The sequence below is a fragment of the Ochotona curzoniae genome, unplaced genomic scaffold (assembly GCF_017591425.1).
Source record: "Ochotona curzoniae isolate NIBS_2020 unplaced genomic scaffold, NIBS_Ocur_1.0 scaffold_2453, whole genome shotgun sequence".
In the NCBI taxonomy this organism is placed as follows: Eukaryota; Metazoa; Chordata; class Mammalia; order Lagomorpha; family Ochotonidae; genus Ochotona; species Ochotona curzoniae.
The window spans coordinates 32518693-32624850 of NW_024467094.1; the positions used below are offsets into that span (position 1 = coordinate 32518693).

A 106158-nucleotide genomic window follows, 5' to 3' on the forward strand; every position below is an offset into this window, starting at 1 on the left:
CGCATTGCTGTTCCTGCATCTCAGATGGATCACCAGGCACCAGGCTCTTCCTGGCTGGTGACATGCACAGACTCGAAGGACAGAATGTTCTGAGTGACTACCTGGGCAAAACAGAATACACTCATCCTGGAACAGGAAGGAAGGCCCGCACCCACTTCTTATTGCTTGTCAAGGCCAAGGGGTTGAGACCCTCTTCTTCCGAGTCTTGGGGACTACATCCCCCTAAATTGAGGGGTCCCCTAACAGACTTGTTGTAGGAAGGGTCCTAGGAAGACACTGACCAGCAAGCCAGGATCCAGAGAGACTCCACAGAGAACCCAGAGAGAAAAATCCCACAAGATACCACTGCAGGGCCTGACCCAGGAGACAGGGAGCTGGAGGGCTGGCCCACAGACCTGCTCCCAACCTCTCCCTGCTCCCAGCTTCAGTTTCCTGTTGCTTTCCTCCCTCTCACAGATGGACACAGGCCCAGGAGGATGGCTCCCCCCATTCTCAACCCCTTCCACTCCTGCCCCACCACGGGGACATAGACCATGAGGCCATTTTTTCTGAGAATGTAATTAAAAGCACAACCACAATCCCCTGTAGGCAGAGACCCAGGCTGCCACGGCTTCCCTCTCCAGACCTCACTGGATCCCAGGAATCAGGCTGCCCTGGGGGCGACCTCTGGCCACACATCAGCCAAGGAAAAGCCTTTTCAGGAACTTTCCGCCTTCCATGAGGAGTTGAGGCCCTTCCATCTGGGGCCAAGTCAGTGTGGGCCCTAGAGCCATGGGGAGCAAGCCTGGCACTAAGCTGGCCTCAAGGCAGGAACTCCAGGTCCCTGAGACCTCAGAAGGGAGGCTTGTGACAGCCGGTGGCAGGGGGTGGGGGAGGGAAGGGGCAGGATGGAGGACCTGTGCTGCAGCCTGGACTCACTTCTGCTAAAGTGTGGGTGGTGCAAAGAGCCTGGCTCTACAGTTGGATGTGGTTTCCAATTCCAGCCCTGCCAACTGACCCCTAGTGTGACCTTGACCAAAGTACTTAACTTCTGAGGGCCTCAGTTTCTCCTCACTTGTAATCTACGTTGGGAAGAAAAGTATAGGATGTGTTTGTAAGCACGTGGATGTTCTTGGTCCACATGAGACCCTGGGCATTGCTGTTCCCCTACCAAAGGGGGACTTGGAGGATGGGAAAGGGGACACACTACCTTTTACCACATGTTCTTGGGACTCCTGTATTTAGTATCATGTTCATGGACAACCCATTAAAATAATAAAAATGGACATTTTTTAAAGGGTTGATTGATTTGAAAGACAGGGTTACAAAGAAAGAGACAAGCAGACACACCCACACAAAGAGAGAGGAGAGAGGTCTTGCACCTACTGGTTTGCTCCCTAAATGGCTGCAACAGCTGTGGCTGCAGCCTGGAACTCCATCCTGGTCTCCCATGTGGGTGGCAGGAGACCAAGCACTTGAGCCATTTTCAACTGCCTTCCCAGACACACTATCAGGAAGCTGGATTGGAAGTGGCACAATGTTGATATGGGATGCCGGCTTTGTAGGCGGTGACTTTACTAACTGGTTACAATGCCGGTGCCCAAGATGGATTTCTTTTAAAGGGGAAAGTAGTGAGAGTTTGAGAAGGTGTCACACACCAGGTCTGATTTCGGGAAGGTGCTCTAAATGAGTCTCCTCTCAGCCCAACCCCAGCCAGCTCCTGGGCCAGAGGGGGCGGGAGCAGTGATTCCTGTGTGGACCCCCGCAGACCTCACACCTAGGGATGCTTGTGTGCTCTCCTTGCTCCTGGGCTCACCTATCTGGGTTCCCTTCAACCACAGCTAAAGTGGGGACTCTGGGAAGCTTATGGTCTCCTCCCTACCTCCTGAAAGGTTACCATGCCCTCTCCACCCAGAGTCCCCAGGGCAATGCTGTGCTATTCAGGAAGGGTGGGGCTGAGGCAGAGGAGAGAACAGGGTGCCAGCCAGATACTGGCTGGGGTGTTAAGAATGCCAGATCAGACTAGTGCAGGCAATGGCAGTTGCAGCTGCCCTGGTGAGAAAGTAAGTCAGTGGGACTGGGAGCAGAGCCTATGGAGTGTAGTGGGTTGGTGTGGATGCCCCGGAGGTCCCCCAGAGGGGACCCTCCCCCCAGAGGAGGCCTGATTTTTTACTCCCTAGGCTGCCTTAGGGACCATTCTTCATCCACCAGATACTTACGAAGGTTTCATTATAAAAACACAGTGAAATACCTTAGACAACTTCTTAGAGCCATAAGAAAGGGCCCCAAATGCAGATGGCAGCAGAAAAAAAAAAAATGCCCCCGTCTACTGGCCAGGATCTCCAAGCACCTCCTATGTGCTGAATGTCTGTGTGCTGAGGGTCTTAACATGTAGCTCTTGCTGTCCTAAAGGAGAAGTTACTTGGCTCAGAGAGGCAGATTCTCTCACAAGGCCACGCAACAGAACCAGGGTTTGCAGCTGGTCCAGCTGACCACAAGGCCTTTGTGCTTCACATTAACCTTGGGGAGGACCAGGCGCATTCCCCCAGGTGGCCCCAGGAGGAATAACTTTCCAGGTAGGAGGGATGGCAGAATAAGGGCTTGGCATTGAGAGGCCAGTGTAAGGGACAACATGTGGCTGAATCACCTGGTAAGGACAGGCTAGGGCTTAGGGCCCATCTCAGCAGCAGCTGACAGCCAGGTCACCGCCAGTCCCTCCTAGGGGCTGGGCCAAGGGTCAGGCCATCATCTGCCTTTGCATCCCCTGCTTGCTCCTGGGGCTGTGGGGTTGTCTTTGAGGCTTGCAACAGGCAGTGGGCAGGGCAGATGTGGGTGAGCCTGGAACCTCAGAACTGTGGAGAACAATGAAAAGCAAAGAGATCAGCCAGGGAAGGTAGGGGTGACAACACGAAGCACCCAGAGGGCACAAAAGGTTTCTTGTTAGGCATGAAGGAGGAGAATCGAGTCCAGCGGGAAGAGGGGCCTGATAGCCATCACTGCCCCAGAGGAGAGGCCAGACCTGCTGGGTGCTCCCCAGGACCGAGGCCAGCCCCTCAGCTGCCCATGCCCATCTGTCTAACTCCCCTGCCCTGGGCTCTCAGGCCTACCCTGACATGAAGGAGGATGGACCAAGGGAGGGATCTCCACAGATGGCATGGGAATCATGCACCTGGCACAGACCCTGCACCCCTCCTCTCTGCCCAGAGGGAAGCCACCTGCGAACCTCCCCTGAAGGCAAGTGCACCTGGGCAGGGAGGAGGCAGGACTTCCCAGTCCCCTGACCCTGTCCAGTCGCACCCCTCTCCCTTTGCTTTATTCCCAGAACTACAGGGCAGTCATTGTGCCTCAGGCAGGATGACCTTGGTGCTTGGTGACTTCACTGTAAACTGACTTCCCTGAAGAGTGGTGGAGGATGGGGGCAGGGCTGGGAATAGGCTCGGCCCGGACTCCTTGCTGCGTACCCCTACCCCTTACCCCACTCCTGATCCCTACATTCTCTTACCGGGGCTTATTTTTTTCCTGGCCAAGAATGGGGGTACACCCCTTCAGGGAGGCACCATCTCAGCCTTGGGGGTGGCCATGGAGCTTGGGCTGGGACCCCAATTCTAACAACCTTGGGGGTGGCCATGGAGCTTGGGCTGAGACCTCACTTCTAGCAGCCTTGGCGTGGGGGCTGGAATGGAGGTAGATGATCCAAGCAGAGGCCAGTGGGGGCCAAACAGGATGTCAAAGGGCCCTGGGGCTCCAGCTGTCCCCTGTCCATTCTGAGGCACAGAGGTACTTCCTGTAGCACCTGTAGCTTTCTAGGGAAGGCCCTGCCTGCTCCTATGGGGCAGGAACTCTCCTCGAAGAAGGGATTGAGCAGAAAAAACAAAGGCATCTCTGTGCCTCCCCCACCCCCAGGGCATGGTCAGGTCAAGGTGACCTCATCCTGCTCTCCCAAGCCAAGAGGCATCGGCAGGACCTTCTTGGGTAACCTGGTCTCCAAGGACAAGGGAGAATAGGGACTTGAGATCATTCTTCCCACCCTCCATACCTCCACGTCACACAGTCCCACAGTGCCACAGTGGCAAGGGAACAGGGCTGCAACATTCCATACCAGGGAACAATCATAGGCCAGCCAGGGGAACGAGATGCTGCAGGTGTGAGGCAGAGAGGCCTGGCAACTGGGGCCCTGATGCCAGTTGTGCACGGACTGGCCAGATGGCTTGGTCAAGCCTCTTTCCTTGACCAATCCAAAAGTGCAACTCTGGCCCTGCCTGATGCCAAGGCTGGTGCAAACCTCAATGGAGTTGGAGAGCACAGCCATGTTTGTACAACAATGCAGCTCCGGGTATGCGACTCGTGTGCTCCCACAGTCTGTGCCGAAGACAAGTATTCCTGATACAATACAGTCATTCTTCCTTTAGGGAATGTATTCCTTTGAGGTTTTAAAAGGATCCTTCTCTCCTCCTCCTCCTCCTCACTGTCCCCCCACACACACATTGTTGCAATTTGGAAATGGGGGTGAAGGTCCACTGGGGGCAGGGAAGCCAGTTGAGGGCCCCAGCTCAGTCCAGACCACAGGTAGCTTCTGGTCTTTGGGAACCCCCTCCCCTGGACTTCAGTTTTCTCTTCTATAGCCGGGTCCCCTCAAACCACTAGGTGCTTTGTGGTGGGAAATAGCAGAGACCAAACCAGGGGACTGAAAGCAAAAAGAAACCCCAAATTTGACATTTCCGGGTACGGAGTGCCGACCACAATCACCTCTGCCCCCAACCCACCTCTGACACCCTTCCCTCCTGCCTGGCCTGGGTTGGCCTTTACCCATCCAGGGAGAGCTCCCAAGCTCCTCCCTCCTGCTGTATTTCCAGGAGAGGACCAAACAAAGACCCAGAGAAAGAGAGAGACCAGACAAGGGAAGGGAGGAAGCAGTCAGTAGAATCTAAGAGGCTGGGAGCCTGACAGGTGAGGCTGGCCAGGGCGCCTGGATGCCAGGCAGAGGCTGGGACCCCTGAGGGTTCTGCAGACACTCGCTCATGTCCTTTTGGGGGCATCCCTTCTGATTCTGCTTGCTTGCACCTCGGTGCCACCTTTTTAGGATCTGGGTCTCCCATATCCTCACCAAACTCAACTTTGTCAGATGTTTGCTAGGTGGGGCTGTCAGCTGGAGCAACAGGCCCTGGAGGAGGAGCTGCCAGGAAGTGTGTAGGCAGGGTCCCCACACTTCATGGGGTACTCCCACAATGCTCTCTCCCAGGTGCCCACACATGAGTGCTTCTAGGTCTCACTTGGAGGCCTTGGACATCCAGGGACCCACCCTGTTCCCCATCCTCTGACCTCCACAGCTGCTTGTAGGACAAGGCTGCAGGCCACAGATCCCCAGGGGTGTTCACCCACTGGGTGCCAATGGCTTTGGATCTGCCCCTGACAGGCTGTATAACACTGGCTAAGTTAACTTCCCCTCTGCGGCCTTCATCTCCCTGTTTGGAAAATCATCTTCACGGTCTAACACTTGACTCTTATTCCAGGTGACAGCTGCCTCCCTCCTGATGCCTCCACGTTGCCCAGTTCTGTGTGTCTGCACTTCCCCTGGGAAATCCACTGCTCAAAACAGTTGCTGCTTTCTGGTCCTCAGAGCTTCCCCAACTCTGCCCCGTGTGGAACATCTGGGAAGCAAGGCTTCCCCCAGTCCTCCCCACACCCGCTGGATTTTCAATTCCTTTCCTTGTGATTCTGCCAGCCAAGACGCTCTGACCACACGTGGAAGGTGGGGAGAGTCCAGACATTGCAACTTCTGCAGAAAAACTTGAGATTTTCTGTGAACTGAACCTAATAAAACTGGGAGAGGGAGTGAGGGGCAAGAAGTCCAGGGAGGGGCTGGAAGGTAGTAGAAACAGGGCATGGAGAGAAAAGGGTAGATCCAACTGGGTGGGAAGAAGAGGAGGCAGGTGGGCAGCACTGCCCCAGGACACGTGGCTGGCAGGCAGGAGTGGGCAGCCAGGCCGCCCCCTCCTCCAGTGCTGCCAATACCAGCTGCCAGGCATAGGGGAGGCCCAGAGGGGAGGGAAACCAGGCAAAGGGGATGGAAGGCTTCCAAGCCAGCCTTACCCAACCCCTGGGGCCTTGTGTGCGAGGACATTGGAGGGGAGGGGACTGTGACCCCGGGAAGGCCCCCAGAAGGATGCCTGTGGCTGCAGCTGTGGGACTCTGAGGCTCCAAAAACAGACTTCCTCCAGCCCTTTCTGAAAGCACAGCCTGGTAGGAGGTGAATGGGGGCACCAGGGATTCCGGTGTGCTGCCTGCGCTGTACCCTCCTTCCTCCAGACTTCCATTCACCTGCAGGTCCTGTGCACTGGAGAGGACAAACATCGGCCTGCCACGGTTCTTTCCCCGCCAGCTGGGTGGTGGGAGTAATGAGAGGGAGGGCAGAGGGGAGCTTGGCTTCGCTGGAATCCCCCCACCCCCGGGTCCTTTCCCTTGCTAAGGCTTGGCCGCTGAGGTCGCAAAAAACGGTGGCGCCAACCCACATCATGTCTCTCTCTTTCTCCATCCTCTAACTAAGCTGACCTACGCCAGAGTGAGGAGGCATCTCCAGTCAGCCCACCCTTCTCTCCTCCCCTTTCACGGTTGAGAAAACTGAGCCCTTGCTTTGGGGTTTCCAGGGTCCCGGGATTTCCCGGTCCTGCGCCTCTGGCCAGACACAGTCCCGGGACGCTCCCGCGGGGCTCAGGAGAGGCTACCTGGGACTCCCGGGGGACCCCGCCGTCGGGGCGTGGGGATAGGAGGTGGGGGACAGCCCCGACGCCCGGCGCCGCCCCGCCCAGCCGGGTCGCGCGGGCTCGGCCAGGCCGCTGCTGCGCACTCGCTGGGGAGCTGGCTGCCGAGGGCGGAGGCAGGGGAGGCCGCACCAGCGGCGGGGAGGGTGTTGGCGAGCGCCCGCGCTCTGTGTTTGGTCTAGCGCAGGCAGCTGACCTTTGAGGAGGAAATCGCTGCTCTTGGCTCCTTCCTGTAGTAACAGCCGCCGCCGCCGCCACCGGGAGCCCGGGCCCTCCAGCGAGAGCCGCGGGGCGCACAGCCTGCGCCGACACCGCGCTTGGCGTTACCAGGTGGGGAGCGCGCGACGGGACTTGGGGAGCGCGCGCCGGGACAGGGGCTCCTGGACCGACACTTCCGGCAGCCCGATGGCCCGTCGCGCTGCAGGGACCGGTCCCCGGCGCCCAGAGGGAGCTGGGACGCCGCTGGCAGAGCCGACACATGGGTAGAGGGTCGAGGGGACCGGGCAGAAAGGGAGGCGGTCACAGGTGGGGGCCGGTGTCGCTCGCAGACGCGGGGGCGCCGTCGGGAGGGAACGCAGTTTCGGGGTGCCGCGGCACCTAAGCTCCGTCTCCCTAAGCCCAGCCACGTGCCCAGGGTCGGGCGTCGAGTGGGAATGGCACTGCCTTGACCCAACTATGGTTTGAAACATCTCCCTCCCCAGTCCTCCAACACGGGGAGTCGGGGTTCGGGGCACGCGCTGAGGGAGGGATCCGAGCAGCCCTTGCAGAGCGCTGAGGGCCTCCCTGGGCAGTTAAGTTTCTCTTTCAGTTTCCCGTGGGGCGAGGGGAGAGGAAGAGGGAGGGCACCTGCCTTTTGAGACCCCCCACCCCACCCTGCCCCAGCCTCAGTGGGTTCCTTGTGGGAGAGGAAGGGCGGCACGCCCCTCCTCACCATCTCTCTCTTCCCGCACAGGAAAGCGTGTCTGTGGGAGGGGCCGGGCCTGACCCGACTCCGGGTGCAGGGATGGGTGGGCACCGTGGGGCTCCACCTCTTCAGCCCTGGGCTCATCCTAGGTGACCGGCTATGGCGGGCTGGATCCAGGCCCAGCAGTTGCAGGGGGACGCACTGCGCCAGATGCAGGTGCTCTATGGCCAGCACTTCCCCATCGAGGTGCGGCATTACCTGGCGCAGTGGATCGAGAGTCAGCCGTGGTAGGTGCACCGGGCTTCCAACCCGCAACCGCAGGGACGGGTTTCCCTCTGCGCTCCCCCCGCCCCAGGTCTCCTCCTTGTGGTTTGGCGTGACTCTGATCCTCTCTTTCCTTCTCTGTGCGGAAGGGGTGGGGTCCCTGGGAAACGGGAACCGGGAAATGCGGGGGGGGCGGGGTGCTGGAAGGGGAGAGAGAAGGCCTGTGGTCCCCCCTCCCCCGTGGGCTCGGGAAAGTGCACTGGGTTCTCATCATGGGATTGCCACTGCACTCTTGGTGCCTGACCTCCTGGCTTAGGGAATTGCAACAGTGGACTCCTGTCTCCCCTCTTCCCACCCCCCCCCCCGTCCTGCCCCCAGGGATGCCATTGACCTGGACAGCCCCCAGGACCGAGCTCAGGCCACCCAGCTCCTAGAGGGCCTGGTGCAGGAGCTGCAGAAGAAGGCTGAGCACCAAGTGGGGGAAGATGGCTTTCTTCTGAAGATCAAGTTGGGCCACTATGCCACCCAGCTGCAGGTGGGTGTGAACTCCAGGACACCTTGGGGCGGGGGGGGGGGGGGGGGGGGGGGTGTGGAGAGGGCATGTGGCTAAACCCCCAGGGTTTTTTTTTTCCTGGCCTGGCCACTGACTCACCAGTGTCATCATGAGCCCACTCACTTGCTTGGTGGCAACTTTACTTCAATTTCCCCCGCCCCCTCTTTCTAAGTCAGAGCTACTAGATTCCTTTAACCTACTACAGAGCAAGGGATGGGATAGGGGGTGGGGGTTTTTGTTTCCTGCAGAGGGGAGGTGGGTGAGCCAGCATCATGGACAGACTGAGCAGGTGGAGAGGTGGTAAACTGAGGCTGGCTTCTTTTCCAGAAGAAAAGGAGACTGATCTATTCTAGAAATGAGGGGACAAGTCAGCCAGAAGCCCCTCTTGGGGACCCTGATAAAAGTGGTAGAGCCGTTGGAGGGGTGGCAGGGAGGAGGGGCTGGCTGGCATGGCTTTGTAGGATGTGGCTTCTCCTTTGTGTGGTGTGGAGTTGGTGGGGGGTAGTGGAGGAAGCCAGGAGCTGTTATGAAGCAGGAAAGGGGTGTGGGTGTAATCACGGTTAAGGGTTAATTGGAATTCAGTTGGGTTTCTTAGAGAGCCCTTCTCAACCACAGACAGCAGGGATCAGGTAAAGCAAAGCCCACCCAGAAAAGAGGGTGGATCCGGGAGGAACCTGGGATGGTGGGACGAGTATGGGCAGGGTTCTGGTGGAAAGCGTCTTGGCCTCAGCATCAGCTGCGTGTGGCTTGAATCACCAGCCCCACTCACTTGTTTGACACCCGTGTTCCTCTGGGTGCTGTGCTGGCCTCCGCGGTGGGGGTTTTCCACGCTGGGAGAGCCAAGGGGCAGGGTGGATTGAAGTGCTCTGTAGATGGTAGGTTTTGAGTTCACCGCAAACCAAGTGTGAAGGGAGGGGAGGAACAGTTAAGGAGAGGGAGGAACATCTGACAATGGCTCCTGAAGCTTCCTGGGAAAACGCTGAAGGAGAGGAAGGGCTGTGTGCGGGATGAAGCCAGGCATGGCTGCAATTGAAGAACACACTGCGGGATTCTTCCAGAACACGTATGACCGCTGTCCCATGGAACTGGTACGCTGCATCCGGCACATTCTGTACAATGAACAGAGGCTGGTCCAGGAGGCCAACAACGTGAGTGTCCCGTGGGGGTGGGGAGAGAATTGGGCGGTCCTTTTCTGGGGCTTTCTCCCTGGACATGGCTGCATCCATGTTAAACAGTGCTGCCGGAGACGCAAGCAAACGTGAGAGGCAGTGTTCTGAGTCAGTGTGGGGTGATGGCGCAGGCTCCACCCATCACCCTCCCTCTCATGAGCTGTGGGACGTCAGCATGTTACCATCCCTCTCCGAGCCTCCATTTTTCTATTGTGAAATGGGACTACTAATAATACCTGTGCTATTGGGCTAGTGTGACAGTTCACTGGCACTGTGCACCAAGGGTTAATGCACATACGTGCACATACACACACGGTTGTGTGCATATCACACACCCCACATACATACATACACTCACATGTGCACCACCCCACATACATACATACACTCACATGTGCACCACCCCACATACATACACTCACATGTGCACCACCCCACATACATACATACACTCACATGTGCACCCACCCCACATACATGCACATGCACACACCCCTGTGTACACATGTATACACACACACATTGGTGGAAACTCGACCTGTGTCAGAGGTGCCGTTACAAATCAGCAGGGAAGACTGGATTTTCATTGAGCAGCCTAACCGCAGACTGGGGGCGTCTGTGTGAAGGGGAGGAGCTGAGGCCTGGGGGAAGAGAACCAACCCAGGGCAGCGTGGAGAAGTGAGGCCCACAGAGGGGGAAACCAGGACTCCTCTCAAACTACAAGTTCAAAGGCATTAAAAAAAAAAGGTTTATTTTTATTGGAGAGGCACATGCATAGAAAGATCTCCTATCCACTGCTTTACTGCCCAAATGGCTGCAACAGCTGGAGCTGAGCCAATCTGAAGTCAGGAGCCAGGAGCCTCTTCCAACTCTCCCATACAGGTGCAGAGTCCCAAGGCTTTGAGCTGTCCTCTGCTGCTTTCTCAGGCCTTGAGAAGGGAGCTAGACTGAGAGTGGCGCAGCCAGAACATGAACTGGAACCCGTATGGGATGCTGGCACTACAAGTGGAGGATTGTCCTGTTACACCACTGCACCAACCTTGCAAAAATAATTTTTGAAAACAGCATGTATATTTTTAAAGTTTTATATGTATTTATTCAAAATGCAGAATTAAAAAGTCTTCCATTGCTGGTTTGTTCCCCAATATGACTACAGTAATCAGGCTACAATAATTGGCTGTGCTGAGCTAAAGCTGGGAGCCAGAAACTTCTTGCAGGTCTCACGACATGGTTGACTTCCCGTGTGCATTACACAGAGCTGTCTTGAAAGTGCAACACTGGAACTTGAACCCATGCTCTGATACGGAGAACTGGCAGTGCAGGGCAGTAGCCTAGCTCTCTGCCCCACAATGCCAGCCTTCATATAATAAAGGCATAGGACAATGTTCTAAATGCATTATCTGCAGTAAAGTAAAGTGAATGTCACACTGCATAAAGAATTTGGATTAGGACCTGAAGCACTTCACAGTCCCTTAGGAAACGTTTATTGAAGTCCTACTGTGTGTCTGACCCTGGGCTGGGATTGGAGAAGGAGGTAAAAGCCCGGTTCCTCCCAAGGGAGGGCAGGGCATGGACAAATTCCCCAGAGGGGAGCTCAGTGCTCAGGGGGCACGGGCCGAGGACAGGGTGTCCGACCCCCAGTGGGGAAGGAAGTGAGGAAAGAGAGGGGATGAATCCCCCTGCCAAAAAAAAAAAAAAAAAAAAAAGAAATGTGGCAACATGTGCAGGGGCTGCAAAGCCCAAGTGTCTTGCCACCTGGGTGAGCTTGCAAGTCATTAGTGTCCCTGGGGAGAAGGGAGCCAGGTGGGCCAGGACAGTAGGTAAGGCTGAGACGGGATAGAAGCTGGGTCCCAACAGACCTTCTCCCTTGACCCCGCATCCCCTGCCTTGTGGCAGCCACAGAACACCATGTGACTCTGCATGTGAATCCAGCTCTGGTCTGGGGATGTGTGTTGTCATGGTCACGGGGTCACGCCTTTCCCCAGCAGACAGGCTCTTCATGAGCCACCTCTGATGTTCCAGCTTCTGTGGGACGTGATAGGGGGAGGGCCAGAACCTGGGGACCCCACATCCTCTTGCAAGAGATACCAAAAACCAGAAGAGCAACAAGAGTAAGACACGTGCACCTGAGAGCAGGATCAGAGTGAGTTTGCTTATCCGACAAGGCCCCTTCTGGGGAAGTGGGGCCAGAATGTTCTCGACAGACAGGCATGTGCAAAGGCCCTGATCTGGGAACATGCTAATGTGTTCAAGGAGTGGAGATTGAAAGCAGGACCAGCTGCTGTGCTCTGGCAGAGCATGGAGGGAGGACAGCAGAGGCATGGAGGAGTCATCTGAAATAGAGATTTCTATTATGGCTGTGTCACCTGTCACTCCTCCCTCTGTCCCCCTGCTGGGACATGGCCCTCCCTCCTTAGCTTAGATGTGAAGCCTGGGGAGCATGGTGGGTAGCCTGGAGGCTTTCCTCTCCATTTGTCCCCCTACTCTTTGGCATACCGCTCCTTGTCATTTCCCCCCATCCTGCCTACAGGGCGGCTCTCCTGCTGGGACCCTGGTGGACGCCATGTCCCAGAAGCACCTGCAGATCACTCAGACATTTGAGGAGCTGCGGCTGGTCACACAGGACACAGAGAATGAGCTGAAGAAACTGCAGCAGACTCAGGAGTACTTCATTATCCAGTATCAGGAGAGCCTGAGGATCCAAGGTGGGCCCAGCACCTGTCCCCAGTGAGGGTGGGTGGCATCTCAGGAGCTCCTGCAAAGCAGTGTCACTCTCCACAACACTCCACTGAGAGCCTGATGGGAGAGCTGCTCTGCCTCCTGCATGCAGGGAGATGACCTTGAGGCACTGGTGGGGGTGGCAGTGGAGGGGGGCCAGAGAGAGCTGCATTATCCCTACATTGCACACGATGAAACTGAGGTTCAAGAAGCACAAGTAACTTGGCCCAGGTTCCTATGGGTTGCAGAACTAGCTGCCAAGCTGTGAGTTTAAATTCCTGTGCTTTGTTAACCATGGCCTCTTCCTAACTGTGGGTATTCAAGGAATACCTTAATATGTCACTCAGCAGGAGCATGGTGTTCCCCAACAAGAGGGAGGATTTGGGCTGGGCTTCGCCAGGTTGTAACACGCTGAGAAGAGAGGGAACTCCAGGAACCCCACTTCCTTGGCCTCACAGAACGTAGACCTAAGGGGTGACTGTTCCAAAGTTTCCTGTCTCCTGGAACTGTGTGTGGCCAGTGGCTGCCACCGTCAGGGCGTGAGGGAGGGAAAAAGGGAGCCCTGAGGGAATCCTACTCAGGTGTAACCCAAGGAGTCTCGAGACACGGTCCATCTCCCTTCACTCCAGCCTGACTCCTGGGATGTGCCACCTTGTCCTGGGAACAGCAGGATGTGTTGAACTACTTGTGCCTTTCCTCTTTGACTTTCTGACTCCTCCTTTCAAACATGTAAGCCTATACAGCAGGGTCTTAAAAAGTTCATGAAAGATACATAGCATGAAAAAACTATGTATGGATTTCCATTTTCTTACACCAAAATAAGTTTATAATTTTGTTCTTTCACAAACTTTAAGTACCCTTACACATGTATATGTGTGTATATATGATGTGTATGTATATATATATTCATTTATTTAAAGCTATAAATGTACCTCTAAGCATTGTTTTAACTACATGCCATAATTTTGGTTATGCTGTACAAGCATTATCCACTGTGAAATATTTCTGATTCCTCCAGTGAGTAATTATTGAATTCATATATTACTTAGAAACATTTTCTTTAATTTCCAACTATTTTTTTTAACTATATCATCTTGTTATTCTACTGTGATTGCATTCTGTATGATTTCAGTGCTTATAAATGTCCTGAGACTTCTTTGATGGTTTAGGATATATTCTGTCTCAGTGGATGCATCTTATGCATTTGGAAAGAGTGCAAACTCTATGGTCATTTCATTAAAATTGATAATGATCAATTTAGTAATGTTAATATGAAAGGTAAAATTTTATAAAAAACCTTGTTTTCTAAACAAAATTTAGTGGGTAGAAGGGCATTGTTTTACAAACAATCACGCACTGTACCCTGGTGTCTTGGCCAGTGTTGGGTTAATTATCCGTATAGCCTGGGTGTGTGGGTTACACTATCTAGGTCTTTGTTGGTACACTTTGCCATATTTAAACAGCCATGAGATTGTCTAATGAGAAATTTCTCATTGTAGCTCTGTTGTTACTACACAATTGCATTTGCAAAACTCGTGAATGTCAGGCTTAGTGAAAGGTTGCTGTGTCTTCATTCTGCCGTAGTATCATACATCTTGTAGCTTCTGGAAAACTCCAATGTGTCTGTGTAAGACTGAGAGTGAAAAAAGCAAGTGCTTAAGGATGAGGGGCTCAGGTGTATTCTGGGAAGACCCTAGAATACACCGGGAGACCCCCACTGTCTTCATCTGTCCTTCATCTTTGCCCAGTTGTTTCATTAGTTGCTGAGGGAGAAATTACTATGATAATGGAATTCACTGCTACTGTGGTTAATTCTGTATTTCCTTCATGCATTTTTTAAAAAGATTTATTTATTTTTATTACAAAGTCAGATATACAGAGAGGAGGAGAGATAGAAAGATCTTCCATCCGATGATTCACTCCCCAAGTGAGCGCAATGGCCGGTGCTGGACTGATCTGAAGCCAGGAGCCAGGAACTTCTTTCTGGGTATCCCACACGGGTGCAGAGTCCCAAGGCTTTGGGCCATCCTCAACTGCTTTCCCAGGCTACAAGCAGGGAGCTGGATGGGAAGTGGAGCTGCCGGGATTAGAACCGGCGCCTGTAGGGGATCCCAGTGCACTCAAGGCGAGGACATTAGCTGCTAGGCCATGCTGCCGGGCCCCCTTCATGCATTTTTATCCTTTATTATTCCACAGATCATTTGGCATCCTAATCATGATGAAATATCTTTCTTAATTTGGCAATGCTATTTTGTCTTCTTCGGACATTGTTTAGTGCCTTCTGCATTTTACACGACACAGCTTTATCCGTGCATGTTGAGAGCTGACATGTAAATAACATGTAGCTCAATCTTGGCTTTTTAGCTACTCAAAGCCTTTGACTTTCATTATTTAGTTCAGAAATATTGAGAGCAATCATTGCCATAGTTGTACTAAGGTGTCCATTTTAACATTTTCTGTTGTGTATGACTGGGTTTTTGTTCTGCTCATTCCTTTTTTTTTTTCAGGACATTGGATATTTTTGATTACTCTAGAATTTCATTTTAGCAATTTAAGCTTCTTTTTTTTAAGACTGCCATGTCAGGGCTTTCAGTTTCATAAAATCTGTCCATTCCATAAATCATCATATAAATTGAGCAAATGCTGGAAGATTCCAGAATGTCTTCCTCCTAGCTGCTGACTCCACCCCACACTGCCTGCAGAGCCAGCAGAGTTCAGGGTGTTAATTCTACCCAGGTCCTTTGTGATCCTGAATTTAGGTTTAGGACCCGTGCTGGGGATGGGTTAAGACTGGAGCCACATCTGAATTTGTTCCTGCAGTGTCACGTGTGTTCAGCCTCATCTATCTGCCTCCCCCATCCTGTGCAGACCATGGGCCCGTTGGCGCAAGGGAAGGCTCAGCTCCCTCAGTGAAGCCAGCCCTTGTCTCAGGTCTCCCAGACCTCCTTCCAGAAAATTGTGCAGATTTCCAGGAGACAGCCAAGTGGGTCACTGGCATGGGGAGGCCAGGCCCAGGGGCTGGGACCAAAAGCCCATCCTGTGAGTGGGCAGGTTTCTGTGTAGTCAGCCCAGTTCCCTAGTCCAGACCCTGCCTGGGGAGCACTCAGTCTGTATGGTGCCCTGCCCAAGATGTGTGCAGATCTGTGAGTTGTAGTTCTGGGCAGTTGCTGGCTGCCTGGAGTGGCTTTCATGGATCCACTTGTGTGTTCCCTGAGGCAGGGACAAGGTCAGGGTGACATGGCCCATAGAGGCCAGCCAAGAGCTCCAGCAAGATGGGCTCGAGCTGGGAAGGTTCTGGGAGGAAGGCATGACCTGGGTCAGGGCTGTGGCTCTCTGTGGGCTTTGCCTGGGCACATGCTCACTTCTAAGCCAGGTTAGTGACCAGTTAGTGCCACACAGGTGTTCCTCATGCTCGACTTTGTCCTTTCCTTGGTCTAAAGGTTTTTGTCACAGCTGTTCTGAGCAAGGTGTTGAGGCCTCACTCAGGCCAGATCCCCATGTGGGTGAGGGCCCTCCAGGGAGTGTGAGGGCAGCAGTACCCTTCCCAGGGACATCTCGTTGCTCCCAGCAGGCCCAGGTATCTCTCCTGGTGGTCTTTGCTGGTTAGTGGGCTGAGCTCATGGGGACCCCAGGACAGAAAGGGGTGGCTCCTGGCAGGGCACATGCCTCACCCGAGACTAGTCCAACCCGGAGTCCTTGTGATAAGGGTTCAGCAGACAGCTGTGTGTGGAGGCAGACAGAGCCAGAGGCAGGGTTGAGTGCCCATTACCCACCCCTGGAGGAGGACATGGTCAGGAGCCTGGAGAGTGAGGGTGGGACTGCCTTCGAGGGAGCCCATTCATCACTGGCACCCAGGCAGGCTTGCAGGACTCCTGATCTGTCCAGCTGGGTGCAGGCTTGGGGCTCGGTACCAGGCTGCAGGAGGTGATGGCCATGGGTGTCGTGTCCCCTCTGCAGCTCAGTTTGCTCAACTGGCCCAGCTGAACCCCCAGGAGCGACTAAGCAGGGAGACGGCCCTGCAGCAGAAGCAGGTGTCCCTGGAGGCCTGGCTGCAGCGCGAGGCCCAGACCCTGCAGCAGTACCGCGTGGTGAGTGGCTCTGCGTCCTGCTCCCAGGGTGGAACATCCTGGTGGGGGCTGTTGGAACCAGCCAGGGGGACAAGGCCGGGATGAGAGCAGGGCCCTGGAGAGCCGGTGGCTGGATCCTTCTCTCTGGGATGCTCTGGGTCAGCGCAGGTGTGGAGCAGGAGGTGTCGGGCCTTGTGTCTCTGGGCATCCTGCAGGCTGGCCTGGGGGCCCAGCAGGGCTGCTGTCCACCGTCCCGCAGGAGCTGGCTGAGAAGCATCAGAAGACCCTGCAGCTGCTGCGGAAGCAGCAGACCATCATTCTGGATGACGAGCTGATCCAGTGGAAGCGGCGGCAACAGCTGGCCGGCAATGGTGGGCCCCCCGAGGGCAGCCTGGACGTGCTGCAGTCCTGGTGAGGCCAGGGTGCGGGCTGGGCTGGTGGAAGGGGCAGACCCCTCTGCCCACTGGGTCAGCCTGTGTGGCAGGCCCCTCTGTTGGGGACAACTTGCGTCTCAGCAGGGCCCATTTGTGACATAGACATTAGTCTCAAAGTCCTTGCCAGCTTCCCTAGTGAGGGCGTCTTGTCCTGAGGGGGGCCTGGCCAGGTGTGCAGAGCTCTGGGCTGCTTGGTCCTGGCCTGTTTCCTGTGCTTCTGGTAGGCAGTCAGCCTGCTCTGAAGCAGGAAAAGGAGGGGCGGTTACAGCACAGACTCTCCTGGGAGTGTGGAGCTGTATAATGGCACAGAGTCTCCCCCAACGGGAGTCCTCCAACTGCAGTCTGGGAAGTGGGGGAGCCCTAGCATACCTGTGGTCCTGGGCTGCCCCCAGGTGTGAGAAGCTGGCCGAGATCATCTGGCAGAACCGGCAGCAGATCCGCCGAGCCGAACACCTGTGCCAGCAGCTGCCCATCCCCGGCCCCGTGGAGGAGATGTTGGCCGAGGTCAATGCCACCATCACAGACATCATCTCAGCCCTGGTGACCAGGTGACCGCTGTCCCTTGGCCATGCCCCGTGGGCAGGGTGGCTCCCCACCTGGGAGGCAGGGGTGCTGGGCAGCCTGGGTGTCTGTTCCAGTCCTGGCTCGCCCTGCCTCACATCCCTCCCCACCCTGTCAGCTGTGACTGTGGCTTCTCTGGCCCCATTTCTATGGCAGACACCACAAGCGGTGTCCTCAGGGCCTGCTCCCCTCCTGCCCTTTTCCCAACCTCTTCCCTGGGGTCTCCCTGAGAGCTGGACCTGGGCAGTGTGCCCTTCTTTCATCTGCTGAGCCCCAGTGGAGGGAGGGAGGGAGGAGCCCCACCCTGCCCTGCCCTGCCCCAGAGAGGCCTCTCCCTGGAGCGTGTCTCACGGCCTGCGGGCTCCCCGTGTCCCCTGCAGCACCTTCATCATTGAGAAGCAACCCCCTCAGGTCCTGAAGACCCAGACCAAGTTTGCAGCCACCGTGCGCCTGCTGGTGGGCGGGAAGCTGAACGTGCACATGAACCCCCCGCAGGTGAAGGCCACCATCATCAGTGAGCAGCAGGCCAAGTCCCTGCTCAAGAACGAGAACACCCGCAAGTAAATGTCCCCCCGACTGTTACTGTTCCCTGTATTCCTCCTGGCAGGCTGCTATAGGTGTGGCCTCTGTGCTGGTGCCATTGGTGTCGGGACAACACAGTTCCCCTCCCTTGGGTCCCCTGCCTCACTTGCAGGTGTGTCCTCCTGGTCCCAATTCACACTTTGTCCTTAGCTACTATTGTCCTCCTGCCCTGATGCCCTTCCTGGACCCTGCCTGTGTCCAGCACATAGTAGTTGGCAGTTGTCCAGGCCTTGTGAGCGAACCTTGAGGAGACTCACACAGCCTGACTTTGTCCCTACCCAACCTGGGTGCCCCTGGAGGCCTACAGATTTTGTGAAATGCCAGCCCCCATAGGGAGTCTCAGGCTGCAGTTGGATTGGAGGTAGCTGGCCAGAGGGGCTGGAGAAGGAGGACTTTATATCGAAAGATAACTTGGGCCGTGTCCTGGAGGCTGAGGCACAAGAAGGCTGCACGGCACGAGGCCCCGGTGGTGGGCTAGGGGTCAGGGTAGGCTGTCAACCAAGTGCGATAGCATGTGAGGGACGGGTGATCTGGGCTCCTGGGCTCCTGCATCCTATCCCTGGGAGGCATTCAGCACGTGCAGGCCATGTGACTGGCAGATTGTGCTTTGATGGAGGCATTCTAGGTTCTGCTTTTAGAACTTGAGGCTTAGCTGGGGAGGCTGAGAATTGCCCTCTGGCATCTGACACAGTGGCTGTGATGCCCTGTGGGTTCCCCACATCAAAGTGTCTCGGTGGTATAGATGCCAGCTTCTCTTCTGAGTTAAGCTTCTCACTTCTGTGCACCCCAAGAGGCAACAAGTGATGGCCCAGCCATGGGGGAGGCTTGGGCTGAGTTTATGCTTGCTGCCTTCAGCCCATTCCAACCCAACATGGACATTTGAAGAGTGAGCTAGCAGATGACAGATCTGATGGGCTGTCTCTTTCTCTTTCAAATAAATAACATTGAAAAATAAAGAAGGTAGTGCCAGAAAGTGGAGAGTGAAGAAAGCAAACTGAGAGAGGCTACCTTGTTGCTTGGATGGGTGAGGGCAGAGCAGGGAGTGGAAGCTACACCTGAGTGGGGCTGGGTGACGGATCAGGGATGACGAAGGGACAGAAGGAGCGAGTGCCAGGGTCTGAAGTCGCAGTTAGGCACTGAACTTGGCAAGTTCAGTGGGTGGCAAGGCCTACGTCCCGAGCGAGGGGAGGGGAACTCAGTATGGCAGGGTGGTGGGCTTGGTCATGAAGTCCTGCCAGGCCATGGTCATGGCTCTTCTTTCAAACACACCAGAAGCTCCCAGCTGCCCCATGAGGTCCCCTTGCTGCCCTTTCTGTCAGAAGAATTTCCAACTCAGCCTTTGGAGACATTGCCTTGGGTGCTGTCTGTTGGGGTGACGAGGCACGGGCTGGTGTGGGGGAGGGAGGCTCCGGCCCCCTGCCAGGACTCAGCTGGGGCCCTCTCTCTGCTGGCAGCGAGTACAGCGGCGAGATCCTCAACAACTGCTGTGTCATGGAATACCACCAAGCCACGGGCACCCTCAGTGCCCACTTCAGGAACATGGTGAGGCCTGGGCCTGGCCTCGGAGGGGACGGGGCCCTAAGCGGAGCTGCTCCCTCCAGCCTCCCAACTCTGCATCCGTATCCCTGCAGTCCCTGAAGCGGATCAAGCGTGCCGACCGGAGGGGCGCCGAGTCGGTGACGGAGGAGAAATTCACTGTGCTCTTCGAGTCGCAGTTCAGCGTGGGCAGCAATGAGCTGGTGTTCCAGGTGAAGGTGAGACTGCCACCTGGCCCGCCCTGAGGCTCACCTGCAGCTCTGTGGGAGGCCACGTGGATGCTTGGAAACCCAGGGTCCCTGTGAGGCCAACAGAAAACCTGCTGTCCCTCCATGGTGGGGATTGTGGGTGACGGATGGACTGGGTTTGGGAGGGGAAAGGAGGAAGGAAGAGGGGGGCTGATGGTGGCTGCTTCCCTCCCCACCTCCATTCCTTTGGTTCCCTACAGACCCTGTCCCTACCCGTGGTTGTCATTGTCCACGGCAGCCAGGACCACAATGCTACTGCCACCGTGCTGTGGGACAACGCCTTTGCTGAGCCGGTGAGGCCCCGTGGGACCCCAGCCTGGCTCCTCTGGCCCTAGGATACCCTACTCAAGGAGGATGCCAGCTTCAGCCGGCCTTCCTCAGCCCTGCCCAGAGCAGGGCCAGCGGCAAACACACCCTGAGTCCCTGGTTCTGGCCCTGAGCTCCTCAGGCGGGTGGGCTTGGACCTGGAGTTTGGCTGTCTCCCTCACCTCTGGCCTGGGGCAGCCCGGCAGGCCCATGCAGCTGCCTCTTCGGCCTTGCTTTTCTTTCCCCCTAGTGTTTGTGTCTCGGTCCTTTCCCCCTCTCCCCCACTCCATTCTATGGTATCTGAGCACCTTGCCTTCAGGGTGTGTGTGCTGGCTGCTGGCACGTTCCTTCTCCCTCAGTCCGCCACCTTTGCCTGTCTCCTCCCCACTCCTAGGGCAGGGTGCCATTCGCCGTGCCCGACAAAGTACTATGGCCGCAGCTGTGCGAGGCCCTCAACATGAAGTTCAAGGCTGAGGTGCAGAGCAACCGGGGCTTGACCAAGGAGAACCTGGTGTTCCTGGCGCAGAAGCTCTTCAACAGCAGCAGCAGCCACCTGGAGGACTACAGCAGCATGTCTGTGTCCTGGTCCCAGTTCAACAGGGTGAGGCCCGGGCCACATCTAGGTCAGGCAGCTGTGCCTCTCTCCTGCTGTTAGGGGAGGGGCTTGGACCCCCAAGAAGCACAGGCAAGGGCTGCGTGGGGGTGTGACAGCCTGAGCAGCAGGACCCCGGGGAACCTGGAGGGGGGCATCAGCACTCTTAGGTTCCAGTGCTAGATCTGTACTCGTGCCCAGTTTACTCATTTGTAAAATAGGGAGAAGGGGCAGGAATGACTTTGGAAATCGGTCCAGCTGGACATATTATTAAAATGTAGGTGAGGGCCCAGTACAATGGCTCAATTGGGTCGTCTTCCACCTCCAAGTTCTAGGAACCCATATGGTCACTGGCTGATTCATGTCCCAGGTGCTCCGCTTCTCATCCAGCTCCCTGCTATGGCCTGGGAAAGCAGTTGAAGATAGTTCAAAGCCTTGGGACCTTGCACCTGCATGGGAGACCTGGAGGGAGCTCCTGGCTCCTGGTCCCTGGCTTCAGATTGGCTCAGCTCTAGCCATTGTGGCTGTGAACCAGCTGATGGAAAACCACTCTCTGTATATCTGCCTTTACAGTAAAATTAAATAAGTTTATTTTTTTTAATGTAGGTAAAAGCCAGCCAGAGAGCAAGCAGGATCTCCTGCCTGCTGGTTCACATCCCCAGTGCCTGCTGGGCTGGTCCAAAGCCAGAAGGCTGGGCCTTAGCCCGAGTCTCCCCCAGGGGCAGCAGGGAAGCCAGTCCATGGGCCATCACCCACCATTTCCGTGGACATTAGCAGGAAGCTGGGATCAGAAGTGGCACTGAGACTTGGACCCTGGCACTCCAGTGTAGTGTGTGGGCACCCCAGGTGGGATCATAGCTATGGTACCCTATGCCACCCCTGGCCTGGAAGGGTTCTTGCTCCTCCTGCTCCCACCAAGGGGAGTATTAGGGAATCCTGTGTCTTAGAAACATGGGACAGGAGACCCCTGCGATACGAGTGGAGCTGTTGATTTATGGAGTGCTGGGGTCAAGGGTGGAACTAGTGGGATGGACCCTGGGAGCAGGCCTGAGTTGGGGCCAGGGGGGCTTGTGAGCTTGCTGGGCCCCGCAGCCCTGACCTGGGGTCTCCGGGCCTGTAGGAGAACCTGCCCGGCTGGAACTACACCTTCTGGCAGTGGTTTGACGGGGTCATGGAGGTGCTGAAGAAGCATCACAAGCCCCACTGGAATGACGGGTGAGGGCCAGGTCAGCCTTCGAGGGCCGGCACAGGGCACCAGGGCTACTGGCCCGGCGTGACCCACTTGCGTCCTGTCGTCCCAGGGCCATCCTCGGCTTTGTGAACAAGCAGCAGGCCCACGACCTGCTCATTAACAAGCCTGACGGGACCTTCCTCCTGAGGTTCAGCGACTCAGAAATCGGGGGCATCACCATTGCCTGGAAGTTCGACTCCCGTAAGTGCCCACTTCCACTGCCCCCCGCCCGCTCCCTGTCAGGTGCAGGGACCCCATTGCCTGTCTCCTTCTTCCCCGCTTAAGAGGTGCCCATCAGGAAAGGTAGGGGCTGGGCTCACAGTGCAAGCAGCATGATGCTCAGAAGTGGGTTCCTTCGTCCCTTTTTGGAGCACCTGCTCCACTAGCCAACCCTCCACCCCCCAGCCCTGCCATACACGCACATAGGCTCCAGACCCACAGGGCAAGGTCTCAGCTGGCATCTGTTGCTCCCCCCACTTGCCATGCCTGGCCATGTTGGTGTCTGCTTTCCTGGCTGGTGGGAAGGCAGGTTCCTGTGTGAATTTCCTTCCCTGTGCCCAGATCCCACGGGAGGGGGTCCCTGGGCAGGCCAGACCCTGGCCCTCTGTCCTCTGAGGCTGGTGGGAACAGGAGTCTCCTTTTCCCAGCTGATCGCAACCTGTGGAACCTGAAGCCGTTCACCACACGTGATTTCTCCATCCGGTCCCTGGCTGACCGCCTCGGGGACCTGAGCTATCTCATCTATGTGTTTCCTGACCGCCCCAAGGATGAGGTCTTCTCCAAGTACTACACCCCTGTGCTTGGTGCGTCCTGCCCCCTCCCCTGCCTCTCGCCCCATCTTGGGTTCTCTCAATAATTGCCCAGAGACACGAGGGAGAGATCTTCCATCTGCTGACTCACTCCCCAAATGGCTGCACAGCCAGGGCTGGTCCAGGCTGAAGGTGGGAGCCAGGACCCATCTAGGTGTCCCATGAGGGTGGTAGGGATCCAGCTATCTGAGCCATCACCTGCTGTCGCCAGGGATGCATTAGCAGGAGCAAAGCTGGGTCAAGCACTCAAGGGAGCCCCACAGTGCCTCCTCACACTACAACGGATGCCTGGCTCCCGTGAGTCTGGGGTCTTGCAGTGAGGGAAGGGACGTCAGGTTCCTCCGACAGACAGGGAAAGCAGCCCTGGCCCTGCTGGGTCTGCCAGGGGTCAAGCGCAGTGCAGTCTACCTCTGCTCCCCTGGAGGAAACAGGCAGGGTGTGGATGGGGTGGGAGGAGCTAGGATAAGCCACACCCACAGAGCATCCTCTGTTTCTGCCAATTGGTCACTCTCCCAGCTCCTTGGGGTTGTTGCGGGAAGCAAAATGAATAGGTTTCTTCTCCCAAAGCTGTGGTGGGGTTTGCATCTTGTGAATTCTGCCTGGGAGGGGGTGCAGAGAAAGCAGCTGCCCAGAAAGGGGTGAGACCTGTGCTGGGAGCCTGTGGAACCTCAGGTGGGCCCTCAGCAGATGTTTATTGGGGCTTGGGAAGTCTCACCCCTGCTAAGTAAGGCTCCAAGTTGATGGTGGGTGGGAGATGGGCGGAGCTTGGGCAGCTCAGGCTGTCTCTCACTTTCCCGCAGCCAAGGCCGTGGACGGGTACGTGAAGCCGCAGATCAAGCAAGTGGTCCCTGAGTAAGTGTGCAGTGTCCCCTTGGGGCCTCCTCCCACCCGCCCCTTCCATCCCCCCCGGTCCAGCCTTCCCTTTTGCCCACAGACCTGGCTCAGCCATCAGAGGGGGTAAAGCTGGGCCCTGTGTCCTGCCTGACCCAGAGAAGGAGGCCATTGGCCTGGGCCCCTCCTCCGGGTTGGGCAGCCCGCGGCCTCCCTGGCAGCTGAGCTCTGTCCTGCTTCTCTCGCAGGTTTGTGAATGCATCTGGAGAAGCAGGGGCCAACGCCACCTACATGGACCAGGCTCCCTCCCCGGCTGTGTGTCCCCAGACACATTACAACATGTACCCCCAGAAGTAAGTTGGGTTCTAGGAGGCGGAGGGTTGCTGTGAGAAAGAGGCTGTGCACCCATAGCGGGCGGGCCCAGGGCAAGGAATTCCTGTGTGGGCCGTGGGTGGCTGGGGCTGGGCACCCGGGAGGGAGCTGCAGGGAGACCAACAGGCTGGAAACCCCAGGTGCCAGCCCTGATTCCTGGGGGCATGAGCAAGTTTCTGAACAAAGCCGAGCCTCCCTATAAAATGGGGTGAATGCCCACCTCGCTCTTCCCGGGAATGGTGTTGTGCATGGTGGGCAGGTGGGTGAACTCACTGGCCCAGCCACTGTGACAAGGCCGACAGGGCAGGGAACTCCCCAAGAGGATAATGAAATACCAAGAGATGCACATGGATGCTGAGCTGGAACTGCTGCTGTCTTGTGAGGCACACAGCTGGTCCCTAGGATGCTGGTTGAAGTAGGGAGCAGACTGGGTTCCCTGAGACATGCCAGCCCCTATGATGTCTCCTCTGTCCACAGCCCAGACCCTGTGTTGGACCAAGAAGGAGAGTTCGACTTGGACGAGACCATGGATGTAGCCCGACACGTGGAGGAGCTCCTACGCCGCCCCATGGACAGCCTCAATCCACGCCTGTCCCCACCTGCTGCCCTTTTCACGGCAGCCAGGGGCTCCCTGTCCTGAGTAGGGACATCTTACCTGCTCTTGGAAGCAGTCTCCGATGGGAAGGGTTCGGTTCCGCTGTGCCCGGTGATGCCAGTGTAGGCAGGACGTGGATGCGTGTGCACGCATGTGTGGCGTAGAGGTGGGCCTGCCTCACTCTACCTGCCCTGGCTCTGTGGTTGCCATGGCAGCAGCCTCTGATAACCACCCCCTCCCCAGTCCATCTGTCCAGGAGGCCGAGCTTCCTTCTTGGCAGGTGCTTTGCACCGGCAACCCTACTCCTTGTGTGTCCAGTTTGTGCAGCAATGTTTGAATACATGAAATTCATTCAAGGGCAGGGGATGGAACAGCTCCAGGCTGGCTTAACCTTTGAGTGAGCAGCTTTGCCCTCCCCAGTGTGCATGTGTGCAGACGCGTGTGTGAGCGTGCATCTGGCCACAGACACACACAGTGGTCTGATTCTCTCCCCTGGAGGGAGGTTGGGGTTCACTTCCACGTATCTTTTATACTTTGGTATAAAAGTCTGCGCTGACTGCAGACTTGCTGCTCCCCCTCTGCCCTCTGAGAGCTGGCCCAGGCCATGGCCAGAGCCCCTGTGGCCAACACAGCTTCTTGCCTAGGGACATGAGCTTTGAGTCTATGATGTGGTTACCAACTGCCCAACCCTGTGCCCTCTTTATCCTTGCTGTGCCCCCTCCTGTCCACTCAGCCTTCTTTCCTGTCCATTTGTACCCTTGCTTGTAGAGGAGAAAGGGGCAGGGCTAGGGCATGGTGCGTGAACAGAGGCCTAGAATGTGCGGGGTGGGGACAGGGAGGCCCAGCAGACACCTGCTGTATGTGCGGGAACACAGGGAGGGGCGAGCCAGGCTGGGAGTGGGGAGCGGCCTCCTGCTACTCTGTGTGGCAGGCTGTGGCCCGAGCCCTCGCTGTCCTGGGCCTCAGGACGCCCGGGGGGGTGGGGAGGAGAAAAGGGGTTCAGCTGTACTTTGTACATAGACTTGCAGTTGTGTAAACAGTGTTTCTGAATTAAAGTTTTTTTTTTTTTTTTTTTTTTTTTCATACATTGGCTGCTCCATTCCTGGCTTGGGGATCTGCCTGTGAGGTGGAGACCTGGGAGCTGGGGTGTTTGTGTCCTGTCCCGCCTGTGTGGCTGATGCTGTCATTTGTAGCCTGCAGCTGCCATGCAACCTTCTCTGGCACAATTTTGAGGGTGAGCACCACCCTGGAAAGCTGTCAGTGTACTCAGAAGACTGAAGAGCTTGGCTAGGGGCTTAGAGCCAGGGAAGGCAGGAATGACTGCGGGCAGGGACCCAGCAAAGCTGGGTGCAGGCGGCCATTATCAGCTGCTGCTGGGAGCATTCCTGAAGCCAGCAGCTGAGGACCTGCTGGGCAGGGGGATTCCAGTGCTTCCCAGCCAAGAGCAGCAGGAGTGGCCGGCAGCCCTGTGTTCCTGGTCTCCTCCCAGAGACCAGCAGGGGGCATCATCCCACTGCTGCCACTGGGGGGCCTCCCTTGGGTGGGAGCTCTCAGCAAAGAGAGAGGGAAGGGCCTGGAGCTGGCATCCTGCCCCAGGAAGGCGCAGGGGCCTAGAGCATTTTCCCTACGTCCCTAATCTGCTCCATCTCTGTAGGAGGAAGCAGCTCATCCCCCATGTCAGTCTCCGCTCTATCTCCATGGCACTTGGGCTAGTCGAAGTGGGAGTGCTGAGTGGGCGCTGGGGTACAGGTGCCGCTGCCCTGGATTATCACCCCGGGCTGTTGGGGGCTGGGCCATGGCAGCAGCCAGGAAGGTATCTGCAGTGATCCCCCTCTACCTCTGAGGGAACTGAAGGTCATGCGATAATGGAGCCAGTGTTGGAGTGGGGGCTGGGAGCAGCCACACCCCAACCCCCCTTAGGTGGCTTATCAGAGCCCAGGCAGGGCCAGGGAGGGGTGTGGCTCTACTTCCACCTGCTGGTTCCTGGACCTGAGGACCCCCCTCGTGTCCCTCAGGCTGCCGGATGGGGGCCTGGACCGAAAAGGGACGTTCTATCTGGTACAGACAGCACTGCCGGGCTCTCAGACGCTTCCTATATAACTTTTATTTCTGGAAGTTAAAGTAGATACAGCAATATACAAAAAAAAAAAAAAAAAGGAAAACCCCACAATAATATAAATTTTTACACTATTTAGTACATATTAGAATTTGAGTGCAGTGGCTAGGACAGCAGCTTATAAACCACTCATAGATGAAGCGATCAATAGAAATCCCTCGGCTGATCTGGGGCTGGGCAGGGGCAATTGAGAGAGAGCAGGCAGGGCCCGGGGAAGGGAGAGGTGAGAGAAAGGCCCAGCTCCTCTCAGAACTTCTGCTACAATCAGAGCGAACCCAGATATGCGTGCTACCCAAGCGCGGGAACTCGACAATGTTTGTTCCTGAGAAACACAAAATATTAAGCCTGGGTCCTCAGGATTTATGCCCCTCGTATGCCCCGAGTTTCATCTTTTCTAGTTTGTGGCGGTAGGCAGTCAGCTTATTATGTAGGAAAAGTGTTGCTGTGGAGGGGAGGGCTCCGTACAACGAATCAGCCCCCCTCCACCCCCAAGCAGGAGGACGGGATGTCCCTGGGCAAGCCCTGTTCGTCTTGGAGAGCAGGCCCTCACCCTTCAGTTCAGGAGTCATCAAGTGTGGAGCTAACAGTTCCACAGAAACCTCTGGATCTGATAAGCCCTCCGAGCAGAGCACACTGCATGTTCACAGGCACAGCGGAGGCCACAGCAGGTGCAGGTAAGCCCCCACCCGCCCTGGGGAGGCTGAGTGCAAAACACTCCCGTGGAGGGCTTGGTTGGGAGGAGGTCTCTGCCCTGTGCTAGCCAAGTGAAGAAGGCTTTGCAGGCGCCGTGGGAAGTCGGTGAGAAACTGGGCCAAGAACTGTATTCCCTGAGCTCAGCCAGACACTTGGCTAGGGCCTCACCATCACCCTGACAACTTTGGCCTGCCCCTCTCATTGGGGTCCTCAGAGCAGGGTTCCCGAAGCAAGCAGGACAAAGAGCCTGGAAGCCCAGGGCAGGCGTGGGCTTGGGGTGGGCCGGGCGAGGAGCCAGGCCATCCCAGTCCTGCAAAGGCACCCAGAGTCATGGCGAGGCTCTGTCTGCAGCAGGGTGGCAGTCTGGGGAGGGGGACAGATCTTATGCCCCCTCTGCCTAGCTTCACCAGCTAAAAGGCCAATGTCACAGAGGAAAATTAAAATCTGTTAATTAAAAAATAAAAGCCTATAATGGGTAGGTTCTCTTTAAAATCTACCTGTGTCAAAACCAAAGGCTATTAAGCCACAGCTTCAGATATCTTCAAAAAGTGATCAGAAGCCCGTCTCAGAGTTTTTATAAATTATCAGCCCACAGAAAACCAATGCTTAGAGCACCGAGGAGGCTGGGAGCTGAATTAAATACACAAAAGCTACATTGCTCACAAAATGTGACAATTTGGGTTTCTTTGCCCTTTCAGTACGATTATTTCATTTAGAAAGTGGCCTGGGGTATTCAGGCAGTCCACTCGGACATTAGCAATGGGCCAAAATGCAATGCCAGGAGGACGTATCTAGGGGTGGACAGGGCGCTGGCTGGCATAAATAGGCAGGAGGTGCCACAGGCACCAGGAGGCACTTGTCTGACAGCGGTGGTGACAGAAAGCGGCTGAGAAAGGAGGGCAGGGAGACAGAACACGGCAGCCGCTTCCTCTCGCTCCCGCCAGCCGCCCACTCCCACCTCCTCACATGCTGTCCTCCGAGAACACGTTCTTATTTGCATCTAGATGAAAGCATAGCACCCACATTCACACATCTCTCTATTGCAAAAAAAAAAAAAAAAAAAAGTGCCCAGATTGCTCAAAGATAGCAGAAGTAGATTACAAAAAAAATCTGGAACCACAGAGTTAGGAGTTTCCGACACCCTGGGCTTTGGCTGGCTGAGGGGCGGCGGGGCGCGGGGAGGTGCCTCAGGCATGGCGGCAGCTTCCGTCCTCAGCTCCTCACATGGGGGAGGTAGCGCACTCCGAGGTCAACTCCATGTCAAACGTGAGGGACTCTGCGGGACACACAGGCAAGAAGGCCGTCAGCCGTGTGACCCTCCGCTGGCGGGCGCCCTCCGTACCCCCCTTCTGCTGTGGAGTGGAGGACAAGGCTCCTGGCTCCCTCATGCAGTCAGGGTTGGAGAAGGCCCTGTTTCCCCGCCTACTCTCAGGGCCCTCCCTCCACCAAGGTTCCCATTTCTGCCAGTTTTCCAGGATGGATGGAGGGTCTCTGCTAACACGACTGAGTGGGAGGGTGGGTGGGTGTGTTGGGGCTCCTGCAACATGGCTAACTCACCCTGAGGGGTGTTGGCCTTGTGAAAAGCTCACTTGAGAGACTCAGTGAGGACAAAAAGAATGTACGGGCTGGTGTCGTGGCACTGTGGATTAAGCCACTGCTTGTGACATCGCCATCCCCTTGGAGTTGGAGACCTGGCTGCTTCACTTCCAACCCAGCTCCTTCCTAGTATGTCTGGAAGAACAGCGCAAGGTGGGCCGAAGGAGAGGTGGATGGAAGTGCCAGGTTCCTGGCTTCAGCCTGGACTAGCTTAGGCAGTGGAGACCATCTGGGGAGTGAATCAGAAGATGGAAGATCTCTCTCCCTCTCTCTCTGTAACATGTCATTGAAATAAATAAAAATAAATCTTTAAAAAAAATGGAGAAAGATTTCACTGTTTCTTACATGTTGCGATAACAGGAGGTTGGGATTTATTGGACCAATATATGCCCCTGTTTTCTTTTTCCATGAAGATGTGTATGCTGTTTCTAACAGTATACAGACAGTGCTACCCTGAAACTTCCTCCTGCCAATCCAGGTGACCCACGAACGGGGGAGGGGGGCTGGGGGGAGTGGAGAGTGGGCCGGGCACCCCCTAGTACTCACCAAACTGCCCTCCTGCCGAGGGCTCTGCACCGTCACCATTATTTCCAAACTGCATCAATGAATCTAAAGTGCGGGGGGACATCGGCAGGTCAATGGTATTGCTGCAGGTCGTTCTGTAGGAAACGGGCAGCGGCAGGAGGGGAGAGGGCCGGGTTGACAAGACACAATGGAGGGGAAAAAAAAAAAAAAAAGAACAGAACACACACACACAAGCCATCAAACTCTGGTCTCCAACAGAAAAAAAAAAAAATCAAAGCTCAAGCTTCTTCGACACACGAGGTCACTTTGAGTCTTACTCAGAGCCCACGAGCACCCGCCCTTCTCCAGGACACCTCTCACCTGCTTTCCTATTCCCGGGAGGCAACTGAGGACATTAGAAATAAACGCAAAATCAGGGCAGGGGAGCCACTTACGGTGTCACACAGATGAACTTGGTCTTCAGGTATGGGGCAGCACCTGGGAGGGGAAAAAAAGAAAAAAGAAAACAGGGCCTTATTGACCATGACCTCATTCTGTGTTCAGGGCAGGAAGAAGCTATCTCTCGCCAGAGTGGACTGGCCACACACTCCATCCTGTGTCCAGATGGTCTGGAAACTCCCAACCCTGAACCTCAGGGCTGCCTCCCAGGGCCCTGCCTTGTGCCCTGCCCATGTGGAGCCCATGGTAGGGGTGGCTCTGCAGTTCAATGCCCTGGAGCTTTCCTGAGCTGCAAGCAGGCTTTCCTGCAGGCTCTTGGTCCCCCGGAGCCTAGACCACGAAAATGGTCACCTGTCTCGGCATGGTCCGGTGGCGCTATGCTGGCCTGGTGACTCTTAGGTAACCCGGCCTTTGGGTGCACAGCATCACCCTTTGGGGGAGCCGCCTGTAGGCTCAGCCAGTGAACAAGAGGGCCAGGCTCAGGCTCCTCAGCAATGGTAACAGACCCATGGCAAGGCAACTTCTCTTTCACATGTATAAAATAAGAGGAAAAACAAAGTGGCGCTGGCCTCCTGTGACCCCTGTCATCAATGATTCTTCTTCTGTAGTTTAAAACATGAGGACTGGAATAAATGAATGTCAGATGCTTACACCAAGGACTCAAAGCCCTTTGGGAGTGCCAGGATGAATTCTGGGGTCCTCAGGTGCATAAGCCACTTAGGGGGCGCACAGTAGGATGGTAGGGGTGAGAGAGGGAGTTGTAAAGCTAGGGTCTTGACAGAGGATCTGGAGGGGGAATGCAGGGTGTGGGGAGCAGAGGGTCGGAGAGCAAGCACAAGCAAGTGGAGCCTGGGCAGCCACCTGGATTTATCTTAGGTCAAGAAACCGACCAACTGGGTTACCTGACGAGGGCCAGGAGACACAAAGTCTAGGGCTGGCTGTTTCTGTGGGGCCCCACACCAGGCTGTGAGTCATCTCACTTTGCGTGGGGCTCAGAATCCCACCCTGCCGCTGAGGAGCTCCCAAGTGGGCATGTGGTACCAAGTGAGGCAGAGGCAGGGCCTGAGAAGAGGATCCACCTCTGTGAGACTGCTCACAGCCAGTGCAGGCTCGAGAGAGGAAACAGAATCATCTCATCCTGCAGTCTCCCATGAAGGCCCTCTGTGGCCTGCCCTGCAACCCTGGGACAGGAGGACACAGCCACAGCCCAGGGCTTGGGCCTGCAGGGTAGTGTGAGAGGAACAAAGGGAGTGTGAGAAGGGCTGATAGACCCAACTCCCAACTGAAATGCAAGGTGCAGACAGAGATAAGAGCAGACAGGAAGTGAGAGTTAAACCCCCCTACTGCACAGAAGCAAAACTCCACAGCTCAACAAAGGGAGAAGGAAAGTCAGCTGTCAACCAGCTCAAAGGCCCTCTCCCCAAACTGTACTCCTCACTTCTCCACCTCCCTAGGAGGGAATTCCTATGTAAAAGGAAGGGTGAGTGTTATCTGGGCAAAATCATTTTTTTTTTTTTTTAAGCAAAAACTACTCAGGCAGGGAAAGTCAGCTCTAAAGAGCTGATTTAAAGACCCAATGCTGGTTCCATCAGTAAGAAAAGTTAAATAAAAACAAACAGGGAAGAAGCATTTGGCCTAATACCAAAGACGATGCTGGCTGACATGCCACGGTTCGTCTCCTGGCTCTGACTCCAGTTTGCTGCTAATGCGAACCCTGGGTAGCAGCAGGACACCTTGAGTAACTGGGCTGCTGTCACCCGTGTGGGAGCCTTGGCCTAAGATCTCCACTGCAGCCATGGAAAGTCAACAGAAGGGAGCTCTCTGTTTCCCCGGTAAATAAAGGGTTTTTTTTTCCCCCCTTTTTTTTCTTCTTCTTTTTTAATAGGGAAAGCTACAGAACTAGTAGAGACAGCCCCTCATCAGGACGAGTTGCTGGAACAGAGTTACAGAGCAATCACCCAGCAGGGAGACAGGAAGGTCCCACCCCTGCTACATGGGTCACCTGGACAGGTCATAGGTTTAACCCAAATTCCTGCAGATCTTCCGTAAGCACAGGGCTCTGGTGAGCCCCGGCATTTGCATCCTTGTCACCCAGGCATGAGACCTGAAGGAGTTCCAGGTTCCCAGCTTTGGCCTTGGCTTAGCCCTTTTGGGGCTAGCCATTTGGGGAGTGAACTAACACGTGGAAGAGCTCTCTCTCCCTGACACTCTTCCTTTCAGATAACTGGATATATTTTTAAAGTCTTATTTGCAGCTGCTGCTCATCCTAAGTTCTGCTTCCACACTCTCCCACTGGCAGCTGTCACCGCAGTGAGCCCAGCACTCCCCCTCCGTTGGCTCGCCTCCGGGAAGCCTCACCAACCCTCCTGCCACCACTTCCGCCCTTCTGACACACTGGTCTCAAGTCCAAGTTTAAGTTTCAGACCTCCTGGTCTCCACAATGTAGGAAGCACCATGCTAACCAAGCATCCTGTCCTGCCGTGGTCTATGCAGCTGTGGGCATGCTGCAGGGGCCTCCTAGCTCCCCTTTAGAATGGGGTGCTCCCTGCAGGCCAAAGCCTGGAGACTCAGCTTTTACTCGGGTCTGAGATTGCAGCAGCCAGACACCCCAAAAAGCTCTTTCCACAGAACTGTTCCCCAGCAGGGGGACAAGGATACTCCCCCGGGAATACCCCACGGATACAGGCCCAGGCGTATCTCTCCTCCCAGGCCCTCGCAGTTTCCAGCTCTCCCCAAGAACAAAAGGGCAGAGACGTGGAAAATCAACAACTACCCGGGTCAGCTTCTGGGTGCTCCTGGCTCTCGGGCCGACAGTACTTTCCGAAGGCTTCTTCCTTGGGGATGTCAGGGTACAGGTAGACGAGTGGGGATACCAGGATGTTGGTGGCGTCCATGATCTTGTAGCCCATGATGATCTCAGCAAACGACATGTTGTTGAGCTGCTGCTTGGTGTAGGGCTCCACTGACTGGATCTGCGTCTTCCCTGTCACAGTGTGCAAAGCAAAGGGACTGGAACCCGCAGCTGGATGATTTCAGCAAATGCTGCCCCCCTCTCATCTTTCCTTGGTGGGGAGAGACTTCTGCCAGGCCAGCGTGTAAGCCCCGCAACGCCCCTCCCTCTCTCCCTGGGGCCCAGCACTGTGGACATGGTCAGGATGACTCAGACATGGACTGTCCTATAGGTTGAAGACAACAGACTTGAATATCATTTACTAATGATATATATTATTATATTAATTATTTAACAAAGCAGTCACCCACCCAACTGTGTGCTGCAGACCAAGGCAGGGTGGTGTGAGGCTATCTCTGCCCACCAGGGGGCAGCAGGTGCTCAGAACTAGCAGGGCGCCACTGGGCAGCAGCTAGAGACACCAGGGGGCAGCAGCTAAGCTTACCACTGATGTCCTTCTCCACCCACGTGAAGGTGACGCCTCCTTCTTTGCTGCTTTCACTGAATCTTAGCAAGAAGGTCCCTGGGGGCTTGGTACTCAAGATGGCCCGCTCACGCTCCTTGCTGATAAAGCCCATTATGTACCTGGAGCCACAGAGAACAAAGAGGGCATGGTTGAGACTCCTGAGGCATAGGCCCTTGTCCTGGGTGCCCAGGAGCAGGTGATGTGGCTACCCCATGCGCTCTCTGCTTAACCTACCCTTCATTCCAAAGGGCCAGGATGTACTTTTTCACAAGGTCAATGATGTTGTCCAGCCAGACCCAGAAGGAAAAGCCCTTGCCAGCCATGTTTTCCTGGAAAAAAAATCATGGGAAAAATCAAGCCAACCCCTAGTCCAGCCTTTTCCCTCCAGGCGCATGAAGCACTGGCCTGAAACACTCGCTTAGGCCCATCTGCCCTCAAGCAGGTTCTCCAGGCCACTGGACTGGAAGTCATAGGCCTTCAGGCTGGGCTCGTGCCATGCCCACATTTTGTAAGCACTCCCATTCTCACCCCTGAGACACAATGGCCAAGATTTTACAAGGTCACTTACTTTGCAAAATTTAGCCCATGTGATCTGACACCCTGAATAGTTCACACCAGGTCCTGAAATTTAAAAAAAAAAAAAAAAAAGAAAAAAGAAAGAAAGAATAATATAGGACATTTTCAGTTCAAAATCAACACCTTACTTCTCAGAGCACACATCTGTTGTGCAGTGGGCAATGAGGCTATTGGATTTCACACATCTGCAGGCTGCCTTGGCTGTGAGTGTGGATCTGTATGCACTGCACAAACGCACACCCATACCCTCTCCTGGCCCTGGACCCACCAGGGCTGCTGTTCAGCTGAGCAGAGGGAGTGGATAATGGGAACAGCAGCACCCCCAAGAAAGTTGGTGGCACCAAAAAAGCCACCTGCCATACAGGTGACACACAAAATAGTCCAAACAACAGACTAGGACAGGAAATGGCAAGCCTCTAGCCCTAGCTTCTAAAACATGCTTTAAAAGAAAATCTTCTAAGGCTGGGGCAGGCATGTGATGTAGTGGTTAGGTCACCAGCTGGGACACTGGAACCCCATCATCAGAGTGCCTGGTCAAATCCCAGCGGCTGCTTTGCACCCAACTTCCTGCTAACAGACACCACTGGCAGTCAGCAGGTGACGGCTCAAGTACGTGGGTCCCTGCCAACCTACGTGGGAAACTTAGACTGAGTTTAGAATTCCCAGCTTTGGCCTGGTCCAGCCATGGCTGTGTGGGCATTTGAGGAGTGAAAAAGTGGATAGAAGATCTCTGTATCTTTCAAACAGAATTAAGTTTGAAAAAAAAAGAAAACTAATTTTTAAAAATTTTCTCAAGCTGGACAAAGTAGTCAAAGACAAGAAGACAGAATCTAAGAGGGGGGACACCTCTTCCTCCTACCAGTGCGGCAAACATCCGGAGGACCCAGATACCACCTCCTCCGGTGTAGAGGCTTCCTGGCCCCAGGGCAGGGCAAATCAACTGCAGGAATTGCCCCAGGGACCAGGTCCCTCTTTGCAGGGGAGCAGGAGGGGTGAAAGCTGACCTAGGAGCTTCTCAGCCAGTGTGGTCAACTGCTCGATGCTCAGCCCCCGCTTGGTGGTAGAGGAAAACTGCCAGCTCAACACTTCAGCCACTTGGTCCCACGTTCCAATCGGGGGCTTGGTGAAGAAGTTCACGTTCTGTCGAAAAAAACACATCGGCCTGTTCAGACAGCGGCACCGGCCAATGACCAGGGGACAGGGCAGGGTGCTGAGAATGCCCATGGACTAACCTTGGGGTTGTTGGTCAGCATGTTGTACCATAGGATCGATGCCCAGGCATTCGGCATCTGACAGATGTTGGAGATGACCACAACTGGCAAGGAGTGGGTCTGCAGAAAGTGTGGTGGAGAGCTGGGGGTGACTGGGGTGCTCACGGCTTCCAACGTCCCTGCACCCCTTCCTCGCAGGCAGCGTGTGCCACACAGGGATGTGCCAAGAGCTGTACCTGTTGCCAGCTCTGGCAAGGAGTGGGCCTGAGTTAGCACGACACTCAGAGTGAAAGCAATGTTGAACCATGGCCTGGGGACGCAGGCTGCTTGCCTGAACACAACCCACAGCTCAGAGAGGTGGTCCTGTTCCAAGTGTGGCTCACAGGCCACAGGAGACCTGAGAGGCATTCTCCATAAACCAAAGCTAATTTTCTCCATAAAGTGGGAGAAGCCGAGGACGAAGATCCCCACTTCTCCAGGCCCATCTGAATTGAAACTTCAGGAAGGTCAGGAAAGACAGAGGACAACGCCATGGTTTTCCACTTGCTGGCCCTGTGGGCGGCCGGGACTCAGGAGCGGAGTGTACACGTGTATTCTGAACTCTCAGATTTGACTCTCAAATGGGGTGCTGGGAATGTTGGGGTGCAGCAGCAGAGTGCTCAGCAGGGGGTGGTCGCTGGGGAAGGGAGGACCCCACTGGGAGCCTTTGTGCTTGGCCCTGGGGCTCACCTCGAGGTCGATCTTGAGGCCTTGGTGGTATACCTCGGTCTCGAAGGTGATCAAGTGCAACTCCTCGGTCACAATCAGGGAGGCCTGCAGTGAGGACAAGCACACCCCGTGTCGGAGAGCGGGCCACGCAGGACGGACAGTCCCTTCCCAAACCCTCCTCCAGAAGCAGCCACTCTTCCCCAGCTCTCTTCTCTAGTGTTCCTGGGTCTACTGCCCCAATCAGGGTGTGCATTGAGATGCCTGTCACCCCGTAAATACAGAATCCTCTCCGTATAATCTGTTGTGCCTCACTTCACCCACACTGCAGGGCTTCAGGTGGCTGTGTGCACCTGCAATTCATTCTTCTTCCTGGCTGTCCAACATCCGACCGTCTGACCACATCACGACTGGCATCGTGTGTGTGAGTGATGACGGGCATCTAGTGGCTTGGGGTGAGAGCTTACACTCAGGCAGCTGTGACGGGGCGTCTGTGTCTCCTGGCATACCCAGGCAGAGTTCTCCACCAAGCCTTCCTGGGACTTGCATGGCTCCTGTCCAGCCATTTTCAAACTTTCCCAAAGTGACTGAGACTGTCTCCTGCCACCAGCAGTGCAAGTGACCTTCTTGGAATAGCAGTAATAATAAATTCTCAGGAAAGGAATTCCAACTGATTTTTTGAATACCGTTTTTCTGGTGATAAAAGTCATATACTTGGTTTAAAATGCTATTAATTGCAGAGACTGGGACAGAGCAACCTCCTGTACTAACAGCAATGCTCATCTATATCCTATTTGATGTGTATTTTGCTAGGATTTTGGAATACATTCATTTAATCATATAAGGTGGTATATTTTTCAACAAAGATACTATCACATTACTCAAACTGTTTTACATCTTGCTTTTTTAAAAAAGATTTATTTATTTTTATTGGAAAGCAGATGTACAGAGAGGAGGAGAGACAGTGAAGAAGTCCGATGGTTCACTCTCCAAGTAGCCGCAATGGCCAGAGCTGAACCAATCCAAAGCCAGGAGCCAGGAGCTCTTCCGGGTCTCCCACACAGGTGCAGGGTTCCAAGGGCCCGGGCTGTCCTCTACTGCTTTCCCAGGCCACAAGCAGGGAGCTGGATGGGAAGTGGGGCTGCTGGGATTAGAACTGGCACCCATATGGGATCCCAGCATGTGCAAGGCAAGGATTTTAACCACAACACTATCGAGCCGGGCCCACACCTTGCTTTTTCTAAATAAATATGCCAGAGGCATTGAAGAATGGCTTAGTGAACAAATATCAGAAAAAGCACAAGATGCCCCAAGCTTTTTAAAATGTTCACTTAAATAAAAGGGTGGGGGGGGGCAGCACAGTGGCCTAGCAGCTCAAGTCCTCTCCTTGAATGTGCTGGGATCCCATATGGGTGCCGGTTCTAATCCTGGCATCTCCACTTCCCATCCAGCTCCCTGCTTGTGGCCTTGGGAGGCAGCGGAGGATGGCCCAAAGCCTTGGGACCCTGCTCCCGCATGGGAGACCTGGGAGAGCTCCTGGCTCTGGGTTGGCTCAGCACCGGCCGTTGCAGCCGCTTGGGGAGTTAATCATCAGACAGAAGCTCTTCCTCTCTGTCTCTCCTCCTCTCTGTATATCTGACTTTCCAATAAAAATAAATTTTTAAAAAAGTGTATTCTTGACATTAAGGATTCAATAATTGGGTCTTTTACCATGCTGTAGCACATTAAGCCTCCATCTGCAGTGCCGGCATTCCATATGGATACCAGTTCGACTCCCAGCTACCCAACTTCTGATCCAGTTCCCTGTTAACGGCTTGGGAAAGCAGCAGAGGGTGGTCCTAGAGCTTGGGCCCTTGTACCCAAGTCAGGGACCACAAAGAATCTCTGGGCTCCTGGCTTCGAATTGGCTCGGCATGCCATCATGGTCATTTGAAGAGTGAACCAGCAGGTAAAACATCTCTGCCTTTCCTCCTCCCACTTTGTTACTTTGTCTTTAAAGTACATAAATAAGTATTTCAAAAAGAAGGAAGACCCATTGAATTTAAAAAAGAGAGGTAAAAGAAAACTCCTGTAGTCTGAGTCTGGGAGCCAGGAAATGACAGAAAGGCCAATGACAAGACAGCACAGGGCTTGTTCTTTCGTTCTACTGCTCAACTCAGACGTGTGAGGTTCACACCCCCCGTGTCACTCTCAGACAGTAAAACTGGTCCTGGCAAATGGAGTTGCAGGCAGTAGCCGGGAGGAGACTCTGGAAAGCCTGAGGCTGGGCGGAGATCAGCAAGGGACTTTCCAGGCCTCCCAAGTGGAGCCCAGACCTGCCACTCCACATGGAAATGCTCCCAGTCCCAGCATGCCATGGCACCGGGACTTGCGGTCACACCCCACTGGCCCCATGGGCACTCTTCCAAATAACTAGAGCTGATGTAACAGGTGCAAGTTTCTAACCCCTGTCATTATGAGAGCCAGCTGCTCGCTTGTCCCCAACAAGACTTACATCACAATTGGCGCGACCCCCGTTGCCACATCTTTGCTCCCTTAGGGTCTGGAAGAAACAAAAAGGATGTGTGTCGCCGGTGCCCTGGGCCTGCCCTCTCCCACCCTTGGCCCCACGTCCCGTGTCCAAGGCTCCCCTCACGTACCAAGTGTTTGAACTCTGCAGACAGACTGCCGTTGTTGGACTCTTCCATGTTCATGACTTTGGTGTTCGTGCCCAGGATGTTAAATTTCCTCGATCTGGATCACAGGAGAGAAGCCAACCACACAGGTTACTCAGAGGCCGGGGGGGGACAAAGTTAGACTGAACAGCATGGAAGAAGTCTGGGCCCAACTCACCCTCTGAGAGCCGCCACGTCCCCCGAGTCTCTGGAACAATACACATCACTGTTAACCACGCAGGCCTCTGCTTCCCTCCAAAAGCCTGTTCTGAGATCCTGGCACTCAGTGGGATGGGAAAACGCCTGTGCTTGGGAAGTTCTTAAACTAGTCAGCTACTTTTCATGTATAGAACATAAAGTTCTGGGGCCGGCATTGTGGTGCCACTGGCATTGTGGTTAAGCCACCACTTATGATGCTGGCATCCCACAGTAGCCTCCAGTTGAGTCCTGGCTGCTCTGCTTCTGATTCAGCTGCCTGCTAATGTGCATGGGAAGGCGGTGGAAGACTGGTCAAGTACTTGGGCCCCTGCTACCCAAGTGGGAGACCCAGACTGAGTTCCAGGCTCCTGGCTTTGGACTGGGCCAACCTTGGCTGTTATGGGTATTTGGGGAGTAGACCAGCAGATGGAAGAGCTCTCTGTCTTTGTTTCTTGGTCTCTCTGCCTTTCAAATAAAATTAAAATAAGCAGTTAGTTCCCTATACAAACATTAATTAAGTAAATATTAATCCCCTATATAAAATTCAAATCTTTACGGACTTCAGATTTTGTCTTAATGATCAATCTGTTTATTCTTATCGTAGTAAAATACTAATTTAGTAGACTAAAATTTGAGGGCACATTATAATATCTGGAAGGGAAGCTTCCCATAACACAACTCTTTCCCCATTATACTTATATATATGTACTTAAAACATTTTGGACGGGCATGCATTGAGGCACAACAGGTTATACCACTGATTGTGATGCCTGCATACAAATTGGAGTGCTGATTTGGGTCCTGAATACTCTGGTCCAGTGTCCTGCTAGTGTGTCTGGGAAGATAATTCAAGGAGTCCCTACCACCCAATCTGGCACCCCAAGTGCTGGTTTGAGTCCCTGCTACTTCACTTCTCATCCAACTCCCTGATGATGTGCCTGGGAAAAGAGTGGAAGATAGTGCAAGAACTTGAGCCTCTGTCACCCATGTGGGGGCCAGGATGGAGCTCGTGGCTCCTAGCTTCAGCCCAGGCACGTCTTGCCAGCCACGTGCTCAGCAGATAAATGATCTCTCTGTGTGTATCACTCTTTCTTTCAAATAAATCAATCCAAATGATAGTTAATTTTACGGGTTTTTTTTTTATCACAAATTAAAAAATATAATAGTAAACCAATGACTTAGAACATTTGCTTAGTTTCTTTCCTCTTTTAAGGTAAGATCCGTACAGCATTGTATAAACTGGACGATCCTATTCACCGTTTGAATGGTGCTGATTTAGCTGGGAAGAATCTACAGCTTTATAAGAAAGTTGAAAACCTGCAATTCAGGAATGTGATTTGTCTCATCATGTTTTGAATTACCTTTCCCTCACTAACTTTTCATAGTTTTCTTCAAACAGAGCCTAATTCTGTTGCTTATCATAACTGTTTTTTAACTGCTGTTGTTTATTATAATTCTAACAATGCTATTATAATGCTAGTACATGGCTAAGCATGGCTAAGGTCACCAATTACTACATCTTCATTTAGAAAACCTATCATCTTCGTTTCCAATTCATTCTCATGACATTTTTAGAGAATTTTAAGTGCCTATTTCCCTTCCCTAAGCCCTCTGATTTGTGTTAATTTTAAAACTTGAAAGATAGGGGCTGGTTTTGTGGCCAGGAGGTTGTTGCACACTGTCACACCAGCATCCCCTATGAGTATAGGTTTGAATCAAGGCTGCTCCACTTCTCATCCAGCTCCTTGCGAATGCAGCTGGGAAAGCAATGGAGGATGTCCCATGTGCCTGAGAGCCTCATAATGGGCCTGACATGAAGGACTCCATGTTGAGCTGGCTTTCATCTTAGGTAAGACAGCCCCCCACCCATGAGACTGCTGATAAATGAGTCTGCTAGGCAAGAACGCTTGAACCTCTGGCTTGGCTGTTCAAGCATGACTAGGAGAAAAGTGAGTTTCACCTGGTTTAGCAACACAAGCTTGCAAAGTTAGTTACTGTTTATCCCTAAGGTGGTTTTGCCATCAGCTCAGTCCCTCTGAACCCCTTCTGGACAGCAGTTTTGTCTTTATAAGCCCTGCTGCTTTGAACTTTGGAATGGAGAGATCTTTGGGACCTGAGCCCACTCTCAACTGCAAGCAAGGAAGAACTTTCAAATCTCATCAGTGCATGGCGCTCCTCTGTGTCGGCTCATGCGTGCACAACCCCAGCACCCACAGGAGGAAGGGGATGGGGTTCTGGGGTCCTACAGCTACTGAGGAGGAAACCAGCGAATGGGAGTTCTGCTCTCAAGAATTCTGCCTTTTTAAATAAATAAACTGAAAATGAATCATATTTGAAAGATATTCACAAATTTTTAAAAGTATTCCATTATATAGTGAAAGATGGAAGTTTTTTTTTTAAAAAATCTGTTCTTTCCATTATTCTAAGTTTTATATAACACATTGTACAAGTTACAGAGATCGGTGGTCACGGATCAATCTTAAATCTGTGCAGTTTTTTGGGGGGGGATTTATTCAGGCAACACACCGGGGGGGAGCCTTTGTGAACTTCCATTCATAAAACAAAGTCCTCTGCATGTAGGTAAAGTCTCTGAGTTCAAAGTTCTTACTTCTCTGTCCCTCATTTGAAAAAAAAAAAAAGCTGAGATTAGGGGTACTTACTTGTCAATGCACACTTTAATTTTAAGCTGGTAATTCAATTCAGGAAATTTGACTAGCAATCTGTCAGAAGAAAAAAAAAATCCAACCAAAAGAGTCAGGTTTCGCCCATAAATTCTGGCTGAAGAAATGCCAAGTTCATTACCCTCCATTTCTGAGTGGCAAACGAATCACAATCCCAAATTTTTCTTCCACCCAACATGAAATTTGGTGGAAATTAGACTAAGCATCACCCCTGCAGGCCAGGAGGTAGCTGAGAAAAAGCCCAAGAATTTGGACACAGCTGTGAGAGTTCCCTAAGAGGGTAATAAAAACCCTTTCACGAAAACTGCGCCAGGAGCCCAGGCTCTGCGGCTGGCATTCTCTCTACGAAACCTGAAACCCAACAGCATGCTGCATTTCTGAGGAGGGCCATTCCACAGCAGGGAGGGGCCAAATCCAAGCACACCTGTGCTGATGCCAGGGCGAAGATAACACTTCCCTGAGGAGGCCACCTCCCCTATGCCCAGCTCGTCTCGGCTTTCCCATCACTGAGCCTCACTCTTTCCCTGAAGACTTTCAAGGACATGTGGGCTCAAAGAACAGAAAACAGGGACAGGAGCCTGGCACTGCCATGGGGTTACTACTTGGGACATCTGTATCCCATGAGTGGTTAGGTCCTCCACCTACACGGGGTACCCCAAGTTCCAGGCACTTGGTTTTCACCTCAGCCAGCGGCAGCTATTGCGGACATTTGGGGAATGAATCAGTGGATGAAGGGTATCTTACTCTCTCTGTCTCCCACCTCTCCTCTCAGCATTTTAAATACACATATTGGGGAGAGAAAAAAACAGAAAATAGCCAACATTAATTTGCCCCTTCTGGAGGGCAGAAGGGAAGCTATATCCTGGACTCACTGGAACACTCCCAGGAGCCTTCAGGAAAAAACTACTGCTCTTTCACCTTTGCCACCACAACCAAGTAGCACTTGGTTTATGCCAACAAATTCCAGGCCCACAGCATGGCACTGCCACCTGTGCCTCCCGGAGAGCATGAGTCAGATGGCCATCAGACTCCCTTCTCGAGAAGCCCCTGTAAGTCCCTCGGTGGAACATTTAGCGGATGTGGAAGTACTGGGACCCACCTGACTTTTGTGGTAAACTGGACGCCAGTCTTGATGACCAGCGGCCGGTCAGGGTGCATGGGCATGCAGGGTTGCCGCTCAACCACAAAGGCACTGGAAGGAGAGACAGAGAGAGAGGACCACTCATCACAGGCAGCCCACCTTCCAACCCCTCCCTGGGGTCTCCACCCCACCCCAGCCCTGGCAGGTGGCCCATCTCCCACATTGTTACATTGTTTTGGATTGGCTTTTTTTTTTTTTTAGGTCAAGGCTTACCTTTTCATCAAGTTCCTAAACAGCTCTACAATCCTCTCCTCCAGCATGGGCCGGTGCTGCACGATGGGGTCCCCCTTGTAGGACACTTTCTGCTGCAGCTCTTCCAATTTCTTTATTTGTTGGCGGGTCTGAAGTTGAGATTCTGCTAACGAGGTTATCCTACCAATAACATAAGAAGGCTACCAGTTACCCAAGTCTACCTGGGAGAGTAGAAGATAAAGGCAACCACATAGGTCTCCCCCATAGGTGGCAGGGGCTCCAGGAGTTGAGCCATCATCTGCTGCCTTCCCAAGTGCATTAGCAGGAAGCTGCATAGGAAGTAAAGCATCTCAACCTTAACCTGTCCCTTCAATATAATATGTCAGCTCCACATGTAGCACCTTAACCCACAGAACCACGACATAAGCCCTTCTGCTTTTCTTTCTTTCTTTCTTTCTTTCTTTTTTTTTAAATCATCTCCCTGAAATGTCACCTTTCAAAGAGGGGGCTGAGCAAAGAGGAAGAAGTATTAAGGCTCATACCACTAAGAGGCGCTAATATCACAGCAGAGTGATGAGCATTATAGCCCGGATAGAGATGACGACATGTGGCAGTTAGCACGCCCCTTCCTCATCTTGACCTGCCCATGTACAATGCAGCAATAATGGAAAAAGCGGGATTAGGCAGTCTGAGAACACACAAGTCCCCTACATCATTGGACCCCCAAGAGAAGCATTCAACTGCGTGAGCATTTCCACACAAACTCTCTGTAGGTCGAAGGACATGACACAGTGATTCAAGTATGAACAACAAGTGTATGGAAAAAGTGAGCAGGTGGGGGAACAAAATTGCTGAAGTCTGTCACCAAGGGTGGGCATGCTCGGGTTTCTCTTTGATGATCCACAACCAGCTTCATAAGGACCAGGAGATTCCAGAGAAAGATGTAGGAGAGGGACAGCTATGCTAACTTCCTCTTTATGTTACTCAGCTAGGATGTCTGCAACAGCCAGGCCTGGACCAGGCAGGAACCCTAAGCCTGGAACTCCATCTGAGGGGCAGGGACCCAACTCCTTGAGCCATCAGCTGCTACCTCCAAGATGCACATTAGCAGGAAGGAAGATGGGAAGCAGGGTAGGTGGTACTGGAATGCCAACCATTCCCAGGGAGGATGCAGGTGTCCCAAGCTGCCACTTCACCATTGTGTGGCACACCAGGCCCTGCCGCAGGGATTTCTGAGCTCTCTTGATGCCCTGGTGTCGCTTCCTTTGTCCCAATGCTACAACTCAAACTTCCCGACTCCCTGAACAGGAAGCATTTAAACAGCTTTCAGTAAAACAACACTTACGAGGGCAGAGTAGCACTCAGTACTCTCACATAGAGTTGTCTCAAATTTCCAGTTTCATGTTCACTGTATCCCTCTTGGGTTGAGATTCTCTTAGCTTAAGCTTGTACAGAATGTTTAGAGGCCAAGGTTACAGAGTAACATCTAAACAATGATCCTGCTGACATAACACTGCATGGAGTCCTATCTTTATGTCTATAGCCATGATGATGGCTAGAGTGGTGATCATGAAAATGTTAGCTAACTATTGGTACCTCTGAACGATAAGCTGTTAAAAGATTTTTCACCTCCTTACTAACATTCTGTATTTGAACTATTTCCTTTATAAAGACTATGTGTTGTTTTAGATGACTAAAATGACCGGGGCTTTAGCCTAGTAGTGGGGATGTCCAGGGCCCACACCAGTGCTTGAGTTAATGTTTCGGCTCAGGTTTCCAGTTCCAGCTTCCTACCTCTGCAGACCCTGGGAAGCGGGGAGGAAGGCTCAACTAACTGGGAGACCCAGAGTGAGTTCCTCTTGGCTCCTGCTCCAACCCATTTCAGTCCCAACTGATGCCTGGCATTTGGGGAATAAACAAACAGCAGAGAGCAGTTTTCTGACTCTCTATCTCTGCCTCACAAATAAATAAACAAAATATGTATTTTTTAATTTGTTCAAATACAGTAAAAAGTTTTCATTACTGGACTAAACTGGAGTTATGTGAAGGTCTCCAGCTTAGACACAATACCAATTCTGTGGCCTACAATTTTGACCATCGTTTAATGCAGCCTTCTAGGAGAGGGGAAGCTTCTCTTCGCCCTCTTACCAGTTTTCGAGACGATCGAGGCAGATGTTGGGAGGGCCCCCGATGCATGCGATCTGCTGCCTCCTCTTCCAGTCAGCCAGCTCTTCGTCTGTGAGGGTTTTCTGCACATACTCCATGGCAGACAAAAGTCCCGCCAGCTCACTCACAATGTTCTAGGGGTGTGGGGACCAAAACAAAGTCAGAGGACATTCCCTCCTTCAGCACTGACCGCTGGCTTTGGTCAGTCCCAGAGAAGGAACGTCTTAGCCAGCTGTCAAGTCCAGCCTCGAGCTGCCTAAATACCACGTGTGCACAAGGCAGCCAGGGAGGCTGTCCGGGGCACTTACCCTCCGCATCTGGTCCAGCGCCGTGAGCATCTGCTCCAGCTGCTGCATCTTCTGCCTGGTCACAGACTGGTTGTTACCATTCAGGTCCTGCATGTCTGTGGAAGAGACACTCCTTGATCGTGGCCTAAGAGAATGTAAACCTCTCAGCCACGAGGTCCCCTAAGCACCACGGCCAGCCCTCACAGTAAATTATGAACACAGATTCGGGACAAATTCTGCAACTCGATGCACAAACTCACTCTCTATCGGAGACTTTCATGTTTTTTAAGTCACTTGCCTCCTTGACTCTTGAGGGTTTTGTAGTTGAAATCAAAGTCGTCCTGGAGATTCTCTACCACTTTCATTTTCTGTTCTAGATCCTGTTTAAGATAAACACCCCCCCAAAAAAGATTTCCTTAGGGAGAAGGAAAAGTTTCTGAGTGGAACCAAAACAAAACTCAAACCTCAAAAAAGGTGCACACAGATGACCTCCACGCACTAGCCCCAGGAAAAGACCCCCTTCCCAGTGGCTTCACCTGCACTCTCTTTCGCACATCCTGCAGGTGCTGTTCCAGCATCTGCTGCTTCTCTGTCACCACGGCGGCTGTGGGATGGCTGGCCTGGCCTCCTTGCTGCCAAAGAGAAGTTAAGGCGCATTTGAACACATGACCCCTGGAACGAAGTATACCCCTGTCCATCCTGCCCTTCCTGCTGGGGGCTCCAGGCATCACTGCCACTGTGAGCGAGCGGGAGGGAACTAGACTCACTGGTGTTGTCAGCCTGTGGTGAAGTGAGCCTCTTGGTCTGTTCTGCGTGACTGGTTATCTTATTCAAAGACTCATGTATTTGAAAGGCAGAACAACAGAGACAGCAGGCGAGACAGAGAGATCTTTCAGCCGCTGGGTCTCACTCCATGGAGTCACACAGCCAGGGCGGGGCCAGGACAAAGCCAGCAGCTGAAGACTTTACCTGGGTTTCCCACATAGGTGATAAGGGTCCCTAGTACCTGGGCTGACCTTCCCCAACCTTCTCAGGTACATTGGCAGGAAACTGGATTATAAGCAGAGCAGCTGACCCAAAGCTGCACTCTGATACTGGGATGGCAGCCATGTAAGCGGTGGATTAACATGCTGATGCCAAATGCCAGCCCTTGCGTGGCCAACATTTCACCCACAGGCCAGAGTATGAACCTACTCAATGAATTGAACTAGGAAAGCTGACACACGGAAAGCTTATGGGTAAGAATATTCAAGATTCACAATTTTAAAGAATTTTATTACTTTTTATATTTGCATGTTTATTTATTTATTTGAGAGACAATGAGACTGGTAGAAAGAAGAAAAGGAGCTCCCATCTGCGGGTACAACTTCTGGCTGGAGTCAAAGCCAGAACTAAGAGAACAATCCAGATTTCCCACCCCGGGGACAACTTATGACAGCAGACATTGATGCCTGTTTCAATGTGGTGCTGGACACGTTTCTGTGGAACCATAAGAAATCATCCCAGGGCAGGTGTGTGACGTGGCAGCTAAGTCACTGCCTGGAATACCTGCGTCTCCTATCAGAGTACCAGGTTCAAGTCCTGGCTACTCCAAACCAGCTCCCTGCTAATGCACACTCTGGGAGGCAGATGATGGCTCCAGAGCTTGGGTCCCTGTCACACACATGGGAGAGTCACAGGAAGCTCATGGCTCCTGGCTTCGGATCAGCCCAGCTCTGGCCATCACAACCATTTGTAACTGACTTTCAAAAAAGATAAATAAATCTTAAAAAAGACCCAGTTTTCACACTAGGAATCCTCAGGTGTCTGATCTCTTCCTTACGTCCATCCTGACTCTATAGCTGTAGTTCCTCAAATTGTTGTCTAGGTCTTGGCCCTGCCGTTGATTTCCTCACTTCTAACCTCTCTCACTTGTTCTCTGTTCTCTAGGTTGCTATTGGATGTGTCCAAAAGAGAGTCCAATGGGCCCAGCATGGTAGCCTAGTGACTAAAGTCCTCACCTTGCATGTGGCAGGATCCCATATAGAAGCTGCCACTTCCCTTCCAGCTCCCTGCTGTAGCCTGGGAAAGCAGTCGGGAATGGCCCAAGTTTTGGGGACCTTGTACCTGTATGGGAGGCCTGAAAGAAACTCCTGTCTTCAGATTGGCTCAGCACTGGCTATTGCGGCCTCTTAGGGAGTAAATCAGTGGACAGAACATTTTTCTGTCTCTCCTTCTCTCTGTAAATCTGACTTTGCAATGAAAATAAATCTTTAAAAAAAAAGAAAAAAAAGAAGGAGCGAGCCCAAGATGCCGGCTTCAGAGGGGGCCATCCTCTCCCTTTCTCAGGGTCCCCATTCAACAGGGCAGATACTCTGAGATGTCTAGAGAAGGTGAGCTCCAGCCCAACTTAGTCTCCCCTGGGTGGGAGTGACCCATCTGATGGTTGAGGATGAGCTAAAGAGTCTTCATGTACAGACATCTTCCAAGAACTAGGACGTCAGCTGGCATCTGCCTCCCCTCATGCTGGCAGACCTGGGGCAGTCCTGGGGCAGGAGCCAAGCCTTTGTTCATTCTAGTAGCAGTTCTAGAGGCTTCTCTCTCCATGCTCAGTCTCTGTGGTTCTGAAGCACTGTGTGGAAAGGAGCTGCTGGCAGACACTCCGCTAGCGAACCCTGTGGCTGCCAGCCTTGCGTTCTAATTGAACCAAGATGCTCTCCAACAAATAGTGCAGCTGATATGCTAACCTATGTTCAACTTCCTGGTGGATTTCTAATTTGTGCTGTTCTGGAAGCGAGAGCATGAATGTGATCAATCACTGCCCACGGAAACCAGCTTCAAACACCTCTTGTGACAATCTGACTGGTCCCTCCCTGCTTAATGGTGCAACATCTAGACCCAGCACCCAGATATTTTGCACAGGTTCCTGAGGCATCTCCGGCTGCCCGCTCTGTTTTCCACCCCACAGGCACCTCCCCTGAAGCACACTGCCCACTCAGCCTGGCTGTGCTTCTACTTAAGTCCACCTGAAGCCACTCGCCATGAAACGCAGCTGAAAGGTTTATCTCCTATCAAGTCTCACCCGACTTCCTCAGACAAAATGACTCACATCCTCCTCCGTGTTCGTCTGGCTATGAGTGTCTGTGACTCCCTCGTTCCAGCCAGCCTGAGAGCCCTGGGCAGAAGGGGTACATCTACCCTGCTCTTCTCTAAGAGCCTTTCCTCATGCTGAATATTCTGGACATTGAGAACTATGCCAGATGGTGGAACAGTGACAACAACAGTGAGGACTGAGTCAGGGCCATAAGTACCCCACATGAACTCCATGTCAGGGGTGGCAATTTTTGCACCTGGGAGGTGCAAAATTAAGCTCTCTGAGTCACACAGATGCCACTGCAAATATCTAGTCACAATACTGCAGCAGGAAAGCAGCCATGGGCAATGCATGAATGAAGGGACGTGGGTTCCAAAATACCTTATTTAAATTTGGACTATGGTCACTGTGTTTTCAGTGACCCTGGATTAGAGGAATAAAAATAGCCTCGATGTGCATGGGTCATGATGCAGAGCCGGTCCGTGTATGCTCCACTGCCCATCCAGCTCCCTCCTAATGGCCTGGGAAAAGCAGTGGAAGACAGCCCAAGTGTTTGGATCCCTGTCATTCCCATGGGAGACCCAGAAGAAGCTCCTGCCTTCAACCTGCCTCAGTGCTGTCTACTGCAGTAAACTGGGGAGTGAAGCAACAGATGGAAGATCCATTTCTCTCCTTCTCTGTAACTATGATATTTGAAATAAATAAATAAATACATCTTTTAAAAAATACATCTATGACATTTTTTGCTCTCCCATCTCCCTTGGTACAATTAATGCCTCTATTCAAATTGATTTCAACCATTTTTTCCTATTTTTAAAAAAATATTAAAATAAATAAATAAAAATTAAAATATATTTATTTTTTATTTGAAAGGAAGGTTTACAGAGAGAAAAGAGACAGATCTTCCATCCACTGGATCACGCCCTAAATGGTTCAAATGACCAGGGCTGGCCCAGTTCAAAGCCAGGAACCTGGAACTGGGACTCCATCTGCACCTCCTATCAGGATGGGGCCATCTAGAAACTTAGGCCGTGCTCCGCTGCTTTCTCAGGTGCATGAGCAGGCAGCCAGATCTGAAATGGGATTTCTGGGACCTGAACTGACAGTCCTATTAGACACTAGCAATGTAAGCACCAGCTTACTCTACCATGCCCTGACACTGGGCCCCACAACCAAGCATTCTTATCTTGTGGAATAAGATGGCAACATAAAGGTTCTCCATGACAGATAACCCTAATGACAGGGCAGGAGTTTGGCCCGGTGGCTAAGTTGCTTCTTGTGATGGCTATATTTCATATTGGAGTGCTTGGATTCAAGTTCTGATACTATATCCAATCCCATTTCGTGCTATTCCCTGGGAGACAGCAGATGATGGCTCAAGTACATGGGTCCCTCCACCCACAAGGGAGACCTAGGTGGTGTCTCAGCCTCCTGGCTTCAGCCTGTCCCAGCCCCAGCAACTGCAGACACTTGCAGCAATAAAAATGTGGATGGAAGATCTTATATCTATTTTTCAAATAGAATAAAAATGCAACCTCTAGGGCGTCTTGCATCAACAAGGGCATCTCTGCCAATTTCCTGCCTTCAGAGTATAGAATGGCGAGGGGTATCACTGTTATCTGCGCCCTGACCCACATCCGCACTTATCATCTTTGTTTAAAATTTCTTGCGCCATTTCTCATAGCAGTGATGAGGGAGTTGATAACGGTGACAGCAGTGCAACAATGACTAGTGATTTCATATGTATGCGTCAGGCTCTATCCTAAGCATTTTACATGGCACATCGATCGATCGATCGAAGTTGGTACTACCATCATTCCCAGTAGAAAAACAGAGAGACAGAAGGAAAGCAAAACAAAAACGAAAAAGCGTTCTCTTATGGCTACACAGTCAGTGACAATGACCCTCGTGGCAAACAGCTCTTCCAAGGTCCAGCTGCCAGACCTAAGGGATCATAAACACCTCCTCCCATAAGCTGGTCATCACCCACTCGGCCTTAGGCTACTGACCAAATTGCTTGGGCCCTTGCCAGCCATACGGGAAACCAGCATGGAATTACTGGCTCTTGCCTTCTTTCTGAGCCAGACCCAGTTGTTGCAACCATTTGGAGGATGAATCAGTACACATAAAATTTCCCTGTCTTTGAAGCTCTGCCTTCTCATAAATAAATCTTCTGTTTTTTTTTTTAAACTGGAATTAATTACTGGATTGTGTAACCCAATAAAAATAAGTTTTTGTTATTTAACTTATTAATTTAATGAATTATAGTAGAATTCATAAAGTTGAACCATCCCTGCATTCCTAGAATATAATACATGATTTGTGAGACCAGTGCCAAGGTATAGTGGGTAAAGCCACCATCTGCAGGGCCGTCCTCCCAAAGGGGCGCTGGTTCGAACTCTAGTAGTTTCATTTCCAATCTAGCTCCTTGCTAATGTGCTTACAAATGCAACAGCAGATGACCCAAGTCCTTAGACCCCTGTACATATGAGGGAGACCCAGAAAAAACTCTTTAGACTTTTACACTTCTGCCTTTATACTAGCCCAGCTCTGACCACTGTGGCCATTTGGAGTGAACCAATGGATAGAAGATTTGTCTCTTGCTTCCTCCCCTAACCCTCTCTAAACTCTGCTTTTCAAATAAGTAAATCTTAAAAAAGATAAAATCTGTTTTGTAGACCTCTCAGTTTGCAAAAATATCCACCATTTTTATTATTTTGTGATTTTTTAGGTCTTGACATGACCATAATTCTTGCTTTATAAAATGAGCTGGAATCAGCTTCTGTCTTTCTATACACTCGGAAAGAATCTGAACGACACTGGAAAAACAGATATCATGAAAGTCCTTCCAAACAGAATTTTTAAAAAAAGATTTTTTTGTTTTTGAAAGACAGATTTACAGAGAGAGAAGAAGAGACAGAGGAAGGGTGAAATCTTCCATCTGCTGATTCACTCTCCCAATGGTGGCAATGGCCAGAGCTGGGCCAGTCAAAAGCCAGAAGCCAGAAGCTTCTCCTGGGTCTCCCACTAGCAGGGACTCCAGGTCATCAGTTATCTCTCACTGCCTTCCAAGATCCATCAGCAAGCGAGCACATTCAGAATAGAGCAGCTTAGACTCGCACCAGGCACCTGGACGGGATGTTTGCACCACAGGTGGAGGTTTCACCTACCACACTACAGTGCCAGCTCCCAAATAGAACTTCTAAAACCAGTGTGTCTATTGGCTGTTTTGATGGGATTAGGCTTGTGTATCTGCACATTTCCCAATGGATTTTTATGGTTATTTGTCTATTCCTTCCTTTCTCAGATATTTAGGAAAATGTGTGCTTTGTCACATGACTTAGCTGTGTGACTTTCCACTTCCTCCTAGCAGTGCTTTGGGTCTTCTCGGGGCTTACCTGAGCGGCAGTGGCTGCCGTCTGGAGGAGTCGGGACTCTTCCCACAGGCACCGGGCCACAATGCGGGCAATCTCCATTGGTTTCTCAAGGTACCTGCTCTGTAGGCGGACAGAAGAAAAGTGAAGGGCAGCAGCTGACCACAGAGAAGTTCCTCACCAACTGAGGAACCAGTTACAGTTCTGATGCAAAACAAAGCAGCCACAGACTGAGAGCCTGGCTGATGAGAGGGAGGAAGGAAGCAGGCAGGCAGATACAGTAGGCTGGTGCTGTCTGAGAGCAGGTACACTGCTCCAAGTCTCAGAACAGAGGGCTCCATCAAGGAATCCAAGTCTGGGCACGCTCTTAACATTCAACAGCAGCAGTCAACAGTCCTAAGGGAGGAATCCAGTGGTGCTAACAGGTGTCATGGGATTAACCCAACAGCCAATTGCTGCAAAAGAAGGGACTGATGAAATGTGCAGGGGGCAAGAAAACAAACAAAAAAAGAAATGTCCTGGGGTGAGAGGGCTGTAGAGAGACTTGAGAACACTTGATGTCCCTCCTCTGACTGAGAGGGTGAGACAGGTTCTCAGTACTTAGCCAAAGATAAAAAAGACCCCCACCCTCCCACAGGCAACAGGCCCAGGGCCCCTCCTACCTGGAGAAATTGCTTGATTCTGCGCAGATTGTGCTGATAGAGGACATTGGACTCTTGCAGGAAACGACTATATTGCTGGTCAATCTCACCCAGGAGATTGTGAAACACCAAGGTGGCATGGGACTCTTTGCTGGCCGCGTAGGCCCTAGCAGAGAGAGCAGTGAGGAATGACTGAAAGCTCAATGCGCATGCGTGTACACAGACACACAGACACACACACACACACACACACACACACACACACCCCACCCCACCCCCAGCATCCCAGAGGAAGAGCAGGAAGTTTTGGGCCCCGCACTTAGACATCTGCATTCCATGTAGTGTCTCAGCTCAGATCCTGCCTCTGGCTCCTGGCTCCGGCTTCCTAACACAGACCCCCTGAGGCAGCAGGTAACTGCTCAAGGAATGGAGTTCCTATCACCATCCTGGGCGTCCCAGGATGAGTTCTCTGCTCCTGGTTTTGGTCAGGTCCAGGCAGTTTGTTACAGGCATTTGGGGAATGAACCAGAAGATGGGAGCTCTTTTTCCTCTGCATCAACCTTATCCCTGCTCTCTCAAAAACAAACTTTAAAAAGTTTTAAAAAGTTTTAAAGTTTTTAAAGATGTATTTATTTTTACTTCAAAGGCAGAGTTACCAAGAGAGAAGGGAAGACAGAGAGAGATGTTCCACCTGCTGCCTCACCACCCCAGATTAGCAGGGAGCTGGACTGGAAGTGAAGCAACTGAGACCTGAACTGGTGCCATAAATGGTTAACAGCACCACAGCACCAGCTCCCACCCAAATGTCCTTCCAACAATGAAAACCTTAAAAAGACCAGGGGCCGGCATTGTGGCGTGGTGTGACACAGTAAGTAAAACTGCTGCTTGGGACATTAGCATCCCGTATGAGCACTGGTTCATGTCCCGACTGCTCCACTTCCAACCCAACTCCCTGTCAGTGCACCCTAAAAAACAGCGGAAGAGAGTGTAAATGCTGGGGACCCCGGAACCCACATGAGTGACCGGAAGAAGCTCCTAGCTCCCACCTTTGATCTGGCCCAGCTCTATAGTTGTGGCCATGTGGGGAATCAATCTGTGCAGAAGGCGTGCTTGTGTGTGTGTGTGTGTTTTCCCCTAATTCTGCTTTCCAAATAAATTAAATTTAAAAAGAAAAAGAGTAGAGGTACTTCTTTTTTTTAATTTATTCATTTTTATAGGAAAGGCAGATATACATAGAGGAGTGAAAGAGAAAAAGATCTTCCATCCGACCATTCACTCCCCAGATGACTGCAACGGCCGGTGCTGTGCTGATCCGAAGCCAGGTGCCTCTTCCGGGTCTCCCACGTGGACTGGATGAAAAGTGGGGCTACTGGGATTAGAATCGGTGCCAATATGGTATCCTGTGCGTTCAAGGCAAGAACTTTAGCCGCTAAGCCACTGCGCCGGGCCCTAAAGGTACCGCTTTACCTGCTGGTCTCTAGTTCCCATTACCTATGCCCATAAGTTTTTCATGAAATAGTAACCAAAGGGCCTGGCACAATAGCGTAGTGGTTAAAGTCCTCGCCTTGCACGCGCTGGGATCCCATATGGAGCCACTTCTAGTCCTGGCAGCCCCGCTTCCCATCCAGCTCCCTGCCTGTGGCCTGGGAAAGCAGTAGAGGATTGGCCCGGGGCCTTGGGACCCTGCACCTGCATGGCAGACCAGGAAGAACTCCTGGTTTCTGGCTTCGGATTGGCTCAGCTCCAGCCGTTGTGGTCACTTGGGGAGTGAATCATTGGACAGAAGATCTTCCTCTCTATCTCTCCTCCTCTCTGTATATTCACCTTTCCAATAAAAATAAATAAATATTTACAAAGAAAAAAATATAGTAAGCAAAGCATGAGGCCAAAACAGGTCAGGTGTCTTGACTCAAACCCAAACCTACCAGTCTGGGGAGTTTCTTGTGAAGCACTCACCAGTCTTGACTCTCGATCCAAGGGGCCAGAAACTGCCGAAGCTCCATGGGGAAGCTGTCACTGTACAGCTGGTGGAGCTGCTCCAGGTACCGTGTGTCGAGCTGCTGCAGCTGGTTCCATTGGGCCATCCTGCAGGAGTCAGGGACACCGCCTGCCAACCAAAGTATTCATGTGGTCACAACGGGCCCAAGTGGGAATAGACAATCTAGAAATAACCCACTGATCAGCACAGGAGCCAGAGATGTAATTAGGGAAAGAGATACTTTGGGAAGACTCCTGCAAATTTTTCCCAGCTTAGAACAACAGGCACATTCACAATCTCTCCTTCCAGGATACCACCATTTGTATTAACCTGGGATGACAAGCAGGCATAATGCCAAGCACCAGACTTCACTGTCTGTCAAAGGTTCATGAGGTTGAAAAGTTACTTAAATTCTAGATCTTGGGCCTGGCGGCGTGGCCTAGAGCTAAAGTCCTCGTCTTGAATGAACTGGGATCCCATATGGGCGCCTGTTCTAATCCCGGAAGCCCCACTTCTACCTCCTCTATGAAGTAGAAGTTGTAATATCCATCTCACAAGACCACTGAGAATTGTTTAATTTGTTTACTTATTTTGAAAGAATTACAAAGAGGGAGAGAAAGGAGAGATCTTTCATCTATTGGTTCACTCCCCTAAATGGTTGCAATAGCTGGAGGTAGACTTAAGTTGAAGCCAGGAGTCAAGAGCTTCATCTGTGTCTTCCAAGTGGGTGGTCAGGGCCAGGTCACGTGGGCCATCTTTCACTGCTTTCCCACGACCATTATTAAGGAACTGGATTGGAAGTGGAGTAGGCAGGACTCAAACAGGCACTCATATGGGATGCCAGCACTGCAGGCAGTAGCTTTACACACTGCACCACAATGCTGGCTCCAAGCAATGCACACTCAGTGTGTAGCACACAACAGATGTTCAATAAGCGTCAGTTTTAAGGCTGGTGCCATGGCTCAACAGGCTAATCCTCTACCTTGAAGTGCCAGTATCTCTTGTGGGCACCAGTTTGTGTCCTGGTTGCTCTGCTTCTGATCCAGCTCCCTGCTTATGGCCTGTGATAGCAGTGGAGGATGCCCCAAGTCCTTGGGATACTGCATCCATGCAAGAGACCTGGATTCCGGCTTCGGATCAGTTATTAGGGTCATGTGAGGAGTGAACCAACAGATGGAAGATTTCTCTCTGTGTCTCCTCACTGTACATCTGCTTTTCCAATAATAATAAAAAAAAATTTGAAAAAAATGTCAGTTCTTAAATGAAAAGCCACAAAACAACTCTGTAATGAACAGTGTCATATCCAGGTGTGAGGAAACAATGTAGTATGCATCTCCATTTCCAGATCAAAGATAGACTCCCAACGAAACTGTGAAATACATTTTGACAATACGATGCTAGAATCTCAAGATGGCAGAATAGAGTAAGAACACGTTTAAACAAATGGAGAAACATTTAATCAGCATGAAGCAGAGAGGACACATCCCAGGAAATAGGAGAGGACAGAACAACAGCAGAGGGGTACGTGGAGACTGACAGACACAGGGAAGCAGCAGACACAACAGTGTGGTGTCGCAGTGACTGATGCTCCAGAGGCATTCAGCTAACTGCGATCTGAACTCCACCAGCAGCTGGAACTCCACCAGCAACCAGGTGGGAAGGGACTTTCACTGAGAGCTTGGGGGGTGAACCCAGACAAAGAACTGTCCTGCTGGTCCATTTGATTTGACCAGGAACAAAGACAGAGCAGCAGATTCCAGACGGGCTGTGCAAGAATAGAGTGGATTTCACAGCTCAGTCAGCCCCCTAGAGCTGAATGGGGCACCATTTTGCTTATGGAGGCAAAGACAAGGGAAAGGACTGAGCATATGGCGAGCTGGGAGTGAACTCATTTCTGACTCAATGAACTGCCGCAACATGGCATTCTACAGATTCCACCCAAGACAACCCTCAGACCTGATGGTCAGCAGATCAAGAATTCTAGTAGGGGCACGTCAGGTGACATTTTGTACAGTGTGGAAAAAGTTTTAGGACTTCAGGGGCAACAGTGAACTACACATATGCTGTGTTCTTAAGAATTCACTGAGTTCTGTGAATTGCACTGGTCCCGCAGGAAAATAATACTGACTGTGACATTGTACAGGTAAAAATAGGTCCATGTGGCACCCAGATCTAACGTCCAACAGGTTCTGGCAAGATCAGCACCACCAACAACCTAGCTATATAGGACACCTGGTGTCTCCCTAATCCTGGGACCTGCCCCAACAGGAAGTGGGAGAAAGGTTGTACAGGCAACAGTGCAGCCTCAGCACAGTATCACAAGAGGTGGAGATTGGTGAGCCAGGAGTTGGGACTACGGAGTTCTTTGTGGAAATCTAACATAAGAACCCAGACCTGGAACTCACTGGAAGGAGTGGCACAATTGGCTGTAAACAAAGAATTTGTACCAACTGCAATAAGTAAAATCGAACAGTAGACCTGTGGGTGACACAGCTTAGAAACCTGCCTCAGGGAGAAAACTCTGCTACTGCTAACCAGAAGTACAATGACCAAGAGCAAAAGAAGAGACAAAGGCACAATGAATATTATTGAAAACTCCCCTGCAAAGAAGCAAAACCCTATGCCAACCTCAGAGTTAACTGAAAAAGATATCAAGAAAATGGGGGACACAGAATTCAGAAAACTCATTTTAAAGCTTCTAATCAACAATGAGAAGCACATACAAGAGTCAAAGAATTTAAGGAATATTCTTTTTAAAGATTTATTTTATTTTTATTGGAAAGGCAGATATACAGAGAGGAGAGACAGAGAGAAAGATCTTCCGTCCGATGATTCACTCCCCAAGTGAGCGCAACGGCCAATGCTATGCTGATCCGAAGCCAGGAGCTTCTTCCAGGTCTCCCACGCGGGTACAGGGTCCCAAAGCTTTGGGCTGTCCTTGACTGCTTTCCCAGGCCACAAGCAGGGAGCTGGATGGGAAGCAGGGCCGCCGGGAATAGAACCGGCATCCATATGGGATCCTGGCATGCACGGTGAGGACCTTAACCACTGTGCCACCACGCCGGGCCCAGAATTTAAGGGATAATTTAAGCAATAGCAGCAATGAAAGCAAATCAAGGCTGATATATCAGAAATTAAGAACACAATAGAGCAAATTAAAAGTATAGTGGAGAGTCTCCAAAATAGAATGAAGCAAGCAGAAGAAAGAATCTCAGAATTGGAAGATATTTCCTGTCACCAGGGGGAAGCAAACAAAAAGCTGGAAGCAGAGCTGGATCAGGACAAAAAAAGTATTCAAGAGTTGAAAGACACTATTAAGAGGCCTAATGTAAGAGTTATGGGAGTCCCAGAAGGGGCAGAAAGAGAAACTGGTTTTATAAATATATTTCATGAAATAATAAAGGAAAATTTCCCTAATCTAGAGAAAGAATTGGGAAACAAGATCCAGGAGGGGCACAGAACTCCCAATAGTCCTGATCAAAAGCAATCTTCACCAAGACACATGATGATTAAGCTCTCTTAAATTGAACATAAGGAAAAGATCCTTAAATGTACACGTGAAAAAAAATCAATTGGCATATAAAGGGATGCCAATTGAACTCACAGGAGATCTCTCACAAGAAATTCTATAGGCAAGAAGAAAATGGAATGACATATTCCAGATTCTAAAAGCAAAAAATTATCGACCTAGGATAACATATCCAGCAAAGCTTTCTTTTGTCTTTGAAAATGAAATAAAATTCTTCCACAGTAAAGAAAAGTTAAAAGAATTTGCCTCTTCCAAACCTGCCCTACAATTCATACTTCAAGATGTTCTCTTGACAGAGAAGAGGAATAGCACCAAACAAAACCACAGGCAAATGTGAAGAATATCCCAGTAAAATGACAACAGAAGACTAAACCTATGATCAACCCATTCCTAAAATGACAGGACCAAAGTACCACTCATACATATTAACCCTGAATGTAAATGGCTTAAGCTCAATCAAACATCATAGATTAGTACACTGGATTAAAAAACAAAACCCATCTATTTGTTGTCTAGAAGAGACACATTTCACCAACAAAAATCAGTGGAAACTATATCACATGGGTTTTTTTTTTTAGATTTATTTTTATTATTTTTTCATTGGAAAGGCGGGTATACAGAGAGGAGAGACAGAGAGGAAGATCCTCCGTCCGATGATTCACTCCCCAAGTGAGCGCAACGGGCCGATACTATGCCAATCCGAAGCCAGGAGGCTCTTCCAGTCTCCCACGCGGGTGCAGGGTCCCAAAGCTTTGGGCCATCCTCGACTGCTCTCCCGGGCCACAGGCAGGGAGCTGGAAGGGAAGCGGGGCTGCTGGGATTAGAACCGGCGCCCATATGGGATCCCGGGCGTGCAAGGCGAGGACCTTTAACCACTTGCGCCACCGCGCCGGGCCCTATCACATGGGTTTTCATGTATTGTTAGTTTCATCTCTTCAAAACACTTTCTTCTGATTAAGTAATTCAATGACTCGTAGATCATACAGTAGCATCATTTTCTTCAAGAAAGTTCTTGATTTTCATTTCTTCAGCTACACGTTAGTCTTTTAGTAGCATGTTATTTAACTTCATGATGTTAATTTCTTTTTTCTTACTGATGTTGATTTTGTTTTGTGGCTTTTCATTTAAGAAAATGCATAGTAGTTGTGTAATGGAGACTGGCTATCTAGTAACATGTTATTTAACTTCATGGCACTGTAAATTTCTATTTTTCTTTCTATTGTTGATTTTGTATTATGACTTTTCATTTGAGGGGATGTACAGTAGCTGTGAAATGGAGACTAACATATCCAGATGTGAGGATACAATGTAGTATGCATTCCTACTTCCAGACAAAGATGGACTTACAATGAAACCGTTTACTTTATCTTGACAATAGGATGCTGGACTCTCTGCCATTGTCCATGCCCTCACTGATGGACATATGACTGTGTATGAAGAACTATACTTTAGTAATGATACAGAGGAACTAGGTGTGTATGTGTGTTGGGGGGGATTGGGGCTGGGATAAGGGAAACAGCAGGAGCCTATGGAACTATATCATAAAATGATAATAATAATTCAAAAAATAATAAAATGTAAAAAAAATACAATACTGGACTCTGGCATTGTCCATGCCCACAATGATGGACTTATGACTATTTATGAAGAACTATATCATTGTAATAATATAGGGGAAAACAGTGTGATGGGGGAGGGGGACTTTGAGAGAGGGAAAGGGAATTCCCAGAGCCTATGGAACTATATCATAAAATAATATTAATAACAAAAATAAAGGAAAGATGCCAGTTCTTTACTCTCCAACTACAGCCCTTCAGGTGAGTGGGGAGCTAGATACAGCAAACCTGTAGAGGGACCAACCTGAGCAATGTTGGTGTTCAGGGAGGACAGAGAGTCAATTCTAAGACTTTGGTTTAAAAGGGTGAGAAGCCACTTGGGAGTCCCCACTGAAGGAAAAGTAAGTTTATCTTTCTTGATGACACAGAAGGGAAGCTAATTATCAGACATCCAAATTGCTCCCAGGTCTGTGACTACCTAGGTCGGAAGCTCAGATAACCCATCTCTAAACCTCTTTCTGCACAGTCTGGATCATCAGCAGCCACCCACTAGGTGCTCTCTGGAAGACCCCACAATAACACTGAGATTGAGACATGTACGGGCGGGGTAATCCTGAGCTGCTTCTTTGGGGACAGTGAGAATATTCAAAGAAAGATCAGGGCCCAGCCTAGTGGTTAAAGTGCTTGATTTGCACACACTGGGATCCCATACAGGTGTTGCTTCGTGTTCCGCCAGCCCCGCTTCCCATCCAGCTCCCTGCTTGTGGCCTGGGAAAGCAGTCGAGGACAGCCCAAAGCCTTGGGACCCTGCATCCATGTGGGAGACTGGAAGAAGCTCCTGGCTCCTGGCTTCAGATTGGCTTAGCCCCAGCTATTGTGGCCACTTGGAGACCGATCCAGCAGATAGAATATCTGTCTCCTTCTCTCTGTAAATCTGACTTTCCAAGAAAAATAAATACATCTAAAAAAATAAAAATTTAAAAACTTTATAATAAATTTAAAATTTTAGAATTCAACATTTACTTCTCATTTACAACATATATCTAAAATATTTATTAAACAAAGAAATGAGAACATCAGTATGAAGTTTAAAAAAAAGAAAAAAAAAACGGACAACCAAAAGGGAATGAAATTTAAAGTTCACTTTTCTGTGGGATGGTTTTTGGTCAAACTGTGAGGATACTTGCATCCTCTTTGGGGGAACCTTTCAAATAAAGTGCCACGTGAGTTCATTCTTTATGAACTCAATCCAGGTCTCACTCTGGGGTGGCAGGAACCCAGCTATGTGAGCCATCACCTGTGGCCTCCCTGGGCCTGCACTAGCAGGAAGCTGGAATGAGGAGCTGGGAGCAGCGCTGGGACCCAGGCACCCACGCTGGATGCAGGATCTCAACCACTAGGCCAAATATCACAAATATTTTAAAAATCTGTGCATCATATTCTACAGTATGCATTCTCTATGAACTTTCTGAAGACTAAATATTGAAGAACCAAAATTCCACCGATTAACAAAATCTTCCACCAATGTTGAAGAGGAATAAAAAGGTTTCCCGTTTGTTTTTTGTTTTAAGTAGCTGTTGTTTATAATAATGTCTTCTTCCTTCTCAGGCAACTCCTCAAACATTTTTAGCAGCTTTTTTTTTAACTTTTTGAATTATTTTTAATTACTCAAAAAGTTTCATGCTTTTATTTAGCTTTCTGACTGTGCTTGTGCCTTCAACACTTTCACAATGATTTTCTGCGCCTCAGTGAGGAAAGCCCGCTTGCTCCTGTCACAGACACATTCAGCACATGTGGAGCCACCATCGGCCCTGCGGACATATTATTATTATTATTATTATTATTATTATTATTATTTTGTCTTAGACAAACCCCTTGCAGTTGGTCTGGGCACACGCCACATGCAGATTTCAGTGCCTTTCCAACCTTCTTGGTGTAAAGGTAGACAATTCTGTTCCCAGTACATATATATATTAAAGCGCAGTACAGGGCAAGCACACAAATACTCATTTACAGGCTGCTTAGTTACAAAATACATTTAACAACAGCTGCCACAAGTAATCAGACCAAACATTCTTCCTAAGAAATGTTATCTCTAAGCCATGTCTAGCCAGATCATCTGGGAAAAGTCACTTCTGTAATTGCTTCACTGAAAAAATTTTAAGAGAAGCCAGTTCACTTCACATCTCAATTCTGGTTTTTCAAATTACAAGTTAAAGAACTAACTAAAATATTTCCGTCTCGAGGATAATTCTAAGCTTATGACTTAATAATCATTTCCTTGAACCCCGAAATGCACAGTGATAGCACACTGATCTGAGTGTCAGGTACCATTCAGGGTGCATGGGAGAGAAGTGTAATCCCTTTGTGCCCTCGTGGCTGGTGTAGGGCATCACAGAGTTTCATTACCTCAAAGCATCTACTATGCCTAGGGGAGCAGTCGGTGGGTAGAGCAAAAGACAGAAAAATAAGTGTGACCGTCTAAGTGAAAAGAAAACCAAAAATGAAACAGCCAGCCACCCAAAGACTTTCTGGACTTTTCAGAACAGGAATTTCTTAGCCCCTTGGGAATAACCTACCAACGAGTCACCATTGTCTAAAGGGGAACTTATTACTGTAAAGACCACGAAAAAAGTTTGTTCAAAGTAACAGCTCTCACTTACATACTCCAGTATAAAGAAACCATGTGATATGGCAAGAAACACAGGACCACCTCCAAAAGGAGCTCACTGCATTTCTTCTCCAAACTTTGTGAATTTTTTCATTTTCTTTTTACTATTATCTACATGCTCAAAAAGGACGTACAGCCATATAAGCCTCTGACTGGAGGGTCACGTATGAAGGAAGGTGGGTGGGACATGTCCACTACACAGGCATCAGCAACTAAGGAGGCCCAGTCTTGAAGCATGCCTTCCAAGGTTGGAACACATACCCTGCGATTTTCCTTGTGACCGGAGTTTGAGTCCAGTAATCTAGTTGGAGAGTTCCCCCAAGAAAGTTCATCTGGGGTGACCTCAGTCTTGACTCTTGTCTGTGCCAGCCAGTGCAGGGTCAGGTGCAGCCTGTCACTTGCACCAGCCAATACACATACCATTGGCTGCAGCTGCCTGGTCCCAGCCTAGTCAGGATGATCCCCAATTACCCCTACGAGGAACATTCCTAACCCCAATTTTTGAGCATGTCAGTCTCTGCTGGGGTCTAACCCAGCCCAGCCCTGTCTGTATCCCATCTGGCCTCATGTACAACCATTGGTGCTGTGGCTTAGCTCAGTCTGCCCCACCCCCAGACCCAGTCCTCACATATGCTGATAGGCACCGCTGCCTTGTCCAGCCTGGCCCATCCCAAGCCCTGGTTCTTGTGCTCACCATGATAAATACTGTCCTGCTGGGGAGTGTCCACAGTTCCCTTGCCAGGCACATTCCAAGCTCCAGATCTTGTGCCTGCCAGGGGATATTGCGGTCTATCCTGACATGATTCGCACCAGTTCTGGCACTTGTCAGCTGGTGCTGCAGCCTAGACCTGCTGTCCTACACTGATCTTGGCTCTTGTGAATACTAGCGGGTACAGCAGCCCAGCACAGCCTGGCACACCTCCAACCCTCCTGTGAACTGGTGGGCGTTGCGGTCCAACCCAGGCTGGCCTGCACCCTGTCCTGGCTCTCACACACACCAGTGTATGCTAAGGATTGATCCTGCCCAGCCTGTCCCCAGACCTGTCTCACATGTATGTCAACAGGTGCAGCAGACCAGCCTCAGGTCTAGCCCACTCCCAACCCCTGGCTTTTGCACTCAAAAACAAGAACTGTGCCTAACAGGGGAGCATCCCAATTCCCCTACCAATCCTGTCCTCTAGATTCTAAGCGTATACTCATTTTGTTTGTTGCCTTACACAAACTTAATTTTGCCATCAGGAAAGGCCCAATAACTAAGGTAACAGAAATAAGTACTATTATGAAGATATAAAGATTATGCAAGTAAGAATGTTCACTGCTATGGATTTAACTAGGATATGGCTCCCCAAACTCATGAAGACATTTCAACCTCAAGGTCTTACATCAGTCACTAATGGACTAATGCCAGTGGGTAATGGATTAGAGTGGCGGTGGGTCTAATTGTACTAACAGGTGGTGCAGAGGGACGTCTTCAGGTCATTGAGGGGCTGCCTCTGCAAGGCAGTCTCCTGAGAGTGCTGGTTAATGAAGTCAATAGCTTCTTGCTGCTTCCAGGGGCTCTGTGTATGGGCTCTTCTGCATCCTCTCAACCACTGCCAGCCTTCACCAGAAGCCAACTAGTGATGCTGTCTGATCTTCAACTGTGAGTCCCCAAACTAAGCCAAGAAAATTTCTTTCCCAAAAGCTTCTCTTAGGTACCTTAGTTAAGGAATGAAAAGTTGCACCACTCCTATTCAGCCCCACATCCGTTGTCTCCCAGGGTGCACATCTGCTGCAAGTTGCAATCAGGAGTGGAGCTGGGCCTTGAAAGCCAGGTACTCTGACACGGGATTGGGGGGGACCCTCTAAGAGGCATCTTAAGCTCTAGGCCAAATGCCTGCCCTCAAACAGTGCTTTTTCTTCAAAGAATTATGTATCTCAAAGATAGAGGGAGAGATACACAGAGAATTTTCCACCTGCAGGTTCACTCCCCAAATGGCTACAGCAGGAGTCCCTACCACCTTATTTGGGATATCAGGTTAAAGTTTCTGGTTCCTAGATAATGCTAATTAGTGCAGCTCCAATAAAAAACCTTGTAATTGGGACCTGGTGTGGTGGCCTAGCTAAAACCCTCTCCTTGAACGCACCGGAATCCCATATGGGTGCCAATTCTAATCCCCGTGGCCCTGCTTCCCATCCAGCTCCCTGTTTGTGTCCTGGGAAAGCAGTTGAGGACAATCCAAAGCCTTGGGATTCTGCAACCACATGGGAGACCTGGAAAAGTTCCTGGTTTCTGGCTTCAGATCGGCACAGCTCCATCCATTGTGATCACTTGGGGAGTGAACCACCGGATGGAAAATCTTCCTCTCTGTATATGTGCCTTTCCAATAAAAATAAATAAAACTTAAAAAAAAAAAAAAAACTTGTTCTCAGGAGCTTGCATTGTGGCATAGCAGTCTAAGGACCAGTCTATGGACCAAACCTTTGAAATTCTGCACTCACATGGGAGACCTGGAGGAAGCTCCTGGCTCCTGGCTTCAGATCAGCTCAACTCTGGCTGTTATAGCTACTAGCCGAGTTAACCAGTTGATGAAACATCCTCTTTCTGTCTCTTCTTCTCTCTGTAATTCTGCCTTCCAAATAAAAACAAATCTAAATGATTTGAAAAAAGCAAATCCTGTGATCGGAGCTGAGGTCAGGGCTCTGCTCTGGAAGTACACAGAATCATCAGAGCAGTCCTGAAAAGCGGGCTGCTGTCGTCTGCTCACATCCACTGGGGTCAGGGGCCAGACAGGTGTGAGGAAGCAGGACACCCTGGAGACCATACAGGGAGACTGGGGTACCAGAGGAACTGGGACAGAGTTGGTTTAGAAGCTGTTTGAAGAACCCCGAACTTTCTTCCCAGGGCAGTGGAGAGCCTTTGAAAAGTTGTAAACCAAAGTTAAGGGTGTGGTTTACATTTCAGAAAGACCCCTTTGGGCTGCGCTGCTGAACTTGAGATTCTAAAGAGGTAGACTGGATTGAGCTTGGGGACAGCTTGAAGGGCAAAAGTGACTCAGAGGAAGGCAGGAGGAAAATAACTTGACAGGTTCCTGTTGTACTTGGGGTTTAAAGGTAGGCCCCCGGCTCATCCTGAGAAATACCACAGCATTCATTCTCACACTGAGAAAGCAATTAGCTCTGACGGCCTACAAGTTATGCTCAGGTTCGCTTCCCTAGCACATTAAGGGTGCTGCAACCCAAAATGTTGTGGTAGAAGACAGTAAAGTTGACAGAAAAAAAAAAAAAAGCATTCGTGGTTTGTACTACAGCTGATGAATAACACCCCCCGCCCCAGGTCAGGAGAAGAGTCGATGATAAAACAAAATCGGTCCGAAAGCTCAGCCAAAGTACAGCAGGGCTGGGATGGGGATGGTTGAGTGTCCTGAACTCCACTTGCCTCCCTCTGGACCGTTTTCCCCAGACTGTGCACAGAGAGTGAAACGTGCATAAACTCCAGCTTGCCACTCCCTTACTTAAAACCTTACTGATGACTTCGCATTGTTCTTAGGCTGAAAAACAAAGTCTGGAAGATGAAGGCAGCACTCCTGCAGACAACACTGCCTGGGAGCTGCTGCGAGTTATTAATCCTCTTTGCATGTGAGTTTCCCAATCTGGAAGAAGGGATCAACAAGTGGATCAGGCTTCCAGCTTTACAGCCAGAAAATCATGACTTGAGAAAATTTATCAATCTAGTTTGAAAAAAAAAAATGGGGGAGAAATTATAGCTATTATTCCTGTACAAGCAATCTTATTAGAATTTCTGAAAATGATCATGTAACTACAAACTCAGGAAGTAAAAGTTGATGGTATAAAATACATCACTTCTCTGAGGTTTTTCTGGCCAACCTGACATTTAGGCCACACGCAGAGGTGTCACTGGTTCATGGAACTTCTGAGTGCCACTTTACCAGGTGCTCTGTTGAGCCCTCACATTCATGAAACAGAGATGGGGAACTCAAATTTCCCACGGACACACAAAAAATGTGCCATTTCTAGAGCAAAGCTCCAAAACAGTAAAAGGAATGGAATTCCCAGGAGCTAGGCCAGCTTGTCTCTACTGTCATAGATGATGCTGGATGCTGTTTTGGAAGAAAAGCAGACATGTAACAAGGTAATTAAACAGGCATGCACACACATTTTACATGGTCAGGTTCAGTGGTTCTCCAGGACAGAGGGTGATTCTGCCCAGGAAGGAGTAACCAGTTTGAGCAGGGGCAACAGCAGGTACAAAGAATGCCCAAGAACACAAGACATAGGCCTTTTGGTGATACATGGCCCCCAGGCCTACTTAAGTGACAGTGAAGCAGGGCTATGCACACATTCAAAGGGACAAGGAATAGCAGATGACAAGAGGTAAAAGGCGCCCATGAAGTTCTAGAACCCCAAAAAGTGGTGGGATGATAACTGCACAGCAAAGCAAATTGAACTGTAAGTACTGGAAGGATGTCCAAGGAGCAGCATGCCACAGAATCCTACAGAGCTCAGAGCTGAAGGTGGGAGACAGCTAAAGGCAGGGACAAGTGTCTTGTCTGTAAATACAAGGACTGAAAAATCTGGATAAACTCCTCACATCAACTCATTTCCCCCTCATGTACTTATTCATTCAGAAGAGCAAAATAGTCTAGAACTAAGGTCAGGGGAGAGAAGGGTAAACAGGACAGACAAGTTTCAGCCTTAAGATGGTAGAACAAATTACCTGAGCAGATAAGAACCACTTGTAAAAACAACAGTAAAGATGACAGGATAGTGGGTGACCAGGTCAGGTAGTCACACTGCAGGTAGTCTAGGGAGGTTTCTTAGAGGAAGTAACCATTCTGAATCCCCTCCCCCCAAAAAAGGGAAATCTTTTTCTAAAAGTTTATTTTTATGTATTTGAAAGGGAAGGAGGAAAGTAGAGAAAGTGTTCAATTTTCCATTTGTTGGCTCCCTCCCCAAATGCCTGTAAATAGCCAGTACTGGGTCAGATGCAGGTCAGGAGCTGGAGGCTCCTTCTGAGTCTCCATATGACTAGCAAGAATCCCCATATTTGAGCCATTATCTGCTGCAGGCCAGGGTGCACATTAGCAGGAAGCTGGATTGCAAATGAGACAGAACTACGATCTCAGGTACTCTGTTACAGAAGGCTAGCATCCCAAGCAATGGTTTCACATGCTATACCACAATGTCTGCCCACAAACTTTTTAAAGAGAGAAATATCTAAAATACACAAAGCTCACAACAACAAGGAAAAAAAATTAAAGTTGTGCAATGTGCAAAAGCTCCGAACAGATAGCTCACCACAAAGGATACACAGATGGTAAATGAGCAGCCACAGGGAACTCAATATCCAATACCATCAGGAAACTGCATGTTGGAGTATTCAGGGCCATAAGAGAGAATCAAGTAAATTCACACCTGAAAAAAGCAGGGAGCTGGATGGGAAGTGGAGCAGCCGGGACACGGTATCCATGTGACATCCAGTGCTTACAAGGTGGGGATTTAGCCACTGAGCCATAGCACTGAGGCCAATGCACAGATAGTTTTCAGAGTTGTGTTTTGGACAAGATAAATAAAAGATAATTACGAGCTGACCAAAGGAAATGGTTAAGCAAGTAGCAGGTGGCAGGAATGCGTAGCCCAGAACTGAGAGGGCTGGAATTACACAACTGGTGGTCATCAGCGTGGTTAAAAGCTGAAGTAGTAGTCGAGATCATCTGAGGGGGTAGAAAAAAAAAAGGAAAAGTGATCCTCAGGCAGGTCCAAAGCACTTCAACACTCAAGTCTGGGCAGAGAAAATGATCAAGAAAGGAAACTTAGAAAGATCAGGAAGACTGTGCTCAATTACTTCTAAAATCACTTAAAAACACAGGCAAGATGGCAGCCGAGGAGCATCCAGTGATCACCAGCAACATTCCAGCCCATTTTCTCATCCTGCAAGATTGCATTTCTGTCATAACTCTGAACTCTAAGACAACTGTACCACAAGGCCCACACGAAGGCAATCAAGCCACACTCATGACTTTTCTGCTTAAGACTGATGCTCTAAAGGCGTCCAGGACCCCTTGGAGAGCTGTCTTCTTGTTTTTGTCCTTTAAATGGATTTTCCCAAAGAATAACTACAAAGGGGACCCTAAAAGAACAGCCTCTACAAACAGTTATTCTCTTCCGTCAAAACTTATTCCTCCACTATTCCAATCCTCCCAGAAGAAATGTTCAGATCTTCAAGAGGAATCAACATTTCCTCCAACGTACCATATGTAGGGACAGAGAGAATTCTCCGAACAGTCCATGGGTGTACTCTGGACTATAGTCAATGGCCCACGTTATCTAGACATCAGAGAGTTGAAGGTTAAAACTGTGGAAGACATATGATCACTTCCTTGTTTGCCCATGCCTGCCTCTCCACCCCCAAATGCCAGCACACCAAGCACATGGGTTTTAAAAAACATGGGCTTAAATTCTAGCAGAAAAGTGTATGCAGTTAAAAGCTTCAAGGGGGTAACCATGAAAAGAACAAATCAATCAACTACCCCAGCCATATGTTGGCAGTTGAAAACAGGGCAAACTGAGACTCTAAGATGGACTATGTCAATCAGAGGATTCTTCAGCGACCTCATCGTGCTTGGAATGGCGAGACTGGCAGCAATTCCTAACAGTGGGATTATTAAAACCACTTGAGTAAGACCCTTGGAGCATGCCCCATATCAGGGACCTGCGATGGGTGGGAGAATGACTGGGGCTTCTCCCTTTACCTCCCCGTTTACCCCAGATATAGGAAAAAAGTGTGGAAATAATAGTCTTACCCACTTTCCTGTAGCCCTTGAAACTTGTGCCCTAATTAACTATGTAGAGATTATAACAAAATTTTTAAAAATAAAAATTTTTTAATAAAAGCTTCAAGGGGGGACAGCAAATAGGTATATATGCAAAGGGGCTTCACAGCACATGTCACCAGGAAACTAGGATTAAACCACTGAGATGCCGCTACTCAGCTGTTAACATGGAGAAAACCCAAAACACAGAGATAAACAAAGGTTTGTAAGGAGAAGCAGCAAGAGGAACTCCTATTTATTGCCAGTAGCAACAGAAACTGGGCACCGGCACAGTCACGTTGCAGGCCAGCTTAGCAGTCACAATGCTGCTTAGGATACCTCACCCATATCTCAGTCCTGAGTACTCCACTTCCAGCCTCCTCTCACGTACACGTTGGGAAGCAGCAGGTGATGCCTCAAGTGTTAGGTCTCGGTGACCCACACAGGAAACTTCGATTGAGTTCTGGGCTCCTTGCTTCAGCCTGGCCCAGCCCTGGATGCTGCAAGCATTCAGGGAGTGAACCAGTACATGGATAATCCCTCTTATCTCTGGCTGTCACTTTTTTGTTTGTTTGCTAAGGATTTATTTTATTTTATTTTTTTGAACAGAAAAATTAACACAGAGGGAAGAAGAGATAGAAATCTTCCATCTGTTGATTCACTCCCCAAATGGCCACAAATACTAGAGCTAGGCTCATCCAAAAGCAGCAGCCAAAGGAGATTCTTCTGTGTTTCCCATGTGGATGGATACAGGGGCCTTCCTCTGCTGCTTTCCCAGGCCACAAGCAGGGAGCTGGATGGGAAGTGGAGCAGCCAGGATACAAATGGCACCTAAATGGAATACCAGAACTTGCAAGCAGAGTATAGTCAACTGAGCCACTGTGCCCACCTCAGCAAAGATATTTTGGATGAAACTACAGTGGCAGAAAAACACCATCTTACTTTATCAAAATCCACAAGATGTACAATAGAATACTATAAACTACAGACTGTAATTAATAATATTGGGGTAGGCATCTGACTCAGCAGTTAAGTCACTCCATGGGATGCCTGTATTCCTTATCAGAGTTCTAGGGTCCAAGTCCTGGCTATTCCCATTCCAACTTAGCTTCCTGCTAATGTGTACCCTACAGGGCAGCAGCTCAAGTGTTTGAGTTCCTGCCACCAACATGGACACCTAGACGGAATTCCTGGCTCCTGGTGTCAGGTAGGCCCAGCCCTGATTATTGTGGCTTCTGGGAACCAGTGGATGGGAGATTTCTTTCTGCCTCTGTCTCAGTCTTCTACTCTTTTTTAATCTGTCAAATTAAAACTTTTTTTTTTAAATCGCACCAATTTTGACTCATAAATTTTAACAAACATACTACACTAAAGAAGTTAATAATAGGGGCCAGTGCTTGGGTTCAATAGGCTAATCTTCCAGAACCTACAATGCCAACATCCCATATAGGTGCTGGATCATGTCCAGATGCCCCACTTCCCATCCAGCTCCCTGCTTGTGGCCTGGGAAAGCAGTCGAGGACGGCCCAAAGCTTTGGGATCCTGCACCCACGTGGGAGACCTGGAGGAGGCTCCTGACTCTGGGCTTCAATCAGCTCAGCTTCAACTGTTGCAGCCACTTGGGGAGTGAACCAATGGATAAAAGATCTTTCTCTCTGTCTCTCCTTCTCTTGGTAAATCTGCCTTTCTAATAAAAATAAATAAATTTTAAAAAACGTTTACAGGGCCTGGCGCGGTGGCGCAGTGGTTAAGTCCTCGCCTTGCACGCCCGGGATCCCATATGGGCGCCGGTTCTATCCCGGCAGCCCCGCTTCCCTTCCAGCTCCCTGCCTGTGGCCCGGGAGAGCAGTCGAGGACGGCCCAAAGCTTTGGGACCCTGCACCCGTGTAGGAGACCCGGAAGAGGCTCCTGCTTCGGATCCACCGTTGCGCTTACTTGGGGAGTGAATCATCAGACAGAAGATCTTCCTCTCTGTCTCTCCTCTCTGTATATCCGCCTTTCCAATAAAAACATAATAAAAATAAATCTTTAAAAAACGTTTACAAAAGTTAGTAACAGAAATTATGGGAAGAATTGAGAGTAAACAACCATTCTCTGTACCATTCAATTTTTCTATAAATCTAAAACTTCTCCAAAAAAAAGTTTATTAATTTAAAAATGTATTGAGTTTCAGGAAAAAGCCTTTTTTCTTTTTTAGGAAAAGGCCTTTAAGATAAAAAGGATCCATGAAGTTTAAATTACATACCAGATGGGAGATTAGCTATCCCCCAATTAGACAAGCTTTCTAAATAAGAACTTACCAAAATGGATAATATACTTGGAAAAATGAAGGATCGAAGCTTGGCTTTCAGAGAGCATCAGTCCTTGACTACCATACAGAAGGAGGTTGAGAAAATGCTCCACTAACTCATCAAGCTACAGTCTGAGAAAGTCACATGGAACAAAAAAGAATACATGCTTAGAAAACAGTGAAGATGAGACAAACGGGAGCACCCTTCCAGGGAGCAGGATGAACTCATCATTTACAGCAAGAGTGGGAACCTTATTTCTGGTCATTTGCATATTTGTAGTGTTATTCATTGTCCATGAAATCCATGAAAAATTATCAACTCAGAGTCAGGTGCCATGGCACATTGTACCTGCAGCACCACTATCCCACATGGGCGCTGGCTCATGTCCTGACTGTTCCACTTCTGGTCCAACTCCCTGCTTAAGGGCTGGGAAGGCAGTCAAGGACAGTACAGGTCCTTGGACCCTGCACCCACATGGAAGACCCAGAAGAAGCTCCTGGCTCCTGGCTTTGGATAAGCCCAACATCAGCTATTGTAACCATTTGGGAAGTAAACCAGAAAACAGAAGATCTCTCTATCTCTCCTCTCTGTAACTCTGCCTTTCAAATAAAAATAAAATAAATTTTTAAAAAATCAACTTTAGGGCCTGGTAAGATAGCCTAGAGGATAAAGTCCTCATCTTAAACACACCAGGATCCCATATGAGTACTGCCAGTCCTTATCCTGACAGCCCTGCTTCTCATCCAGCTCCTTGCTTGTAGCCTGGGAAAGCAATTAAGATGGCCCAAGGTGCTGAGACCCTGCATCCGCCTTGGGAGACTTGGAAGAAGCTCCTGGTTTCTGGCTTTGGATTGGCTCAGCTCCAGCTGTTGCAGCCACTTGGGGAGTGAATCATCAAATGGAAGATCTTCCTCTCTGTCTCTCCTTCTCTGTATATCTGACTTTCAAATAAAAATACATAAATCTTTTTAAAATGATCAATTTTTTTTAATTAGCCTGTTGTAGATTTTCTAACATTCCAGTCCTACCTAGAGTTGCTTTGGCAAGGTCAGACCAAGTGATTCACCTGATTCCTGGACATCCACAAGGATCTAACCCGGAGCATGACTGACCCAGGACCTCTGGATCGCTCTACCAGATAACTCTGAGGTGGCCGAGATGTTAAACAGGTGTTATTTTCATTTTATAGATAAGGGCAGAAATGTCAAGTAACTACATACAGATAATGGTAGGGCCAGAATAATCTGGAATCTTCAAACTCCCCAGCTAGTCACCAATCTGCTCTTCCATTTATCTCCACTCTAAGATCTCCTATCAGTAAACTTCTCTTTGCTTTTAAGTTTGTTCATGTATTTATTTGAAAAGCATAGTGAAAGAGAGGAGAGAAAGTTTTCTTTCACCCCCTGATTTACTCCTTGATTACAACTCCTTATAACACGTGGGGCTGGCCCAGGCTGTGACCAGGAGCTTGGAACTCTTATTAAGGTCTCCCGCGTGGCAGGGAGAAGCCCAGGCACTTGGCCCACCTTCCACCACCTCCCCAGACCCGCTGGCAGGAGCTGGACAAGCACCTGGGATCCCATCTGGGGGTTTGGAGCTCCCATGGAGTGGTGGTGTTGTAGGCAACAGCCAAACCCACTTTTGGCAAGTCATTGGCCCCTGGATTCTTTTTCTTTTTTAAATATAATTCAGGGGCTTGGCGCAATAGCCGAGCAGCTAAAGTCCTCACTTTGAGCACCGGGATCCCATATGTGCACAGGTTCTAATCCCGGTGCCTACACTTCTCATCCAGCTCCCTGCCTGTAGCCTGGGAAAGTAGTTGAGGATGGCCCAAGGTATTGGGAACCAGCATCCGCTTGGGAGACCCAGAAGAAGCTCCTGGCTCCTGGCTTTGGATCGGCACAGCTCCAGCCACTACGAGCACTTGGGGAGTAAGCCATCAACAGGAAGATCTTCCTCTGTCTATCCTTCTCTCTGTATATCTGCCTTTCCAATAAAAATAAATCTTTTTAAAAATTAATATATATAGGGCCCGGCACGGTGGCACAGTGGTTAAGGTCCTTGCCTTGCACGCCAGGGATCTCACATGGGTGCCGGTTCTATCCTAGCAGCCCCGCTTCCCATCCAGCTCCCTGCCTGTGGCCCGGGAAAGCAGTCGAGGACGGCCCAAAGCTTTGGGACCCTGCACCCGCGTGGGAGACCCGGAAGAGGCTCCTGGCTTCGGATTGGCATAGCATCGGCCGTTGCGCTCACTTGGGGAGTGAATCATTGGAAGGAAGATCTTCCTATCTCTCCTCTTCTCTGTATATCCACCTTTCCAATAAAGAAAATAAAAAATAAATATTTTTAAAAAAATTAATATATAGGGCCCAGCGGCATGGCCTAGCAGCTAAAGTCCTTGCCTTGAAGACACCAGCATGCCATATGGGCGCCGGTTTTAATCCCGGCAGCTCCACTTCCCATCCAGCTCCCTGCTTGTGGCATGGGAAAGCAGTCAAAGACGGCCCAAAGCTTTAGGACCCTGCACCCGTGTGGGAGACCCGTAAGAGGCTCCTGGATCCTGGCTTCAGATCGGCGCAGTACTGGCCATTACGCTCACTTGGGGAGTGAATCATCGGACGGAAGATCTTCCTCTCTGTCTCTCCTCCTCTCTGTATATCTGACTTTATAATAAAAATAAATCTTTTTTTAAAAAGCTTATAAATTAAAAAATTAATATATATATATATAATTCAGGAATTCCTATGCTAAAACTATTGTCAACAATTCTCAAACTTCGTGCTCTTGAGGATTCTCTACATTGTTTCTTTAAGATTGGAGACCTCGGGGCCAGCGCCATGGCATAACAAGCTAAACCTCAATCTACTGTGCCAGCATCCCATAAAAGCACCAGTTCAAGTCCTGGCAGCTCCATTTCTGGCCACTGCAGTCATTTGGGGAGTAAACCAATGCATGAGAGATCTCTTTCTCTCTCTCTGTAACTCTGACTTTCAAATAAAATAAATTAAAGAAGATGGGTGATCTTGGAAGAATTTTTCTTTATAAAGGTCATTTAAGAGTTCATATTTTTTAGATATTAAATAATATCTACTGATACTAGAACAAACATGTATTAGAAGCTAAAATACACAAACTTTTAAATATTCAAATAAACCTGTGTTACATATTAACATAAAATTTTTATGAAAAATAACTATCTTCCAAGACAAAAAAGTCCAGTGGAAAGAATGGTATTGTCCAAATTTTTGGAAATTTCATTAATGTCTGGCTTAATAAAAAAAAAGTCTGAGGAGTATGGCACAATGGCTCAATGGCTAAACCCTCACCTTGCAAGCACCAGAATCCTATATGGGCACTGGTTTATGTCCCTGCTTCTCTACTTCTCATCCAGCTCCCTGCTTAGGGCCTAGGAAAGCACTGGAGGATGGCCCCAAAGTCTTGGGATCCTGGACCCACATGGGTGATCTGGAAGAAGCTCCTGGCTCCTGGTTTCAGATTAATTCAGCTCTGACCATTGTGGCCACTTTGGAAATGAACTAGCAGATGGAAGATCTTTCTCTCCATCTCTCCTTCTGTCTGTAAATCTGATCTGCCTTTCCAATAAAAATAAATAAATCTTTAAAAACAAAAGTTTGTGGATCAGCATTGTAGTATAGCACATTCTTCCACTGCCTGTGATGCCAGCACCCATATGGATGCTCCACTTCCAATCCAGATCCCTGCTGACAAGCCTGGGAAAACTCACGTCAGGGAAGATGACCCAGGTACTTGAGACCCTGCACCCACATGGGAAATCTGAAAGAAGCTCCTGGCTTCAGATCCACCCAGCTCCAGCAATTGCAGCCATTTGGGGAATAATCCAGTGGATGGGAATTCTCTCAGTGTGTCTTTCTCCCTCTCTTTCTTTTTCTGTAATTCTGCCTTTCAAATAAATCAGTAAAGGGGGGGAAAAAATGTAGTTGCAGGGCCAGCGTGTGGCACAGTAGATTAAATAGCAACCTGCAATCCTCATTCTACTTCCAAATCAATTCCCTGTTAATGCACCCTGGAAAGCAACAGGCGATGGTTAATACTTGGGCCCCTGCCTCCCATGGTGGAGACCCAGATGGAGTTGCAGTTCAGCTCCAATTCTTGGGCACAGTAGACTGAAGATGCTTCTGTCTTTCCCTCTCTGTCATTCTGCCTTTCAAATAAATAGAATAAAACACAGGAAAAAAAGTTATTTGTCATATCAACAAACTTTTCATACTTCATTACATTAAGACCTGGCAGGTTACCTCGAATGAGATGTTTTGCAGGCAGTAGTCATATGAAAAACAGTTTCAGAAACACTTGACCTTTTAGGTGGACACATTTCACTCCATCGTATCAAAAACATGTTTGTTAACGTTGAAACATGGCGTCCATCTGAAGTTATCAACTTTACAGTGTGGGGAACTCAAGCTTTCTCAAACTCTAGCTCTTACTCTAACGATGAACTCGTATCCTTGGCAATGAGTATTGTCAGTTGTTTTCCCTTGAACAGACAGTTTCCTTTCATTTCTGAGAAAAATGTCTGCCCATATCCCAGTGAGTCTATCCGTCATTCTTTCCAGTAAAAATGGTGTTTCATGGAAAAACAGCCAGTCTGAGATCACAGCTCAGCGTACCAGAGCTCTGCCTTGAGCCGGCCATCACACGTCAGCATGCAGAAATGCTTAACGCACGTCTTCCTTTTCAAAAAACACAACAACAAAACACAAAAGGTTTTTAAAGGTCAAAAGGTCATGAAATTAATAATGTTTACTGTTTCCTCACAGACATCTCTAACTAAAATCAGTACTTTTTCTGTGAGTGAATGAAGTACAAAAATGCAAATACATGCATTATGAAAGCAGTTTTTCTTTCAACAATCTGCACAGGGCCTCTGGTGGTCTGTGGACCACCCTCTGAAAACTGCCACTAGAGACAACTCTGTCACCCTGGCTTTCAAATGAATAAATCCTTTTTAAAAGTAGGTATGTGGAGGGGAGGATGGGAAAATCAGTGGATAATATAATTCAAGGAAATAACAAACTTTTGCCCAGAAGTAATGTTTAAATTTATGGGGATAGAACATACAAAATTAACTGGCGGGGAAAAAAAAAAAAAAACATTTCCAAGTAGTCTGTGGATTATGGCTAAAACTAAAAAACACGGGGGATTCCAAAATGTTTATAGAAGAGACAGTGTTAGAAGCGGCTGCCTCCAACACTAGCATCTGTGTCAGAGTGCTGGTTCAAGTCCCAGCTTTTCCAATTTAGTCAAGCTCCCTGCTAAGATGCCTGGGAAAGCAATGGGCGGTGAATATGCCTCCCCAGCCGCTTATTCCTCCATTCCCCCATGTTACAGACCTGGCTATTAACTTTTCTCTTTCTCTCTCCTGCTGTTGCTCTATCTTTTTTTTTTTTTTTAAGATTTATTTATTTTTATTGGAAAGACAGATGGACAGAGAGGAGGAGAGACAGAGAGGAAGATTTTCCGCCCAATGGTTCACTCCCCATGTGGTTGCAACTGCTGGAGCTGAGCCAATCCGAAACCTCGAGCCTCTTTCCAAAGAGTCCCAAAGCTCTGAGCCGTCCTCCACTTCTTTCGCAGGCCACAAGCAGGGAGCTGCATGTAAAGTGGAGCCGCCGGGATTAGAACCGACATCCGTATGGACTCAAGGCACGTTCAAGGCGAGGACTTTAACTGCCTCACTATCGCGCCGGGCCCCTGCTCTACCTTTTAAATAAATCAATAAATCTTTCAGGAAAAAAAAAGTTTGTGGAATGTTGACATTAAACCATACGCATATTTTGGTACCAAAAAAAATTGAAATCTACATATGTTTTTCATAAAAATACATTGTCCGCGAACTTTTTAATGCCTCCTCATACGTGGTTACAGATTTACTCATTTGTGATTAAAGACAAATAGGAGGATATGTAGTGCAACAATGTTTTCTGCCTTTAGATTTTGCAAATAATCTATGCCTACTATAAGGAAACTAAGTAAAGTATGCCATCCATAGTCTAATAATACTGGCACTCCAAAGGTAGACACACAGGGTTCTCTGAGATAAAGTGACAAAAATGAAGATAGAGTTACCCATGTAATTTTGCTACTATCTGTGGAACAGAGCAACATGCTTCCTTGCATATACATACATGAAACAACTCTGGAAAAAATAAGTATCTAGCTGTCCCTGAGAAACATAGTTAAAGACAAAATTTCTACTTACTACCTTCCTTATTAATTTCAATGTTCACCCAGAAAACATTGTTTTTACACTAAAGGAAACACTTCCAGAACTGAAAGAAAAACTGATACATTCTTGCTGCAAATCTGTGGTTAACATTAGCACTGATCTTCCCCAAGAAAAGGGGAAACAGTTTAATGAAGATATTGCACGAGTTCCTCTATCTCCTATGCCTCAGTTTCATTCCCTAATACTCAGAAAATATCCTCCCTGTGTGTCAAGAGTGGTACTCTCATTGCAAACTGAGGTTAGGCATCTACAGTTAATGGGGCCCTTCTGGCCCAGGACACCTCAAATATGTCTGCAAAACAGGAATTTATTTAAAAATTGTGGGGGTTCAGTGCAATAGACTAGTGGCCAAGTCCTTGCCTTGCAACTGCCGGAATCCCATATGAGTGCTGGATCATGTCCCAGATGCTCCACTTCCCATCCAGCTCCCTCCCTGTAGCCTGGGAAAGCAGTGGAGGACAGCCCAAAGCCTTGGGACCCTGCACCCATGTGGGACACCTAGAAGAAACTCCTGGCTCCTGGCTTTGGGTTGGCTCAGCTCCAGCCATTGCAGCCACTTGGGGAGTGAACCAGCAGACGGATCTTTCTCTCTGTCTCTCCTTCTCTCTGTATATCTACCTTTCCAATAGAAATAAATGTCTTTTAAAAAAATTAATTGTGGGAAATAAGCCCAGCTTCAGGCCATCTACTCACTGAAGGATGGACTCAGACAAATGAAGGCAGCGAGAAGTGGATCTTTCATTCACAACTTTCCAAGGTGGGTGACAGGAATACCAGGGCAAAGAGCCCTTTTATCTCCAAATGAGCAGCTTCTTCTCCTGGCTGTTCAGTGGCTGAATACTTTGGGAGTGACAATCTTCCCAGACATCACCTAAGATGAGGCAAGTGATTAGGTACCAAGACCAGTCGCTAGGCAGAGGAGGGAAAGGATTGGTTGGGCTGTGGTAGAGGTCTTATACCTTATACTGGAAGGCTTGTCACAGTCCCACTTTTTTTTTTTCTTTTTTAATTGGAAAGGCAGAATTATGGAGAGAAAAGGAAGAGAAGAGAGATCTGTCATCCACTGGTTCACTCCCCAAATGACTGTAACAGAGCTGGGCCAGTTCAAAGCCGGGAATTTCTTACAGGCCACCCACACAGGTGGGGCCCAGTCATGACTGGGCCTAGGTGGGTCATGCTCTTTGAAATTAAATTATAAAGCATTTTCTTACATTAATAAACCTTTTTCCTGAGATTCACAGCAAAATTGAGAGTCCTGAAGAGTTCCCATTGAACCTTGTACCTGCTTTGTTCACAACCTCCTCAATAACAGATGTTTACAACAGTGGTGCACTTGAGAAAAAACAGGTATCTTATCGGGCCCCACGAACCTTGGAAAACTTCAGTAGTCAGGATGCTAAGACTTGCCATACGCTTTTCTCATTCACAGTTTGTTCTTATTCACACTAATGAAAAGAGGCAATTACACAGGCACTGAGAACAAGCATCGATACACAGTTTAAATTTTAGTTTATGGGCTGCCTAAGCAAGCACAATACATAGTTCCAGAATGCTGCAATCATTTCACATACCCTATGCATAAGAGAGTCATCCTTGGCCCTGGTGTGATGTCTCAACAGCTAACTGAATCTCATCTTGCATGCACCAGAATCCCACACGGGCGTCCGTCCGTTTCCCAGCTGCCCCGCTTCCCATCCAACTCCCTGCTTTTGGCCTGGGAAAGCAGTATAGGATGGGCCAAAGCTTTGATACCCTGTACCTGTATGGGAGAACCAGGGGAAGCTCCTGGCTTAGGATTGGATTGGCTCCAATTACTTCTGCCAATTGGGGAGTGAATCAGAGAACGGATCTTTGTCTCTCCTTCCATCTGTATGTCTGCCTTTCCAATAAAAATAAATAAATGAAATGAAAAAAAGTCACCCTTTTAGTGATGTTTTATTTTGACTTGTATCTCAATAAATTTGCTTTTCCCAAACATGATAATAAAAAAAACCTGATTCATCAGGAAAGTTGGTCTTGAGATTAAGAAGGGACAAATTCGAAGCCTGATGGAATGCTAATGCCACGCAATCTTGCACTCTGGTTTACAGGAGCGAGAACTACACAGCTGGCATGGGGTCTCAGGTTTTGAGGATCACCCTTGGGTAAAGGGAAAGAATGGGGGCGGCAGAACAAAGGAGAAATCCAATGCTTCCAGATTTTTGTCAGAAAAAAAAAAAGTGTGTGTGCCCAGAAGCAAAACTAAATTAACAGCAGAAAACACATATTTCAGGAAGCTTTCACTTAAGCAGGTGCTCTAACTCTCATAACAAGAGTGAGAGGTCAGGCTACCACAAAGGAATCAAATCAATCAGCAAACCCGGAAGACAGGTGGCTGGCCCTTGCCTGGGCAGGGAGGGCCTTCCTCCACTCAGTCTCACCTCCGTTGATCCAAATCAGTTTTCAGAAATGGTTTCTACAAAAATTACCCAAACAACTCCCCTCCCCTAATAATTCGTTAATCTCCTCCACCATAGGGAAGTCATTTATTTACCAGAACTTTTACTTTCTCTTTCCAGCTCTGCAGGCTTCCTCCTGCCTTATAGCCAAAAAGCAACTGAGTTGCCTCTGCTTTCCTTCCTTCTCCAGCCCATCACCAGAGAAACTGGAGTGAGCCAGAATGAGCCTTCTCAAGCGCAAGGCTACTGTGCATAAAGATCGGTTTGCAGAGGAAAGTTACTGGGCGTGGAAACAAAGCTCTTCCACCTCCATAAGGTACTTCCACGCACACTTAAATCCACACACACAGAGGTATCTAACTCAGCTGGGTGTCAGACAGCAAATCGGCTTCCAGCATCTTAGAGACCAACCACACCTGTGGGGCTCCAGGCCTAGGCTCAAGCTGTCCCATAATCTGGGTCTGACTCAAAACAGGATTCTTCCTGTTGGCGATTTCTTGAGAAGGACACTCGAGTCTAAACATTCTCTACGCCTTCAAACTGTCTGTATCCTCTATACTTTTTGTATCACGCAGAATCCCAAGGAACTGTTCAAATTTCTGAGCAGGTATCCATTTTTGTGTTGAAGGTATTTTTAAATGAATAGGATTCAATCACAGGCTCTGGAAGATGCAAAGACAATCAGCACAAGGGCGTTTGTGTGAACAGTTCACAGTCTGCCTTACCGATTCCTTTGACGCCACACTCTCCGTCTCTTCCATCACAGTGTAAATCCCCAGTCCCCATTCGTTTGGGTTTTTTTTCTCAGTAAGTTAGAATCTCCCAATTACTCTTTCTTTCCTTTGGGTCATTAATGGCTACTGTGAATCATGATTTGTCTGATTTTATCGTTAGGTTAAATCATGTTGTTTTTAATAATAGTTAATTATCGATGTTATCATCACTTAAATGTAAACTGCCTCGCTGGCACTGCCAAGTACTCTATTGTGTGTGCACTATTGTGTTGAATCTTCACAACCATTCCACTCGGGGTCCTGAGAGCAAAGCAATCTGCCCAAGGTCTCAGAAGTAGCAAATCTGGGCCCTGGGGCGATAGCCTAGTGGCTAAAGTCCTCGCATTGCACATGCCAGGATCCCATATGGGTACCAGTTCGTGTCTCAGCAGCTCCACTTCCCACCCAGCTCCCTGCTTGTGGCCTGGGAAGGCAGTGGAGGACAGCCCAGGGCCCTGCACCTGTGTGGGAGACCCGGAAGAGGCTCCAGGCTCCTAGCTTCAGATCAGCGCAGCTCCAGCCATTGCAGCCACTTGGGGAGTAAACCAGCAGAAGGAAGATCTTCCTCTTTGTCACTCTTCTCTGTACATCTGACTTCCCAATAAAAATAAATAATAAGAATAAAGAAGTAGCAGATTTGCATCCTCACAGCTCACTATTTATTTGGTCTTTATTTATTTTATTTTATTTTATTTTATATATGTTTAAGCTCACTCTTTTTAACTCCTATAGAAACTCTGGGTCATGGGACCCTCAAAGACCCTACCCAAGGTGTTTTGATTCTATAGTAAAAGATATTTAGAGAAACTTAAAATGAAAGTTTCCAAGATATGCACTTTAAAAAGCCAGAAGTCGGGTAAAAGTTCAATGATTAGTGTAATTCTTTACTCTTCTTTTTTTTAAGATTTATTTATTTATTTTTATTAGAAAGTCAGACATACAGAAAGGAGGAGAGACAGGAAGATCTTTTGTCCACTGGTTCACTCCCCAAGTACCCACAACGGTAGGAGCTGAGTCGATCCGAAGCCAAGAGCCAGGAGCCTCTTTATATTTCCAATGCAGGCCCAGGGTCCCAAAGCTTTGGGCCATCTTCTACTACTTGCCCAGACCACAAGTAGGGAGCTGGATGGGAAACAGGGCCACCAGGACATGAACTGGTGCCTGTATGGGATCTTGGCATGTGTGAGGCGAGGACTTAGCCATTAGGCTACCGCGCCAGGTCCCGCAGTTGTTTATTTTTACAGATGTAGAATCAGGGAGCAAAGTCAGATTTTCTCGTCTTGAAATTGTTTCTTAGGCTAGCAAAAGGAATCTGCGATAATAGATCCAAGAGAAATTTGTAAAACAAAAAGGCTGCACAGAATCTGTAGAAATAGACTATTATCAGGATACATAAAAACATAGCTATTATACATTTCTGCAGATTAAAAGTTCTATAAAGACACATCTTATTTTTCTGAATATCACAAAGCAATTCATTGCTTAAACTCAATGACTAGTAGAAGAGGGATAAGACCCAGGGCTCTCTGGCTTCCCTTTCCCTCAGTTTAGTTCTCCTAAATTAAGAATTTCTACTTATAGCTCCCTGAACGCACTCTGCTGTTTTAAGCCTCTGCACATGCCTGCTCCCTCAACCCTGAAGACACCTGTTTACTCCTCAACTTTGTGGGGACAATTCCTACTTATCCTGCCAAACCCTATTCCAGTATTCCCACCTGACAAAGCCTTTCTGTGCTAAAGCCTCCCTCGCACCCCTGAAGAGAAGTAATCTCTTTGATGACTCTCTGTGTGCCAGCACAATTCGAAGCATTTTCTCTCCATTCTCCTGGTGAATCTACATCCCCTTCCTCTTTCCATCTTTTCCTTCCACAGGAAGGAGGCTCAGATCTGAATTAACAAGGGGATCCCCAGAACTGAGCCCTGAAGCAGATTCCTGATACCCCTCTGCCCAAAGTCCATCACAGCGCACACCCTGGCCCGTTGATATCTCCAATTCTGTGAAAACAGAGACATACCTCATTCTCTTTGGAGCCCTCCCTGCACAGTAACTGGCTCTCAATATAGAACGTGTTTGCTGATCTGTTAAGAATTGTGATTATTCTGTGCCTGGCGGCATGGCCTAGCAGCTAAAGTCCTCGCCTTGAACGTTCCGGGATCCTGGGATCCCATATGGGCGCCGGTTCTAATCCCAGCAGCTCCACTTCCCATCCAGCCCCCTGCTTGTGCCCTGGTAAAGCAGTAGAGGACAGCCCAAAGCCTTGGGACCCTGCACCCATGTGGGAGACCCGGAAGAAGTTCCTGGATCCTGGCTTCAGATCAGCATAGCATCGGCCGTTGCGCTCACTTGGGGAGTGAATCATCAGACGGATGATCTTCCTCTTTGTCTCTCCTCCTCTCTGTATCTCTGACTTTCCAATAAAATAAATAAATCTTTTAAAAAAAAAAAAAGAATTGTGATCATTCTAACATAATGAAAGAGAAGTGACCACAACAGAAATTAGTTCTTCCATGACCATGACCATCACCGTGGTGCAGTGAGTTACACCAACATCTGCAGTGTAGGCATTCCACACGGGTGGTGGTTCAAGTCCTGGCTGTTCCACTTCCAATTCTGCTCCCTGTAGAAGATGGCCCAGGTCTGTGTGCTCCTGCACCCACATGGGAGACAAGGGGAAGTCCCTGGCTCCTGGCTCTAGGAAGCCTGTCCCAGCCCCAGCAATTATGGCTATTTAGGGAGTAAATCAACAGAGAAGACAGAGCTCTTCTGTCTGTAACTCTTTTAGGATTTATTCATTTGAAAGAAAGAAATCAATTCTTCCATATTTAAGACTGAAGATACTTTAAAGGATGGACCATCCAAGTATCCTCCAACTATCTTAAAGTCCTAGCAACAAATGTTAACACACAGCATAATCAACAGAGATTGAGGAGATGGGCAGTAATATCATTCTGCTGCATCTCACAGTCGCTGCACACCAGGATTTAGGGTGTCTCTCACTCTTTTGGTGGTCGTTATAAATGACTCAAAAATTCTGGTTGAATTTCTTAAACATGAGGTTCAAAGTTGCAAACAACAGGTTAAACCACCACTTGCAATGCCACCAACATGCCACATTAGAGAGGACATTTGAATCCCAGATATTTCACTTCCCATTCAGCTCCTGCTAATGTACCTGGAAAGGCAATGAAGATGGCCCAAATACTTGGGCCCTTGCACCATGGGAATTTGCGGCTCCTGCTTCTGAGAAAACCAATGGATGGAAGCACACTCTGTGTCTCTCTTTCACTCTGGCTTGCAAATAAATCAAAATCTTTTTTTTTTAAATATGAAAGACATAAAACATGACGGGTAGGACTGGCACAATAGCATAGCGGCCAAAGTCCTCGCCTTGTATGCACCAGGATCCCACATGGGTGCCAATTCTAATCCCGGCAGCTCCACTTCCCATCCAGCCCCCTGCTTGTGCCCTGGTAAAGCAGTAGAGGACAGCCCAAAGTCTTGGACCATGCACCCATGTGGGAGACCCAGAAGAAGTTCCTAGCTCCTGGCTTCAGATTGACTCAGCTCTGGCCGCTTCAGTCACTTAAGGAATGAATCATCCGATGGAAGATCTTCCTCTTTGTCTCTCCTCTTCTCTGTATACTTGACTTTTCAATAAAAATAAATAAATCTTTAAAAAAAATAACATGACTGGTGATCTGTAGCCAATCAAAAGCCTTTAATAAATACTTCTGCCCTTCAGCATGCCTTTTTTCACCCAAAGTTCCTAATATCAAGTTGATACCTCTCTCTGTGTGCTAGCCAAGTTGGTTAAAGCAGATACAAGTGACAACTCTCATAGGGCAGAGGATGCATATACTGTTTACTTTGTACAAATTAACCAGCACTAGACATGTAGACACATTGGAGGTACTCTATAACTAAGCACAGTACTTGGCCTCCCAGATCCTAAAATCTCCCCTTACAAAAGGATAAAACCAAAATGCCTCCATTGAGCACCCAGAGCCTTTTGTGAATAGGTGCTTCTTCTCTGCTTATCTGTGAAAATTACTAGGCTCTTGTCTGTGGTATATCCCTGTATCTCCTCAAATTTTTCACACTCATCAAATTCCACCTATTATTTCTAATCAAGTTTAAGTGCCTCCTTTGGCAAAACTTCCTAGATGACTCCAAACCTCATAACATTTCCTTCCTTTGAGGCTCTGTACCCTTCAGTGCGGCACTGCCCAGTAAAACTTCCTATGATAATGGAAACATTCTACAACACACGTTGTAAATAAATAGCAGTTAGCTTGCTGTGTGGTACAGGGCAATGCCCTCACCACCTCCTTGTTGACAATGGTATGTTGCATCAGATGTTAAAAGCATTTATGAAGTAACACCCTGCAGACTGCATATTCTATGAAAAGGACACGCCTTATTCCTCATAGCAACTTCCACTCAGTTGAAAAATGTAAATTATTTCTTGATTTGGACACATATGCTAAAAAGGTGCTGTTATCGGAATGATGATCAACACTTCAGCCCTATTTCACTGCTGAATGGCAAGAAACACAACAGCAGGAAGCAGAGAGCAACTTTTGGAAACTCAAATGACCACTGATCAGGCCACAAGGCCCTCAGCTTTAAATTCCATTTAGGTCATGACTGTCCTTCACCTAAAACTCACCTAAATAAACATTTTCACTGATGGTAAATGATGCTAACTAAGGATAGTTAATTATTTCCCAGGTCAGAATTAGCAGTCAGACAAGAAAGCAAGCCATGCCAGCCCTCTGTATACGTGGGAAGACACAGTCCCCTTGGCATCTTTCAACCTACTGGGGACATTTCACTGTTACGTTATACTGGCCCTAACAGTTCCCACACACTTAAAAACCAAGACAGAACATTTCGGCACTGTCAATCCAAACAGCACAAAACATACAAAGACCTAAGTTCCATCATTATGGTACTGACTGCCTTCAGTACGTGGTCCCCTTGGTTTCAACGAGTTAAGGGCGTATGACCCACCTTCCTCTAAAACCACTTGTGATCAAGTCAGAACTGTGGTTCTTCTCCCCACATGAATGAAATATAAAAACAAAAGATTTATGAATGTATCAATGGCTCCTTGTGGCGAGTTTGCTCACAGGTCAACTCTCCAACATTAACGCCTATTTTTTTTTTAATCCCAAATTTCTTTCTCCCATACTACTACTATACAAATAGCTAAGCAAAAATTCTGCTAGTCTGGCACATGTTGTCAGGAACTCAACATGCCGATTCAGGCAACACAGACATATTTAACACAAAATGAAATTTTTAAAAAATTGGCTGAGCCAAGTCATAATACACTCTAACTCTTACATACAAGGTATCTTGAAAAAGTTCCTGGAAAATTCATATTATGACAAAACTATAGATTTCAACTTTTCCACATCAAAACAAACTCATCTTCTAATTCATTTTCCTGTGAACTTTTTGCAACACCTCATACAAATAAAAAACTAAGATGACTGCTGTTTTGACTTATTCAAACCAATGCTCTAGCAACACAGCCAGTCAAAAAAGTCACAACAAAGAGTCAGGACTGGGAGTTCGATGCAGAGCCACTTGGGACACCTGTTTCCACTGTCAACGTGCCTTGCCCCTCCACAGCCACGCAGCTTCCTGCCAATGTGCACTCCAGGAAGCGGCACAATTCAAGCCCTTGGGTCCCTGCCACCCCTGGGGGAAGACCTGGATTGAGTTCTGTGCTCCTGGCTAGAGCCCTGACTGTTAGGAACATTTGTGGAAACAAACCAGCAGATGGAGGCTCCCCTCTGGCTTTGAAATAAAATGAAAATAAATCTTAAAATGTTTTTAAAGCTGACAACCCATAACAGAATAAATAAACCCTTTAATAACAACCAACAGGTGCAAACAATCGACATTTTTAATAAGAAAAAAAAAAAAAAACAAGCACTGTGTCAACAAACACACAACCACCTACTGGATACAACACAGCGATGTGTAAGGAACAGAAAAAGCAACCCTGGGAGGAAGGTGGGGTGGGGAGAACGGTTTGAATGTGGCCACCTTAAGAGCAACCACACCCCCCAAGCCAGGTAAGGTCTGTACACAGAGCTCTGCCAAGGCCAGTCCGTCTTTGTTTCTCTGTTCTGCATTTACCCAAGATCTTGGCTCCGGGACAGAAAACTCCCACTCTCGATTGGTTCATTCTGTCCTGTGCAATTAAGCAACACCACAATCCAGTAAATGTGATGGCTCAACGATTTATCTTCTAGCTGAGTTTACCAGGTGTTTCCCAAAGAACAATGTCAAGAAAAGAGGGGCATTTCTCGCTAGCGCCGGTTTGGTGGCTATTTTTATTTGAGGGGAGGGGGAGTTGTCTTTTTTAAATTGTATTTTTATTTTGTAAGGGCAGGTGGGCCTAACCCAGGAAAAGATAGAAGGAAATTAAGAAAGAATTCAAGTCTGTCATTTCCCTACAGGAAACTTGATTATTAAGCAATAATCCTCCCAACAACCCGGTCGTCCGTCTGGGGTGTCAGGGGCGGCGGGGGAGACTCCTACCTCCACCGGGGATCCACGGGCCCCCCAGGAGACCAGCAGCGCCTGGCGGAGGAAGTGGCTCAGCCTTCCCAGTCACCAGCCCCCCTCCGAGATCGCCGCTGGCGTGACAGGCGCTCCGGGGGCCGGAATGTCCCCAGAGCCCAGGGCGCAGGAAGTCGGGGGGTGGCGGGGACGCCCTCGCTCGTGCCTCGCTCGCCCTCGAGCCGCGGGCCGCCCCCTCGAGCTCGCGCTGCCCATCCTCCGCGTCGCCCCTTGCTGCCAAGAACGAAACTTAACTTCCAGCGCCCCCTTGTTCCCGCCCAGGCCCGCTCCTGTCATCCCGGGGAGTCGTCCCTGCACGGCGACCTGCCGCGTCTCGTCACGTCCCCCAACCCCAGCGGGTGTCGGTTCACGGCGCCCCCGCAAACGCTCCGGACGCCTCCCCGACCCCCGAGCCCCCCGGGGGCCGCGGCGGGGAGCCGGCCCCACCCTTCACCCCCTTCACCTGTTTCTCGGGCTCAGGCCCGACAGGCCGGGGCTGCGCTAGCGCCGGGGTGCGGGCGGCCGGGCTCCCTCACGCCGCCGGGTCGCTCTGCTCCAGCCGAGGAGGAGAGACGGGGCCGAGTAGGGTGCTCTTCAAGGATCCGGTTGGGGCTCCTTCCCTCGGCTGCGACGTCGGAACCCCAGACTCCCCCTCCCCGTCTACACCTCCCCAGCTCCGGAAACCGCTGAATTACAGCCCCTTCAGCCAATCCCCGCCCAGCCCTCGCCTGGCCAAGGCACTCCTTTTATGCATAATTCATGAGACAGCCAACTGGCTGAGCCACCCAGAGGCCGCGGCGCGAGGGCTGTGCAGGCGAAGCCCCGCCTACTGACCAATGAGGAGAGCCTCCGGGAGAAAGGGCGGGGTCAAGAGGAGGCTTGGGACGGCCCCGTGGTGGCTGTTCCGAGGTCCTGCGCTCCTCCCGCCGCGGCGGCAGAGGAAGAGCTGAGGCCTTGGGCACAGCGGCCCGGAGGGAGGGAGGCGAGCTGAACGGAATGGCCTGCTGAAAACTCAGCTGAGTTCCTGGCAGTGCGTGACGTCAAGACACTTTAAATGCCCCTGATACGCGGCTCCCTCCTGCCCGCTCTCCCTTTTCCCGGCCCTTGGCACCACGTGGGAGCGAGGTTGAGAGGTTCGCACCACGTGGGGCTCACCCCGTTAGTGCCCGGGTAGCCCCGGGGGTCCCGTCCTGAACTGGTTTCCTGGGGGACAGGAAGACGGACAGGGGTGACTCTTGCCTGCGCAGAACCTCGGTTTCTGCGTGAAATGGGGCACACACACCCGGAAACATGACGTGGAAATACATTAATTACTAGACTGCGTGGGAGACGCTGGTAGATTTAACCCTGCCTTCGGTCCCGTCCCTTCAAGCCTCAGACAGCGACCGCCAGCCCAGGGGCCGGGGCACTCGCTGCGGGGACTGTGTGTGCAGACCGACACTGTCTTGACATTTCTCATGCCCTGAGTAGAAATGCTTGCTGTCGTCTGCCGCTAGATTTTTCCACCTTGTCTATGCAGATATTGCCAAAGACGTTCCCTCATAGGAAATGAACACATTTTGCCTTACATAATAGGCTGAACTTTGCATAATGGAGGGATGGCTGTGTGCTTGATACCATCAGCTAAAAAAAAGCAAAAACACACACCCAAAAACCAAGGAAATATTAGCTATCAATATTTGCTTAACACAGATAAAGATAAAATTAAAAAGGCCCTCCATCTCCCCCATCCAGAAAGCCCATAATGATATCTTTTTAATTTTTTTCAGTGAAATTAAGGTAATGCATGTTCAGGGTTAGAAAACTCAATTTAGAAAATTTTAAATGAAAACTCTCAGCTCCTTGCCTCCACCTGTCTTCCCTGATGATAGCCATTCTTATTAATTTCTGGTGAGAAAATCAATGCCTTTAATCTGTGGAGGGCCAAGGATCAAAGCTGGTGCAGACCCTGCCCCTCCCCCCCCCCCAGAAGCACACAGCACAGGCACGTCCCCAGAGATCCCTGGAGTTTGCCCAAAGACTACCTGCCAACTTCTGGGGTCCCATGGTGTTCCAGGGCATCATCTGAGTGAGAAGTACTGGGACTTGAAAACTGAGGAGGCGTGGAACTGCTTACTTGTATAAACAGTGTAGGTGGGGCCAGGCCGTGGTATGGTGCACTAAGCCTCAGCTTCCAATACAGGTGTCAGGTTCATGTCCTGGCTGATCCACTTCCCATTCAGTTCCCTGCTTATGGTCCAAAGCCTTAGGACTTGTAGCCACAGGGGAGACTGAGAGGAAGCTCTTGACTCCTCGCTTTACATGGACCCAGCTCTGGCCATTGTGGCCATTTGGGGGCGTACTTCACCACAGGCTTATACTCATCACCCCCCCAAACCCACTCTTCCCCAGGCAATCCCGGGAAGAACTCTGCTTCCTGATCACATAGAACCCAATAGTTTCTCCATCGACTTCCTACTTGCCGAGCACCCATATGCTTTTGTCTCTTGCTGGTCACGCGGAGCAGATAGTGAGGCTGCCTCACCAGCTGCTGCCGGACAAGGAAGGCCCAGAGACACTCATTGATACCCTAGCTGGGTTCAGGTTGTTGAATGCCCCATCCCACAGCACATCTGTGTTCCACCCTGACACACCGACTGCATGGTAGCCACAGTAGCCTTGCCTCAACTGCCCCTAAAATCTACCAGAGCCTACCCATTAAAGGGACACACACCCTCTTAGTCCCCAGCCCTTCTCCCCACCACATGCTGAGATCCCCACTGGTGGAACACTGCAGCGTCTCCCGCTGGAGCCAAGGTCCTGGCTGCTTCAGTCTTCTCACTCCGAAGCTACTAGAGTAATCATCCCCAAAATGACATAAATATTTAAACATGGTACCACCTGTTTGGAAATCTGCACTGTTTTCTGACCTAATAGGATAAAACCCAAATCAAATAAAAAACACGGAACTTCGGAATTTCAAACATTGCCAGGCATGTGACAGGAGCTCCAGTGATGACCCCTCTCCTCTCAATTGACTCCTAAATCCTGCAGTCTCAACGGGAGCCGGGCATCCAGACTCAACCCACGCAACCTAAACATCCACGCGGGACTTCTGGCCTTCCCTTGAACACCTCAGTACCACCTGTGTCTTCACGCCCCTCTCGCTGTGTTTCCCTCCCCCCGGGACATGTTCTGTTTCCTCATTCCCCACTTGTAATCACCTACTCCTTCTTTGCCGCCTGGTCCCCACCTCACCTCCTTTGGACTTTCCCAAATTCTTCCAGGCAGTTCATGTCCTCTGCTAGAGTCAGAAGGAACCTAAAACAGCAATGAGCCCCCTTCCTTGTTAGCCTCCCTTCTTAGAAAGGAAAGAAATAATTAGCATTTATTAATTATTAACTTCTAGGAACTGTTCTGAGTGTTTTACACAGAGAATCTCATTTGCTGGAGAAAGTGGATATTATACTTCTCATGTTACAAGAAGGGAAACAGAGGCTGAGAAAATGAAAGGATGGGGCCTGGTACAATGGCTCCAGTGGCTAAATCCTCACCTTAAAAGCACTGGAATCCCATATGAGCACCACTTCATGTCCTGGCTGCTGTCCTTTCCATCCAGCTCCCTGCCTGTGCCTGGGAAAGCAGTCGAGGATGACCCAAAGCCGTGGGACCCTGCACACAGTGGGAGACCTGGAAGAAGCTCCTGGCTCCTGATCAGCTCAGCTTTCAGCCCAGCTCTGGCAATTGCAGCCACTTAGGGAGTAACCAGAGGATGGAAGATCTTTCTGTCTCTCCTTCTCTCTGTAAGTCGGATCTGCCTTTGCAATGGAAAGAAATAAATGTTAGGGGAAAAGAAAGAAAGAAAGAAAGAATGAAAGAAAGAAAGAAAGAGAGAGAGAGAGAGAGAGAGAGAGAGAGAGAGGGAGGGAAGGAAGGAAGGAAGAAAGAAAGAAAAGAAAAAGAAAAGAAAAGCAAGAACAAGAATAAGGGCCGGGCATGGTAGCCTAGTGGCTTAAGGGCTCCCCTTGCACACACCAGGATCCCATATGGGTGATGGTTCTTGTCCTGGCTGCTCCAGTTCCCATCCAGCTCCCTGCTTGTGGCCTGTGAAAGCGGTCAAGGACAGCTCAAAGCCTTTGGACCCTGCATCCACGTGAGATATCTGGAAGAAGCTCCTGGCTCCTGGCTTCAGATTAGCTCAGCTTCAGTCATCATGACCACTTGGGGAGTGAACCAACGGACAGAAGAACTTTGTCTTCCTCTCTGTAACATCTGCCTTTCCAATAAAAATAAATAAATCTAAAAAAAAAAAAAAAGAAAAAGAAAAAAGAACAAGAAGGAAATGGAATGCTGGATCTGAATGTCTAGGCTAAACCTCAGCTCCATTGCCAATTCTAACTGCTGCCAGTTTGCAGCCAGGATGGTAGCAAGTGATTGCTCAAGCAGCTGGATCCTCTTTATGAGAGACCTGGATTGAGTTCTTGGCTCCCAGCCTCAGCTGGCCCTGTCCTGGCTGTTGCAAGTATTTGGGGTATAAACCAGCAAATAGAAGAGCTGTCTGTCTCTTAATTTAAAAATTAAAAAAAAAAAAATCCTCAAGCAGGTGGCATGACAAAGAAGTTCCAGATCTACCCCGGAGGTGAGGAGTGGGTGGCAAGTCACTGTGAAGCCCAAGGACAGCAAAGGGACAACCTATACTGGCAAGGGGAGCTGCAGCAACAGAAAGGCTGATCCACAGGGCTGCCCAGCTTACCCCCAGCTGACTTGGTCCAGGAGAGGTGTGTGTGTGCTGGAAGCTCCCCTGACCTCCACAGGCATCCTCCTGCAAGCGTCTCTCCCCCAGCAGAAGAAAGTCCCTCTTCACTGTTTCTGGAGGCCATTTACACCATCTCATTCTGTTCCTCCAGAGGCTTCCTGTGGTGCTCAGGGAGGAGGGATTTTCCTGCCGCTGATGTTGCCTACAGGATTGCAGCCAGCCCACGTGCCAGCCTGCAGCCATTGCCCATGCTGCTCCTGCTTCTCTGCCTGCCTTTGGCAGAGCTACCTCACTCTCACCACTCCCAAATTACTCAGAGTCTGTGTTGCTCCCAGCTTGTCCATCTCTCCTTATCCTGTTTTATGTAACTCTTAGCACAATTTGCATTTTATTCATCTGTTTATGGAGTTCCTTATCTGCTTCTCCTTACACTGGTTTTTGTGCGGCGCTCTCTCATTTCCCCAGTGCCTGGCACAGGGCAGGGCACATAATTGGGGCTGCATCAGTGAGGACTCAAGCGGCACGTTCCTGCTCCCCACTTCTCTCCATGCCTTACCGGTTCTCTCTCTGTCTCTGAATATACTTCCTCTTTTTCGTCTTGATCCCAGTATTTCCTCAAGTTATGCCTCCACTTCTTCTCATAACCCCCATATCCCTTCCTACTCCCCAGCAGTGGCTTCAACCATCCCCTGTCCGAAGGACCTTGCTCTTGCAAGTCACCAGAATCCTCTCCGTCACTTTCCTTTGCTGCAGAGGCTCATGCTGTCCGGCATCCTGACATTCCTTCCATCACAGCGGTCGATGGAAGCAATTGTGTTAACTTGAAAGCTCATGGGAACTGAAGTGAGACCCGCTGAGTTTGAAGCCATTTTCTAATAGTTCTGCAACCTTGAGGGAGCACCTGATCTTTTCAGAGCCTTGGCATCCTCATCTGTCCCTGGAGCTTATGATTCTGACCTGGTGTTTGTGGATGAAAGTGCTTTCAGTTGGAAAACATCTTCAAGCCGACCGTGCAGCCTGGTGGGTAAGAGCCAGGGCCTGGTAGAGTCCACTACTTCACCACTCTGCCTACTGCACAAGTGACCCTAGGCTAGTCGTTGAAACTCTCTGAACCTGTGTGTCCTTCTGCATGACATGGGCACAGGAAAGTGCCACCAACACCATAGGTGTGTGTGCAGGTTTTTAAAGAGAGTTTTAATGGATTTATTTCAAAGGTAGAATTACAGAGAAGGAGGGAGATAGACACACACACAGATCTTCCATTTGCTGATTCACTTCCCAAGTGGCTGCAACAGCCAGGCTGAGCCAGGAACCAGGAAATTCCTCAGTGTCTCCCACATGCGTGGCAGGGGCCCAACCACTTGGCTCACCCTCTGCTGCTTCCCTTTGTTTCTGGGTTAAGAAACAAAGCATTGGGCCCAGTAGTAGCCTAGTGGCTCAAGTCCCCGCCTTGTATGTGCCAGGAGCCCATATGGGTGCCAGTTCACGTCTCAGCAGCCCCACTTCCCATCCAGCTTCCTGCTTGAGGTCTGGGAAAGCAGTAGAGAATAGCCTAAAGCCTTGAGACCCTGCACCCATGGGAAACTCAGAGCAGGCTCTGGACTCCTAGCTTCGGATCGGCTCAGCTCCAGCAGTTGCAACCACTTAGGGAATGAATCAACGCGTGGAAGATCTTCCTCTTTATCTCTCCTCTTCTCTGTATATCTGACTTTCCAATAAAAAAATAAATAAATCTTTTTTTAAAAAAAAAAGAGTATGTGTGATTAGAATCAGTATTCCAATATGGGATGCTAATGTGGTGGACAGTGGCTTAACCCATATCACATCGCCAGCCCTGGAAAGCCATCCTTGACAGAGGAGCTGTTCTCAGGGGCAGGCGCATGAGCCTTCCAGCAGAGACAAAGCCCTGGAGGGAAGAAGCAAGGACCTCTCCTGGCAGGGACTATCCCGTGTGTCAGAATTATCCTAGTTAATGCTTATGAGGACCCCGCCCCCTGCAGGATGTCGCTGGCGTGAGACCTGCCCAGTCTAGTCTTCTGGTCCCTCACTTGCTCCATCACCCGCCGAAGGAGATCATCCTGGCTTGAATCCTAAACTAGATCCTCTTCGATCCTCTTCGATCCTCTTCTCTCGATCCTCCCGTCCTTTGGCAAACTCATCTGCTCTTGGCACTTCAACAACCAGCTTTTTGTTTGTTTCTCGTTCTCATTTATTTTTAGACAGAGAGCTTCTTTCTGCTGGCTCGCTCCCCAAACGCCCCCAGTGGCCAGGCCGGGGCACGTCGGGAACTACCTTGCTTCTGCTGATTCTTCTATACTAAACCTCACTAAGCAAAGATACAGTATTTTCTCTCTTGTATGTGCAGCAACTTCTGCAAAGTGACACCTGCTGCTTCCTTATCTCAATAAAATTTCTTAGGGTCTGACAGAAGGTGGCCCAAGTACTTGGGGTCCTGCACCCACATGCAAGATCCAGAAGCTCCTGGGTTTGGGCTAGCTCAACTCTGGCCACTTGGGGTTATTTCAGGGAGTGAATCAGCGGATCTCTGTCCCTCCTTCTCTGGAAAATCTGCCTTTCAAATAAAAATAAAGCTTAAAGTAAAAAGGGAAAAGAGAGAGAGAGAGAGAGAGAGAGAGCACCAGAGCCTGGGAGCTCTCAGAGCTGAATTCCATTAAGGTCTGCACTTGGCTCCATCAGCCCCTCTGCAGAGTCCCGGAGGCCCGCAGTTCCTGTTCTCCCCGCCTGTGTGTACCGATCCCCTGGGGTGCTTGACTTTCTTGGCCACCTTCCAGCATGATTTTCTTTTTCACTGTAAGCTGGCCACTGTAAGTCTTTTTCTTCCACACTCACGCATCCCATCAGAACGTTCAACCACGGACTGTCTATCAGGCAGAGGTCACCTAGGATGGTGTCATACAGGGAAGTGGTGGCTGTCTCCGTCTCTGAACGCACATTCTGCTGTTGGCACTGTGAAAACACCTGCGGTCGTGTGGGCACCCGTCATATGCCCCCCCGTCTTTACAGAATGCATGACTGAATTCTCAACCTTAACCAATGCTGTCCAATTTAAGACATGTCGAGGCTCTGATGACACAAGCGCCAAGCAAAAAGCTGCCTCCATCCTCCAGCGGCATCTCCTGGGATCCTCGCCATATTTATGGCAGTGACAGAAAAGCCCCCCTCCCTTAAGTTTTCCCATTTCCCCCAAGCAGCATTAATCCATCTCCAGGGTCCTGCTGGCCTGGATGGTTTATCTCTTGTCATCTCTCTGAGATGTTTGACCATTTGCCACTCCCGCTAATTGCAAGCCTTGAAAGCCAAGCAGCACATCTTGTCTTCTCGTCTCTGGCTCCTGGCACAGATACAAACAGGTTATTTGCGAGGAACCTCTGCTGTTTTTGCCTGTGCATTTTCCTTTCCACTTTCTACTGGCATGAGCAACCTCATTTCACTTTTAATTTCACATTTCCAGCATGTTCTAGAAATAATCACATGCTTGTAAGTTCCAGGTCTGGTTCCTGATTTTCCAGGCTGTTGTGGGTTTTTAGGAAATGAACCAGTGGGTGGAAACTCTGTATTTTTGCCTCTTGGATAAATAAAATAATAATAGATAAATGTAAAAGATATATTTACTTACTTGAAAGCCAGAGTTACAGAGAGAAAGAGAGGGAGGGAGGGATAGAGAAAGAGATCTTTCTTTTGCTGGTTCACTCCTCAAATGGCTGCAGTGGCCAGAGCAGGACAGGGCCTGAAGCCAGAAGCTTTATCTGGTTTCCCATATGGATGCAGGGACCCAAGGACTTGCACCATCCTCTGATGTTCTCCCAGGCACATTAGCAGGGAGTTGGATCAGAAATGGAGCAGCCAGGAATTGAATTGGTGCCCATCTGGGATGCCGGCCTCATAGGAAATGGCTTTAACTGCTATGCCATAGCATTCACCATACCACTAGCCCCATAAATGAATTTTTAAAAGATTTATTTGTTTTTATTGCAAAGTCAGATATATATAGAGAGGAGGAGAGGCAGAAAGATCTTCCACCTGATGATTCACTCCCCAAGTGAGCCGCAACGGCCAGTGCTGCGCTGATCCAAAGCCAGGAGCCAGGAGCTTCTTCCGGGTCTCCCACGCAGGTGCGGTGTCCCAAGGCTTTGGGCCGTCCTCGACTGCTTTCCCAGGCCACAAGCAGGGAGCTGAATGGGAAGTGGAGTGGCTGGGAGTAGAACTGACGCCCATATGGGATCCCGGCGTGTTCAAGGTGAGGATTTTAGCCACTAGGCCACGGCGCTGGACCCATAAATGAATTTTTTTAACAAAAGGGCACAAATGGGGCCCAATGTGATAGCCTAGTGGCTAAAATCCTCAACTTACATGCATTGAGATCCCATTCCATATGGAGACCAGTTCACATCCCAGCTGTTCCACTTCCCTTCCAGCTCCCTGCCTGTGGCCTGGGAAAACAGCAGAGGACGGCCCAAAGCTTTGGGATCCTGCACCCATCCATGTAGGAGGCCCAGAAGAAGTTCCTGGTGCCTGGCTTCAGATGAACTCAACTCTGGCCATTGCAGCCACTTGGGGATTGAGCCAACAGACAGAATGTTTTTCTGTCTCTCCTTCTCTGTAAATCTATCATGTCCAAAGCTATCATGTCCCCATGTGCATCTGGGCCTGTTGTCCACTGCACAGCCGTCTCCAACTGAGGAAGCCCAGAGGCAGTACTCTTAACAAATAGGTGGGCAGGACAGCACTGGGTAAGAACAGAGCTGCACAGCACTGCTTAGTATGGAAAGCAAAGCTGAGGGGGGCAGTGAGGGGCATGGCTTGCAGTGGAAGGGGGCGGAGCCCAGAGGCTTTCACCTGTGGCAATGGCTGGGTATCTCTAGCGTCCTCTAGCCCAGAGAAAGATCCTTGATAGGTCTCTCTTGGCAGGAACAAAGTTCCTGGATCCCAGGCTCTGATTTCAAACTCCATTTCCTTTTGTAGGTACCTAACACTTTCTGGGCTGGTCCATCCTGGATGCTGTTCTAGAGAGCAGGAGAATGTTCAGCTCCCCAGGTGGCAGAGTGCACATGTTGGGCTGGTGGCAGGAAGCTGAGGTGCAACACAAGCACAGCATTCTTTTGATCAGGGCTGGCCCTCTTCAGGTGGTTCTGTTGCAGGCAGAACCCATGTAATGTCCTGAGTCCACTGCTCCAGGAACTTCATAACCTGGGGGTAAGTGGGGCAGGTGGCTCCGGGGGAAGCACTCAGTGTCAGGTATGTTGCCCATCACAGCTGGCGGAAAGAAGGATGCTGTAGGGATGTAACTCACATGTGCAAAGGTACTTCCAAAAATGCACAGAAAATAGTATTCAAAGAGAAACGCATTTTAGTGCAAGATATTCTGAAATCCACGTCTATGAGAGGCCTTCAAAAAGTCCACGGAAAATGTGGATTATGAAAAACTAGGCACCAACTTCACATTTCTAATTCCATTCTGCACACCCTCTTCTCTTTGACATTCACCTTCTCTGAGGCATAACCTTCGATGTTGCATCCCCACGGATGCGTCCTTTGGGTCAGGGATGCTGAAGGGAGCCTCTGGGGAAAGCCCAGGCTGCTGTGCCTCACAGCAAGGAAGTGACTCCCCCAGGGATACAAGGTCCAGACTCTCTGACCATTGGGCTACAGAGCCAGGATGCCTGCTTTAGAATACCACATCAGCCAGGTACCAGCTGAGTGACCTACGACAAGTCACTATCAGTTTCCTTCTCTCTAAAATGGGATGATGATGGCCAGTTCTGGCTCATGGGGCCCTCAGGAGACTCCATAAGCACGGGCACACATTGTTTGCAAGGGTTAAGCAGTCACTCAGGACAACCGCATCCCACATTGGAGTTCCTGTTCAAGTCCTGGCTCTCCTGCTTCCAATCCATCTTGCTACAGGTGGACAACCTGGGAATGGCAGGTGGTGATGCTTCAAGTGCTTGGGTCCCTGCCACCCACAGGAGAGACACAGTTTGAGCTTCTGGCTCCTGGCTTCGGCAGGGCCCAGTCCCAGCTATTGCAGACATTTGGGGAATAAACCAGAGGACAGAAGATGTTTCCGCTTTTCAAATAAAATTAGAAATAGGTAAAACCGAATTTACAAAGCAAATCCAGGCCAAAAGTTTCATAGCAACAGTTCTTGGTATAAAGTTACAGCTCCAGGGGTAGTGTGAGGATGTGGGGGTGGGGTTGCAGTGGCTGTAAAGGCTAATCCTCTGCCTGCAAGGATGCCAGTTCTAGTCCTGGTTGCTCTACTTCTGGTCCAGCTCCCTGCTTCTGGCCTGGGAAAGCAGCAGAGGACAGCTCAAGTCCTTGGGCCTCTGCTCCCACATGGGAAATCCAGAGAAGGCTCCCGGCTATGGATCGGCTCAGCTCCAGCTGTTGCAGCCATTTGGGGAGTGAATCAACAGTCTCTCTATAAATCTACCTTTCAAAGAAAAACTGATACATAAATATATCTTTGAAAAAGAAAAAAAAGTCAAGTGGGCTGGTGTTGCAAGTTAATCTACTGCTACTGGCCATGCTGGTGTTCTACATCAGAGTGACTGTTCGAATCCCCGCTGCTCCCCAAGGCAGTGGAAGATGGCCCATTTACTTGGGTCCCTGCCACCCGTGTGTTTCTCTCCCTTTGTTATTCCTGCTCCTCAGATAAACAACTATTTTTAAAATTCATAAAATCAGGGCGCTATACATTGGGTTTGAGTGCTGCAGGCGCCCCCACCCCCCTTGTCCCACACTTCCTTCAGTATCAGCTGCCTTCAGAAAACATTCCAACACACATGCTTCTAGAAAAGCAGGTTTATTGGTCGGGCTGCTCACCAGGACACAGCAAGGGGACAGGCTCCCCAAGAGCCGCAGGAAACTGTTTCAGCTCACAGCTCAGGCCCCTCTGTCCATCAGCACCAGGGGACCTGGCTGCATGTCCCCATCCTCCCTCAGCTAACCACCTCCAATCACTCCCAGAACATTAGGGAACCAAGGAAAGGAAAAGGAAGGAAAAAAAAAAAAAAGCCAAGCTTGTATTGTATAAAAGGTTGTGTCCCCAGGCTCGCCCCACCCCCCACCCCTTTAAACAATTAGCTGCAATTCTATAAAGCAGAGCTGGGGAAGGAGGAGGAGGCATCCAGTTTGGGATCCCTCCCTCTGGTGTTGACGGGGAGTGGGATGAGGGATGCGTTTGCTTCTGTCCAGGGGCATCTCTGGGCAGTGGACTCCAGAAAATGAGGCTCCAGACAGGAAGGAACTCCCTTCCCCCCCTCACCCACAAGATTCAGGAAAGCTGCCCTGGAGAGGCAGGGAAACCAGTGGGATCTTGGCAAGTCCTGCAGCTTTGTGTGGCAGCTCTGGGGAGGATTCTGGAAATGCTGCCGGGGATGAGGCGGGCTGCAGGGCTAGCTGCTGCGCACGGCGCTCTCCCCACCTGACGTGCAGCTCGCGCGGCTGGGTAGTCGGCCATTCTTAGCTTTTTCGGCTCGGTCTTTCTCCCAACTCTCTGCGCTCTGCAGCCTGCTGCTGCCCCCTTCTGGAACATTCGTTTTCCCAGCTTGGCGAGAACAGGCTGCAAGAGCCACCCAGGCCCCTGGACGCGGGCCTGGTGAGACTTCACTTTCTTCCCTTTGAGTCTTACCTTCCTTACACACTCCTTCCTCTTGACCCTAAAAAGGGACCTGCTGTCCCGGGCTTTAGCATACTGTTAACGAGGGGACGAATCCTCTCTGCACCCACTGCCACCTTCTCTTTCCCGTTCCTTTTCCCAAAGCCACAGCCGTGTGCACACTCCTGCGTGCAGATGCGTAAGCATGGAATTTTGTGGGTCGCTTCCCCACGCCCACTTTCCCCAAAGCTCTTCGTTATTGGGGGACCCCCTGTCCTGCTAAATCCCTTGCGCGACTCTCTCCTCCCCCGCCCCTGCCCCCCACCCCAGGTCTCAGATCCGCCTACAAGGGGGGGGGGGGTCTTTTAAGTGAGCCAAGGTCCCCTGTAGGATTCCATTCTCCTCTTTAGAAAATTTGGCTTTGAAGAGTGGGCCCAGAAGAGCAGGAAAAAGAGCTCACGCACGCACGTGGCAGTTTCGGAGCGTGAGTGCGGCCAAAGGGCAGGCAGTCCTCCACCCACCCATCGGGAGAGCCCACCAAGGCCTGGCAGCGACTTCCTCCTGGATCTCCAACGCGGAGCACGCATTTTCACCCAGACTACGTCTGCACTGGGGCTGCCTCCCGCTCCGCCCTCTTGAGGGTAAGGGGTGCTGCTTTCCACTGCGGACCCCAGCAGCGAATCTGGGAGTGGAGGACTGGGGAGTGGGAGAGAGTAGGGGAGCGCAGGTGGTGCGAAAGAGGAAAGTATGTGCGGGAGAGGGGAGCAAGCGCGGGGCGGGGCGGGTTCAGTCGCTGTCGCTCCGGTCCACCAGCACGGCATCCGACTCCTCGGTGATCTCCAGCAGCGTGTGCACGTCGGGGCTGCTGGCGCGCAGCAGGTCGCCCGCCTCGCCGGGCTCGGCGCCAGCCTCGTCATCATCGGGACCCACCTCCACCATCTCGGTGGCTTTAAGCACCTCCACCTCGCCCTCGCGGATCTTCTTGACGTGGAAGGTGAAGGGTGGCACCTTGTACACGGCCGTCTTGGAGCGCGCGTACACCACGTGGTCGGGCGTGAACGACTTGCGCAGCTTGTCCCGGGACGTCTTGAGCTTCTCGCGCCGCTCGGCTGGCACGAGGCGCGTGCCCAGCTTGTTCATGCGCTTCTCCAGGGTGTGGCGCGTCTTCTCCAGGTTCTCCTTGGTCTTCAGGCGCGTCTTCTCCAGGTTCTCACGCGTGCGCACCCTGGTCTTCTCCATCTTCTCCTTGGAAAAGGCCTTCTTGAAGTCGTCCACGCGCCGCAGGCCGCTGCGCTTGATGCGCTCAGCGCGCGACTCCTCCACGACCTCCTCCACCTCCACCGCCTCGTCCGAGGACAGCTCCAGCGCGGCCGCGTCCTCCTCGGGACGCTCGCCCTCACCGGCCTCGTCGCCCTCCTTCTCCGGCAGCGCCTCTGACTCCTTCAGCGACTTGCTGATGCTCAGTTTGGCCGGCAATTTCACTTCGTCCTGCGAAAGGGAGAAAGAGCGGAGCGGACTTGAGTGAGAGGGTTCAAGAGAAGGGCTGGGCGAGGACTTGGGGCCAGCGAGGGGGATGGAGACGCAGGGCCGTGGTGGCGAGCCGGGGAGAGGGGGGCGCCCTGTGTGGTACTTGGGCCCGCCGAGGGGCGCTCGATCATACAGACAACCCGAGGGGTGACTCCAGGCTTCAGGTCAGAGCTGGGTGTGGGATCGTGGCGCGCTCCCATCTTGTCCTCGCGCCCTGCACGCACCGGCCGGAGCATTGGCACCACTCGCGGCCTCGGGAGACAGATCGACATTGGAAACGGGCAGAGCGCCCTCTGGTGCCCCGTGCCCCACACTGCCCGAGCCAGGCCTCAGCACCAGCGAGTGGCCGAGTTGGCTCAGGTCGGGGTGTAAGAGTTGAGCTCAACGGCCACCTCCGGCGGCGCCGAAGGAGGGAGATGTGAAGGTAACGTCATGGGCGTCCGTGGCCTTCATTCAAGCCATGTCAGATCAGCCTTTGGTGGGGAGGACAGCGGTGGTCCTAGCCACGCTTCCTTTGCTTATCTCCTCATTACTGTTTGGCTCTGTCCCAGCCCCTCCCCTTCAAGCAGGCTGAGCTCCGAGGGCCCGGGAACAGTGGATGGTCCCAAATTCCCCCTGATCCCAGAGCTCAGAGCAGCCTCCTGCCCTTCCCTCTTTCCCTTGGGGAACTCAGTGCTACCAGCGATTTCCATTCTAAGACTCCAACATCCGGTCTCAGGATCCCTGCTCCCTCACCACCACCACCAGGAGCCAGGGAAGCCCAGCGAGGGATGATGCCACCGCAGGCTCTGTGCTGTGTGCTCTTGAGAAGCAGCTCGAAGTCACAAACACCCTCCTCCCGTGCGCCCCTGGGAATCTCTGTACCACTGGCACAGAAATGCACTCCTCAGCCCTCAGTCTCTTTCCTCTTCCCGCCCATCCAGCTCCACCCCCCCCACCCCGCCCCGCAATTTCCTGGTTTACACTGAAGACTAAGGAACATCCTCTCCTAATTTCCTTTCCTCCCTGTCAATGGCATTAGCACGGACAAAGAAGGAATGCTGGCTCCACTTCTCCCAGCTGGCCACCAGCTCCGCAGGGCACCCAGCCACTTCCAAGTGCTCTGTCACCCTACTACACCTCCCAACAGGCCAGGTGACCTGGGCACAGGGCATGCTGGGACTTGTAGTCTCCACCTGCCACAAATGGCTCCTCGCTATCCTGGGTATCTTCGGCCTTTCTGTCCATGCCCCTGCCTCTTATCATCCACCGAATCATTAAAGAGGGTGTTTGGTTCTGAGTGTAGAAAGGGGCCCGATTCGCGTTGGCATCGCCTCCAATTTCCAGTTGTCCTCCGTGGGTCTCGCGCAGCCATTCTTCCTGACTGCTACTGGAGACTGGGGTTCCCTGACTAAGGCTTTTATGTGTCCTCTGGGTCCCAGCTCTCCGCCATGTCTTCATCCCTCATCAGCTGGAAGTTACCTGCAAACCCATTATCAAAAACATTTCCTTTCTTCCCTCCTCTTCACTCTCCCAACCTAAGGGGGGGTGGGGGGGGGGGAAAGCCGCACCTCACCAAAGTATGGGGAAGAGCCTTTCCTTTCCCTAAGCACAATGTGGATGTGCTGGGGAGGGCTTTAGGGTGACTGTGGGGGAACAGCCAGGAAACTGCCCCAGCTGCTGGAACACAAAGCCACATTGTCTCCCTGCCCCGCCCCCAGCATCCCTGCCTCTCCCTCCTGTTCCATCCCAGAAGGCGATTTTCCTGGCCTCTAGCTTCTTTGGCTAGCTGAGCTTGGGAGTGGGCAGAACTGCGGAGGGCACTGCAGGCTGTTGGCAGCCAAGGCTGACAGCCAAGGACTGCACCATCTGAGAGCAAGCCCACAGAGGGGTTTACCCTTGGTGTCTCCCCAGGCCGGGGGGTGGCGGGGAAGAAGGTCCTGGGAGGCCTGAGGCTGTAATAACCTCCATTCCCAGTGGCCGCCCCGGACGCTGCGTTCTTGGTGGACAGACAGGAGACAGGCGAAGTGGATTTGGCTGCCTGAATACCATCCTTTGGGCCTGGTGCTGGAGAGGAAGGTGCCACACCCTCTCCCCTCCATTCATGGGCTTCTCTCCCGTCGCCCCCCCTTCCTTGGCAAGTCAGGTTTCCCCCGTGACTCACAGCCTTGGAGTGCTGGATGGGCCCACCCAGTCTGCCTGTTGCTACAACAACCTTCAACACAATCCAAAACCGCCTCCCCCCACCCTGGTTGCACGGGCAGGTACCTTTGTCCCACCCTGGCGGAGCTCCTGAGCCCCAGGAGGGGAAAGGTCCTGCTCTCCTGCTGTTTTCCCCTTTGCATTCAACAAAACCACCACTCCCAACAGGCTGGTGTCCAGAGTGACCTTTAATGACCAGGTCAGAACAAAACCATGCATGGCCTCCTAGCATGTCCCCGCTATCCCCCCCGCTGTGCCCTGCCCCACTTGCACACAGCAGCTCCCCAACCCAGGAAGGCACCAGTTGAGGATGGATTTAGAGGAATCCCAGGCAAGTTTCCAGTCCCTGCTCCATCTCCATCCCCAGCCTCACTGTACAAAGCCAAGCTCTTCTGACTGAGGTGGCTTTGGTGAAGGCTGTCATTACATTGAACACCTATGATGCACCTGGCCCTCAGCCAGACACTTCACATTTGTGAAAGGGAAAAGAGGGCCAAATAAGAACCTCTCTTGACTCAGTGCTAGCCAGTTTTGTTCCCAATCCCTGTTGGGGAATGGCCAGAGAGGACACTGGAGGGAGTAGTGGGGAGTAATGGTGCAGGTGGAGGGAGGGTCCTAGACACTCAAAGCCCACCACTGGAACAGGCTGAGACTAGGAAGTGAAAGCCACCCCCTTCCTGCCACCATGAGCATTCTCAACAGGGGCAGGCCAGGGGGAGGGACTTGGGCTACCCCTCCAGAGCCGTGAACATAAACTGACAGGTTATATATGTCTGTAGTATGGAAATGTCATGGGGAGGAACAGATGGCAATTAGAGGGAAATTATTAAAAAAAAAAAAAAAAAAAGCTCCTTTTGAGGGAAGAAGTGCTCATGAAAAAAGAAGAATTTGAGAAATAGCTGTGTTCCCAGGAGGCTGGAGGGTCTGGGCCAAGACAGCCAAGGCAGCCTCAGAGGGCCTCAGTGAGCTGGCAGCTGTGGGAAGCCCCGCCCAGGGCAGGCTCTGGCAAACAGGAGGGATCGCTTTGCAAAACAGCTTAAAAAAAAAAAAACCTGGAAAAAATCTGCGTCAATGTTTCCCTCAGCTCCAGGGAGGATGCGTAGAGGACACGCATCAGCCCCGCCACTCCTCCCCCCACCCCACCCAGAGAGGCGGGGGTGGCTTGGAAGGCTGTGGCAGCAGGCAGAGGGGGCAGGGAGGGGACCCTGCTGCTTCATGCACAGCTTCATGCAGGGCAGCCTGGGCGAAGTGCAGGTAAGGGGCTAACCTACCATGGAAACAGAAGCCAGGCATCATGTCCCCACCCGTCCCCTCCCCGTCACACACACATATTTCACATTCACTTGAACTCTACATAGCACCAGGGGCTTCCCCATGCCTGTCACACACAAACACACAGCAGTGGGCATCCTGCTCTGGCTGCCACCAAGCAAGGAGCCAATGGCAGACAGGAATGACTTCCTGTGCCCACCACAGCCCCACGCCACCCTAGATTCCCGCCTCGGCTGTTGGCTTCTCTGGGACAGGCTCCGGGTAATAGGGCAGGGTCCTGGGTGCCTGCTCAAAGGCTGTACACTCGGGCACGGGGTCGGGCTGCAGGTCAAAGGGTTCAGTCTCAGGCAGAAGGTCCAAAGGCACGGTCTTGGGTGTGGCCGGCTCAGAGGATGCCTTCGGCTTCTTCTTGGGCTAAGATGAGGAAAACGGGTTTAAAGGGGGCTTGAGGTAGGAGTGGAAAGGGTTGTGTGTGTCGGGGCTTGGGGACATGCAGACAAAGGCTGGTGAGGAGTGAGAGACACACCACACATTAGAGGGAATGGAAATCAGTTTAGATGCCACATCCAGGCAGTCAGGGTACACTCAGGTGAAACAAGTCCATGCCCACCAATGCACCCCACCTCCCCCACCACATCCCTGGGCACCTACTGTCCACCTTTCCCCAGCCATGGTGGCAAGATGACCATGGCTACCATGAGAGTGGGATGCAGCGGGGAGGGGAGGGCAGGGGAAAGCATTTCCCAAGAGGCCCATTGCTGGCCTCTGCCCGGGCCGGCTCTGCAGAGTGAGAGGGAAGCGCACCACTCCACTGTTTGTGGGCGCAGACACCGCCCATTCCAGCTCTTGCTCTTCTTCGGGGCAGGGTGGACACTGGGTACCGCCCCGGATAGGCACAGAAGAGCGCCTTCCGGGCTATTTTCCCCTTGGCCACATCCTCGCCTCCTGCTACCCTTGCCACCCTCCCTTCCCCGCCCCTCAAAGCTTGGGATGATGTAAGGCTTTAAAACGCACAGAGAGATCAGGCTGCAAGGCCAAGCTGGCTTGAGGACAGATCAGCCTGTGTCTCAGGGAACCCTCAGTGGCTCCTAACCCTCCCTGCTGAGGGGCTAGGCTGTCACTCTTGCTCTGGGCATTCGGAAGTCAACAGAAAGGGACAATGTCAGCACTGTCAGACTCAAGAAATGACAGGAGCAGTAAGGCCGAAAGTCGCCAACAACAAGCGATGGGTCCCGTGTGGCCCTCCAGGTGGGTACTGAGTCCACACCTTGACTACACATTGGCCTGCTTCGGCACTTAGAGGCTGAGCAGCTAATGGCCATCAATACTGCACACTCCTACACAAACACACACACAGGGTAGCCCAATGCCCAACTGTCTGCGTTAGAGAATGGGGACGCTATGCCCCAGTGTAGGACAAGGCCCCACCCTGATATATGCAGCAAAGCCTGGAAAAGAAGCTGGAGATGGGAAAAGTGAGCCTCCCCACGTAACCCCTGGGCACCCCTACTTGAATGACAATGAACAAGTGATTGCCCCTCTTAGAGTCTGGGTGGGGTGAGTGGAGAGTTCCCAAGCTAGGACAGGAAGGAGATGACGTGGGTATCTTTCAGGTGTCTTCAAGCTCGAGCTTCCAGGAAAAGGCTACTTTTAAAAGCTCATAGAGGACCCAGTGCAGTAGCCTAGTGGCTAAAGTCCTTGCCTTCAATGTACCAGGGTCCCATATGGGTGTGT

General features: G+C 50.4%; 3 protein-coding genes across 8 annotated transcripts in view; 1 reads left to right on the forward strand and 2 right to left on the reverse strand.

The window, feature by feature from the left end:
* Positions 1-6962: 6962 nt before the first annotated feature.
* LOC121170049 (signal transducer and activator of transcription 5A) lies at positions 6963-25573 on the forward strand. Its single transcript, XM_041000931.1, has 19 exons — positions 6963-7067; positions 7791-7928; positions 8284-8440; positions 9517-9606; positions 12158-12332; positions 16303-16433; positions 16672-16823; positions 17239-17394; positions 17788-17967; positions 19444-19531; positions 19621-19743; positions 19974-20066; positions 20474-20680; positions 21792-21886; positions 21973-22103; positions 22550-22705; positions 23512-23563; positions 23791-23895; positions 24392-25573. The coding sequence occupies exons 2-19, from the start codon at positions 7801-7803 to the stop codon at positions 24552-24554; spliced, it is 2382 nt and encodes a 793-aa protein (XP_040856865.1). The 5' UTR covers positions 6963-7067; positions 7791-7800; the 3' UTR covers positions 24555-25573.
* A 1015-nt stretch (positions 25574-26588) lies between these two features.
* Positions 26589-87721, reverse strand: LOC121170050 (signal transducer and activator of transcription 3). 5 transcript variants are annotated; one of them, XM_041000933.1, is made up of 24 exons: positions 87552-87721; positions 54149-54277; positions 52214-52358; positions 51576-51674; positions 45641-45736; positions 45403-45484; positions 45126-45220; positions 44800-44951; positions 42673-42831; positions 42418-42510; positions 41298-41357; positions 38618-38647; positions 38425-38518; positions 38280-38327; positions 35810-35893; positions 35102-35200; positions 34874-35009; positions 33862-33914; positions 33528-33622; positions 33273-33412; positions 32651-32860; positions 29874-29916; positions 29461-29573; positions 26589-28594 (listed from the first exon to the last, which is right to left on the reverse strand). In XM_041000933.1, the coding sequence occupies exons 2-24, from the start codon at positions 54274-54276 to the stop codon at positions 28539-28541; spliced, it is 2310 nt and encodes a 769-aa protein (XP_040856867.1). In that variant the 5' UTR covers position 54277; positions 87552-87721; the 3' UTR covers positions 26589-28538. The 5 variants fall into 5 exon arrangements, with proteins under 5 accessions (XP_040856867.1, XP_040856869.1, XP_040856866.1 ...); XM_041000935.1 differs by having other exon boundaries at positions 54149-54299; positions 87552-87701; XM_041000932.1 differs by having other exon boundaries at positions 32648-32860; positions 54149-54299; positions 87552-87700.
* A 10918-nt stretch (positions 87722-98639) lies between these two features.
* LOC121170295 (caveolae-associated protein 1) overlaps positions 98640-106158 on the reverse strand; it is an 11604-nt gene continuing 4085 nt past the window's right edge. The window contains exon 2 of one of the 2 annotated variants that reach the window (XM_041001366.1): positions 98640-100932. In XM_041001366.1, the coding sequence (XP_040857300.1) occupies positions 100231-100932 (702 nt within the window). In that variant the 3' untranslated portion in view covers positions 98640-100230. Of the gene's footprint in view, positions 100933-104608; positions 104839-106158 lie in introns of those variants that run through there. The other variant, XM_041001367.1, reaches the window with a different exon arrangement.

What these genes read in the sequence shown, in the direction of transcription:
- LOC121170049 (XM_041000931.1), top strand. Translation starts at nt 7,801, where the DNA reads ATGGCGGGCTGGATCCAGGCCCAGCAGTTGCAGGGGGACGCACTGCGC. An exon ending in TGCCTGGAAGTTCGACTCCC is followed by an intron (nt 22,104 to 22,549) that starts GTAAGTGCCCAC and finishes TCCTTTTCCCAG; the next exon opens with CTGATCGCAACCTGTGGAAC. An exon ending in GTACTACACCCCTGTGCTTG is followed by an intron (nt 22,706 to 23,511) that starts GTGCGTCCTGCC and finishes ACTTTCCCGCAG; the next exon opens with CCAAGGCCGTGGACGGGTAC.
- LOC121170050 (XM_041000932.1), bottom strand. Translation starts at nt 54,276, where the DNA reads ATGGCCCAATGGAACCAGCTGCAGCAGCTCGACACACGGTACCTGGAG. An exon ending in ATTAAAGTGTGCATTGACAA is followed by an intron (nt 38,648 to 41,297) that starts GTAAGTACCCCT and finishes GTATTGTTCCAG; the next exon opens with AGACTCGGGGGACGTGGCGG. An exon ending in GGTGGAGAAGGACATCAGTG is followed by an intron (nt 32,861 to 33,272) that starts GTAAGCTTAGCT and finishes ACACTGTGACAG; the next exon opens with GGAAGACGCAGATCCAGTCA.